Source organism: Dipodomys merriami, unplaced genomic scaffold (genome assembly GCF_024711535.1).
Source record: "Dipodomys merriami isolate MVZ:Mamm:240054 unplaced genomic scaffold, mDipMer1.0.p SCAF_110, whole genome shotgun sequence".
NCBI lineage: Eukaryota > Metazoa > Chordata > Mammalia > Rodentia > Heteromyidae > Dipodomys > Dipodomys merriami.
Window position 1 is genome coordinate 2,651,173 of NW_027202383.1, and position 144,179 is coordinate 2,795,351.

A 144,179-nucleotide genomic window follows, 5' to 3' on the forward strand; every position below is an offset into this window, starting at 1 on the left:
ATATATTAGTGATTCTTTAGGTACCTACTGTGTACAATAAGTACTTCATTCATCCTGCAAATCTATGAGGTAGACTTTATCTTCCTTATTTTCTAGGTAAGGATAATTACACTCGAAGAGGTTCAGTGACTTACTCTTTTGCAAGGAGGCAAAAGCAAGTTTCATTTTGGGTCTGTTTAATCTCAAAATCCTTGCTCATCCATCTATATCTAACTGCTGCTCTGCTATCCTGAACCCTAATAGCACTCCATTCTCTTTCACTCTGAAGCATCAAAAAGACAATGTAAGCTCTCATATCAAGTTCCTTTGAACTTGCAAGAACACCTTGCAAGTTCCTTTTGCAATACAGCATCTATTACTTTGGAAGATAAAAGTGTGTATTTCAATGTACATGAAGAGAAAAATGAACACAATTTATGGACTGACAACATTTCAAAAATCAACACTGTCGTAAGGCACTACATAAAGTGTTTCCCTATCATTTCTTCTAATAATTTTAAAGTTTGGGATCTTACAAAAAGTCTTTGATACTTTTCTGAGCTTGGATGTTACAGGACATTTGGGGGTTGATTTTCACACAGTGTGAGAGACAGCATTGTAGCTTCCACCTTCTGCATGTGGATGAACTATTTTCTAAACACCACTCATTAAAGAGGTTGGCTTTTCTCCAGTGTGTGTCGTTGGCAACATCATAGAATAGATGGCTGTAGGTGCATGGGCTTATTTTTGGGTCCTCTATTCTATTCTATTGGTTTTTATGTCTGTTTTTGTGTTATTATCATTGGTGGTTTTATTATTAGTGTGGCTTTGTAGTATAATTTGAAGTCAGATATTAGTCAGATGTGATAACTTCAGCATTTTTTTTTGCATCAGATTGCTTTGGCTACTTGGAGTCATTTGTGTTTTTGTATAAATATTAAGATCCACACCCCCATTTCTTTGAAGGATGTCATTAGGATTTTTTTTGTCAGTCATGGGGCTTGAAGTCAGAGCCTGGGTGCTGTTCCTTTCACCTGAGGTTAGCACTATACCACTGTGAGCCACAGCACCACTTCCAGTTTTCTGGTGATTACTTGGAGATAAGAGTCTCATAGATTTTCCTGCTCAGGCTGGTTTCAAACCACGATCTTCAGATCTCACCTAGCATTCCAGGCATGAGCCATTGGAATTGGCCATCATTAGGATTTTGATGGCAGTTACATTGGATCTGTAGACCATTTTTGTTAGTATGGACAATTTGATAATATTCTGCAAGTTTACAAGTATAGGTAGCTTTTAAATTTTTTCTGGTGTTTTCTATTTATTTAGAATTTATTTAAAATTTCAATTTTCATTGTGGACTTCTTGGAAGCTTTTGGTTCATCAAGTTCTAGTTTGCACATGTCTTACATCAACAATATGAGATCACAGAGAACTAATTAAGGGGTTATTGTGTAAACTCAAACTAAGTAAGCTATTGCATGAGTTGAGAATGTCCCTCTAAACCCACCATTTCTGTGTCATGTATAGTTGACGCTTGCAGGCAGGTTTTATGGAGTCTACTAAGTCCACACAATAGCTGGTTCCATTATATATTAAATATTTTTTCTCGCAGAACACTGTCCCCCCAAAGTTGTCTCATATTGTCCTCAATATATGAATGAGGAACAGAGAATGGGATTTGCCTTCAATTGTTTGCGATACTTCATTTTTCACTGTATATCGTTAGGCAATCTGGTTAGTTCCCACCTGTGCAGGGAGTGGTCTGGAGTGGAAACTGGGGAAGGGGAAGTTCTGCCCCTTTACCCCTTCAAATGATCCCGGAGTTCTTTCTTTGGGGCAGGGCACAAGGTCCTGTTCTGTCCTGTCTCTCTTCTTCATTAGGAGAAGTCAGTTGGGATTTGAGCTCCTTCCTGAGTGGGTCCAAAGGGAGGTTGATCATCTTGCTTGACTAAGAGAGCCAGATGCAAAAAGAAAAAGCAGACTGAGGAAGGTTAAGAGGCAGAAAAGAAACGGTTTGGCGTTTCTTTGAAATTAACTCACTTGGGCACTTACTGTAATGAATTGCTTCTCCTCCACCCCCAGCTTCCACGTTTCACCAGATCTGCAGCTTTGATCCGGAAATCCCAGGTGCCCAAGTGAAGGGTAGAGCTATGAAAATTCAAGCAGAATGACATTTTCCAAGGAGAGTCGGATTAGTGTGGAGGAGAACGCTGCCAAGCTGAAAACCTTTCAGGATGGAGAAACGATAAAGTGCATAAGCAACATCATACCTTCAGCATGATTTTATTCACACCAAAGGGATGGTGACCTTTGTGTGAAGGAAGCTTGGGCTTGGCAGCCAACGTTTCACTGTGTCTAATGCTAATAATGTTTTCCTACCCAGCTGCAAAACCCATCTGCACCCTTTGAATGCTTTTCCTCTCCTTCCTGCTCTGGTTATTTTTCCAGGCATGCTTCTTAAACTGTCAGAACTTAATGTGATTTTATAACCTGGAGTCAAACTTGGGGAGTTTAAAGAATAGCTGAGAGGTAGACACAAGGATGATCTGACACCCCTCCTCCCCCCACTTTACTTGATGTCTCTTAGGGAAGAACAAAACCCAGGAGTGGGTGGGGAACAAAACAACCCAGCTTTACCTGAACTCACTCTGTATTGGTTGGGCTTCCTGAAGCCACTTCCCTTGCTAAGTCTTTCTCTAACTGGGCAATAAATTCAGAGTATCATTGGCCATGTGTCTACAGAACAATTTCCAACAGACTCCAAGATACCCAAGAGCGTCTTCCATGTTCCCTAATCTTCTTAATAATTTGAAAGAGAGAGTCAGTATCATTCACCTCACTTTTACAGAAAATAAAGAGCAGCTCAGAAAAATGTTTTCTACTAGCATCTTAGGGCTGGAAATTATGAAGTCAGACTGTACCTGCATCATGATGACTGTTATAATGGCTGTTTATTGACCCTTGGACATGTCCCACATATAGCAAGGACTGTACATAATTGATTTCCATTGCTGCTCCTGCTTCTATCATTAAAACATCCTGGCTTAGAGTGCCTTTGCTTCTTGTCCATGGATGTTTGGTTATGGAGATTTATGATAAAGAAAACTTGCAAAAAAGGAAGAAAACTTGCAAAAAAGGAAGAGTTAAAACACTCTCACTTTCCATACTACAGAAGTTAGAATAGCCATCTCCGAATATCATGCTTCATCTTGAAGGCTTCCATAACAAAAAACCTATAATGAGAGGGCAGTGGAGCAGCAATTCCAATCCCTTGCCCATTTATAGCAACTGTTCTGCCAGTTATAGGAAATTATTTCAGTCCAGGCTTAGTAGACACTTTACAGTTTCTACCAAGAGACACAGGTGAGACAGGTGAAATTTCAAATGACAATTGTCAACTCTTTTCACACTGCCTGAGGTTCACAGAGTAAGCCTGTATAACCTTTGAAGAAGATGTAACGTACATAACCTGCTGAAGATATGTAATACTTGCTGGGAGAAACATTTACATTGAGTGGATTTGAATTCATCTTGCATTTGTGGAGAGTGAGTGCTTAATAAATACCATACACTAGGCATGGAGTTCTGTTGTTTCAGAAATAACTGTCTTACTTAGAAATGTCACAGCTATTTATGACAGGCATGGGTCTCCCCTATATTTCAGGCAAGAAAATTAAGCCTAGTGAGGTGTAAGTCACAAACGTTTAGGAATCAGGGTAAGAATGTGAATCCTGGACTCTGATTCTACCTCACATACTTTTATGACAGCACATGGATGCACACTCATGACTGTCTAATTCTGAAATTTCAAGTACAAGACGCTTTGTTGAATGTGTGCATGAGCCCAGCCATGGCTCCAACAACCCTAGTGTCTACGGGAGGAAACCCTCTTTCCATAGTCCTCCAGGGTTCTTCCTCTGGGCACATGGTAAACTGGCTCATCTCACCTCCTGCTTGGACTGGGAAGTAAAACAACCTTTTTAAGCCTGTAATTCCATTTTCATAGCACTCTGGTGAGGATGATAGGGATAAAAAGAAGGCACACAGACCTGTTTCCAAGTACCCAGCTGTGTCTGTGAGGTAGCAGGCTGGAAGGAAATTCAGAGAGCTATTATGGCGTAATTTTAACAAGGAATAAAAACCCCACCTTTCTAAGTTCAATTCTGCTACTCTTTCTACAGAAAGCACCCCTGAGGTACCTGGAGAGCCATTTGTGACAGAAGCCACTGGGGATTGTCTCATCACAGTTCCCCAGATTCTTTGGGTGGATTTTCATCTTCTTTCTGTGATGTCTGCAGAAATTGCAGATTCATTAAGCAGAGACAGGGGCTGTTCTCAGTCACCATAAAACACCTGCCACAATGTCACTACTCATTACATCTTTCCTAAAATACATCTAAGTCTTCTTGTTGTAAAGTATACCCCCACCCGATTGGCCAGACGGTAAGTCCAGGAATATGTTTCTTGCATGAGTTTACAGGCACCATTGTTATTTTTTTTCACCCCATTGCCTGCCTCAGATGAAATGTGCTCTTCAATAATCACATTTGGAAAGTAATTGCCTATAAGATGGCTTGAGGGAAACTTCTGACTGATTCAAAGATCAGCTAGCATTTTATTCTCACTAACTTGTAAGAGAATCATTTTAGAGGTATTTATTACATGATGTTAGAATTGTCAAAGCACAAGGTTTAGTTTCTCACAAAGATATGACCAGAGAAAGGCACCTTTCCCCTACAAAAATATAGTTGAGACATGTTACAATCATTAAATATCTTCTAAAGCCAGCAATTTCAATTCAGTTGACTCTCACAACACATACAGGACACACCAAGTAAATAAATATTTGTAAAATGGATGGTATGCATGTAACCGATTAACATTTAGAAAAAGTGAAACTGTTAACTTGGTAGAGAAAATTTTTCTTTCTTTCCTGTGTCATATTGGCTCTTGTCTCTGATATCAAAAACATTATTTCTGCTTGGATTTAGTCCCTTGTTTGTTAGCCTTTCAATAAGCATTGAATAGCTGCCCTGTGATCGCCCTTTGCCAGACATCCTCTTCTCACATATATGGTATGTAGCCAGAGGTGGCAGTAGAGAGCATAAGTACTGCTAGGTGGGATAGAGTGGTGGCCATGATCATGGGAGGATGCAGTGCTCAGGCTGCCTTGTGGGAGCTGAGCATGGGGGAGCTACCAGGCAAGGTGGGACAATGAGGATAACTGAGAATGTCATACGTAATAGTATCTTCCAAGGCCTGAAGGTGCTACTCTGTGGTGACATGAAGGTGAGAACAGGCTGATGAAGGAATTGGAAGCCAGACCAGAATAACAATGCTAAGGAGCTCCCGTTTTATCCTTAAGGGAAGTGAAGAGACCTGGGAGACATTGAACTAAGCAGTCACCTGGACAACTGTACATGCTAGATCATCTGAGAAACAATTTGATGATCAGATTTGGATCTTTTAAAACCTAGAGTATTTGCTGGTATAGAATCAACTTTGTAGATGATTTGGGGAAGTAGAGACGCCAGATCTATCATATAGCTTATCACTTTAGGATGTCTCACAGATCTCTTCTAAACTTTAAGTTGTCTTGGGAATGAGTTGGGTCAAATCTGGTTGCTGGTGGCTCACACCTATAATCTTAGCTACTCAGGAGGCTGAGCTCTGAGAATTGCACTTCGAAGCCAGCCCAGGCAGAAAAGTTTGTAAGACTCCTATCTCCAGTTAACCAACAAAAAGCCAGAAGTGAAGCTGTGACTCAGGTGATAGAGCCTTGAGCACAAAAGCTCAGAAACAGTGCCAAGGTGTTGAGTTCAAATCCCGGGAATGGCACCAAATAAAATAAAATAAGGCAAGATTTGGCTAAAATCAACTAAACTACTTATTACTGAAAGTAGAAGACCTTATTCCAAGATTTCAATAATAGAAATACATAATCTTGGTGTAGACATATTTTCCTTGAGAATAAAGCCTAAGTACAAGGTTTTAGGGAGAAGTCACTCTAGGTAGTTTATATATTTGTACTTGAAATTTTTAAAAAAAAATCTTTTTCCTCCAACAGGAGCCCATTGCTTAATAGTTTTCCAGAAGAGTTATTTCCCAGAATGCATTGTGGCCTATATACATCTTTGAGTTTACATCTTAGCAGGTGCATAGTTTGGGCTCTTGGTTCAGGGTATCCTTTTCCAGCACTCGAAAACTAAGGTTAAAAGACATATTGAAAATATTTTTTAACTGAAAGAGAGGAGAGAATCTATCCATTCCATTATTGTAAACATTTTTTCTTTTTGTGGGATATTCACTTAATTTTAACTTATTTTATTTTCTATACATATATTTGAAGCATGTCTCATGACTGTGGCAGGATTCCTGTATTAAATTAGAAAAAAAAATTAGTAAATACCTGATAGATACAAGGAATACTAAAGACAAGTCAGCAGGATATACTGTAGTGGAGAGAAAGTGGGAAGAGAAGGTTTGAGTGTGGGGAAGGGACATGGTCTCTTGACTTAGAATGAAGCTTTCAGGTGAGTAACTTTGAAAACAATTGTTTTGTGAGGAATCAGCAGTGAGCAGTCAACCATGATTTATAGGACAGTGAAAGCATAGTTGTAAAATTTATTATTTCATTTGTTCAACAAATAATAATGAATCACTTGCCAAGTGCAAGGTGTTGTACTTGTGCTGTGGAAGTAGGCAAGGATCAGAAGGGAAAAGTTCTTCAGTTTGTAGGTGGGTATTACAAATCATTTATAAAAAGCACACATCTGTCTCTGACTATCATTTCTGAAGCCTCGGGATCACTCAAAAGTTTTGGAGAAATATATTTGAGTCTATACCTTGATATGCCATTATACTTACTTAAGTATTTTGGAGTATTTTTTATTTTGTCAATACACATATAAAAGGTGAGATACATCTTTATTCTACTAAGTTGAACATTTTAGTTAAAAACTTCATTAACACCACTTTTAGTGAGAAAAATATGACCAGCTATACTTATGCTTTTTAAGTCTTAGTTTAATTCTTTGCAATTGGTGATTAGGAATATGATTTGAATCTCATTTTACTTAATTTAACATGTGTTAAGAATGTTATTACAGCTTTATAAAGTCACACAGATATGATTAGGAAAGGCATCCTTTGAATGTTTATACATACAATTTTGTCCCAATTAGAAATTATGGGAAATTTTCCTTTTACTGTTTGGATTTTGAAATATGTCTCATAATTGTCAGTCTTCCCTGACACCAATCAATTGTTATCGCAAACTCATCTGAATGTGTAGAATCTTAAAATATCTATTAATAAATGAGCTATCCACTAAAGTTCTTCATTAGGAAGATGTCTCCATGTTAGAAGGCAGTCAGAAGGTAAATAGGAAAGCTGGATAGAAGCTGCATTAAGAAATTCAAAACAACATGGTGCTGAGTATTGGATCCTCTGGCACCTTCTAAACTTCTAGTCAACATCAGAATGGAAGTTCCAGCCAGAAAGGAAAAGAAACAGAATTGATCCAAATGGAGAGCAAGAAGTAGTTTCTTTGTTTATAGATCTTTAATAGAAAATCCCATAGAATCCATTAAAAAAAAAAAAGAACAGAAGTAATAAGTTCCGCAAAGCTTTGGGATAAACAAGTCAACACACAAAAATTAGTAGGCTTCAATGGACCAACAATGGATACTTCAAATAGAAATCAAGAAAATGTTTCCATTTGCAATAATATCCAAAAGAATAAACAAATAAATAAGCTAGGAATAAATTTAAGAGAGGAAGTAAAAACTTGTATATTGAGAACTATAAAATATTTTTGTACAAAAAGAGCTGAATAATAAAAAGATAGTCTCTGATCCTGGATTAGAAAACTTAATGTTAAGACCATGCTCCATAGAATCCATTCAATTCCTAGCAGCGGACTTTTTTTCCTGAACTGTAAAGGCAAATATTGAAATTCTTATGGCATTAGGGAACTTCAAGGGGCCCTAAATAGCCAAAATAATATCATCATCATTATCAACAACAACAACAACAAATAGTTGGAGGCCGTATACATTTCCAATGTGAAAAGCTACTGCCAAACAACTGGGATATAGACATCATTAGACATTAGCATAAAAGTAGTAACATAAAGATAGACATTGCATAAAGGTATAAACATAAAGATAGACATTGATAAATGGAGTATAATTTGTTTCTTTAAGTTAAAAATGATCTTTAAGTAGCTTAACAAAGGGCTTCAATTCAATGTCAGTTTATGAATTCAATGTATCTTAATCAATGTCACCCCTCTCATTATTCTACCTCATCTTCCCACCACCATTTGTCCCCTTAAGTTACCTGATTCTATTTTCACAAGTGTACATCAAAGATTTTTACTGTACATAACCACCTTTTCTCTCTCCATTTGTCTATCCCCTTTGTCTTTATCTACCCGCTTCCTCTTGCGCTCACTCTTCTCCTCTCCAGAAAAATATATTTCATATTCATGGTATTTATATTGTTGAACTGTAAGTTGCTTAAAGGAGTTAAATTATTGTAATCCTTCCCTATGTACAACATATTTTAGCCCATTTGTTTCTGTGTATATCTGCATGTGAACCTATACATGTTTTTATATATGTTTATAATTTAGAACTATCTTTCTACATCTGAGAGAAAACAAGCACCTTTTATCTCTCTGAGCCCAACTTACTTCACATAACTTAATTTTTCCAAGTTTATCCATATCCCTGAAAATGACAAAATATTCTTCCTGATGAATTATCAAAATTCATTTGTGTATAAAAATATATATCACATATATTTATGTTGTCTTGATCTGCCTATCTATTGCAGGGCATCTGGGCTGTTTTTATGACTTGGTTATGGTGAACAGTTCAGCAAGGAACATGGGTGTGTGAATGTCTTTACTGTATCCTAACTAGTCATCTGTTGGATAATTTCCGAAGAGTGGTGTTACTGGATCATAGAGTAGTTTTATGTTTGGAATATAATTTAGAGTTCAGAAATAAATATCTCTGGCCAATGGATTCACAACAATGGTGCAAAGCCTTTCAAGAGAAAGTTTCCTGCAAAATAAAAAAGTTAGACGCTTTCATTACATGCACAAAAATTAACTCAACAGAAGCAATAACCTCAGCAGTGATACTCACTAGTCATTTTGTTGAAAATGAGCTATGTAACTTGTGGGGGAGGAGGGTCGGGAGGGAAATAACTGGGAGAAAATGAGGAAAGAGGTGACATGATTCAAAAAGAAATATTCTCATTACCTGATTTATGTAACTGTAATCCCTCAGCACATTACCTTTACAATATATGTATATATATGTATGTATATATATATATATATATATATATGTATATATATATATATATTTGGTGGGTCATGGTGCTTGAACTCTGGGCCTGAACGCTGATCCTCAGCTCTTCAGCTCAAGGCTAGTGCTCTACCATTTGAGCTACAGCATCACTTCCGGTTTTCTGGTGGTTTATTGGAGATAAGAGTTTCATGGACTTTCCTGCCTGGGCTGCCTTTGAACTGAGATCCTCAGATCTCAGTCTCCTGAGTAGCTAGGATTACAGGCATGAGCCACAGGCACCCGGCTACAAGAACCAATAACCTAAACACAAAAGTTAAAACATTAAAGCTATTAGAACAAAACATAAGCTTAGCTCAAATCTTCATGGCTTCTGATTTGGTAATCGATTCTCAAAAATATGAGCAATGTAAGAAAAATAGTTAAATTATAATTTTTTAAATGATCAATTTTAGCCAGGTGCTGATGGATCACAGTTACAATCCTAGCTACTCAGGAAGCTGAGATCTGAGGATTAAAGGTTGAAGCCAGCTGAGGCAGGAAAAGCCCATGAGACATGACACTCTCAACTTCAATTAATCACAAAAAGCTGGAAATGGAGCTGTGGCTTAAGTGGTAGAGTTCTAGATTTGAACAAAAGAACTCAGGGACAGAGCTCAGGCCCTGATTTTAAGCCCAATATAGCACCATAAATAAATAAATAGATAGATAGATAGATAAAGAAATAAATCAACAAATAATAAAAACTTTCATGTATCAATAAATCCTATTAAGAAAGAGATATTATCTAGGTGCTGGCTAACACCTGTAATCTTTATTATTCAGAAGCTGATCTAGATGATTGTAGTATGAAGCCAGCCCAGGAAGAAAATAACCAGCAAAAAGCAGACATGAAGGTATGGCTCCAATTGTAGAATGTCAGCTGAACAAGCAAGCTGAGCAAGTGCAAGGCCCTGAGTTCAAAGCCCCAACATCAACAAGAAAAAAAGAAAAGAAAAGGACAGTCCTCATAGTAAGAAAAATACTTTCAAACTGTATATTTGAAGCAAGGGTTTAGTATATACATATAATATATTATATACACAACATATATAAAGAACATTCGACATTTAGGAATAAAAAGGATAAAAGTCCTCAAAAGGTCAAAGACTGAAGTGGAAATTTCTCCAAAGACACATGAATGTCCAACAATCCCATGGAAAACATTAAATAGAACTGGACATTATACTCCAGATCTGGAGTATATATATATATATATATATATATATATATATATATATATATATATATATATATATATATATATATGTATATGGAGTATATATATGTATACATGTACATATATATGTATATATATTCCATATATGGAAGAATATAGAGGAGAGAGAGCACTATCCGAGAGAATGTGAAGTACTCATGATTAAAGTTTTATTTGCATTTCCTTAATGTCCAGTGCTATTTAATGTTTTCCATGGGATTGTTGAACATTCATGTGTCTTTTGAGAAATATCCATTCAGTCTTTGACCTTTTGATAGCTTTTATCCTTTTTATTCATATATATATATATATATATATTCCAGATCTGGAGTATATATATAGATTATGTATATTTTTCATATCTATGAATATAAAAATATATAGTATTATACATAACATATAAGATATGCATTTTCCATATATAGATATATGCATGTACATATATTAAATATACATATAGATGGAAGAATACACACATACACATAGATGGAAGAATATAGAGTAAGAAGAAACTTTGTATTGTATTGAGCCTGTGTTAAGAATCTTTTTGGTGGAAATATAAAATGGTGCAGCCCTCTGAAGTTCAGTGTTTACAATGTTAAAAAATAGTGTTATTCTCTGTCCGAGCAGTTCTGCTTCTAGGTATACTCCAAAGGGTTAAAAGCAGGGATTCAAATATCTTCCCACAAATATGCCTAGCAGCTTAATTTGTACAATATAAGCAACACAAATACCTAGCGTTGATGAATGGATACACACATTGTCATAAACACATACAGATAATTGACCCTAAGAAAACATAAAGTACTGATGCACATATAATTTGGAATGACCTTTGAAAGCATTATGCTAAGTAAAAGATGCCAGGCTCTAAGAGAAATGTATCTTGTTGTTCTTTTAATATGGACGATCTAGATTGAAGAAATCCATTGTGACAGAAAAGTAAATTGATAGTTTCCGAAACATGGGGGTAGGGAGAAATGGCTACTTATGAGTGTGAGGGGTTTTCATAGGATGATCTAAATGTTTTAAAGTAGTGAGAATGAGGGTTTCACCACATTGTGAGTGAACTGAATGCTTCTGGGTTGTACAAGATCAAATGGTTAATTTCATGGCATGTGAATTTTCCCTCAAAAAAGAAAGAGTACACATGGACTGTGTGATGAAACAAACTATTTACTAGAATCCTTTAAAGAGTTTAGAATCACTGTTTTTGAAAACTCTACAGCCATGGAGAGCAAATATACGTAGGCTTAGAAATAAAAATTAAATCTAATGGTAACTGCTTGATAGAAAACGATCATGCTCTCATATGTAACATCAAATGACCCCCTAGTGACAAGTAAGACAATAATAACATTATCTCTCTTTGCAATTTATAGCAATACAGTTATTGTATGGACAGATAACTCTGAATAAGCTAGAAATCATAAAGTCACAAAGTTATGTTGTATGGCTTCCACAAGTTGTAGAAAATGTCAAAATAAAAACACTCAAAAGTCACTGTATAAACTTCCATCTTAAAATAAATTCAAATTTTCATGAAATTGATTAAATGGAGGCTTTAAATCTTTTTAGCAAAGATGTCATCAGCTGGAAATATACAAATTGATATTTCAAAATATATTTTAAAATAATCTATCATTTTTTCTCATAACTATAAAACATTTCCCAGCTCTAGTAACAGTTATATCAGCAGAAAGATTTTTCTGAAAATTAAAAATTATAAAAGAATCATGTATGATCTTGTACTTGCCAAGAATGAATAATGTTACTTTCAATTATATAGATTGAAAATAAAGATAAAATACATAATTTTTGATAGCCTAATAAATGAATTTGCAGAAAGACATAAAATGATGATGGTAAAGGAAGACATCACTTCAATAGACCATTATTTATTACATTATATAAAATTATGATGCTGATATATTATTTGTTGTGATTTGTTGGTTGTCATTAGTCATATGAGAGAATTACCACTATGTTTTTGTTTGTTTGTTTGTTTTTGGTGCCAGTCCTAAGGCTTGAACTCAGGGCCAGCACACTGTCCTGAGCTTTTTTGCTCAAAACTAACCATCTATAACTTGAGCCACAGCTCCACTTCAGCTTTTTTGGTACTTAATTGAAGATAAGACTCTCACAGTCTTTCCTGTCCATACTGGCTTTGAACCATGATTCTCATGTCTCAGCCTCTTAAATAGCTAGCATTATAGGCATGAGCCACTGGCTCCTGGCTGAAAAAAGTATTTTTAAAGGATATATATATATATATATATATATATATATACTTATATATATACATATATATATATATATATATATATATATATACATATATATATATTGGGCTTTCTACTTCAAAAACAGGATAAAAAGAGGCTAGGTAAAGGATTTTTATCCTGTTTGTAAAGGATCCTTTACCTAGCCTCTTTTTATCCTGTTTTTGAAGTAGAAAGCCCAATAACACTTATGTCTTGGCACCCCAAGTGAAGTATTTGTTGTGGGGCCTGATGCATGAATTATGGCTTTGGCCATATTCTTCAGGAGATCCAGACTTCCAAGGGAAGATGTTTTGAAGGAATACTTACCTTCTCTAGCTCTACTTCCCTCCCCTCCACTAGACTAGCTGGAAGTCTTTTAAGCAAATACTTTTTTACCTAGGACTACCAACTGCCAGCCAGGTTGACAATCTGAAATATTGAAGATATAGTTTTGCCTAAAGTTAAATAACTTTAATAACTAACTACTAAACTGAAATTGTAATCAAGATAGAAATCAGAAAGAATGACTCTCTACAATTTTCTTCAATGCATTATTTTTATTCCTAACCATCTAGCTATCACTCTAATTTCAGTTTATCTACTTCAGTGTTTCTTGATTTAAACTCAGTAAATTATTTTATTATGCTTGCCATCAACATCTCTGTTTAGACTGACTTTTACTAATTTTCTTTAATCACAGTATTTATTTTTCTGTGAAGACCATCCCTTTGAGGTCATTTTCTTTCTTTCTGAAGAACTGCACCTTTGAATTTTGTGCGGTGAACATCTGAGGGTAATGAAGGTTATTAGGCTTGATTATGCTAGGTTTTAAATTTTTCTCTGATTCTTGGAATGTATTTTGTATCATTTGTATCTTAACTTTGAGGACGCTTCCTGTCTCTTGGTCTCTCCCGGGGAGGTGGTGAGTTAGCATTGGTGCTATTGTTCTTCAACAGAAAATCTGTCCTTTTCCCTGATGTTCCATAATTCTTTTTTGCCTTCAGTGGCTTTTAGTTTCCCTAAGATACATATAGATAAATTAAATTTGAGCTAGTTGAAGTATGCTACAGGTAGGCCTGGATATGCAGATTTACTTTTGCTTCAGTCCTAAAAATTTCAGTCACTCCACCATGTCATCTGTCTCCAACACCATTTTTCTCATGCCATCTTTTCTCAAGACAAACCTTCTGGAGTGCTGCTGGTATTAGTTAGGTTATAGCTCCCCTTTGGATTCTCTGTTTATTTTGTCACATGTTTGCTTTCTTGCTCTACTGTCATGCATACTTCCTTCAGTTTGGTTTCTAGCTTGTTGAAATCCAGTGATCCAGTGGGCTAGGCTTATAGTGAGATTGCCTGATACAAGTGGCTGTTACAGACAGAAGAAGTTACAGGGAAGCAAAAAACGGACAGGTATTGTATCCTGAGATACAAGCAATGGGGTTTTGTTTTCTTCCTCTGAGTTAACTTACTGTGGCCATTGTCGCTTGGAAGGTAGACTGACCAATGTACAGGAGCTGGACTGATTTGAGAGCTGCTGTAGAAGAAACAAACAAACATGAAGATGATTGTAGTTTCCTGGTTTGACCACTGGCCCAAGTAAAGGCTCTATCCCCTTAAAGAGAAGTAGTTTACTAGTGGTATGGTTTGGAGATAATGACTAAGAATGAGATGTGTTTCTAAACCCCACAAGAGTAAATGACTACCAGTTAGCTTAATGTCTGGGATCTCAGTTCAGTAATATACTCTGGTTGGGACATGTGCAAATAGTCCATTTTCTTTAAGACTAGTAGCTTTCCATTAATTTTCAATATTCTAATAAATTATGCAAAACCTTTTCATATGGCTCCAACTGCATTTTTATTGTTACTCTTTTAACCCAAAGCCTGGGGAAAGAAGACACAAGTGTCTTCCCATAAGTGTGGGACATCACTGTATGACACGAAACAGTAAATAATCCATCACTGAGCATCAGAAACCTTTGTAAAAGAAGAGCATTTTCATTGGAATTCTGATTTTCAATCTGGTTTGGAGACAAAAAGTAGGATTGAAATCATGAATGCAATGCTTTCCCTATAATTTCCTAGCTTCATGTGGATTTTCTGCATCAGTGAAAATAGAAGAGCAACTAGTGCTATCCATCCCCAAGGGCAATTGTCCTTTTAGACTCAAGCTTTGAAGAAGAGAAGCAGCAAATAAAGAATAGGACCCAAATGTGGGATCATAGATCGGGTTATGTTGTCCTTCCTCTAATAGACAAGAGCAAAGTCCTGATGTGTTAAAATATCAGAAAAAAGTTTTAAGTTTTTCCTTGGTAAAATCTTTTTACCCACAATGCTCTAGGATGAGAAGTATGAGGAAGCATTTATTATATACAAGGAAGGAGATTACCAGTGTATAATAACAGAAGTATGTGTTTGGTCATCTGGAAGCATTGTATTCATCTCACTTCACTGTAATTTTGTTATTGTTGTTTAGCCTTGTTCAGGCCAAAGCCTGAGTCCTATTCATCTTTGTGTCTTCAATTCTTGTAGCAATTTCTGATGCATGTTTGACACCTAGTAGATGTTCATTGAATGAATAAGTCTCTGTGGTGCCAGACTTGTTTAGCAGAACATCTACAACTACAAAAGTCTTCAAAAACAACACAAACAAACACCAAAGAAAAAATCAGTAAAATAAAAACACACGGAAGGAACATTAGAAAGTCAGCATCTCCTTATTTGCATAGGTTTTCTTCCCAGAACTAGTAATAGTCACTTCCTTACCAGAGTCTGGTAATATCTCCAAATAGATACAAGACAATCTTGACAGGGAAGGAAGTTAGTAACTGGTATGATTTCCATAGCAGAGGCTTCTAGGAAGCAAAGACCTGAGTTTGTTAACTACCTAAGCACCCTATTTCCACGAAATGTCACTCTAAATAGCAGGGTTAAGAGAGAGGCTGTTGGGTTACAGAAATAGACAATGGTGGGGGTGAGAAACAACGCAAATATTTGTAATTGCACCTTAGCTGAGGTCTAAGTTCACCAGGGGGCATGGTTTCTGATTCGAACTTTAAAATTCAAAGTGAAACTTGGGGCAGAGATGAGAGCAGGACGCAAAGCAGGGAGAGCTGCTTCCGCTGAGGAGAAGCCATAGGACTTCCCATGGGACCAGAGGCAGGGCGGGGTGAGCGTGGCATCCAGAATGTCACCCAGGTTTCCAGACAGGGTTCTCCATTCACACGGCGCCACCTTTCCTCATGGGCCAGTGAGACAAGATACTGAAGGAGTGAAAGGAACTTCGCTGGGTTGACATTAAAGTAACTTTGCAAACCTTCAGGTGGAATTGCTCTCTAGGTAACGGGAGTTTAGGGGAGAAAATGATTTGGGGGAGGCTGGGAAGGTGGCTCAGTGGTAGAGCGCTTGCCTTGGGTGCATGAGGCCCTGGGTTTGATTCCTCAGCACCACATAAGCAGAAAAAGCCAGAAGTGGTGCTGTGGCTCAAGTGGTAGGGCACTAGCCTTGAGCTGAAGAGCTGAAGGACAGCGCCCAGGCCCAGAGTTCAGGCCTTACGACCGGACCCCCCCTCCTAAAAAAAAAGAAAGAAAATGATTTGGGCTAGTATTCCAAGTGTGAGGCTCATTTCGTTATAGAAATCAATTCTTGTTCTCTGAACAGACGAATTTCAAGTTGAAAGCTGACAGTGAGAACAGAGGGGAAGTAAGGAACTCCAAAGGAAAATGGCATTCAAGAGGCAGCATAGAAGTCCTTTAAGGAGAGGGAGAAAAAGGGAGGAGATAGTGAAGTGGAGGGTGAAAGGATTTTCAGAAAGAAGTGAGAAGGACTAATTATGGTAGGTACAGGTCTAGATAGTACTCAGTGGTTTAAAGAGAAGAAAAGCCATGGTGACCATTTGTGCAGATCTTTCTACGGAGAGATAGACGTAAAGCCAGGTGGGACCTGGTGGGGTTACAGGAGGTAAATGTGGAGAGGTAGCAGGGCTTGCCATGTCTTTTCAGGAGCAAGGCCATCCTTCATAGTCTGCCCTGCATGTGTCATCAATGGAGAACCCATAGGCCTCCACGCACCTCCCTTCCTGAAGTCTCTGTTCATCACTCTTGTAGCCTGCTGCTGTGCAACAGCGTGTACCTCTTTTGGTTCAAACCAGAGTCAGTCTTGGTTAAAGGGGAAATGCACACCTGCATAGGTGATCATAACATAAAACAGAAGCTGATCATCACTGTAAGAATTTTCTTACAATAAAGATCATTATTGTAAGAATTTTGGTGATCATTATTGTGAGAATTTTCTATAGTAGTTAGACACGAGACTTGGGAAAATATGTGGCAGAAAAGGTGGCCATTGGGACAGAGAGTGGATGGTAGTCCTGGTTAAGGACAGAGGGAGAGAATGTCCAGAAACAGAGCCAAGAGTTTAAAGGAAGCAGGGTATGTCAGGCTGGAACTGGGATCCAGTAAGGGCTCTGACAAGAATGGAGACCCAGAAGCAGGGTCTCCCTTAAGGGAATCAGAGACTCCACAAGGAATATCTGTAAGGAAGGGCTGCATTAAGCACCAAGGGAAGTCTGGAGACATTTGGAGTAGGAGGTTGCCATGATCGTATTGTACTAAGAAAATAATCTGATGGTGCCTTTTGGGATGGAGTCTGGATGTTGTACCAAACGTTCTAATTGAAAGGCAATGGAGGATGAGCTAGTACAACAAAGGCAGAGATGAGGATGAAGGCGGGCGTCTGCGTCAGTAGTTGTATGCAGCAGGTGAGGACCAATCATCAGAAGCCTGGGGAGACCAGAGGTGGCCCACAGTGTTTCCTACCTGGACCACTGGAGAGATCTTGCTCAATTCACAGACTCACACCTGCCTCTCCTACGGCCCTCAGGGCCCTACCGGTGCTGCTGGCAGTTATGAAGTATCTGATTCCCTTGGCTGTTCTGCCTGCGTGCCTTCTTTTTGTTTTCCTTCCCAGTCCTTCCCTCATTCCCCAGGCATGACTCACTGGCTGGATCCCCTGGGATCTGCTGGTAGGAAACATTCTTTGTTCTTCTTCTATCCAGTCAAGCAAGGAAGACAGCTTTCTCAGAATGACTCCTAGGTTTCTTGGCTGCCATCTCCCCTTTATGAAAACACCCACAGTTGTTTCAAATATGTAGCAATGTTTTATTTATTTATTTTTTATTATCCTTAAGTAGTTGTACAAGGGGGATGGAATTCAACATGTCAGTCTGTGACTATAATGCATCATGATCGCTGTTACCCCTTCTATCATTTGGCCCCATCTGTTGAAATAGATCTAAAAACTCCTAATAATTGTTGAATGGATTCAATAGAGCAGTGTGTATGTATGATATATTTCTGCCCACCTGGGGCATCTACACTTTTCTTTTCTCTCTCTCCCTATATTAATTTTTTTCTTTATTTCTTTCCTCACTCCAGTGGTCTCCTTTGCATTAGTGTTCACCTGTCGACCATCACCACATCACCATATCTTTTTTTTTTTTTTTTGGGTCTGGTCGTGGGGCCTGTACTCTGGGCCTGGGCGCTGTCCCTCAGCTCTTCAGCTCAAGGCTAGCACTCTACCACTTGAGCCACAGCGCCACTTCCGGCTTTTTTCTTTTTGCTTATGTGGTGCTGAGGAATCCAACCCAGGGCCTCAGGCATGCAAGGCAAGCGCTCTACCACTGAGCCACATTCCCAGCCCCACATCACCATATCTTAAGAACATGGAGTTCATCCTCATATATCCTCCCTCCCAATTGCTGTGTAGATAAAATCATCCCTCAGAATGAGGCCGTCCAATGTTGGTTGGAATCATATGGTCTGCTCTCGAAGCCCATGATCGTGGGGGTAAAATAAGTACTGACTTCTAAATAAAGAGGATTTAACTCATAAGTTAAACTCATGAATTAGGACTATGAAAGTGCTGGCATCTGTGTCTCCACTATTCACTGCTGCTCGTGATCAATGCTGTGGGTTGCACATAGTCACTCTCAAAAGACTTCGCCATTCTGAGGATGTTGGGGATGCGAGCTATGAGTTGAAGGGTGATTGTTTTGAGTTGGGGTTAATGCAACTTCTGGACTCTCTTTGTTGCTAGGTGGAGGTGGTTTGATGGGACATGAACTGGCTTGAGGTTGAGCAGGCTGGGTTGAGCTGCCCTGTGGCAATGATGCGTTGTGAACTTGAGCTTCTCCAGCACGACTTTTGCAGGGCTGATTCTTCTTGGCTGCATGATGGGAAGCCTGGCTAAGGGGCTGGCTTTGCTGAGGTCTGCTGGAGCTGTGCACACAAACAGCCCATAGCACCGAGCCAGAGCGAGTTTTGCTGCTTTTCCACCTGTTGGATCCCCAGTCCCGTGCCAGCTTGCATTTACCATGGAGGACAGAAGAAGCCAGGGTGGCATGGCTGTTGGGCACATGAATTTCTGGATAGGATGCTTGCATTCTGGTGAAGCTATGTCACTCTTGACAAGTCACTTGATCTCTTGAAAGTCAGCATCCTGAGAGATAGATGATGACTAATCTTAGATCTAAAATGCTCAAATTATGCGTTTTAAATGATTCCTATTAGAATAGTAAGATATCTTCCATCCTCTCTTTATTCAGCTTCATTCACTCCTTGGATACAGTGCAGACTGTATCTTCTGAGAAGCCATCTGATACCCAGTCTTGGCTGCTGGGTATACACATCCAGGAGATAAGGTCTGCATTTTATTTGTCACTCTTCTTCAGGGTCTGCACATAATAGCTGCTCAGCAAACACAGAGAATGAAGGGAAAGTATTGACACCAAGATATAATTATGATTCAATACATGTGCATTCATGGACATCCATTTCTGTACCCTAAACAGAGACAGAAATTTTTTTTGCTGAAATGTTTCCTTCCAGGTTTGAATGCCATGGAGGAGGTGGTAGCATACTTCCCATGTGCATATATAAAAGATGGAATTGTTGAGAAATTCTTAAGCATCCTGGGACGCCTAGCAAGGCTCCACCAGTTCAGCAGTTTTTCATGGTAGAATTTCTGATGAAATCAGAACCTCAGGGTCTCAACTTAAATGTTACATAAATTAGGCTATGCTGAAATTAGAGAACTTTGAAGAGAGTATTTTTCTTGGGGCAACATCAGAAAAACATGTTTGCCTATGACTAATTCTCCCCCTGCAAATTCTGGCTATTATCTTTGAGGGTTTTCAAGATAAATAGATTGAAACCGTTGTCAAGTTTTGCCAGACAAAAGCAAACAGACCTGGGGTCTCTTTATGTATACTGGGACAGCGTCACCCCCCCGCTGCCTTGTTCCTTTGTGGTTTATGGTGTGGAAGAAGTATGTGAAGGGGTGATGGAGGGGTGGAAGAGGGGCTTGGACTATGGTTAAGGTCATCCGTGGGCTGTCAGGGAACCCAGTGTTATGTACTGTTCAGCTGCTACCACAGTGTCAGCTGCCTGCTTGAATCCAGCTCTGGGTCAGGGATTAAGGACATAGACCAATCAGCACTGTCCTTGAGAAGTTGCATACATTCATGTAAAGTATGCAGAATGTACTTATTACACACTGGGAAAAGAGTCAGTAGAAAGCCTGCTTCTCCAAGGATCAGAAGTGACAGTTCTAGCCTACTGCTGGCCCTGGAATTTCTTTCTTCTCTGGGCCTCAAATTCTTCTCTGTCATTCCTTATAAGGTGGACTTTCCAAGTCCTTGCAGCTCAGAATGAAGCTGGAAATTGTTGTTGAAAAGATGGCATCTACCTGCCATGGAGGGCTAAAGGGCCAGGTTGGCTTCATGTAATTATGTCATTGGACAAGGAACTGAAAGCGATTGAAGAATGCTTTTCATGTTTTCAGCCCTGGAGTGGCCTTGGCTCTTCACCACGACACTTCATAATTTGTGGTCAGTGCCAGATGCGGTGTCTCCTTCGTGGATTGTGGCACAAAACCAAAACAGCTGCTTGGAACTAAAGAGCTACTTTCGCTGAGTGCCAGATGTCCTACTCTACATCTTCTCCCGGGTCACCTGATTCATTCAGCCTCCTAGAAAAATACAAACTTGTTAAACTCTACAGAGGAGACCCAAGGAGACTGCCATGAATCGGCCTTGGAAGATTTTTCTCTAATGTTCCCATAATGTGTTGGTAATATTTTTCTCTTATCTCTGTGTAGTTGAGAATATGATTGCCTATATGTAATCTGGTGACAAATGCAGGTTCCTGAGGGCAAGCAATGGCCACTTGGTTAAAGTTAACTCTTGGTTGTTAATTTATGGAAGCTTCTTTTCTTTCTTTCCTTTGCTCAGTCTTCCTGGAAACCCTTTCAATTGGCTGCGGTTTATAGACCTGTTGCTCTGGCTTAATTCATGCTTTTGTATGCTGTACTCCATTTGGGAATCACCCACCATGGTGGTTTGAATAATGTTGGTCTGCTCTGAAATTCCATCATCATTCATATACTCATGATCATGGGCATATGTATAAAAAGTCATATACATAATTACTTCACTGCTTCAACCTAGAGTATGAATCAAGCTAAGAGAGGCTGCTCAGGAGGAGGAGAGGGGAGAATGGGAAGATAAAGAGGGTGGATAACTGTGTAACACATTGCAGGTATATATGAAGGCAGCACAGAGACACACTCAATAGGAACTGATGGTCAACAGAGGAAGAGAAATGGACTGTGTGGACTGGTAAGGACTGGAGGGAGGCAGAGTCTGTGTGCCTGGGAGGAGGGGAGACAGAGAAGATAGAATACTGTCAAAATAGGTTATTTGCAGCTATGAAAATGGAACAAGAAAACCTGTTGGGAATGCCATTTCTTAGAGGACAGGTGCTTGGAGGGGGAGGATTGGGATTCAGTGTGAGCATGCGTGGTATAGTGAACCCCTCCCCCTGCCCACTTAGCTGATAAAAGCCAATAAAAGTGAAATTTGATTGTCATTGTATCTGTGAGAAGGGGCGCATAGTAGAGGTAGTTGAGTCATTTGGAGGAATAACTTAGTTCTCTTTGGGGACTGGATGAATTACCATGGCTGCTGGTTATTATAACACAAGATCACCTCTTTTAGTTTGACTTTACCACATGGTCCCAGTTGCTCTACCACCATGGTCCCTGGTCACTGGGAACCCTGGTAGAAATAAAGCAAATCTTCCACCATGCAGACTCTGGAATCATGAGATAAAGAATCCTCAGTCTCAGGTACCCTGCTACAGTCACACGTAACACTGTCATGCCTACACCTGGCCCACAGTGCCGTTGTCCCGTAATGAGAATTGCTGCAGCCAATGATGAGCTAGCCTCATCCCGCTCCCCGGGGCAGACGCAATGCAGGGAAGGCATAGATGTGCCCCTGGGATCCAGTGGTCAGTGAGAAGACCCCAGAGAGGAGAGCCAGCCTCTCTTCCAGCCTCTCCTGGCCTTTCTTCCAGCCTCTCCCAGCTTCCCTTCCAGCTTCTCCAGCCTCTCCCATCCAGGCTTGACAGTGGGGCGTAGTCCTTTAGAGTCAGAAGATGATGACTAGGAGCCCTTAGGAAGCTGGAAGCTACTTTCCCCTCCATATTACAGAGAAAGAGTATAATAAAAACATTTAATATTTTTATTATTTTAGTATATTAGCAACAATTAGATTCTTAAGACTGAGGCAGAGTACATATACTCTTTATGGAAATAAACATTGGTGGAAAGAAATATAAATAATGTAGTTAATAGTTATCAGGAGTCTTAGAAGTCCTAGATAGAATGCCGATATTGGATTGATCAAGAACATTTAACCTATTAAGGTTAAATTTAACCCGTCTAATTAATTTTAAAGTGACTTTATTAATTCATACTCATGTTAAAGTAGTATATTTAACATTTTAATACATTATTGGCATGTGAATTGGCACCTTGTTTTTCATGAGCAGTACTTCTTCATTGGATGAGATAGAGCTTCTGTGTTTGCTATGTGTATGTGTGTGCTGGTACTGGGGCTTAAACTCAGATCCTCTTGTTCTAGTTAAGCATTTCCCTCCTAATTGTGCTCTATCACTTGATCCAGTCCTCCAGTTTCAGCTTTTTTGCTGGTTAATTGGAGACAAGAATCTTGAAGAAGAGTTGTTTGTGTGAGCTGGCTTTGAACAGTGAGCCTCCTATCTCAACCTCCTGTGTAAACAAGACTACAGGTTTGAGCCACCGAGTGTTCAGCAAAGTCTGAGATGTATCTTGAGTAATATTTTTCAAGAGCAAGATTTATGGAAACTTTTCTTTATCCTTTGATTTCTCAGAGTGTGGTTTTATACAGAATTCATGGGCCACAAATCTTTTTATTCAAAACTCCACAGACAATTATTTTATTGTTTTCTATCATTTCATGCTGTGATGGAAATTTCTCAGCCCATCCAGCTTTGTGGTTCTGTAGATCAACTCTTCATGCCTGGATACTTACTAGCATCCTTCTTTTTCTGTTACCTTAAATGCTATTTATCCAAGCATCGCATCATGGTCATGAGTCTACACAAATGTTTTTGGGAACAAACTGAACGCTTTAGTATTGAGGCTATAACTACTCATTTCCAGAAATTTTCCATTTATGTATTTTGATAATTTTGTTTAATAAATTCTACCCTCTATATTAATAATAGCAATATTCCAAATGATTACTACATTTATTTTCCAAATTCTATCACAATGTATGCACTCATTTTTGTTCTTCATTCTTTTTTTCCTCTTATGAAATTTTTCTCATTCTACCTATAGGTCACTGTCTTAGCTTTCTGTAGTGTTATATATATTCTAGTTTTTGATGGATGATTTTAATGCCCTTTTAGAAATTCTGCAATGATGCTATTTTTCCCTTTGCTTTTTTCCTTATCAATTGTGATTATAAATAACAGTTACCTTTCCTTTTGTCATCTTATGGCTGTTTTAATCTTAACTTTTATATGCCCTTCAATTGTTTTGAAAATAAAGGATAATAATTGTTCAGATTTTGTTTCCATTCCCTGGAAAACCTCTTATTTTTTAAGGATCACTCACAATTTTTTTTCCTGCCTTTCCTTTCAATAGGTCTTTTCAGCATAACTTCTGCATTGGCCTTGTGGTACCTTTGCTTTCTTTTTCTATGCTCTATGAAGGGAGGCTTTGGAGGTTAGGAGAGCTATTACTAGGAGTAGCATGGGCCAATCAGATGAGGGCTGGAGTACTCAGTGCATGCAGTCCTTACAAGGTGGTGTGAGAGTTGGAACACTGGACTTCAGCAGATAGCTCTTGTTCCTTTTCCTCCATTTGCAAAGCTATTGAATTTATTCAGAATGGTATGGATTCACCTCTGTGAAGGCTAGAGTGCATTCTTTCCTTACTCTTGTTGGATGAATGATCTGGCCATGTTAGCTGTGAAGGGCACATGCTTCATGGGCTTCCAGCTTGTGGTCTAGCTGTGGTTTGAATGTGTTCCCAGAAAGTATGTGCTGGAAAAGTTAATTCTTTTTTTTTTTTTTTTTTTTGGTCATGGGGCTTGAACTCTGGGCTTGGGCGCTGTCCCTCAGCTCTTCAGCTCAAGGCTAGCGCTCTACCACTTGAGCCAGTGTGCCACTTCTGGTTTTCTGAATGGTTTATTGAAGGTAAGAGTCTCATGGACTTTCCTGCCCAGGCTGGCTTTGAGCCATGATCCTCAGATCTCAGCCTCCTGAGTAGCTAGGATTACAGGTATGAGCCACGGTGCCTGGCTGGAAAAGTTAATTCTAAAGGCAAGAATGCTGGGAGGCAGGGCCTTATGAGAGGTGGTTAGGCCATTTTTTACATTATGAATGATTACTAGGATTACCTCACAATTACTTCAGTAGTTGGCTCCTTACAAAATGGCAACTTAGTGCCCCTGCCCCGCATCCTCATACTCCCCCTCATCTTTCTGTCTCTTATCTTCTCTTCTTGCATTTCCAACTTCTGCTAGGGGATAACACAGCAAAAGGGCTGTTGCTTTGTGTTCGTTCTTCGATCTCAGAATTGAACTGTGAAGAAACAAATTTCTGTTCTTTATGAATTACTCACATGCACACATGCATGCACTCACACACACTCTCTCTCACACACACACATTCACACACACACACACACACACACACACACACACACACACACACACACACACACACACACACACACACATCCACAAACCAAACCCTCAGCCATGTCTGGATATGTTCAGTTCTCCTTGAGAAATTTGTCCACAGTTGGCCATCTTCTGAAGGACTGAGATGCATCCATGGTTCTTGCATATTGCTCTTTCCATAGTGATTGGACATAGCTGCTTTTTAAAAAATGATCCCACTTGCATTGTGTTAGAGACTAAATGTCAAAAGTCAATATTCAGGGCGTCGGTTGCTCATTCCTATAATTCTAAGTACTCAGGAAGCTGACATCTGAATATTGCAGTTCAAAGCCAGCTCAGGTAGATGAATCTGAGGGATTCTGATCTCAAATTAACCAGCAAAAGAGCCAGAAGATGAGGTGTGTTTCAAATGTTAGAATGAAAAAAAACAAGAAAGAGTTTGAAGCTGTGAATTCAAGCTCCAATAGCAGAATGCACTCATGCACATGTGTACATACACAAATAGGCCAAACATAAATTTATATTCACATACCTTGTTCATTTATTAAACATAACAATACTTTCTATAATAGTAGAGTAATATTTACTCAACATCCTCATTTCTTGTAAAAGGGAACTTGACTTTTTGTGGCAAATCTGAGCACATGGGTTAGAACACGTTTATTTGCTTCCTGTGTAATGAGGGAACCCTCGTGAAGATACTTGGATAGAGCCATCTTTCCTGGAGGTTTTTATGCTACCTACTTACTTATGTCACTGTCTCAAGCACCATATGTATGTAGATGTGTAGATGGGAGGCAGTTTAAAATAAGAAAAAAATATAGCAGCTTTCAAATGGTTCATTCTATGGCACTGCATATACCATAGTATTAAAACATAACAAAAAGGAAAAGAATAAAATCTGTTCTCACAATCTGTTCCATGAATCTTGAAAGATACACAAAACAAATCACCCCAGATGAGATGTAGATCTTCGTTTTTACCACCTCAACCCAATAAAGACAATCTCCACGAGGGAGATGCCAACAGAAGTCTGCTCACACATCCCTTTCCTTTCCACAGAATGGTAATGAAATCATTGTTGACCATGGAGGCTTGATGGTTCTGGGTGAACGGACACAATAATCACTTCCATTTTTTGTTCTAGCAAATGACTTGCAAGTTGCCATGTCCTTCAATTCCCACGGTATATAAACTGGATCGAGTCACATCCAAGAGTGTGGTTGGTTCTGAGTGCAATGGCAGATGACTTTACTGCTCTTAGGAGATAGAGCTCTGAGCTCACTCTACAGTGTGGGATATCCATCTATGGAAGAGAATAAAGAACTAGAGGAGGGGCTAGGATGGTGGCTCAGTGGTAGAGCGCTTGCCTTGCATGCCTGAGGCCCTGGGTTTGATTCCTCAGCACCACATAAGCAAAAAGAAAAAAGCTGGAAATGGCGCTGTGACTCAAGTGGTAGAGCGCTAGCCTTGAGCTGAAGAGCTGAAGGACAGCACCCAGGCCCAGAGTTCAGGCCCCACCACTGGACCCCCCCCCCAAAAAAAAAAAAAAGAACTAGAGGACTTTTGTCATCTCCAGCTTCCATCCCACACAGAGATGGATTTGTCCGCCTACCTCAGAGGTTCAGAGACAGGAAAGTCTGGGTTTCAATTCTGGGTACATCCTTGTGTGATTGATTGCTTCCTTTATCTTATATAACAGAACAAATACATATGTCACATGGCCTTGGTGAGGACTCTGGGACTGTCCCCACAGGGTAAAATAAAGAAGTCACTCCTGCAGTCTCTCTCAGTATCCTACACACACATATGGCCCGAGAACTGGTGAAGGTAAGAGCCTCTGCACCCTTTTTATTCTCCACCGAAGTTAGCCTTCATACAATCTTATATGTTTCAGTGCCCCATCAGGGTATGTTAGTCAGATGAAGTTCAGTCAGACTTGATCTCAAAGTGATGTTCAGCTTAAAGAAGGTAACTTTGTACCAATTATTCTAGAATTGGCCCCAAAGCTATTCATTGACACCTTCTGTCTCCCCATGAAGATTTAGGCTCCCTTGCTCTGGTTTCTTAATCATCTCTGTAAGCAAGGGTCTTATCACCATGCCAACAGTGTTGTACCACACACCATTTTATCCTTATCTATTTTATACCTATTGATTGTGAACTTCCTGATAGCAACCACTGAGCTTCATTTTCTTTGGTATTCTTCATGGTTGGTTAAGGAAGCAGCACATAGGTGGTAGTTCATTAGATGATTTTTAAAAATAAATTCTGTGATTTATGCCTTTGTTCAATTTAATTTTGTTCCCTTTTCAAAATGTTTATTTTTTACATTATTGTAAAGGTGATGTACAGAAGGCTTGGAGTTATCAATTTAATTTTTGTTCAATTTACAACATTCTAGAAGACATCATTCTCTTTTTTTTGTGGGCATTAACAAGGGGAGTGTTTCACAGCATTTCTAATGGTAGAGTTTTCAGTGGAGAGATTTCTCAGGAAACCCTGAGGACCTTGCTGCTCACCAAACCATGCAGCAGATGCTTATTCCCCCAGAGTGTAAAATACATGGATGGTGATAGCAGCCTGAAGAGGCTTTTCCCATTTGAAAATTATTCATTCATTACAACCTTTGCTAGTGCTGCTTGTCACATTAGGTTAGGTACCAGGGAGACAGATATCAGACTACAGAACTTGGAGATGGTGATTTGATTTAGCAACATCCCTTTTCTTTATCTGTTGAAGGGGAAAAAAATTGCCTCATGTATCTTCAGAGCTGATCATGGGTATTCCAGGAGATTTTGGATGTGAGCAATGTTACACTGGTAAATCAGAACTTCAAGATTAAGTGAAGGCAATGATAATCCTTCTTGATCCTTTCTTCCTCTCTATTAACATTGCTGACATTGAGTAGCTGGCTGAATACCTAATACGTGCCTAATTTTCCTACATTTCAAAGCAATGGAATACTTCCAGAAGACAGACTGAAGGAGCCAGTTTCTAAGACTTTAATCTCTCTTTAATATTTTTCCTTTCATACCCAACCCGTCCTCAGGTTATGCTTAGATAAATAGTCAATGTATTGTTCATATTTGTAATAAATTAAAACTCTCAATCACTTTTCTTCCTCTATGTGATACTCAACTTCTTTACATTTTAATGATTATTGATTATTGAAATATAAAGGCTTTTCATGTCATTTCTAAATGCTTTTTTTAAAAAAAATACATTAACTATTGAAAACATTCACATTTAGCTTCTTTTTTTCATTTTGGATTTTTTAAAATTTTTATTTATTTTTTATTGTGAAAATACTGTACAGAGGGGTTACAATTACATGGGCCACATTTAGCTTCTTTGAAACCATGAATAGTCAAAAAGACAGTGGAGTCTACTTTACTCATTGTTCAGTCCTTAGACTGGGTAAGGGCTTACAAGGGGCTGGCACAGAAGACATGCGGGTCTGTGGTCACACATTCCCTGTGACCATTGGGTGTCACTTCGTCTATCTGAACTGGAACATCCCTATTTTAAGAATGGAAGCCATCAGTCCCTAATTACAAACCCACTGAAAGACTGAACACAATGAGCACCCACAGCTGTGTGTCCTGAGGCACGTCCCCCAGTGAGTAATGCAAGAGCTGGAGTTGAGTCCCAGACTCCTGAGTTCTGCACAGGCCCGCTCCTGCTTTTCATTCCTGCTTCCCTCATGAAGCCTTTCCCCGCCTCTGCCAGGCATGCCTGGGCATGATTGGTACTTCCTGCTTTGTTTCTGTTGGGACACTCTGTCAGATGTGGCCTGAGAACACCTGGAGCAGCAGGCACTGCCATTTGCAAACACATTCTTTTTCACTTAAATTTCTTGCACAGAGATTAAAGGAATGCATTTCATCTAATTTTATAATAAGAGGTGCATGCAGTTTACAGACCCCAAAGTGTAATTATAGTGACTGCAGGAACTTAGAAACAAAAGGACTTTGACATTATTATTATTACTATTATTATTATTATTATTATCATTATTATTAGTCTGACTAGATAAATCCTCATGGCCTTTTATAAATCCACTTCTAATTCCATCTCTGCCTGGGGACATGTGGTAATTTCTCTTCTGATGTGATCTCTTGTACAGTCCTTCTGATATTTCTAAATTCATCTACCCTTTTCCCCCCATGCCTTTCCATGATGTCTTCTGTTTAGAAAATTAACACGGGTCTAGTTACATTGATAAGATTCTTGGGAGGGGTCTTTTCATTGCTCTGCTAAGTATATCTAAACATTTTTTTCCCTGTATAGGACATCTTCCACATGTACAATGTCTTTCTTTGTGGTTTGGCATATTCATTCCATCAACCTGTGTTATGTGCCAACTTTGCTTAATTAGCATTGAGGGGTGCAGTTTGCTTAATTTTCTCTGCCTGCCTCAGAGCACCACTGTCTTCAGTTAATTCCTTCAGGATGCTGATGTGGAAGGTAGGAGATTGTATATTCAACCGCCTAACAAAGCTAGGCAAACTAGGGATGGAACCAGAGTAAAGAGACTAGTGTCATTCTTGATCATCTTTGTTTCTTATTACCTTCTGGATACTTCTGTGATCTACCATTTTGTAGACAAGGAAATGGCCAACAGGAAAAGCAGAACATGGCTCCAAATCTACAATGTGAAGACCCTCAAGGACAGAATTGGAGCTTGGAGACCATCTTTATTTATTTATTTTTCTTTCCTGAGTGCATGTCTTCACATGGTGAGTGTTTAATAAATATAGAAATATTATGTTGATGAAAGAGCAGGGGTAGGTACTATTGAGAACCACCTTTGTAAGGTAAATCCACCCATGAGAAACAGAGAAGCTACATTTTGAGAGTCTTTATTGGAGAGCCAGTGGCTGCAGGTGGACTGTTGTCTCAAAGACCAGCAGCCACTAACAGAGTTTACACAAAGCTTTTAAAGACAAAATCCACATGCTTCTGGTAGAGACAAGCCTTCAAAAAAGCATACCTGATATGGACATACTCAGGTACAAGCTCACATACCAGCAGAACTTTCCCATCTAGGGAAGATATGACTCAACCTTCCATATAGGGGTATATTTCAAGGCTACTCAGAGGCGGGTGATTCAAGCCATTGAGGGAGGTAATCAAAACAAAATCAGAGCATTATTTGTGCAAAGATATCCTAAGGTTATGACATCTGCAATTCTCTGACACAGGCACAGTCTTTCTCAGCTCACCTTGAGCTGGGCATCTGCAATCCAATGAATGGCCTCTCTTACCTCTACGATCCTCAGCACTGGATGGAGAGCTGCCTCCACCCAGCAAGAGGCACCAGGATGTATGTGAGAACAATTATTTAGACTCAGTCTCCTTACTTCAGTACATAATCAGTAACCCAAACCTAAGGTCACTTGCTATCCATGATGATGGAGATAGAGCTCTCCCGCCACATCACTGTCTAAAACACTGGCAAGGAGCAGAGCTAGGGGTCTGGTTCTGTTGAGAGTTGAGTTTGGTATAAGAATAAGCTGGCCTTTTTGGGTTCTAAACAACAAGTTTAGTATTCAAGTGCTACCTTCAGAGCCAATTCTTACTGGACAGTCAAACCCTGCTACCGGGGTCGGAGTTTTCCCTGTCCTGTTGGGCTGATCTGTGTAGAAGGAAGATGAGTGGAGTCTGCTCATGTTTTGACTCTAAGAGCCTCTTTCTTACCTGGGCTGGGCTGAGCGTCATTTCAGAGAGGACTAAACAAGTCCGGAGTCCCCAGGGAAGCCAGTAGAGAAAAAGGAGGTCATTTTACTTTTGCAAGCAACTCAATTCCTACTGGAATCACCCAGGTCAGGGCCTCAGTAGCTATGCTTCCTTCAGCTTCTGGGTTCAGCTTCTGGGAGGAAGGAAGTGGCTGTATATGGACTTCCCTTTGGAATTCTGTAGATGTCAGAGTCCCTTTACTGTACATAAAACATCCAGTCTAAATCTTACCTTCAGCTATACAGGAGGAAAACAGGTACTTGTGCATCCTGTGATGAGGCTGACCTGTTATCATCTGGTCCTGAGTCACGTGGGGTGGGAATGTCACTTTAGTGCCTTCCTGCAAGGAGGCCCACACATCACCCTTTATCTAGCTGGGGTAGGGGCAGGAGAGGGTTCAGGAATCACCCATGAACTTGTCTTTTGATTTGGATCCAAGCTCTCATGGTCCCCTGGGAGGGAAATGCCAGGGTAGCTTTTAAGTTTTCACTCTTTGAGATCTTCTTTTGTAGGTCTTTCACTGCTCTTCCTAAATGTACATGCATCATCTACCTCTCCTCTCTCCTCTCTCTGTCTCTTTCTTCCTTCTGAGGAATCTCTGTGCTCACCCTGAACAGGAGTCCATATTACATATGGAGTCCATATTATATATTACTATATTATGATGAAGTGGATATCAGTCTTGTGGCACAGGAAGAATTTGAAACTCAGAGGCAAAGAGCCATGTATACAGCAGGTAGAGAAGGCAACCAGCTCCTCACTTAGAAGATTTCCACAAGCTTCTCCCACACAGCCCTGAACTATGCCCAGCTTCTCAGTTAGAAGCCCTCACCATGCTCCTTCACCACATCCAGACATGCTTTTAAGTTTACTGTTTATTCTGTGCCAGAAGTTAATCCAACTATCTCCCTATGCTCAGAGATATAACAGAATATCCCTGAGTGAGAAGCTTAAGTGGAAGCTTCTACTCACAGTACTGAAGACAGAAAGATTTGGTTTGTGACAAGGGCTTTTCCTGGCTTGTAGATGGCTGCCTACTTGTAACAGGTACTTAGAAGTATTTTGTGTGAAAAACATAGACTTCCTCTTGGGCCCTTGAATTAAGCAGGAGCAGGACAAAGGCCAGGCATCCCAGGCTCCATTGTCTACTTCCCCTAAATTCATTTCACAGCTATCTTGGGAGACAGGAAGGAAAAGACCATTTGCAAGGGAGCAGTGACTCTTACCATAGCAAGTTCTCACCTTGGACTAGCAGACCACCTTTGATGATACATCCAGTCACTGTTGACAACCATTGGACACTCCTTTTACTGCGACTGTTTAACTATGCATAACTTTTTCCCTCTGTCTCTATTTCTTTGTCTATTTATAGCTAAAGTTCATAACAGATGGGTCTCACCCTTACAATGTAATCTAAACCTGTTTACATTCTATAGGCTTTGCCTCTGAATGACATTATTTCAGAGCTAGGGATCTAATGTATGGATTTGCCAGTGCACAAATACTCAGTGAATACCAACAAGAATTTCCATTAAAAACATCTGGAAGCAAATTAAGAACCTTGACACATGTTCTTCAAGGCCTCTATTAGAGGATTGGTAAGGTCTGAATTCACCCTGTCTCCACATTCGCACATTGAAAGTGCCTTCCTAGTTTGAGGGTATTCAGAGGTGATGTTTTGGGGGGCACTCGGTCATGAGGGTTCCATCCTCCCAAATGATACTAATTCCCTTATAAAAGTGGCTTCATCCAGTGTTCTTCCTTTTTGCCTATTTGCCCATCCATCCTGTGGGAACACAGCATCCTCCCCTTACACCATGTGAGGAGCAGCCTCCAGATTCCATCCTGGAAGCAGTTTCCACACTAGACAAGGAGTCTGCTGTCATGAATTTGGACCTGTACCAAACCCCAGAATTTTGAGAACTGTTTCTATTATGTACAAAATTGCCCGATCTGGATTTTGTGATATTTTTGTGATAGAAGCAAGAATAGATGAAGACAATGAGGTCCCTGTGGACTTCAAAATGTGTTCTCTGGGTTTCCAAGAATGATGGTCAAGCTTCAAAGATGGTGGTGGTCACTCACCTCTGGCCTCTGTCCTTTCCTGCTCTTGGCACTGTCTCCATAAATACTTGGCTCCTTTTATCACAATCATCCATCACAAAAGTTACCTTCATCCTTCCTCCCAAAATGCTGAACAGACTGTCATGTAAATGAGAATCTGAATGTATCTTGGATAAGTCAGATGATCAGAGGAGATCTGACCTTGCCTCTTTTAGGTACACCATCCTGAGGTTGAAGTCAACTACATAGAACAGGTGAATGAACTTGCTTCTCCTCCACTAGCGTGCTTACCTGCACAGCAGAAGGACAAGCAAAAAGAGCATACCCTTACTTCTTTTTAGACTCCAAGCCTGACACATGCATTTATGAACCCATTTTGAAGAGCAGAAGGACAATGAAGACTAATGAAAGGCTGACTTTTTAAAAGAAAGTGACATTAGTTTGTATAACATACATATAGTCCCAAATGCCACCTTTCTCCTAAATAAAATGTGCAACTAGTTGGTAGCTGGCTGTGTCAATCCTGCCTGTAGAAGTTTCTTCTGGAAAGAACAGGTACAGGAAGACCAGGCAGTTGTGCCCTAGGGCAAGCCAAGGAATTGTCATCAGTCACAAAAGATAGATCCTTTTACCTTTTGTATAATCCAGGCATGTGATTGGGAAAGAAATAATTTGCTTAAATCTCTCCTGTCTCTCAATTTTACATCAAGGAAATTCAATTCCATTCCACTTAGCAAAGATTTTACCACAAACTTACTCAGGGTTGGGCTCAGAGTGAGGTGTTGGAGACACAAGGACAAATTAGATTCTGTATGTCCTTGAGAAGTTCATCGTCTGAAGGGAGAGGCAGTCAGGTTAAAATGGCAATGTGCAGAGAATGCTCAGAGATCAGTCAGGGACTACTATTAAAGGAGGGACTGTCTGGGTGCAGGGGAAGAGGTGTCAGACTATGTTGGAACCAGATGAAGCCTCTTGAGGCAGAAATAGACTCAAAGAGTTAGCATTGATGGGAAGTCGGAGAATAGCAGTCCTCCCTTATCCATGGAAGATGCCTTGAACATGCCTAAGAGATGGCTGAAATTACAGGGCCAAGTCATATTCATGGCTTTCCCATGTGTTCTGTAGCAATGGCACATTACCAGAGGGAGTCTGCTGTCGGTGGTTTTTAGCAGCATTTCTTCCTTTGTTCAATCACTCTGCAGTGTCTTAGTGTCATTGTTTATTAGTAAGTGGTGCTTGAACACAAGCACAGGCTCTGTGCATGCAAGCAGCAGTGGCTGTGGTTGTCCCTATGGATATGAAGTAACTAATGGCCAGGCAGCTTATACCAATGGATTCACAGGGAGAGGGGTGACTCACTTCCCAGTGGAGATGGAGTGAGATGACATCAGAGTTCATCATGCTATACAGAACAACACACACTTCAAATCTTGCAAATTGTTTATTTATGGATTTTCCCACCATTTTTTATTTTCAGATTGCAGTTGTCTGTGAAAAAGTGAAAGCACAGACATAGCTAGTCAATCAGGGCTGACAACTACAACATGTCACAGACAAAAGGAACACACGCTGGGGGACAGACTTGCAAGTGGTCACTGCCTATGGGTGTCACTGAGTGTGGGGGTGTGGGAAGAGGGAAAGGAAGGAAGGTCAAGCCAAGGTTACTGGTCAAGAACTAAGCATGCCATGCTCAGCATCTGGACAACACCTCTGGTTACAGAGCAGAGATATACTCAGAATTTTTAGAAAGATGGCTCTAAGACACTCTGCAGAGCAAGAGTTGCAGCAGAGAGATAAAGCCCTCATGCAGTCCCATCTCAATTTCTCAGGGACCCAGGAGGAAAATGAGCTTCCATGGTGAAGGAGAGGTAGGCTGAGGATTGCAGATTGGTGGGCCAGAGGAATGAAAAAGGCAGGAGAGGCCATTAGTCATTAGTCATTAGATATGGGATTCCGGGTAAGGAAGAGCCATGCACAACAAATGGCTCTCGAGTCCCCACATGGGAGACAGACACCTCTAAGAGCCAATGGGGTCTTACCAGCCTGATGGCATCTGGCCATAGTCGTTGTTGTTCTCTGTAGACACCTGGATCAACTCCTCCATCTTCACATCTGGATCTCTCTCCCAGCTTTGCAAACAGATCCTCTAGTGCCCCATGAATCAGAGCCTGAACGGTACTTTTCCTCTGACTTCAGACTAGTCATATGTTTTGGAGTTCTTCCATGGTGAACTTTCACATTCAGCACAGAACACTCTGGCCCAGAGACTCAGCCTTTACACCATTTGGTGAGACCTTTGGTGAAAATTCAAGGTCTGGGCTGATGACACATATTGTTTTTCCTGGTCTGTTCATCTTTGGCACAGTTTTGGAGCTAGCATATTGGAACAGGAGGTTCCACCCAACCCAATCACATGGATATTCAAACACCAGTGGGATCCAATCCCAATCACCTCCCAACTCCTAGTCATATTCTCAGATCCTGCATCTGTGGGAAAAAGCACTTTCAAATAAATGCACTAAGAATATACCCAGTCATGAAGCTCCTGTACATTTGAATTGCTCTTTAAAAGCAAAGCCAATGAATGGCAAGCAAAATTATAAAAGTGTGTGACTCATCCATCCAGAATCTTGCCTCGAGACATGCCTGACATGGTTCCTTCTTGGATGTTCTTCTTGCACAAAAGATGGCGGCTATGGACTTCCTTCTGGGGAAAGGATTATCTGGTTCCACAGGCAGTTAAGAATAACATGGAAATGTCATTTAGATGAGTGATTTCTACATGGATCAAAAGACATGCTCAAGTTACTAAGTAGGATAGCCAAACCCTTTATTTCAATAAAATCACAGCAAAGCCACAAAATTCTCCCAAATGAGTCCATGCTAGTGTGGTGGGGGAGTCATTCAGACATTCCTTCCAGGTTACTAGACTATTTGCAATTCAGCTCTTTTACTGATGGGCATGTTATATAACAGGCAGCAGCCAAAGGAGAAGCTAGAATCCAAGTCTTCTTGAAATTTTCCACTGGGTACTCAAAGCCAACAGGAGAGTGTGAATGAATGCTGCTTTCTCCAGTAAATGTCAGTGTGAAAGGCAATGTAACACAGTGGTCCAGTGTCTAGGCCGTGGTGGTAGGGAGTCTTGCATTCAAATCCTGCTGCATTTGGGACTGGTGTGGCTTGGATCGTTTCCTTCCCCTCTGGCAGATTGAATTCTTATTGGCTTTAAGGATTTTTGTCTTCCTCTTGGGGGTTGCTCTGAGCATACGAAGCCCTCAGTATGGTTGCTGTTCATAATATCTTATTACAGGTAAATTGCTGTTTGCAACTTGCAACATTGTAAGATCCACGTTCTATTTTAATTCAGGTAATACTTCATTTTCTCTGTATTTATCTTTTATCATACTAAAAAAACAATTCTCTTCTCCAAATTTCCAGTAGAACTGATCTTTCCAGAAAGAAAAGTGCCATGTTGATGCTTATCTCTACTGAGCCTTGATACCTGAATGTAAATCCAACACTCTGCCTCCAGAAGGAAAGGAGAGCCATCCTGGAGGAGGAAGGACAGCCCTGAAGGAGGGGAAAGGACAGCCATGCTGGAGGCGGAAGGACAGCCATGCTCAAGAGGAAAGGACAGCCATGTTGGAGGGGGATGGACAGCCATGCTATATGGGGAAGGCCAGTCATGATGGAGGGGGATGGACAGACATGCTGGAGGAGGGAGGACAGCCATGCTGGAGGGAGAAGGACAGCCATGCTGGAGGGGAAAGGACAGCCATACTGAAGGAGGATGGGGAGCCATGCTGGAGGGGGATGGACAGCTATGCTGGAGGGGGAAGAACAGACATGCTGGAGGTGGAAGGACAGCCATGCTGGAGGGGAATGGACAGCTATGCTGGAAAGGAAAAGACAGCCATGCTGGAGGGAGAAGGACAGCCATGCTGGAGGGAGAAGGACAGCCATGCTGGAGGGAGAAGGACAGCCATGCTGGAGGGGGAAAGACAGCCATGAGATAGGGGGGAAGGTCAGCCATGCTGGAGGGGAAGGACAGCTATGCTGGAAAGGAAAGAACAGCCATGCTGGAGGGAGAAGGACAGCCATGCTGGAGGACAGACATGTTAGAGGGGAATGGACAGCCATGCTGAAGGAGGAAGGCCAGACATGCTGGAGGGGAAGGACAACCATGCTGAGGGAGGAAGGACAGCCATGCTGGAGTGGGAAAGCCAGCCATGCTGGAGGGAGAAGGCTAGCCATGCGGGAGGAGGTAGGACAGCCATAGTGGAGGGGGATGGACAGCCATGTTGGAGGAGGATGGATAGCCATGCTGGAGCAGGAAGGACAGACATGCTGGAGGACAGCCATGCTGGAGGGGGAAGGACAGCCATGCTGGAGGACAGCCATGCTGGAGGGGGAAGGACAGCCAATCTGAAGGTGGATAGACACTCATGCTGGAGGGGAAGGACAGTCATAATGGAAGGGGATGTACAGCCATGAGATAGGTGGAAGGACAGCCATGCTGGAGGGGGAGGACAGCCATACTCGAGGGGGAAGGACAGCCATGCTGGAGGGGGAAGGACAGCCATGCTGGAGGGAGAAGGACAGCCATGCTGGAGGGGGAGGACTGCCATGCTGGAGGAGGATGGACAGCCATGCTGGAGGGAGAAGGACAGCCATGCTGGAGGGGGAGGACAGCCATGCAGGCAGAGGTAGGACAGCCATGCTGCAGGAGGGCAGCCATGCTGGAGGAGGGAAGGACAACCATGCTGGACGAGGATGACAGCCATGCTGGAGGAGGAAGGAGAACCATGCTGGAGCAGGAAAGACAGCCATGCAGGAGGAGGTAGAACAGCCATGCTGGAGGAGGATGGACAACCATGCTGGAGGGGGAAGGACAGCCATGCTGGAGGGGGAAGGACAGCCATTTTGGAGGGGCAAAGACAGCCATGCTGGAGGGGGAAAGACAGCCATGCAGGAGGGGGAAAGACAGCCATGCAGGAGCAGGTAGGACAGCCATGCTGGAGGGGGAAGGACAGCCATGCTGGATGCGGATGGACAGCCATGCTAGAGGAGGAAAGAGAGGCATGCTGGAGGAGGTGGTCAAGTCCATTAGCTAGCTATCTTGGAGATTGATTTGTCTATCATCTATCTATCTATCTATCTATCTATCTATCTATCTATCTATCTATCTATCTATCTATCTATCTATCTATCTATCTATCTATCTATCATCTATCTAGTCTAATTGAGAGTTTGGACTTAAGGGCCTGACTACCATCCTGAACTATTTTTCTCAAACCTAGCTCTCTATTACTTCAGCCACAGCTCTGCCCCTAGCATTTTTAATAGTTAATTGAAAAGAAGAGTCTCATAGACCATTCCAAACTGTGATCCTCATATCTCAGCCTCCTGAGTAGCTAGGATTACAGGTGTGATCCCTGCCACCCAGGGATCTTGAAGATCACTTATCATTCCTTCTTTGGATAACCCAGGGAGTATTAGACAATCTGTGTCACTAAAGTTACCATAGGGTAAATTTCCTGTGTCAACGTCATAGGTAAGGGTCCAAGAAAATATTTGCATTTTCAGCAGTTTTGCTTCCCAGCAGTCAACTGCAATATGACGTTATATAGAAAATTCCAGAAGTACACAATTTATAAGCTTTAAGAAACATCTGTTATGGGATATTGTTGCATTTTTTGTAGCTATTAGTGATTGTAATCTCCAACTGTGCCTATTTTGCAAATTAAACTTTATGTATAGGAAAGCCCAAAGCATGGATAGTGTTTGATTTAATCCATGGCTCCAAGTATCTACTGGAGCCTATGGCATGTATACTATCATTAATACCGAGGAGGGCAGAATGCTCAAGTGTCTGTGTCTTCTAAAGAACTTCATGGGAGATCTTATGCTAATTGCAGAATGCTCAAGTGTCTTTGTCTTCTAAAGAACTTCATGGGAGATCTTATGCTAATTGTAGTCAGCACTATGAGGGGAATATTGAGTTGGAGCTTCAATGAGTTTTCCTCTTGGGCTAGCCTGGAACCACAATCCACTCGATGTTGGCTTCTTCCATACCTAGGATGACAGGTATGAACTCCTGGTTTCCCTGTACAATCCATAAGAAAGTATGCTCTCTGTGAATTCACATAGATATGCAATCACCAAGGATGCATTCCTGACTGCTTTCTAGCATTCTTTCCGGTAATGTCTGGGCTAAGGGCTTGATGTCAAACCTTCAGACTTCCCTGCCTAGAAAATATGGGGGAATTCACAAAACTCAACTGTGCTGATTTCTGCCTCAAGGAAAGGGCTCCTGATGATTTCCTGAAATCAGATTCTTCTTCTAGGATGTCATTTGAGTATATTGAAGACAAACAGGCTGGGAACATATGGCCTGAATTTTCCAAGAAATGCTTGAGTTTTGATATTAAAAGGACATATCCTTCAGAAAGACAATTTGGCCTCTATGAAGCCATACTATTTAAACAAGCCTTCCACAGTCTTTGCCCAAACCCAGAGCCACTGACCTCTTCTATCAGCAGCCTCCCCTCCAATCAGTCCCCCTTCAACTCCCTCGCCAAGTGAAACAGAACCCAGGATCTCCTGAGGAGAAGGGCTGCCAACCCCAGCCTTGGAGCTTTGTTCAAGGACTTCCAGCTGGTGCTCTGAGCCAAGTGTTCCATTTGAGTATAATTTGCCGGACTCTCTCAGTAGATCTGCTTCAGGTTGCTTCAAGAGAGATGGTCATGTGGGAACCACCAGGCTTGGAACAGGATCCCTGCTGTCAACTATTTGCAAAGAACCCCACTTCCTTCTGCTGGGGCCATTCTTCTTCTGACCCTAACAGTCTGCTTGAGGATTGAGAACAACACACACACACACACACACACACACACACACACACACACACACACACACACACACACACACACCTATTGTTAAATTAATAGCACTCCTAAAAATAGTGTGGCAGGTGGTAAGATTCTTGGCTGTTGAGTTCCAGCCAAAATATTAGGCACTTTTCCTCCTGGGGGAGGCACTTGGGAGCCTGTGGTGAGTCAGTGAGAGGGGGCGGTAGCCGAGGGTAAGGGCTGCTGAGATCTCTGCCTGTTGCTGAAGAGAATTAGTCAGTTCTTGGAAAGGCAGGAGAGCTGGGCCTGCCCTGCTGCCCACTCCCAGAGCCTCTTCTTGGCCCTGCAGTGGAGAATTAGTAATCAGATGGAATTCAGTGTATTCTGCTCAATACATAGGCATTCCTGGTCAGGAGCAGCCCACGGTGAGCTTTGGAGAGATGTAGATAGATTTCAGTCAGACAGATTTGTCCCTCAGAGGACTCGTGGCTTCCCTGAATTAGTCCTTAAAAGTGCCTCCATTAAAATGTTTGGAGATTCATGAATTCCTTCTCATTCCTCATGGACCTACAGGAAATGTGGTTACCATATTAGAGCACTTGTCCATCAGCAAAACAGCCATTTAAACTTTCTGAAGTTTTTTTTTTGCTTATGTGGTGCTGAGGAATCGAACCTAGGACCTCATGCATGCAAGACAAGTGCTCTACCACTGAGCCACCTTCCCAATCCCCTTTCTGAAGTTTTTAATGAGTACTAACTCCACTTCTTCCTCCTTCCTCCTGTGGAATCATGTCCCACAGAAAACTTGAGAAATTATAGATGAGTACAAACAGACCAAATTATTTTTATTTTTGGCCAGTCCTGGGGCTTAAACTCAGGGCCTGGGCACTGTCCCTGAGCTTCTTTTGTTCAAGGCTAGCACTCAACCATGTGAGCCACAGTGCCACTTCTGGCGTTTTCTATGTATGTGGTACTGAGGAATTGAACCCAGGGTTTCTTGCATGCTAGGCAAGCACTCTACCACTGAGCCACATTCCCAATACCCAAATTACTTTTTTGTGAGACAAATATAACATCTAATGATTATCTGCAAAGTACGGCACTTGAAGGAGGAAGACAAAGAAGGTGCCCCGGGAGAGAAGTGTTCAGAAGTTTTGACAAGTGAAGAATAGACCTCTAGTGAAGAATATTCCCAGCAAAGAGGAAAGCTTGTGGGGAAACATGAAGTCTAGGGAAGGAAGTTCCCTTCTGGAAGGCAGGCAGGCTTGGGTCTCTGACTGGGGAAGGGAGCTGTAAGAACAACTGAAGAGAGGATGTAGAACAGGCAAGAGCCACAGCTTGAGATTCTTCTACTTAATTGCCGATTGTTTCAATGACAGGTGAATATGAAACTATGGAGAAACAAAGTTTTCTCAGTTCAAGTTCTTCATGTTTCACACAGTATGCCTTCTTCATACACTACATGGTGAACTCTTTTCTAACAGCATTCTTTCTGAGCAACAAAATCTGCTTTCTAAGCAATGAGAGAGGCCCCTGAAGACAAAGAAGTGTGGCTTTTGTTGTTTGGTGATCTTCAATCACAAAGTTACATTTTGGTGCCTGGGACTGGGAAAATAAACTTAGTAGAGATATCTAATGAAGAAAGCAGAGGGTGAGTTAATGGTCCATGTCAGAAATGTTGAAAAATGAGTCGACTGCAGATGAGGATTCAATGGGTGAATTAGAGATTTTGTGTAGGAAAGAATGAAACTGGGGAAATAATCCATTTAAGGGAAGTTTAGTTCTGTGTGCTCTCGCAGATTGAAGTCTTCTAGAAAGAGTTACCAGCTGGATCCAAAAAGGCTAGCATCTTGTTTTAGCTGAAGAACCACTTGTTATGCAATCATGGGCTAGTGGCTTTCTTATAAATCAAAATGAGTTGGGCCAGAGACTCGAAAAACATTTATTCTCCAGTACCTTAGCAATCTTTTAATGTGTCCAAGTACTGAACATTGGGTTAAAAAAAATCAAAATATGGCCAGGAACTGGTTCATGCCTGTAATGCTAGCTACTGTCCCTTAGCTGCTTTTTGCTCAAAGCTAGCATTTTACCACTTGAGCCACAGCACCACTTCTACTTTTTTCTGTTTATGTGGTAGTGAGGAATCAAACCCAGGGCTTCATGCATGCTATGCAGGCACTCTACCCCTAAGGCATATTTCCGTCCCCTTTTTCTAATTACTTTTTAGTTGTTGTATCAAAAGAGTTGCCACTCGACAAAGCAGTTTACCCCTTTCAACATTCTCATCCAACCTTCCCCTGTCATCCCTTCTTTTACATACCTTAATTTTGTAGGATATGTATTGAATCTCCTCTTCTCCTCATTCATCTATCCCTTCCTCTTTGACCTCAACCCACCCCTTTCACTACATACCCATTTCGTGGTGTTTATTTGGTTGAACTTTGACTCTGCCTTTCTAAGGAATTATACTACTTGAGCTCTCCCTTGAATCTACCATAATTCAGTTAGTACATTTTATACACTTGTGTACCACCCAATTTATTTGTAAGTTTATAAGCTAATTCCAGCTTCTACATATGAGAGGAAACATGCAACCTTTGACTCTCTGAGCCTGACTTACTTCACTTAACATAATTTTTTCCAGGTATTTCCATTTCTTTACAAATGGTACAATATAACTCTTTCTAACGGAAAAATAAAATTCCATTGTGTATATAAACCATATTTTCGTGATCCATTTGTGTATTGAGGGTATCTGGGCTGATTCCATACCTTGGTTATGCTGAAATAACATGGTTGTGCTGATGGCTTTACAGTATCCTGGTTTTTAATCTTTTGGATAAATGCTCAGGAACGGGATTGCTGGATCATAGGGTAGTTCTGTGTTTAGTTTTATGAGGAACCTCCATACTGCTTTCCAGATTAATTGAAGTTTACATTTCCACCACCAGTGTATTAGGGTTCCCTTTGCCCACAAATTTTCCAGCATCTGTTATTTTTTGTTTCCTTGATAATGGTCATTCTAACAGGGGTGAGATGGAATTTCAGTGTTGTTTGAATTTGTATTCCCTTTATGGTCAAAGATGTTGAGTATTTTTTCATATGTCTGTTGGCTATTTTTACTTCTCAGAAGTTTCTCTTTAGCTCATTAGCCCATTTATTAATAGAGTTGTTGGTTCTTTAGGGGTTTAATTTTAATCTCTCTGTATATTCTGGATATTAGACCATTATCTGCTGTATAGCTGGCAAAAATCTCCCATTCTGTAAGCTGTTGTTTTTGCTTGTTGGCTCTGACCTTTGCTGTGCAGAAACTTTTTATTTTGATGGTCTCATTTATCAAGTTTTTCTTTGATTTGGTACCTCTGTATTTTTACTCAGAATATTTCTACTTGTGTCAAGGAATCCTAATGTTTCTCCTACTCTTCCTATAATAATTTCATGGTTTCAGGTGTTACATTGAGGTCTTTGAACCATTTTGAATTGATGCTATTGCAAGGTGATAGATAAGGATCCAGTTTCAGTTTTCTGCATGTGGGTACTCAGTTTTCCCAGGATCATTTGATGAAGGGGCTCTCTTCCAGCTTATGTTTATGGCTTTCTTATTGAATATTAGATAGGTATAGGTCTGTGGGTTTGTTTCTGGGTTTGATAACCTGTTTTTTTGTTCCTTAGGCCACTACCAAGCTGTTTTCAATACTGTATCTCTGTAGTAGAATTTGAAGTTTGTTATTGTTGTACTTCCAATACTACTTTTTCTGATCAGGATTGTTTTCACCATTTGGGGGCTTTTGGGCTTCCATAGGAGTTTTCAGATTCTTTTCTTTTCTTTTCCTTTTTGCCAGTCATGGGGCCTGAACTCTGGGCCTGGGCACTGTCCCTCAGCTCTTCAGCTCAAGGCTAGCCATCTACCACTTGAGCCATAGCTCCACTTCCAGCTTTTTCTGCTTAGGTGGTGGTGAGGAATTGAACCTTGGGCCTCATGCATTCAAGGCAAGCACTCTACCACTGAGCCACCTTCCCAGCCCTCAGATTGTTTTCCGTATCTCATGGAAGAATATTAGAGTTTTAATGTTCATGGCATTAATTTGTAGATTGCTTTCTGCAATATTCCCATTTTCACAATATCTTCCCACTTCCTCATTTCTTCTTCAATTTCCTTCAGGTTTTCATAGTTTTCATTGTAGAGATTCTTCACATCCTTGGTTAATTTAATAATATTATTGCAAGTGGAGTTGCTTTCCTGATTTCAGTCTTGATCTTCTCATTGTTGGTGTACAGAAAAGCTACTGATATTCTTAGGTTGATTTTATACCCTGCTACTTTGCAAAAATTTTTAATAAGCCTGAGTTGTTTGGGGGAGGAGTCTAAAGGGACTTTTGCATATAGGATTATATCATCTGCAAATAGGGATAGTTTACCTTCTGAACAATATCCTCACTTAATCCTTCCCTCAGCTGCATAAATGTTATGTTTATTCCTGTTTTTTTATATGATTAGAGCAAGGCTCAGAAAAGGTTTTCCAGGTGCTCGCCACTCCTTGGGTTTGGAGTAGAGTTGGGTCAGTGTAGCTGCAAAGCCCTTGGTCTTTTTCCCCAGTGCCATCATCCTGAAACGAACTTCATCAGGTGTTCTGGTGCCTCTTGAGTAACCAAGGGATTCACTCTCCAAGGTGAAGAGAATTCTACTAATGCAATAGGAGATACAATGGAAGATGCATGAGCTAAGTGTTTTCTAATTGTGCTTTCTAGCCAAGGAGTGGGATATGACACAGAGTCTGCTCTTCCTAGAATGGCTCACAGAGTCCCAGCCATTGCGATTAACCTGTAGTGGATGCCATGATAACCCAGTAAGCTGTCATGCGGTAGGTGCCACTAGCTTATTTTATCAGTATCAAGCAGGGTTGGTTCTACTTCAACTCCCATTCATTCTGGAAACCTCCAACTTAACTCCAGCTTGAAAAACAGTCATGCCAAGATAAAACCATGTGGCTGATTCACATGCAATGTGAAGGGGTTAATGGGTATTTTGGTTGCTGGCTTATCTGAGCGAAGAGATAGATATCACTCACATGGGAAGTAGTCAGCAGAGGCTTCAAGATTCTACAGACTAGATGGTTTAAATGGTGTACATCTTACAAACAAAAGAAAACCATATTCTTCTTTGGACAAGATGAAGGTATCAACAGTCCTGGTTTCTCCTGAGGCCTACCCTCATGTCTCACAGATGGCTAGCTCTTTGCTGTGTCTGCCCACATCCTTTTCTCTATGAACTCACAGTAGATCTCTTTTGTCAAGGATACCAGTTGTATTTAAACACTTGGATTCACTTTTTCTGGGCCTTCTCTCAGTCACACTGGGGTGGGGAAGAAATTGGGGAGACAACAGTTCAGTCTATAACAAGGAAAGTATTCTGATAATGGAATTTTTGTTGCAGAATTATTTAACTAAGAAAATCACAAGGACTGTTTGCAATGAGATGTCACTTAGAAACACTTAGAACAATAGTTCTCAGCTCTATCTATAGAATCATTTAGAGAGCTTCTAAAAATACCAATATCTGGGTTGCCAAGCCAGAACAATAAGAACCTCAGATGTTAGGCAGAATTCTCAAGAGAACACAATCCATAGGATGTGCGCGAATGTGTGTAGCAGAGTGTATGTATGTGTGCATTTATCTAGATACGTAAGTATATGTATACGTGTATATGTATGTATATGTATGTAAATGGGGAGAGCTGTTAAGAAATTGGCTTTGATAATTATGGAGGTTGAAAAGGCTTGCATCTTTTGGCAAATCATCAAGGTAGAACCCCAGGGCAAATCAATGTTATATCATGTTGTATGTTGGGTCTGAAGGCTGCCAGGAAGCAGAATACTTTCTTCCAGGGGAAATTCAGTTAGTTTTTATTTTCCAATCATGTGGCTTGAACTTGGGGTCTGGGATCTGTCTGAGGTTCTCTGTGCTCAAGATTAGTGCTCTACCACTTGAGCCACAGCATCACCTCTAGTTCTTTCTGAGGAATCGAACTTTATGCATGCTTTATGCATGTTAGGCAAGCACTCTACCACTGAGCCACATTCCAAGCCCACCAAGTCATTTTTTTTCTTAAGGTCTTGAACTGATTGTATAAGATCCCCAACTAACATGATAAAGCTGTCTGACTCAAAGTTGACTGACTTTAATGTTCTCCTCATCTAAAAATATCTTCACAAAAACACTGATGCTGATGATGGCCTAGACAAGTTGACACTTAAAATTAGTCCTCATGACTGTGATTCTTCAACAGCAATTCTGGCAATTGCAATAGGAAGTCAGGACTGAGGACTTTTGATCTAGAAGAAGGACTTTAAGAGACAAGAAATCCTTGTAACAGAATTCATATTTATTAGATATTACTTCATAATAGCTCACCCTCCTCTTTGATGAGCTGCTTTCTTCTGCAGTTTGTTAGTTTCCTGTCTTCCATTCAATTATACTTTCTCTGTGGCTATACAATCTAATTTATCAGGTTCCACTGTGGGGACATACTCCTCAGTAGGGAGTAATCAAAAGTGCAGATGCAGCCTGGGCATCCAGTGCTCCCACATTCTCCCAGGTGACTCTGAGAACAACTGTTTGAGACCAACTCAGCTTAGCTTTATGTGAAATTCACCTTCAAAACTGGCTTTGCCTGTCCTGGGAACATAGGATGGTTTATTTGCTTGAGTGGTTTGAGTGTGTGTGTGTGTGTGTGTGTGTGTGTGTGTGTGTGTGTGTGTGTGTGTGTGTGTGTGTGTGTGTGTGTGTGTGTGTGTGTGTAAATGGAGAGAGATGTCACAAACTCTTCCGGACCAACTTCTATGTGGTACCATGTGAACATTCTAGCCACTCCCCCAAGAGAGACAATGCTATAACATTCTGCTGCTGCTTAAGGCAATGACAGTACACATGATGGGAAGAGGCTGACCTTTGATGCCATCTTCACTCAAACCTGGTGACTGATTTCTAGAACAGGAGGAGGAGCCAGGTCCTCGTAAGACAGAGAATTTCCTAAGGTGGAAAAGTAACAGGGAAAGGTGTCCTGGGCCACACGGTGGCTGTTGAAGCCTCAGGAAATAACGGATGACCTAGCACTGCTGAGTCACTGGACTCGTGAGAAGAAGACCTGGAAAGGTGGTTGATATTAGATGGTAAAAACACATTTTGAGAACTAAACTCAGGAGAATTAGAACTTTTTCTATAAATGCTAAGGTGGCTATGAGAGACCACATTTACTGATGACATTTTTTGAAGTACTGGAGTTTGAACTCAAGGCCTATTGCTTGCCAGGCCAGCGTCCTGGGCAACACCTCCAGTCCTTTGTTGCACTGGCTTTGTTTGAGATAGAATCTCACTTCCTGCCTAGACCACATTCCACTTACTTATGTGTCTCAGGAAATTGAGATGACAGGCATGGGCCACCATTCCAGATGTTGGTTGAGAAGGGTTCTTGTGATCTTTGCTCCACAGGCTGGCTGTTACTGACAAATACTAGAAAAAAGTAGAAATTGTTCCAGCCCCCAGGATCAATGAATTCAGCTGCTCAGTGGTATCCTTAAGGACTCTTGGTTCTTTCCATATTTCTTCTAACAGTGTAAGCTAAAGGCACTCCTGGGTCATAGTGTGGGGAAAAGCCATCTTCTATTAAAGTGGGTTGCTTCAAAGTTCCTCTGCTGGCCTCTTGTTGATTTTTCTGCTAAGGAAAAGAGGAACTGCTTTGGGATAGAGAAGGATTTTTTTTGTTGTGGGCCTGAACTCTGGGCTGGGGTGCTGTCTCTCAGCTCTTTAGCTCAAGAAGAGCGCTCTACCACTTGAGCCACAGTGCCACTTCTGGCTTTTTCTGCTTATGTGGTGCTGAGGAATCGAACCCAGGGTTTCATGCATGCAAGGCAAGCACTCTACCACTGAGCCACCTTCCTAGCCCTAGAGAAGGATTTTTGTCCTAACTGGTTGCTCCAAGATGGAGTTAAGACACACATCAGAAAGCATACCTCAGATTGTCCAAAATGTAACAGAGGGTTTGAGTGTGTTTTGTTATTGCTTGTGTACTGTTAATCTTATTTAAAAATCTTTTGGTAGTTAGCTTATATAAATATAACTTCCCCTCTTCAAACTAGCCAATTGTGAGCAGATTGTGAACCTGAGCTTAACTACCAATCAGAGCAGAGAGGCCGGGCCTGCTGCATTAGGGATAAATAGAGGAGCAGCCTGCCTACTCCACGGTACTTGTTTGCCAGACCTTGAGCACCTGGTGCACCTTCCTGAAGAAGTAAATTTTGCCTTGCTGATACATTCTTTGTTTTTGTGTCTATCATTGTGACTCTAGAGGTTCTTGGAGAGCATATTTATAACATAAGTGACCTACATTGGTTCCAAGAGTTTCATTCAGGCACAATTATATGTAAGGATTAATTATCTATCTTTCTTTTAATCATTGAAGGAAATTCTTTCCTAGTGCACCATTGAAGATGTTGTAAGGCTCATAGTAAATGCTGCTGTCCTCCATGCTCTCCTTGAAGTGCATGCCTGCCTGGAAAATGGACAACCAGTGAGTTCCAAGCTGACAAATAAAGATGTGTTCTACCACAAATTCACAAATAAGCCAGGGATTCACAAACGTGAAGCTTATGTCTTATCATGTTAGAAGAGACTGGAATAAGTCTCTTGGAATAATCGAAGTGCTGTTTCTAGGGTGATAGACTCAGGATAGAGTCTAGGAGGTATTTTGTATTATGGGTCACTTTTGGGTTGTTACTTCAGTTTAAAGGAATACCATATTGATAGCTGGATAAAGGAGAAACGAATGTGTTGGGAGATTGGTCCCCATAGGGATCATAGACAAGAGGTGACATGTTCCCTATGGCTCCCCCATAGGATGCGTTGAGAAAGGCGGAGAGATGCAAGGCACAATAAATTACCACTTTTGGATCTGTCAGAACCTTGAACACCTCTATCTTGGTCTTCTCTTTTGTCTTGGAATCATGCTGGGTGCTAGAGATTGAATAGAAAAGTGTGTTTGTCAGGGAACTCAATTCCTGTCCCCAAATTCTTTGTACTTTGACTCATTGGGAAGCTCTTTATCAATTCTTTGACAAAAAAAGCCTTCCAGCCACTTTGACTTGGGGAGCTGAGTGGACTTCAGAGTAAGCAACCCCAGCTAAGTGTCTTGTCAATGTGTTTCCCTCTTCTCCCTCCCCAACTGCCCACCCAGGTTAACCATCACCTTGTTCTGTTTCAGCTTGAAGAAACACAGAAAACCATCCCGGGACACTGAGCAGTGGTGTGGGCATGCTTTGTCTTGGAAGTTGTCAGTTCTCAGCCTTGCTCTTATCAGTCCCAGTCCAGCTGCTCACCGGTCCCTGCACCTTCTCAGGGTGTTTAGGAAATCTAAATGCTTGCTGTCCTGTGATGCTTCCTCATTCCATCCCCACTGTCAGCTCACTGGATGAGGCAGAGAGAATCCCAGAAAGCCACAGTGAAACAGGACTTCAAAGACATTTATAAATGCCATTCCTAAACAAACAAGTGAGATCCCAATGGGAGGGGAAAGCAGAGATTTAGAGGTGGAACTCAGGTCTTCCATTTCCAGCTCATATCCTTTTCATACATCGTAGGCATTTTTTTCCCTATCTGAATTTAATATCTAGGCTTTCTGTGTTTATCCTTCTTGCTAAGTGTTCCATTTTACATTTTTTCCCCACCATGAGCCCATTTGCAATAATTTAGTCTTTAAAATTGTAGCAGACTAAATCTCTTTTCCCAGAATGCACTGCATACTTTGTAGTGAGCTGGTCTAGGTTTATCTTATTTCTTCAGCAACTTTCCATTGATTCACTCATCTTTAAGAGTTTTATTGTTCTCGTCTTCAATGAGCTCATGCGTTGAATTGCTTCATCATTTCAGATACTAAAAGTTTAATTTCAGAAGTTTGCAAGGCATGTCCGATTCTCTAACTTCTGGCAACATCTGCTGTAGGCATGCCTCTGGGCAAGTCATTCTTTCTTCATTCATTTCCCCAGCTCCATTTCTAGCCACAGTCAATTAAGGTTTATGGAGCAGGCTCCAGCCTAGATGCTTTATAAGAATGACATCATTTACACCTGACAAGAATTCAATGCGCTAGATATTATTATCCCCACTTTCCAAGAGAAGAAACTGAGGGAAGGAAGAGGAGGTAACCTTGGGCAAGAAAGCAGTGGAGCAGTTTAGCAGCCACAATGTGAACAAAGGTTTCCTGCACCGTGCTTCCAACACCTCAGGCTACTGTGTCACTTAGATTCAATAGGAGACCTTCTACTTGATTACTTGATCTTGAATGATAGGTGAAATGACCATTTTATTCCCTTTTTTCTGGTGATAGGCTGTGTGATGATAGGCTGACTGCTAGCATTATACATCGACCGACAGCTCACCCCAGTTCCCATATCCTGTGGATAACTTAGAGACCAGCTATTAAAACTCTTTCTTTCACATGAGGATGGCAAGGCCTGACAAGTAGAAGATCTTGCTCATGAATTTGGGATATGAAGGTGGCTGTCGCTGAGCTAAAAGGATTCTCCTCAGCCTCCCACACAGTGTCTGATCAGGGAGACAGGCAAGCACACCCAGCAGTGTCTCTGGGTGTCTGGAAGGAAGAGAGAGCTGTGGGGTCAGGGTGGATAGCAGGAGGGTGGCTTGAATGTGAGGAGGCAGGATCTGTGAGCCTGGCAGTGTGGACCAGATTAGTGATATGTGAACCCCACATGAGTCAGCCTCTGTCCCAGGTAATGAGAATCCAGTGAGATGTTAGCTTACTTAAGGAGACACAGGAAGGATTCATCACTGATCTGTCTATTTTGAGAGATAAAAGAAAGCTTGAAAGAGAGGGATATGTGAAAAGTATTCCAGCTGAGTGAGTGTGATAGGAAATGAAGGTTTTCCTTCACAAACGAAGCATAAAAATCAAGTGAATTTGATTTCTCATGTCTCAGGATTGAAAGTGAGGTGCTGGGCACTGAGGTTGGGAGGTCTTGGACCCTGGATTGTAATATACAGATCTTGCCATCTAGAACATGAGGGAGCTGGGCAGAGATGTGCTTCTGTGTTTATTGTTGCTAAGGAGAACTGGGCTTTAAGTACAAGTTCTGGGGTGAGGCATGGGGATTTTCATCTAGTCCCTGAACCTGTGAAGGGAAACAATGATAAAGAGCCTTCTGCTGTCCCTAGCAGACATCTCTTCCTGGTTACTTGCAGGAGATACTGTGTTGAGCAGCAAATCATGTTCAGGAGAAGACAGAACTGACAGTGTGCTACATTTGATGAGATAGGATGTAGGGCTGATCTGTGTGCTTCTGACTTCAGTGATATTCTAGACAGTGGGAGGAAAGGCAGGTGTGAGCAGAGAGATGCTATCCAAGGTCCAAGAAAAATCCAATCCAGTCGCTCCCTCACTGTATCCTCCAATTGGCCTCCCTTCCAGGCCTCTTGTTCAGCTGGACACCAAACAGAAAAGAGGTATTGGACCCTGTGGGAAGATTTTCCTTTGGTATCTTTGGTATTCCTGAATTGCTGGATCCCTCTGTTCCTCCCCTCCCATTTATGAAATCAGCTCTGCTTTCAGTCAACCCAGACTTCCCAAGGCATCATTCTGTCTGTTCTCTTGTCTGTGCCCACCCTGGGCTTTCCTCCATTTTTTGGTGCTTTGCCTATGGCAATTTCTGTGCTGTGTGGAATTTCTTCTTGGTGGAACCACTGTGAGCAAACATTTCACACAACCTTCTGGGCTGGCCTCCTCCTATAGGGGGCACTCACTTTGCCCCACTCAGACTCGTTTAGGGGGCCTGCAGGTCACCCTGAGGACCATGTTACCATGTTATCATAGTTTCTCACATCTCATTCCCTGCTCAGCCTAGAAAAAAACATCAATGACTTCGCACTCGTTCAAAGCAGTAGTCCTCAAAGTGTCTTCTGAGGTATATTAGTTGAAAGCGAGTCGAATGAAGATTCAAAGCCCTTTATAAATATTTGTTGAGCTCCTCATAAGTGCTAGGTCCTGGTAAATTGTAGGGATATGGTGATGAACAAATTAAATACATCTGATGACTTCAGGATGTTTATCATTGTCACAGAAGGCATGGAGTAATTAACCTGTACAAAGAATTTGGAAGAAGAGTGAAGGATGTTAGAGAAATTAAAAGGAGGAAGTGGGTGTAGCAAAGGTATTCTGAAAAAATCAGCAGAAATTCAGACCTGAGATGCAAAGTGGGGTGCATTTAATTTAATCAGGAATAGAGGCAACAGTGGCAGGTGGTAGATACCATATGTGTCAAGGTTTGTATCACTGGAAACATCAGGGCATGTTTAAGGGTCAGAGGGAGATGGCTTGGCTGGAGAAGAAGTAGCATTTTCAAAGGGTGATCTTGGAGTGTATTTTCCAGAATCATGTGGAATACATAACTAAAGTCAAATGCCTGACCTTCACCCTACCTGTGCTCTCTCTTAGAACCTGCCACCACCATGTAATAAAAGCCAGCCTGCTGCAGAATGGAAGACCACTTAGAGAAGGACCCAGCTGTTTCTCTGAGGCCATTTTAGCCCAATCTCCAGCAGCCAGCCCCTGACATGTAGGTGAGTCCAGCTAAGATCATCCATGCTTCTTTCTTTACCTACAGCTTACCTTAGATAAATTAGTTAAGTCCAGAGTTGAGTAAAAGCCCAAGGTCCTGAGAGAGAGAAAAGCAGAGACACAGAGAGAGAGAGACAGGGAGAGAGAGAGAGAGATATGAATGTGGAGGAGGATTCTGTGCATAGAATGGGAAGAGATCAATTCCAATGTGACTTGTGAAGTGATGATGTGGATTTGGACCTTTATCCTGAGAGTTATTTGAAGTTCTTGCAATGCTTCATGCATATGGTTGAGTTTGTGTTATGAAAAGGCTGACTTGTGGCGAGTGAGTGGCCAGGGCAGGGATTAGAAGGAACCACGGTAATCTGCAAGTTTTCTTTTCTTTTCAATGTGCACATTGAGCTCCAACTTGGAGGAATAAGGGCCAGTGCTTCTCATCACATCTCAAGAGACCCAGAAAGTGATGGATTTTGACAAGCATCATGACAGAAGTCCATATACAGAGGCTCATGTGACTGACAGAGGCCCACATGACTAGGTCCATATGACAGAGATCTACATGAAAGAGGTTCCACGTAACCTGGTAGCAAGCCCAGACTGGAGGAGAAGTGAGGGATTTGTTTAACTGGTGCCAGTGTGGGATGCCGAAAAGGTGGCATGGCTTCTTAGGATGAGGTCAGAGCAAAAGTGAAATGAGATGCTGTTGAAGTGTAGCACCTACTGTGGGAATCCAAGGAAAGATGATGGAAAAGCAAGAAGAGGCTGGGACATGGAGGTTCTTCTTGGTACCAGTTGAGGCCACCCACAGGCAAAGCCCAGTGGGGGCTGAAGTCTAGGGAGTCCTGGACCCGATATCGGGATGAGCTGGTAAATGGAAGGGCCGCAGTTTATCAGGGCAGAGCTCTGTCTGGGCAATGTGTTGCACATCCATGGGACTTCTTAGCAGAGACAGAACTACCTGCTAACTTGGAGGCTGGTGGGCAGGACAGAGAAGGCACTGGGAGCCAGACAATCCCCTGGAGTTTCAGACTTGGACTCCTAGAGGAGTCCTGGGACTTAGCTACTCCCAGTTGGCTTGTGGAAGCCAGCAGGCGGAGGAGGCAGGAAGAGAACGTTTTGCCTCAGCAGCCCCCTCTTTCCTGGAGTGTTTGTATCCTCTGCTGCCGGTCTCCAGCTGTCTGTCTAGACAGAGCACAGATTGGACCTGTGAGGTACCGAACATTGTGATCTGGGCCCACTCGCTCTCGGCTGACTGGAGAGTGAGCGTCCGGGAAGAGAATCCATGCTGGGAGCAAGGAGCCTCCATTCTACAAACCCCGGATGTGTCTGCTCCTCTCCGAATATGTACAGACTCCAGCCTGTGCAGAAGACATGCCCTTCTCAGGTTCCTGCACAAAGAGACCTGATAGGCACAGGGCCTTGGGACTGCCTCCCTCTCCTGCCCCAACTTCCCTGAAAATCAACTCTTTGAAGAGTGAATGTCACATGTGTGAGACTTGGACGCTCATGTCTCCTCTCAGGATTCCACTGGCCTCTCGTGACAACCTGTGCCACAGACATTATGAGGTGATAACTAGGGGGGGAAATGGAACGTTGAGAAGTATAGAAACCTGAGCCACATTGCTGTGGCTCTGGTGGAGCCAGGATCAGAACTCAGAACTACTGAAGTCTGTACCCCGCACTCGATGACTCTGCTGGACTTCTGTTTTTAGATGAGGAGAGAAGGAGCAGAGAAACAGCTTTGCTCAGACCTAGAGTAGACGAGTTTTCAGTGGAGACTCTAGACTCTGTTCTCTTCTCCTTCTGGGTGGCCTGTGTTTCAGTCCTTGCCCAAGTCACTGTTCCAGGACCTTCTCATGTGGCCTGGGAGGCATGAAGCTCAGAGGACACACCGGGCAGCTATGGAGAGCTAATGCTCAGAGGACACACCGGGCAGCTGTGGAGATCTGGGTCTGGCAGTTCTCAGCAAGGGCAGCATGGGCTCTGTGACAACCTACTGTCTCAGACAGCCGGTTGCGATGTCCAGGGCACTGTGTGTAAGTAAACTCTGGACTCCACAACAGACAGTCCCATTGGAAGCCATAGGGTCACTGTGATCATTTGATAGAGACTTTCTCTTCATTTCCCTCTCTTCTGCTGAATCTTGTGGGGACCACTAGCTCAGGTTTTCCATGATACCCATTGAAGGGGGCTTGCCTTTCAATATGCTAGCCCCACACTGGCTTGAATTAATAACAGAGATCTCTTTTCCTTTTTTAAAATGTACAGAGTAAATGCAGGCAAAGTGCTTCTTCCCAGGGCTCTCTAGTTAATGAGAATTTTTGTCCTTTCTCCAGAACTCTTGCCCCTGCACCTTGCCTAGAAGGATTATATTCAAATGATTGCACGTTCGGTTCCCTTCACCTTTTCTGCAGCACTGTAGGCCCATGATGTGTTGACATCTTTCTCTGTCCCTCTGACCACTCAGCTCCCTGAAGTTTAGGGGCCCAAGAATCAAGGCAGGAAAAAGGGAATGCAGTGAAAAAGGAAGACTTAAGATCCTTCTTCCACAATTCAAGATCTGGTGGAAACACTAACACAGGGGCACAGAGGGGGCTGGTCCTAAGTGGAGAAGAGGTGGCTGCATCTGAGTTCTACCATCTCCATCTATGAAACAGGAGCATGACCCTTAATTTGCCAGCTGTGCATTGATTTTTCAACCATGCATGTCATTCTGGGTCATGCTAGATGATCTCTAAGGGAATGTTCCAGTCTGGAACAGAGCATCTAGTTCAGATCCTTTATTCTGCAGAGGAGAAGAAGCTTTGGGAAGACAAAGGAAAGGCATCTTGTTCATATGATGAGTGGGTTGTGTCTCTAGATACCTGGCCTGGTGGGCTTTTTATTAGTCCATGCCTCTTCCTCTCATGCTTGACTAATGAGGCAGACTCTTCGTACTCACAGGCAGATGGTTGAGGGGCTGAATCAACCATCTGTAAGACTGGGCTCCACTTCTGCTGGGCTGCTGTGTCCCATGACTGAAGAACACTGTCATGAATGCAACCCTCCATCACAGGATGCCTGTCATTCTCAAGTGACTCTCACACAGTTCGTGATGAAATAGCTTTCTCCATGCGCAGGCACTTCATGGACACTAGAGAGCTACTTCGGGCATTATCAAATGGTGGAGCTGGTCATGGTATAATTCAAAGGCAGCACGGCAGGCAGAGGTGTGGCACACTGGATTCCAACACAGTGGATATCAAAGGATGAGAAAGGCTAGTATGTTATACATTTGTTTTCAGAACAGAATATCGCCCCTCAGGACCCAGATGCTTGGTTCTTGGTTACATATGATAATGACACATAGGACACCTTGGGGAGTGGGGAGATAAATTTACCAATTTATCTTCTGGGCCTTGAAGAAAATTGTGAACTAAACCTACAATAGGTTTTGTTAGCCTGACACACTTCACTCCCCAGATTGGCAGACAAAGGGTCCTTTTGGAGCAGGTGGCTGATAACCAGCTCCCTCCTTCTTACCTTCAAGTCACATTCCATGTGGTTAGTCACAGCCATAAATGGTAACAGCATTACTCTTATCTACTACTTGGGCACCTGCCACAAGTTTTAGCCCACCATAATGAAATCCTCTGCTCACATGTCTGGCATGAATTCCCTGCCCTTAACTCCCCTAGGTTATAAAATCTCCCCTAAACAAAGACAGACACTATTTCTCCGTCTCCCATGAGGGAAGTGGCCTTGTCTGTCCCTGCTGACAATGAACTCCTTTTACTGTGCATGACTGTGTCTGTGTGTTATTCTGGATTGCTTTCAACTTTGATCTCCAAATTTGACTCAGACAAACACACTAGGCTGTCTTCCTTGGAACTGGAGGCCAGCAAGTCACCGGACATCAAGATCTGATGATATGTGGCAGGGAGGATCCTGGCCATGCAGCAGCTTTGTGCCAGGATGCCAGAGGTGGCTCCCTGTTCTGGAGTGACTCTGTGCTCTTGAGTTATGGCTTGAGCGTCACTGTCACACAGAAATTTGTTTTCCCACTCTGTTTCCTTCTTTGTCCATAGGTACGGATGCCATTCTTTCATTTATGGATGTTATCTTCTTTATTTTCAAGCCCCAATTCAGATCTCCACACCCCAGACTTACAAGCATCACCATCAATCTCAGTTCTTGATTCAGTCACAGACCTCTAAGTGAGGATGTCTTTAACTGAACTCAGCTCCCTGCTCCCAAAACATACATCTCTATAGATTTCTGTATCCCAATGGGTGCCAATATCTGCACTGATATCAGAATCTTCTCTGATAATAATTAACTGTATGATAAGAATCAGTGTGTATCATTCAATTTCCTGCCTCAACTCTTTCTACTGCCAACGCATTTGTTTCCTATCACCAGAGTGACTTCTGTCTATGGCCCTCTCTGTTGAATATTTTTCCTTTTATTTATTATTGTAGGGAACATTGTTCTCATTGATAATTACCCCCAAAGGTAGCCATGAATACTATTTTGCAGATGGGCTTCTATAGTTCGTTTGTCTATGAAAAGTTTGTGTTTCACAAACTTAAGCCTCCAAAGCATGTATTAATGGCATTTGGAAGTGAGGCATTGGGACAGTAATCAGGAATAGATGAGGTAATGTGGGTGGGGCCCCTGTTGTGGGATTAGTGGCTTTAGAAGAAGAGGTGAGGCTTGAGCTGGCAAACTTGCTTCCTATCTGCCTGAGAGATCTTTCATCACCATCGGATGCAGCAAGAAGACCCTCAGCAGATGCTAAACCCTTCAACCCAAGACTTCCCACATTCTAGAGCTATAAGAAATAAGTAACTTACCCTGCTGTCTTAGGACAACAGGAAATGGATTAAAGCATGGAGAAACAACAGTTTAACTTTTCCCATGTCACCCAGCTGAGCAACACAGATGCAGGGATCTAAGCCCAGTAAGTCTATTTCCAAAGACTGCTCAAGGCCACAAGGTCACAGTTACTGGTGAGTTGTGTTCCTGCCACCCCTCAGATGCACAGATGGAAGCATGTGGCCACTTTAGGAGATTCTTCTTGAAAGATGTGACTAAGTGAAAATGAGATATTTGTAATGGAGCTCTTTGTGTTCCTTCTTAGAAGAGGAAGTGTTCCTGCATGTATAGAGGAAGGATTCGTGAGGATGACCAGGAGCAGTGAGTTGTGTCAAGGCAAGAGTGCTCAGAACACACTGAACCTGACACATCTTGAACATGGGCTTCCAGCCTCAAAACTGTGAGAAAACAAATGTCTTTGTTGGGCCAAGCATGCTGGTACGTGGTTGTAGTTTGAGCTACTGGAAGGAAAAATTAGGAGGATAGGGATTTGAGGCTAGACTGAGACAGCAAAGCACAAGACTGCACCTAAAAAATAAACTAAAATAGAAAGGGGCTGGCAAAATGCTGAAATAAGGATGTACAAGGAAGCATGTTGAACATGAACTTTACAACTTTGCAGGGGAGTTGGGGAGGCAGGGAGGGAAGGAATGGTAGGGGAAATATAAAGGAGAGTGTGACGATGCTCGATAGGAAATGGACTCATCATCTTGCTCATGTAACTGCAACCCCTCTGAACGGTAACTTTACAATAAAAAATATATATTAAAAAGCACTGGATGCATGGCTCAAATGGCAGAGTGCTTAACAAAGCCCTGCATTTCAGTCCCAGTATTTCCAAAAATTGAACAAATAGAAGAAGTAAAAATATAAGTCTATTGTTTATGCCATTGTACCTACCGCAATCTGTTATCAGCCCAAGCCAATGAAGTCACTTATATTGATTCTTGTGTGGACTTGGTTGGTGAGGGGAGGCCCTCCAAGGCTTCAGGTCCCCCGACTTGTTGAACCCTGTGACTCTATATGCCAGACCAATGATGTCTTCTTATTGTATTACTTTCTAGTGTTTGTTCTCTACTTGTTCAATTGTTTATTCCCTAGTTATCTAAGAACTTTCTTTCATCCTTTAAAGTTTGTCTCAAGCACCCCCTCTTCCCCAGTCTTCACCAATGCTTTGTCCAGAGTGTGCCTTACAGCGGGTCCATCTCAGCCATATCCCACACCGTCTTCTGTTAGGGAATGCATGTGAAGGGCCTCATGCTGGGCAGGGCTTTGAGAATGTAGGGAGGGAAGTGCAAGTCCTGGCCCAGGGATGAAATTCCCTAGTGGGGGAGCCACTCGTGGTTTTTGTTGGCCTTGCTGGAGGTCCAGTCTAGACAAGAGCTCTCCATCCAGGTCTGGAGTTGGAAGTGGTTCTTGGGAGAAGCAGAGGGTGTGAGTGAGGGGACAAGGGACAAGGGCAGGCAGGCAGGGCATTGCCGATAGAGTGGACAATGCAAACAATGCGAAATGACAGAGAAGACTTGTACTTTTGCACAAGATGATCATCTGAGCAGCAGTGTCCATGCCTGATTTAATTATAGGGTCTTTAGGAAGCATTGGCTGAACAAATGATTATAAAAAATAAAGAATGTTTATTTCAGCACTATTCACAGTGGCCAAGATATAGATGCAACCTAAGTATCCATCAACAGATACATGAAGTTCATTTACAAACTAGAATACTATACAGTCTTACAAAAGGTAGGGCTTCTGTCATTTGTGGTCATATGAATGAGATTAAAGAATGAACCTGCACTGTTTGACCTCATTTACAGGTGGGACCTGAAAAGTCCATCTCATAGAAGCAGAGATGAGAAAGGTAGATTTCAGGGCTGAGAACAGAATGGAAGGATGGAGAAAGCAAAGATGTTAATCAAAGGGTACAAATTTTATGTAATTAATAGAATAAATTTTGATGATTTTTTGTATTACTGTGTGTTGATCAGTTAATAATAATATGTTATATATTGTAAAATTATTAAAAAGGGAGGTTTTTAACATCCTTACCACAAAAATACCATGTCAGAGAGATGACAGATATGCTAATTAGTTTGATTGAATGTTTCAATAATGTGTATGCTCAAAACATCACCTTGAATTTCATAAGTACATTCGATTACTGTCTGTCAATTACAGTAAGAAAAACACAAAGAATAAGTGCACCCATGAGTCAGTAAATGAGCAAATGAGACGAGGCTCACATGCCAGCTTGGGAGCATCTGACACCCCTCCAGCTAACTCACCAGGGAGGTCTGTGGGAGGCTCTGTGAAGATTCCCAGAGTGGGTGGAAACACGGCCCCTCTGGGCAAAGGCAGGATCCAGGGAGCAACAGTGGCTCTGGAGCAGGACCGCTGGCCAGGAGAGCCTGGGTGCCCTGCAGGGCAGTGTGAAGGTCCGAGCTTGGGTCTCTTGTATGCTCTTAAGTCTAGGAAAGGTTTGGCCGGGTTGTGTCTGACATCCAGGCTAGACGAGTGAGAACTTCCCCAGTGGTGAAGAATTCATTCTCAAGTGAAAATCAGGTCTCATCACCACAGAGGTGGAATAGACAGACAGTACCACACAAAGCAGACACCTCTCACATAGGAGCTTTCAGAGAGTGTGCAGCTGGCCCTTTTCATACACTGAAGTATCTTTAGAAATATTTCCATATTCAAAGTCCTGGCTTGTTGGTGGTGCTAGCAGCTGTCATCGGACAGTCAAGAAGGGTAAAGTGTAGATATGAGATGAAACCACCCTAGTGGATGAACCCATCCTCTCTAGTCCTCACAGGGTGTGGGGTGCTTTCCATAGCTCCCTCTAAGTGCTGCCAGCCCTGTCATCTGCCCTCAACAGCCCCACGCAAGGGCAAGTTCAGTTGTCTTTATTTTCCCAGGTTGGTCTTCTCTGAACCAGCACCCTTGATTATTTAGCTAATGTTCTATAAAAGGAGATTAATAGTTCTTTTATGCATTCAGTAAAAGATAGGGAGATTTATGTCCTTTATTAACGACACATAATCTGTCAACTCAGCCATTTAGGGGAACATTAAGTACATTCACATTGTTGTAGAGTCACCACCACCATCTATCTCCAGAACTCTTCCCATTTTCCAAGACTGAGACTTAATTTCCAGAATATAATAACTCCAGTCACCCCATCTAGCAGTCCTGAGGTCTCAACGTGGTACTTCCTGCCTGGAGATTAACTAGGGGTCTCACAGAAATGACATCATTTGTGTGTCTGTGATGGGCTTATTTCACTTAATGTGATATACTCAAAGTTCATTTATGTTGAAATATGTCAGAATGTACTCTGTGTGTGTGCGTGTGTGTGTGTGTGTGTGTGTGTGTGTGTGTGTGTGTGTGTGTGTGTGTGTGTGTGTGTGTGTATTGGTTATTGGACTTGAACTCAGGATCTGGGTATTGTCCTTGAGCTTTTTTTGTTCAAGTCTAGCACTCTACCACTTTGAGCTGTAGCTCCACTTCTGGTTTTCTGGTGACTAATTATAGAGATTCTTCCTGGGCTGGCTTTGAACCGTGATCCTCAAATCTCAGCCTCCTGAGTAGCTAGGATTATAGGCGTGAGCCGCCAGCACCCGGCTGTTCCCCCTTTTTATGAACGTATTCTTGTCTTTTCCATATTTACATTTTTTTCTCTTTTTTCTTTTCTTTATGGCTATCAACAAGGAAGAACTTTCTGTGCCATCATTTTGTTGTTATCCCTATGTCTAGAAGCCTTTTTGTCTCCATTTCTTGCCTTCTTTCCTTTGTGTTTAGATGTTTCTGTAGTGACACAGTTTCCTCCCTCACTTCCTTTTGTGTATATCCTATAGATATTTTCTCTGTTGTTACCATGGGGACTACACAGAACATCTTAAAATTATAATGATCGCCTCTAAACTGCTTCCAATGGAAACTGAGTTGTATCAGAGGACACTACATCTTCACTCCAAGGCATCACTGCCTTACCAACACCACAGAACTCATCTTTATATAGCATAGACATGATCATAGACTTCTATACTTCTGTACTTTGTCTTTTAAGTCCTCCAGAAGCACAAAAAGTAGTGACAGAACTCAAGTACAATACTGTTTTTTTTAATCGTTTTTACATGTATTTGCCTTTATCTACTGTTCTCATGTATTTTTGCATGGCTTCTATCTTTTGCTTTTCTCTTCAAAAATTAAGTAGAAGTAAATAAGTGGGACCACATAGTTCACTTCGCTTATGGAGTAAGTGGTGGCTGTTTTCCTTGGCTATCCACAAGGAATCACTGGATGAATCCCTTCCTCAAAGGGAAGTTGGTTGATCATCAGGAGATGTGAACTGAAGTTTCAGGGCATGGGATTTCTAAATAAATAGTACATAATATAGATAATGTATTTACATATAACATAATTTCTAATGTGAATGTAGACAAAGATAGAGTAAAAACGGCTGTATAAACACATGTTTTGTGTTTCTCCCGAAAATGTCTTGTGCTCCAAATGTTGTATTTTGTGTTCAGTTGGTGGCAAGGTCGGATAGCTCAGCTCTGCCTTAGAAGACATGGCTTTAAATCGCTTCCCTCTTCCTTTCACTGTTTCAGGAAGTTTCACTCTGAGTCAGTGCCAAATGGGTTTGTTTTTCAGTTTGATTTCCCCGTAAAGGATGGTGGAAGAGATGATTCATGAACCCCATCCTGACCTCATTTACCTCCTGCTTAGAAGGCAGTGAGTGAAGCCTAGGGCCACTGAAGAGAAGCAAATTCTCCACTTTCAAGGCCTTGTGCATAGGAAATATGTGCTCAGAAAAGGACTTGGGCAAAGGCACATTTCAAGTTGCTCATGAACTCACAGGATATATGAACAGGCTGTAGAAAAAAAATGAGGACATACACTGAAAATCAATTCATGCAAATGATGTTTAGTAGAACCAGGGAAATGCTATGCATTGTGTTTGTGGGTCATCCTTCTCCTTAACTTGTAAATATCATAGAACAAAAAGAGTATGTATTGTGTTTATTACACAGAAAGAGCAGTCACAGTCTTGCAGTTATATATTTCACACTTGCCTCAGGAGGTCTTTTCACTGTGCCATTCATGCCTTCAAATGCACACTATGCAAGCTACACAAAAAAAATAACAGGATGATATTTGAGACCTGAGTGCCAATCTGAGCTCTGACCATGAGAACACAGCCTCAGCAGACCAGGTTCTCACCATGGTTCGTGGTAAAGTAGGGGCATTGGGTATTGAGTTTTTTAGAGACATACACAATTTACTATACTTACACATAGTAAGACAGTGTTATGTTCGCTTACAGTATAGCAGTCCTTGAAAAATATTGAGTTTCCTTCTTGTCACTCCATTTGTTTCTACATGTGTAAAATATAGGCAGATTCTGAACCTTACAAGTAATCTATCTAATTTAAAGCTTCTACCAGTTCTGGAGCCATCTTCAATGAAGAAAAGACAAAAGGTATTTTTGTGACTCTGTGAATTTTTAAGAGATAGTCACATTCTTTACATTTAAAAAATATATCATATATATGCTTATATATGATATATTTAAAATTATATTACATATAGCATATAATTACTGCATATGCCATATAACTAATGATATATATAAAGATATAGATACAATTAATATAACTACTGTAGATATAATGTACGTACAATGTATTTATATACATACTATATACACTCATATATACATACTCAAGTGTGAGGTGGTATTTTTATTTTATAAATGTTACAAGCCTGGGGAGATCAGAATGTTGAGTTTAATCTTCATTTGCATAAAATGCAAATGTTAGACTGTCATTTGTTGTAAAAGTGCAGTATTGTCACCCTGAAATACTGCATGTCAAACCATTCTTGTGTACTGTAAAGAAAAACAACCATCATTGCCTCTTCTGTTTCCTGCAAACCTTTAAACCTGGTGATTATGGTAACTGATGAATCCAACTTTGTCAAATAGCAAAAGCTCAGTGCGGTTTCATGCAACCTAAGTTCAATGGGCTAATGATTCCTCGGGTAGGATTCTAGGGCCTGTGTGGGAAGTGAGGGCCATGCTCCCATTCTCAGGCCTCCATGTGAGTAGGTTCTCTTCATCTCCTCATCTCATCCATTAGCATTTGGTCTTGCTATTTTAAAATGACAAGATAATTATAAGTTTTCTACTCCTTTAGATTTTACTTGTACTGCTTCAATTAGAGATAAGTATATCTGTGACATTATCTCTAGCTTCTGATTTTTTTTTCTCACTTTCTGAGGAAGGTCGACTTTTCTGGAAGGCTGGGATGGGGGGAAATGAGTGGAAACATGCCATAAAACCCAGAACAGAAGGTGGTTGACCCTCCACCCCTACCCCATGACCAGAGCTCAGAGGGCGACCCTCATGTCCAGCAAATGCCCAGTGGGTCAGCACTGTGCCCTGCAGGGCTGTTCATGGGTTTCCCAGAGCCCTCAGTATTTTCCAGAGACAGCCTTCAGCTGTGCATACCACTAAACCCCAGACAGAACAAAGTCAGATAATGGATACAAACCCAATTGCCTTATTTCATATAGCAACAGCATCTTAGTCATTCACAATAGTATCTCAAATTCAGCATTTCCAATGCACTTTTCCAATGAGCTTTAGCATAGTGTGCCCAGCCTGTGATGGGGAAATCGTCACAGAGAGGACAAAACCAAGCCCCAGGGAAGAGAAAGCCTCCCCTGACATAGCCCTGGCAGACCCAGGATTTCCCCTCTGTGTTGGGGAGGGGGAAGAGTGTGCAGGTCAACAAGCTCTCAGGGACTGTGGTCAGGGAGGGACACATGAGTGCCACTGAGCCGTGCTAAGTGGATCAGATGCCTTTGGTCAAGGGAGAAAGGACATTCTAGTCCAAGAAGCCCCATGGCTGCAGGTGTTGTGCCAGGTGTTCGGACCAGGCCTGGAATCATTGCATTGCTCATGCAGGAAAGAAGTTCACCTTCTGCACCTAAGCTGTTTATGATCATCTTCAGACCCACTAAGTGAGATGCATGGGGGGGGATCCCAATTCCAGATGTCGGTGCCCAACACCAGGGCAGCTGGCTGCACTCCTATGGCAGGGCTGGGGCTGACTGTAATTTTGATACTTCTACGACCTTGTGTGTGTGCATACACATTTTATACACACACATATGTATACCACACATACAAATGTACACACATATAAAACAAATCATAATAATCTATCATAAGAAATAATAATGTAATAAATTATAATGACATATAATAAAATAATATATAATAAATAATGATAATAATTTTCCACATATAGGGCAAAATAGACCATGTTAGCTGCTAGCAAAGTTGACCTTGGGTATAATATAATCCTTGGTGTCTGTCATTTCACTTGTGAAATTCACCGTCCTACTTGCTTTGTGGCATTCGTTGATCAGGATAAATTCTGCGTCCCATCTGGAAAGTGGAGAGACACAGATGTTCCTCTTATTTTCCTTCCTGCCCGGTGCATGCAGAAGGGAGGCTGCAGTGTCCTTTGCTCCCTGCTTTGAGCTGTGGCCGGATGCAGCGTGTTGGTGACATGGACATGGTTTAATCACACGGGAGTTAATCCTGCTAAGGCATCATCTGTCGGATGCTACAGTAGTTCCCCTCCTCATCACACCGGGGTGACATCAGCAACGTGCCCGGTTGTCAGAGCCACGCACTTCACCATGGCCCGAATCACAGTGAGGACGGGCGCTATTATCCTTTCCACTCTCCAAGTCTTTCAGACTCAGAGCAGCTTTGTGGATTGCGTCAAGCCTCGAAGCTTCCATTGCAGACCCTGAGCAAGGTTTTCGGATTCCACATTGCTAGTCCACGATAGAGATGAAGCCACACAGAGCAGCACAGACTCCTCACCGAAGGACATGTGCCAGTTACGAGTGTGGTAAGCAACATCCTGACCTTTTTAGAAATGCTGTCAAGAAGTTTCTTTCCAGGCCTGATGTCACCACCACATGGTACAAAGCCGTGGAAGGTACACAGGCCCTGCCTGGGAACAGAGGGCATCTGACAGGGGGGTGGGAGCTTGTGGTAGGGGCTGGAGGGGGGAGAGCCTCTGTCAGCAGGACAGCCATTGTCATTGCTGCTCAGCAGGAAGCACACATGACGTCTGCCATGGCCGCTGAGATTTCAAACATAGTGAGAATGGACACTTGATAAGGATGGACACTCAACACGGCGTTGAGACTAGGGCACGTATTAAGAGCTGCGTGGGGTGTTGCAAATCGCACATGGGAAATGGAAATAAAATGTAGGACCTGAGATAAAAAAAATAGTAATTCCCAGCTGGGAAGGTGGCTCAGTGGTAGAGTGTTTGCCTCACAGGCATGAGACCCTGGGTTCGATTCCTCAGCACCACATAAGCAGAAAATACTGGAGGTGGTGCTGTAGCTCAAGTGGTTGAGTGCTAGCCTTGAGCTGAAGAGCTGAGGGACAGCGCCCAGGCCCAGAGTTCAGGCCCCACAACTGACAAATAAATAAATAATAATAATTCTGACTTCAAGCCCAGACTTCTAGCCTTATTTCTGTCTCAACTTCAACTCCTTGGACTTTCCTGCACACACATGCGTGGCATGTTCTACTCCTCTGTTCTGTGTTACCTGCCACTTTCTCTATGGGAGATGACATTTCCCTGCACACTTCCCCCAGGGCACACTCACCACCCATTCACTTTCACTCCTAAATAATACCCCAGCACCTCCTGCTCCATAATCCCTTGTAGAACCTCAAAAGAAACATTACTGATTTGGCCTGCATGTGTGTCTACTGTGATTCATGTCACCAAGATGCCACATGAGTTTTTTGTACTCTGTTACACCATCAGAGTAGAAACCGCATTCTGCAGCCCACTGAGCATAATGGCCCTGGACATGCCATACAGTCTTTCAGGAGTGGAGTGTCCGTCCAAATAAAGGCATACAAATATTACGGATTGCTTACTGTTCTTCCTCAGACCTGTTAATGATGGATATGCATGGAAGGAACAAGTCTGCCATGACTCTGGACTTGGTAATGAGACCACAGCTTGTATATAGATACAGATTTTTTTTTGTTGGTCATGGGGCCTGAATTCTTGGCCTGGACGCTGTCCCTGAGCTCTTGAGCTCAAGGCTAGCATTCTACCACTCAAGCCACAGTGCCATTTCCAACTTTTTTCTGCTTATGTGGTACTGAGGAATTGAACCCAGGGCCTCATACATGTGAGGCAAGGACTCTACCACTGAGCCACCTTCCCAGGCCCTAGATACAGATTTTAAGTGAAGATTTTAAGTAATTCTCATCTAAATCAACAGTGCCCTAGCTCAACTTCTTCTGTCCGATAAGTAGAACAATTCATTTTACAGACAACTTCTGAGGGGAATGCATAGTGGGGGCTTTGGTAATTTCCCACCGTCTGATGAGTGAATGGTTCGTATGTCCAGAGCTATGGGTACCGAGTGGTAATTCTCTAACTGCCACTTCTGGTTCTGTATTTATTCAGCGGTCAGTGGACCCTGCAGCTGGGAATGGGCTCCCTAGCTAGCTATAAGAGAACTACCAGGGACTCATTTATTTACTATTAAACCGTACGCACTTGGGAGGGCATCTGGTCCCACTTTCCTGGGATAGGATTGGGTAGTCATGAAGCATGGTTGTTAGAAGGGCAGCTGGAATATTTAAAATGCCAAACAGGGAATTCAGAAGTTTTAGAATTTCAGCACAGCTTGCTTTGTGGGGTAAATGGGGACACGAGGTAGAATTAGAGTGCATTTGGAGTCTGATATTCTACAGATAAATTGCACCTTGAACCTACTCATGGCACATGTTCTGTTGTTTGTACAGTATAAGGGTGTGTATGTGTGTGTGAGAGAGAGAGAGAGAGAGAGAGAGAGAGAGAGAGAGAGAGACGGAGACAGAGAGAGAGAGAGACAGACAGACAGACAGACAGACAGAGAGGGGGGTACATATGACAGTGGTGTTCCACAGGGACTTTGTGGGTGCTGAATGTCTGTAAAAATGCTGAGTGGTCAGGGAAAGAACCTGGCAGAGTGGAGGAAACAGATCAGAGGCTTGCCATACCTAAGTTTTAATGCTGGCTTTATCATGTAGTGCTATATTCATGGAGGGTAAAATCAGAAATTCCATGCGGCTTAATGAAATCATCTTTAAAGCTGAAATATTTTATTTTTTTATTGTGAACATACTGTACAGAGGGGTTACAATTACATGGGCAACATAATGAGTACATTTCCTATCAAGCATTGTAGCCTCCTCCTTTGTTTACCCTTCCCAGCCTTCCCAGCCTTCCCCAGCCCCCCTACCCAATCCTCCCCCCACCCCACCAAAGTTGTAAAGTTTGTTTTTGACATGACAACTTGTACTTCTCATTGCTGCAACGGGTCCACCTGTATCCTTATTTAAACGACTTGTTTTTCCCCTTCCCCTCCACAAATTATACCGATATCAAATACAGTGAAAGCAGGTGTTATACTGTGGGGGAGGGACATACAAAGCAACAAAAAAATAATCTTATAAATGTGTTAGAAACAAATGCATGAAAGAAAAAAACATTTAAATACATATCTTAGGGTTCATTTTCCTAACATCACCTTATCTGACCTTTTCTGCTTGACTCATACATATACTAGATATTGCAAATAAGGGAAACCATGGGACCTATGTTTCTTTGGGCTTGGCTTACTTCACTTAATATAATTTTTTCCAAGTCTTTCCATTTCCTAACAAATGGGGCAATGTCATTCTTTCTGATGGAGGCATAGAATTCCATTGTGTATTTATACCACATTTTCTTGATCCATTCATCTACTGAGGGGCATCTGGGTTGGTTCCATATCTTAGCTATGTAAAGCTGAAATATTTTAAAACAGAGATGTTTCCCTAGTTTTATTGCACACACTCATTTGGATAAAAGCATGTTTGGTAGGTAGTTCAACCAAGGACATAGATTTGTCTCATTTTTGTTGTTGTTGCCTAGATCACTGCTGGACATTGTATGGAATTCCTCAATTAGCCTGTTTAGGGTAACGCATGCATATAATCAATCCCACGACCTGCAAGGTGACATCAAGGGGAACATAAGTTTAGGCGAGTCTAGGCTTCATGGTAAGACCTAGCAAGATATAAAAGATCTCTCTCTCTCTCTCTCTCTCTATCTATATAGATAGATAGATAGATAGATAGATAGAGAGAGAGAGAGAGAGAGAGAGAGAGAGAGAGAGAGAGAGAGAGAGAGAGAGAGAGAGAACAAAGAAGAAGGAGAAGGAGGAGGAGGGGGAGGAGAAGGGGAAAAGAAAGAGAAAGCAAGCAAGCAAGCATGCAAAAAAAGAAAGAAAGAAAGAAAGAAAGAAAGAAAGAAAGAAAGAAAGAGAGAGAGAAAGAAAGAAAGAAAGAGAGAAAGAAAGGAAGGAAGGAAGAAAGGAAGAAAGAAAGAAAGAAAGAAAGAAAGAAAGAAAGAAAGAAAGGAAGGAAGGAAGGAAGGAAGAAAGAAAGAAAGAAAGAAAGAAAGAAAGAAAGAAAGAAAGAAAGAGAAAGAAAAAAAAAAGCAAGCAAGCAAGCAAGAAAAAGATTGGGTGGAGATCTGAGGTTAAAGAAGGAGGAGGAGGAGAAGAAGGAGAGATCTTAAGACCAACTTCTTTGTTTCCAAAGTAGATTAGTAGTCTATTATTTAGTGAAGCTCCTTGATCACAATTATTCTATTTTTATCTAATGGTAATTTTAAGGCTTGGAATGTGTCCATATTAGGCAAAATTCAGTTTTGGAAGCTTGGGGGTAAACCTGGTATTCAAATCTCGCTCTCTCTCTTTGTGTTTGCTGCAAACCTAAAATGTCCTTACCCATGCCTTTCATTGTCACTGCTGACCCCTGTGAAGTGGGTCTGATGAGGATCACATGGCAGTCAGGGCCCAGGACAGAAGGCTCACAACATCAGAGCTTCAGGCAGGCATATGAATTCACCTGTATCAGGGTCCGATGCCTGAGGTCTTAAAGACAATTTGGTGCTTGGCTCAGTAGCAGACATAACCAAGAGGTAGATTCATGGGGTCAGCAGACCCTGGGTGCAGGCTGGTACCCATCTAGCCTCCTGCCCTTGGTTCTTGACCTCTTGCCCTCCTGTGAAATCTGCCAGCCTGAATGGTGGCTGGAGTCTCTCGGGGTTTTCATTTTCATTTGTCTCCCCATCTTGCTCACCTTCTGACCAGGCTGATGGTTTTAGCCTTGCTGGAGGTGGTGGCCATTGACCTACTTGACCTACTCAAGCACCTACATCCAACCTGCCTGGAACTCAGAGGCTTTGCTTCGACCTGGCTGCCTACAGGGACAAAGTACCCCAAGTGGGAGGAATAGGGTTCTATTCTATAGAGGAGGCAAACTCATTCTCTTGGATTAATGTGTGGAAAAGATTCGTGGCATCCAGTGATAAGAATGTATGTGAACTTCTTAAGAAACGATCAAACTCTTTCCCAGCACCATCGACCCTTTTGTTTTCTTACCAGAAATGTAGGAGACGTTCAGTTTATTCCAGAGCCTTTGCCAGCATTGCTGTGACCAGCCTGTTTAATCTAAGCAGTCATAAGATGCACACAGTGGTTTGTTGTTGCGGTTTTCAGTTAGTAGCTTCTCATGTGATTAGTTGATACCCATATCCCTTCGTTGCTAGAGCTGATTCAAACTTTTGCTCATCTTTGTCACTTGATCTGTCTGATTTCATACTTTTGGCTTGGGAGAATTAACAAAAAATATATTCTGTATATAAGACCTTGATCAGATATGTGCTTTGAGAGTGGTTCGTCATGATTTGTGATTTGTCCATTCATTCTTCTAATAATGTTTTCTCAGTTTTGACTATATCCAGCTTATAGAATCTTCCTTTCAATGTTTTATCTAAGAACTTTTTGCCTTATCTAAGATTACAAATGTGAATTCCTATGTTTATTTAAAAAAGCTTCATGACTTCTTTTGGCTGTAAATCTAGATCTAGGTGTCATTTTGTGATAATTTTTGTATGTGTTGCAAAGTAGAGATTAAATTTAATTTTTAAAAATATGATTGTGTGATTTTTTTCCCAGCTCTAATGGTTGTATATGCTATTCCTCATCTACTGAATTGCCTTTGCATATTTTTCACAGTTGTCAGTATGTGTGTTGGTCTATTTCTAGACTCTTTGTTCTAGTCTATTGATCATTTTGTTCATTTTTATGTCACATTCTAGCTTCACAACTGTTAAAATCAATTACTGTTGGTGCATAAAATTGTTATTTTTCAGCTTTTAGTTATTTTAAGACCTTTGCATTTCCAGAAGAATTAAAAAAGTCAGAGTAGCTTTTTTAAAAAAAAATCTTGTTGAAATTATGTTGGGGAATCATATATTTTTAATCTTCATATTTAGTATTTTGATCTTTAAATATGTCATAAAGCTCCACTTACATATCATTTCATTTTTCTTAGTAGTGTTTGTTTCTTACCAGATTAGTCTTTTGTTTCCATTAATGTTTGATTGCTTCTTGCCAGATGAATGGTTCATTATTACGTATTTCTGAGTGCTTTGATGCTATTAGTGTTGTTGTAACAGACATTTTTTTCTAATCAGACTTCAGGGAAAATTGGAATGTTATTCGTTTTCTTTTTGGTCGTGGGGCTTGAACTCAGGAAAATTGTAAACAGGGGTTCACATTATTGTGGTGATGGCCATGGAGGGGATACTAGCACCTCCTGTGCACAGCAACGTACTGTGCATTGTGTCTCTCCCAGCACACCTGGAGCTTCCCTGAAGACAGAGGCCTACCCTACCTTTTAACTCTCAACTCCAGATCCGGGGATCATTCTTGCCTGTAGATTTATGCTTCACAGTGTTCAAACTATTCTCGTCACTTACAACCTCTGAACCCTGAATATGTGCCTCCCACCCTCTGAAACCGGTTCCACACATGGGGATCCATTTTCTTCTCATGGAAACAAATAGAAAAAATGAGGTTCCATTTTTTTCCACACACGAGAAAAGAATGTGAAGTTGATAGTATCTTTCTTAAGACAAAAGACCCTCAGTTATTGGTAACCTTTAAAAATAAACTTTTATGTGACAAAGATAGGTTGCTTCTAATAAACAACATGTTTCACCCTTCCTACGTGCTTTTATTTCTTTATCCCCATAATCTATGCCATTAGCCATAATTTTCTAATGTGTGTCAGGGTCATAGAGAAAGGGAAGAGGTTTGCCTGGCTAAGAGCTCATCTGGGGTGGAGGTGAAGTCTGGGTGCACGTGGCCAGACTCCACACCCCAGGCCCTACCGGCACAACATACCTACCACTGTGCCTCAATGCATCTTCCCACATCTTAAATACGCACCTGGGACTTTTTGCCGTGAATGATGAAAATCATCCTTTCACGGTGCTTCTTGCATGATGGAAGTTCTGTAGTCCAGAGCCATTTGTATACAGACTGGCTGTCCTTTAACCATTCCCAGTTGTTATTGCATTTGCGTTTGTCATCATTACATTCACAGGGAATCACTGAACAGACCGTGTCTTACCTCCAAGGCCAACGCTTAAGAGTTTGATCTGCTCCAGGATTCTGTGCTTTGTTGCCAGCAGGAGACTTCTCAGGGAACAGAAGTAAACTTAACAGGAAGACACTGACATATGCAAAACACAGATTGTTTTTCACAGCTGTGGTATGCATTAAAAATTATGTCCTCTGGACTTAGTGATGAATAATACCATGTCAGCTCCTCTTTGCTTTTTATTTATTTATTTATTTATGTTTGGCAGCTCAAACTTACATAATATAATTAGCTAATCAATAAACAAATGCTTTTTGAATAATTGAGCATAATGCATTTTAATATTCTATGGGCATGAATTTTAAAGCAATGCAATACTTGGCAAAGGCTATACCTTTTAAATTTAGAATTATTTTATAGACTAGAGTGGAAAGGGTTGCAATGTTTTTTTTTTCCACCATGCTCCATTTAGATCTAATTAATCTAGCTGCATTTCAGGTTATAAAATCATTTGATTTTGATAAGGTGATGTTTCTCCCTACAATCCACATCATACCTCAGCATTCATAAAGACATGTTTCTGATCTCTCATCATCCTAGGAGAAAGGAAGTATACTTTCTTCTGCTATATTTTGGTCACCTGACAGATGTGTCAATAAAATCTTTCTTATCTCCTTGTATTAGCTCTAAGTGGACAGATTGGTTTTTACAAGGTGGAAATGGGCATGTGATTGTTTTTTTTTCAATTCCCAATGCCACTATATGTATTTGGATATAAAATATTGCATGGATGCTTCCAAATATGAAAATAAAATGGGACAATTTTGGAATGAAGGAGAAGTTGAGGGGCCAATTGAGAATAAGCTAAAAGGATCAGGACCTCTTGCATTAGCTGGGCTGATATCCTGGAACTCCCTTACTGCTTGTGTTCTGGAATGGAGATAGCAAGCCAAGGGATGGAGGGGCAGAGGGCAATGTGGGGGAGTGTCTGCACATTATCTTGTCCACACTGTGTGCTAGGTATTTGGGAAGTCTTTATGGAAGGATGAGTGTGAGGCTGAGGTAAGTTATTCCAAAGGGTCAGTTTTAAAAAGGAGTATAACACAGTGATGGCTCGGTGACTCTTGATGAAATGTTCCCGTTCTGGTTAAAATAGACTAAGCTCGCTTCCAATTTAGATCCAAAGGCAGCCCAAGTCCTGGAACTTTGAATTATGGTAGAAAAAACATTCCAAGAAATAAAAAACACTTCTCTTTCTGGAGGGAAGATAACATTATTAAAGAAAGAGCTGTGAAGTCCTTTGTCTTGCTTCTCCTGTCTCTCCCCACTCCAGCTGAGCTCCAGATTTACATTGTGGCGAGAAAGTTACATTTGAATGGGTAAAACAATAATTCTAATTAGAATGTGAGACACAAAGCATGGTTATAACAATTCATAGAGTAATGACTAAACTAATGCAATGAGAAGAGCAAATAAAGAAATCTTAGGTTTGAAATGATCTCATACAGAATTGAATTACACCACTTTAATTTTGCAGTGATCCATTCAGCCAGGGCGTGGTAGAAGATGGTCTTGGCGTCTTCGTTGTTCATCATGCTATTCTTCAGGTCCCAGCATTCAAACAAGTTTCAATGTCCTTTGACCCTCGGAACCACTACTTCTGCCCACACCCCATATATTTCTTTAAGTAATCCTCAAATGTGTGGCGTCTTCATGCCATTATTGTCTTGTGAAGCTGCTTTAAATGCCATGGTGTAGTTTAAATGCAATGGTATAGTTTGTAGTTTAATTTGATTATATATTCATGGACAGCCTGTAAGAATGCTTTTACTGAGCTTCCTCTAGAAATGGCTGTGTGAAAAAATTCCAGAATTAGTGTAATTCCAGCCTGGACTGTCACTGGAGAGAACCAGTGTTCCCTGGAACACTCAAGATAGTTAGAAGAAAGACTTGCTTCACCATTTCCAAATCTGAGTGTTGATAGTGCTTACTTCGAATCTTCTTTACTAAAAACTATTACCCAGACTTCCACAGAATCCTATGAGAAGGTATTCTTTTTTTTCTTTTTTTGTCGGTCATGGGGCTTGAACTCTGGGCCTGAGCACTGTTCCTCAGTTCTTCAGCTCAAGGCTAGCGCTCTACCACTTGAGCCACAGCACCACTTCTGAGAAAGGTATTCTTTTTACTCCATTTTGTAAATGAAAAGGAAACGACTAATTACCACAGCTTTGTAGACTTTTTAAGAGACAATGCTTATTCCCAGTCATGGAGAAATTAAGAGACCCAAGACTTACCTTCCCTTTAAAAGTAATCTAGAGTTGATGGTGAAACCTTTGGTGAATTCACCCTGACTGGACCCTGCCAGGAAAGGAAAGTGAGAGTATTTGCTTTGCAATCCAGCTGCTGAAATGCAGAGGCTGTGAGAGACTTTGTCAATAGCACACATCATTCATAACACCAATTCCAGTTACATGCAACAAACGTTGACTTGAGACGTATACATTTCACGTGAAACTCATGGCAGTTGTTCATAAAACAAATGCAGAGATACCAAGGTTTTGAGTGTGGGGAACATGCTTGGACATAGCAGCAGTTAGACCCTCTGCCCCATAGTTCTTCTGCCATCACTCCCCTCTGCCCCGACTGTAGTGGTAGTTGGGCCTGGCTTCTGAAGTATGCAGATTAGCTCTGGCCAATGGATGGATAGAGACAGAGAGACAGAGAAGAGATTAAAAAAAAGCCAGCATATTTAATCTCTTTTAGACTGTCACTTCAGAAGGCTTATAAACACTCACACAGTGAGACCGAAGGAGGATATCCTTAGGAAAGGATCAGAAAGGCTCAATAGCTATGAGCTTATGATCTTGTAAAATGATGCTTATTGAAATGAACTCAAAGGAAAGAAAATAAGACTTTTTATTTTACTTTTTGTGTTTTCTTTCTTTCTTTCTTTCTTTCTTCCTTCCTTTCTTTCTTTCTTTCTTTCTTTCTTTCTTTCTTTCTTTCTTTCTTTCTTTCTTTCTTTCTTTCTTTCTTCCTTTCCTTTCCTTTCTTTCTTTCTTTCTTTCTTTCTTTCTTTCTTTCTTTCTTTCTTTCTTTCTTTCTTTCTTTCTTTCTTTCTTCCTTTCCTTTCTTTCTTTCTTTCTTTCTTTCTTTCTTTCTTTCTTTCTTTCTTTCTTTCTTTCTTTCTTTCTTTCTTTCTTTCTTTTCCTTTCTTTCTTTCTTCCTTTCTTCTGTTTTCCCCCTTTTGTTGCTGTTTTTTATTTCTGTACCTTTTGTCTTGTATGTAAGTTTATCTGATTCTGGGAGGGAAAGAGGAAGTACAAAACTGGGACAAAGAGTGAACTAATTCATCTGTGATACACACTAGACGCTATGTTGGAAATGAACTATACAACTTGTGGGGGGAGGTGAGGAGGGAGAGAAAAAACTGGGAGAAAATGAGAAAAAAGATGGAACTGCTCAAAGAGAAAATGTTCTCATTACCTGACTTATGTAACTGTATCCTCTCTGTATATCAATCACCTTTACAATAAAAAAAGAAAGGAGTATAAATTAAATGTCATCCACCTCATAAAAGGGACCAAAAAGCTCATGCATCTTTATTTTAAAGATTAGTCGCTTTTGTCATAAAACTTCCAAAAGTAAAAATAAAGATGAGAAAACCAAAGATTCATATTAAGTAATGTGCACGAGCTATACACAGCTTAGAAAACACCAAAAAGAGCAAAGTCCCATCCTTTAACATGAAATTCATCTTGATCTATTCTCCTATTCCAAATTCAGAATTCTTTCAATATCTTTTCAACATTACAGTTCATAGTCCAAACTGTAGAGATAACACACACAGGGCCTCTTGGATGGTCCAGTAGCAGCTGAGGCTCTGAACTGAGGCAGTTACCATAGGCCACAGGAGACAGAGAAAAAGCCTGACATGTGATGTTCACTTGACAATTTAGGAAGCAGATACTATGTTCTTGTGCTTCTCCTAATTATGTCACATAGGTTGATATCAAAATCCCTTTAAAATAACTCATATAAACTCAGGGTCCCCCAAACCATCAGTATAAAGAGGAGATCACTCATTCATCAGCAGGGAAACAGCCTGAGGTTCCTTCACAAGATGCTGGATGTTTATAGGATAGTTAAAAGTATGCCCAGTGGTCCTGGGAAATATATTTGCTAAGCAAGATACCATAATGAGGTAATTTTTTCTCTGGGGGCCTTTGTTCCTTAGCCAACAGAGAGGTATCTTCAAGGTAAAAATAATAAATCTTTCCTAAAAAGAAACAGGCAGATAATAAACCACAACACTTGGAAAAAAATGGATAAAATGATTGCTTTGCTCTGGGAGCCCTTTTGTTAATGTGTACCACTTCTCTGTTGGGTTTGCAGAAAAAAATCACAGAAAGTAAAAACGATCAAATTAATTCCCTTAATGATCTAAAGGGTGAGCATAGAATATGATTTCATTAAGAACTGAATATTCCACATGATTTAAAGATTAATGAAAAAAAGAAACCTATACCGTGGACTGCTTAAAAATCCCAGAAGGCATTTGAATGAAGAATAAAGGCCTTTAACTAAGAACAGATCCTCCTAGGTTGAATATGAAGTGATTTCTCTTAATTGCAATTTCCTTGAAGAAAGATATTCAAGGTCTCAGAGTTTGGCAACTTGTAGGTAGAATTGGAAATTCAGTTGAACAAAAAAAATGAGAGTTTTAATTGACATACAGTGGAGCAAAAGAAATGGGTGTTTGAAATTCAGCCAGCTCCATAGTGTCTAGCATAGCTTAGTGATTTTACTCTGGACAGCATGGACCTTTATTTTTTATATTTTATTTTTTTTGTCGGTTGTGGGACTTGAACTCCGGGCCTGAACACTGTCCCATAGCTCTTCAGCTCAAGGCTAGTGCTCTACCACTTGAGCTACAGCACCACTTTCTGGTTTTCTGGTGGTTTATTGGAGATAAGAGTTTCACAGACTTTCCTGCCCGGGCTGGCTTTGAACCGTGATCCTCAGATCTCAGCCTCCTGAATAGCTAGGATGACAGGCGTGAGCCACTGGCACCCGGCAGCATGGACCTTTAAAGTATCAACATAACTTTAAAAGAATAATGTGTAAGAAAGCCCAAATTTCTTTTTTTTCCCCAATAATAGTACTAAAACTCAGGAGTAAGTTTGATGGTTCTGTCCAAGGAAGGAGCCACATGTACAGAAGAGAATGCTGATATGACAGAGCCCCTTTTGAAGGTGGTCTCAGGAACATGTGGGGAATTAGGTATTCATTTTGAGCTGGAATGGAGCGCATATTGTTAGCCCTAACTGCTTCAGTGAAAAGAGAATTATAAAAATGATGCCTGAAGCCACGTATCTGCCTTTCTCTCTCTCTCTCTCTCTCTCTCTCTCTCTCTCTCTCTCTCTCTCACACACACACACACACACACACACACACATGCACTCAGTTCAGATCGGCCAGCTTCTATTGATCTGTCTTCAGATTCATTGAGCATGAATATCCTCATCAGTTACATTTCTAATGTGAACTTCCTCCTCCCATTTCCTTTTCTCTGGTGCAGGGATCAAACTCAGAACCTAGTTTGTGCTAGGCAAGCATTTACCATTGAACTACATCACCAGCTCACTAAGCCAATCCCATTAAAAAAAATCAGATAGGGTATCTTCTAGGATTTCTTTCTGGTTCTAGTTTACATCTTTCTTTTCTCTGTTGAGAAAATGAGCCTGCTTTCTTTAACTGCATTTACCATATTTGGAGTCAATACTTCAATAGTTATATGCTAACTTCACCAGTTTTGAAATCTGAAAATTTTGCTTCTGTTGACTATTTCTTGCCTTCAGACTGATGATACTTCTGTGGTTCTTAGGTAATATCAAGTTAGATCCTAAATATTGCTAATGTTTTGTTAATGAGATTGTGGGTTTACTCATTTTCTAGAATGAAACTGTGATCCTGTCTTACATTTGGCAGCTGCAGTCCATTCTACTTCTTTAATGAGGTGCTTTGGCTTGGCCCAGGGTCCAGAGTCTTGAAGAGTTTATAGAGGGAACCTGAGCTCCCTTTCTCTGACATTTTTCCCTTCAGGATCCTGTCTTGCCTGCTAGTGGTTGTGGGGGGCTGTGGATCCCGTCTTACTCCTTAGACTAGAGAGATGACAGATTTTCTGATGGAACTTTGGTCAACCCTACCAGGCTGTACCAAGTGAACTACTCCCCTTGTAAAATCTTCAAAAATGTGGTGGAGCTCAAATCATAGTAGTCCTCATTCCAAATATCAATATCTCTCTGAAATCTTTCTCCTTTTGGGTCTTTATTTAGAATCTTTCAAGAGTTGCTTCTCTGTGGATGCTGATCTGTTAGATGCCGCTGCCCTCTTGCAGAAGTGGAATCTTCTTAAAAACAAAAGCATTGCTATTGTTAAGGAGTGTACAGAGGGGTTACAATTCCATAAATCAGGTAATGAGTACACTGCTTGGACAATGTCATGCCTTCCTTTGCTTTCCCTCAGTTTCCCCCTTCTGTCCCTTGGAGCCTTCTTATAATTTAAAATTTCAGAGCTAGAAATGTAGTTTTCAGCAGAAGTTAATGTGTGGACAACTTGAGGGAGTCAGCCACCTACAATTGTTGATCAAAACGATAAACCAGGGAACAGTATCACCAGAAAGACCTCAACACTGCTCGGGACCAGTGGGCCTTTGGAGATGGGATGCCCTGAGCAACTGAATGCTTGGGGTTGATTCTGAAGATTCGGAAGAAGAGGACTTGACAGACCCTGGTGCTCTAGGATTTGGAGAGTGGAGGAGGAGGATGGTTGTGACTGGGTCACAGTGTTATTCTGGATCAGTGACCACATACGTTGAAATAAGAGACATAGGAGAAGCATTGGTCATGGGGAGGAAGTGGGCATAAGAAGTCCAGTTTTGGAATTTTTGAGTTTGAACTGTGGACAACCAAAATGGATATGTTTGTTATATGCAATTTGATGTGTGGGTTTGGAGCTTCAGCACGAGAGTCCAGATCTGAGTCTTCGGCACATACGTGGCAGTCAATGGAACATTTACCCTGTGGGTTGTGGTGGCGGCTGGGACTTGCAGAGAAGGAACTGTGGGGATCTAGTGTGAAGGCCTGCTTTCTGGGTCAGTAGAAGGCAGCCTGGAATGGGTGAGAAGAAGCCTGAGAGGAAGAAGTCCAAGCAAAGGGATGAGCCCACTTCCGGCATGCCAACAATGGGTATCTGAAATGACATGTCTCAGGATAAAGAGGGTGTAAGGATGGACGGATACATCCTTTGACTTTCTGGAGGGAAACTTAGCACGTCCTTTCATATCCTCATGAGTGAAAAACAAATAACCAAAATTTCTGCAAGTATCCTGCCTCTGATCTGCAGCCAGTTCCTGAACCCCAGGGTTTCTCTGTTGGTGATAGGGTGGCATCCACAGTCCTGTGTTGATATCGATCAAGGCCAGACAGGGTAAGAGCTAAGCCTATTGGGGCCATGAATTTCAAAACAAAGTCCGGGGAAACATCATAAACCTCTGGTGATCACATTCAACCTTGGAACGTCTTAAATTATTCACTCTTTTATTACTTGCAAGCTCCTTCCTTTCATATTCCACTGGGCTATTTCTCTCCTCTGAATCCTTCAGAGCCTCACTGTTATCACTCACAATATTTAAAATAATCCTTTAGACTTTGGACCTGTCAGTTATTTATAGACAAATGGCGGAGTTTCCATGCCAAGGCTGCGGATACAGAATGCATTAGGACTCCTTCACACTTTACATTATTCATGTCAGAACAGTGTGCCTTTTCCTGAAGTCTGTCTTCCCCATCCTTCTGCAATTCTCTGATGCTCCTAGACTGATTTCTAGAGATGAGACTAGTTCTTATCAGAAGGCAAGAGAGAGAGAGAGAAAATAGTATTTTCTCAGAAATAGAGTGACTTTTGCTCACAAACAACTGCAAATAATGCATTTAGGTTTTGTCATACAGAGAGCTGAAGTTGTCTTTGTAATTCAAAAAAGTATGGGTGCATCCAAGCCTTGAAACAGGAACTTGAGTCCATGGATTGGCAGAGTGGCATACATTTGTAATCCTGGCACTTGGAAGGATGAGGCAGAAAGATAGTGAGTTCAAGACCAGCCTGGGCTAAATAGAAAGCCTATATACCAAAATCAAAACAATAAACCAGCTAGAAAGTAATCAAAGAATCCATGGACAAACAGCACAACAAAACAGGGACATGGACAACATTATCTAGCAAATTGGGTTTTTATAGATAATCACTGCTGATTTATATTTATGGCATGCATGTGTGTGTGTATGTGTTATCAAAAACAATATATAGCATTTGAACTAGCCATCTTTTAAGTGAGTATAGATTTTTGCTTGTTTAATTTTTAGGTTAACTATAGGGTATTGATATGTTTTTTGTTTGTTTTCTTCCTTTGTCTTTGTTAGTTTTTTTTGCTTGTTTTGCTCCTGTTTTAGTACTGGGGATTGAACTCAAGGCCTCAAGCATGCTAACCATGCTTAACAGAATTTTGCCCCCAGCCAAAGGCTGGTATCTGTCTTTGTATCTGTCTTTTTCCATGTGAGCAGATGGGGCACAAAGAGTTTGGGCACTGTAAAACGGATCACTTTCCCAAGGTTACATCATCATAAGAGGTCGGACAGGATTTTCAGCCCAGGTTTGCTTGTGGAATTGATATTTAATAACTAGTGCTTCTTTCAATGCTGGGCTTTCCATGTGTTTATTGAAAAATAGAAACTTCAGGATTGGGAATTCCAAGTATTTTTTGCCACTTGGGTTGAGCCTGATGCTGGCCTCTTGAAGACCTCTGAACCAGAACTGCTTACATAACAAATGCATGTTGCAGTTCAAATATTCTTTTAAATTAACATTCTGTTTACAAACCAAAGATTACTCAAGCATCGTGGTTTGGTATTGATGCCAGTTGTAGCTACAATACAATGGCAAACTCTGTGCTTCAGTGGTTGGGGGCTCCATTGAGGATTCTGTTTCAACAGGAAGGTCATTTCCCTGTATGAGTTTGGTGGCCAATGATTTCTGGAGGGATTTTCCTCTCAGCTAATCCAGCAGCATGGGAGATTAAGGATGGTCACAATTTATTTTATTTTTTTTTCCATCAAGAGGTACAATCTATGTTCTCTCTCTCTGAAATGAATTTGCTTTTGGAATTGCCTTGGTTCATAGAATTTGGCAGCTGTAATGCTGAATTCGTTTATGGGCTAGGGCCTTTACAGTCTAGCAGCTTCTACATCCTGTCTTGATGTCCTGGCTAGAAGAACGCCTATGTCATCCAGCAGGTTCCTGTGACAGAGGCTCCTTGGAAGGAAAATCCAGGCCCTGGTCTCAAGCACTGTCAATGACGGAGTTCCCATCAAGTCCCTGACACTGAGCTTTACCAGGTGACGAAGCAGGAGACAGAGTAGACATGCCAATGAGCCTTGCTTGCACGTCAAGCTCATAAGCAGAATGAATGGCTGTTGTGTTGAGAGGATGGTTTTAGATAGTAAGTTGTTTTAAAAATTGAAAAAATTAAGGAAAATGTTTCCTGTATTTGTGCCATGAATATAATTTATAGCACTGTCCATTTACTTCTCTGTATTATAAAATTATGAGAGAAAAACTTCCTTTTACTTTTCTTGTAATATCTAGCCTTGTAAGGATATGTTAGGAAGGAAGGAAGTAAATAAAGAAGGAGGAAGGGAGGAAGGGAGGGAAGAGAGGGAATCGAAGCAGTAAAGAAAGGAAGAGGATGAGGAAGGAAGAAAGGAGAAAGAAAGAAGGAAAGAGGGAAGGAGGGGGAAGAGAATGACAGCTCTTACATACATTCTATCATATGTTAAGCATGTCTCTATACCTTGAATAATTAACCAAATTTTATTGAAGCCTCTTTGGTCCAGGTCAAATCCTATCTGTTTTAACATTTTATATACATGATCTCATTTAGTTATGACATCATATTATGATGTGCATTGTAATTTTATTCATATTGTATAGATCATGAAACTTGGAAAACTTTATTAACCCAAAATAATCCAATGCAGCATTTTGTCACCATTAATCACCAAGTCCATACTTTCTTATGAAAGCTGCCCAAATATCCATACTATAAGTGTTGATGTTTTCTTTTGCTAATGATGAGGCTAAGGCCTAAAAACAAGTGACTGCTACAACATCATCAAGAAAATGCACGAGTTGTGACAGCCACTGGAAACCAGGTGCTTTGATTTTGAGTGTTCAGTGCTCTTCCTTTCCACCCAACATATTGGAAATGACTTGACACAGAACCATTAGGGGATCTTCTCTGAATTCTTCACCCCTCTTGATATAACACAGAATGAAACACACAATTCTTTTTTTTTTTTTAAATTGTATTTTATTTTATTTGAGAACATACTGTACAAAGGGGCTACAATTACATGGGCAGGATAATGGATACATTTCTTACCAAGCATTGCAGCCTCCTCCTTTGTTTACCCTTCACTTCCCTTCCCCGCCTCCCCCCTCCCCCCACCCAATTTTACCCCCCTCCCCCCACCCAATTATACCCCCCTCCCCCCCCCCCCACCGGCATTGTAAAGCTGGTTTTGACATGACATTTTGTACTTCTCATTGTTGCAACAGGTCCACCTGAATCCTTAAACGACTTGTTTGTCCCCATCTACTCCACATGTTATACTGACATCAAATATAGTGAAAACGGGGGTTACACTGTGAGGGAGGGACATACAAAGCAACAAAGAAATAATCTTATAAATGCATTAGAAATACATGCATGAAAGAAACAAAAACATTAAAATACATATTTAAGGGTTCATTTTCCTAGCATCACATTATCTGACCTTTTCCGCTTGACTCATACCTATACTAGATATTGCAAATAAGGGAAACCATGGGACCTATGCTTCTTTGGGCCTGGCTTACTTCACTTAATATAATTTTTTCCAAACCTTTCCATTTCCTAACAAATGGGGAAATGTCATTCTTTCTGATGGAGGCATAGAATTCCATTGTGTATATATACCACATTTTCTTGATCCATTCATCTACTGAGGGGCATCTGGGTTGGTTCCATATCTTAGCTATGGTAAATAATGCTGCAATAAACATAGTTGTGCTGGTAGCTTTAGTGTGGTCTTGTTTGTAAACATTTGGGTAAATGCCCAAAAGTGGGATTGCTGGATCATAGGGGAGATCTATGTGAAGTCTTTTGAGGAACCTCCATACTGCTTTCCAAAGTGGTTGAACAAGTTTACATTCCCACCAACAATGAAGTAGGGTTCCTTTCTGTCCACATCCCCTCCAGCATCTGTTGTTATTGGAGTTCTTGATTTTTGCTGTTCTAACTGGAGTGAGGTGATATCTCAATGTTGTTTTGATTTGCATTTCTTTTATGGCTAGGGATGTTGAACATTTCTTCATGTGTCTATTGGCCATCCTTCTTTCTTCTTCAGAGAAGCTTCTCTTTAAGTCTTTCGCCCACTTATTTATTGGGCAGTTGTTTCTTTGAGGGTTTGTTGTTGGGTGGTTTAATTTTTTGAGTTCCAAGTATATTTTAGATATGAGACCCTTGTCCATTGTATGGCTAGTAAAGATCTTCTCCCAATCGGTGGGCTTTCTATTGATCTGGAATCCATGGAACATTCCTCAATACAATAAAGGCTGTATATGACAAACCTACAGCCAGCATTATACTCAATGGTGAAAAACTAAAGCCATTTCCTCTTAGCTCAGGAACAAGACAAGGATGCCCACTCTCTCCACTTCTCTTCAATCTAGTATTAGAATGCCTAGCTACAGCAATAAGACAAGATGCAGACATAAAGGGGATCCAAATAGGGAAAGAAGAAATAAAACTCTCCCTCTTTGCAGATGACATGATCTTGTATTTAAAGAATCCCATAGACTCCACTCCCAAATTACTCAAGCTGATTCAAAACTTTGGCAAAGTAGCAGGTTATAAAATTAACCCCCAAAAATCAATGGCTTTTCTATATGCCAACAATGAGAAAAGTGTGGCTGAAATTAGGAAAGCAACTCCATTTGTAATAGCCCCACAAAAAATAAAATACCTAGGAATTAACTTAACCAAAGAAGTGAAGGACCTCTATGATGAAAACTTTAAAATCTTGAAAAAGGAAATCAACACAGAACTTAAAAAATGGCAAAACCTCCCATGCTCCTGGATTGGCAAGATTAACATCGTGAAAATGGCAATACTTCCCAAGGCTATCTACAAATTCAACGCGATACCTATCAAAATTCCACCCTCATTCTTCAAGGAAATAGAGGAGGCAATCCAAAAATTCATATGGAACAATAAAAGACCCCGAATAGCAAAAACGCTCCTCAACGGAAAGAACACTGCTGGAGGAATATCAATACCAAATTTCAAACTCTACTATAAAGCCATAGTAATCAAAACAGCTTGGTATTGGCATAAGAACAGACCTCAGGACCAATGGAATAGAATTGAAAACCCAGAAATGAACCTACAGACCTATAGCCACCTAATCTTCGATAAGGAAGCTAAAACAATAGAATGGAAGAAAGACAGCCTCTTCAGTAAATGGTGCTGGCAAAATTGGTTAACTACATGTAGAAAACTAAAGCTAGATCCTTATATATCACCCTGCACCAGAATCAACTCCAAATGGATCAAAGACCTTGAACTCAAAGCAGACACTCTGAAAACATTACAGGATGGAATAGGAGAAACCCTAGGTCTCCTTGGCTCAGGTCGAAATTTTCTGAATAGAGACCCGGAAGCACAACAAATCAAAGAAAGGTTGGACAAATGGGATTGCATAAGATTGCAGAGCTTCTGCAGGGCAAATGACATAGCTGGCAAGATCAATAGAAAACCCACCGATTGGGAGAAGATCTTTACTAGCCATACAACGGACAAGGGTCTCATATCTAAAATATACTTGGAACTCAAAAAATTAAACCACCCAACAACAAATCCTCAAAGAAGCACACAATTCTTATTGACTAAAAATAAGATAAAGAAGACAGAAGAAAAAGGAAAAAGGAAAAAAAAGACCATATAGAATAGATGGAGGAAGAGCGAGAGAAACACATAGGGAACTTCTAGAGATGAAACAGATAAGAGGCAAAGACCATTTATAGAAGATATTTTTGGAGGAAAAAAAATGAAATTTCCTTTTACGTGCTGCCAGGACACGAGTTTTAATTTGTGGAAGTCGTATGCTGCAGATGTTGCCTTCCCTGCACTGGTTAGATCACCATGACAAAGGCTCTGCTTGCTCTATAAATAGATGGTCAGATTGATTTCACATCCTGCCCCCGCTTCCCGCACGGCTTGACGAGTGTGACAACAGGGTCGATGAGTGATTCCATCCACGCAGGCCGCACAGGCCTTGCCTGCACTCTCTTCTGGAAGATGACAATCAGGCTCATTAAATCCAGCAGAAGAGAGCTTCAAAGACTTTTGTCCTATCAGAGAAATTGAGCCTGAGCCCATTACCATTGCATCAAAGGGAGCAGAGATTTAATCAGCCTTCTAGCCGGAACCTATTGTTAGAAAGACAATTTGGTGCTTTCCCTTAGCAGGCCAGGATCAGTGTGCACTGGAAGTTCAGGGTGGACAGAGCTGATGCCAGGGAGGGTCAGAGATGAGAGATCTCTGATTCTGCAGCTTTGTGGCCTTGGAGAGTTTCCTTCATCTCTCCAAACCTTGGTTTCCATATCTGTGAACAGTCAATTCACCTTGGAGATTGGTATGGTCCCTAAATGAAGAGAAGAGCCCTGGTACCTGGTTTCTGAATCTATTGTGATAACAAGCTGAGCTGACTGTGCTGTGAACACTGTATCTCTTCCCTGTATTTGTTTATCTGAATGGGGGAGGGTAAGGAGAGGCACGGGAATAAAGGGAAAAAGGGTGAACAAATGCAGCAGTGATACTCACTAGATACTATGTGGAAAAATGGACAATATAACTTGTGAGCAGGGATGGGTGGTGAACAAAGGAAGTGGTGATGTTATCCTAAAAGAAATGTACTCTATCTGACCGATGTCACTCTAACCCTCTGTTTCTCACCTTTACACTAACAAATAAAAATATCCAAGTGACATACCTTATTATTGTTGCAATTAATAGGAGTAAGAGTGCTTAGCCAAAGTAGCCGATGATAGGCATTCACTACTTATCTAATTAACATTTACTAGTGATGTGTCCACTACTGAGCAACTTATAAAACCAGGAATGGCTTTGTCTTTCCTCTTATAACAGACACACTAAAATACCTCTCAACCTGTTAAAACTAGTTTGTTTTAGCATAGGGTGGTGCTGTCATTAGAGCGGCTTTGACCCCAATAGGAGTGTTAGAGCCAGTGTCGTGCCTCATGATGGTCATAAAGCTGGCAGATGTGAATGATGATTTGAAGATTTCTTGGCTGTTCTGCCATCATGTCAGCACTGTGCTTGTTTTGTATTCTGGAGCATTCTATGGATCGTTTCACTGGGAAACAAGCACATCTCTACCAAAGCCAAGAAGGGAAGCTGAGTCCTATTGAGTCAGGGAAGCTGTCTTTAACCAGAAGCTCAGAGAATCTCCTGATGCCTTCATGAAGAACCCTGAACTCTGAGGTCTGTAATGCACTGAGCTGAGGTGGAAGAAGTCCAGACTGGGAGAGCTATTTGTGTTGTGCTAAACGACTTCCTGACAGTGATGCAGAGCGGAGTTGAGGGCAGAGGCCCTCCCAGTCCGCAGAGCATAATTGGGTTTCTGTGCCCAGAGCAAAAGGGTCTGATCTTGCATCTGTACTTGGCTGTGGCGCCGATTCTTGTAAGATCCACCTCAGAGAGTTTCTGGGCATGGAGGTCTCAATGTGTTTGATTGATCAGCCTGCTGGGTTTTCCCTGGTAGCTGAATGTGATGAGTATGGTAGGTCTCTCTTGGACATGGAGAGAGTAAGTTGCACCATGTAGAGTGGAGGCACACTTGACCTATTACCAGAGGTGACACTTGATTTCCCTTGAGCGGCAGAACTCCCATTGCCTCCCTCCAGACCCTCTGGTCCTTTCCCATGTCCTGTTGAGCTGGTCTCCTTCCCCAGCCTCTGTATTCCTGAATCATGAGTCTACTGATGTCCCACACTGTCATTGCCTCAGCCTCTCACCCACAAGGGGACCTCACCATTTTACAGCCAGCAAAGGTCTCGTTTCCTATGCACCACATGCCTTTCCCATCGCACGGAACGTCCTACTCACATCCAGTGCTTGTTCAGGGGATTAGAGGATGCACGAAATCAATGCCAAGGGAATCAGAACACGGCTGAGAGTGTCCGTGACCAATACTGACTTGTCTGAATGGACATGAAAGCAGGCTTCTGCTGGGCACGGAACTCAGAGGCCTTCGCAATGCTCTCTTATTTGTACCAGCTCCTCTCCCACTAATGGGCAGCAGAGCCTGCCTGATCAATGAAAGCCACCGGTTCTGTTCTCTTAATAGGAAACCAAAAAAGAAGAAAGAAAAACGATGTCCCTCGTTACAACATGAGCTGCATGAGAGGGAAGTGAAAGCCTTGTTAAACCCCACGCCAAGCCTGTGGGTCCCCAGGACTGAGCCCCACTAAGCGCCGTGGCTGTTGCAACACTAAACATTGTGGCTATTTGCAACACACATTGAATTTCAAGTTTTCCATAAACAATTTAGTCCAGATCCAAGGGATTTGCTTCTGCTGCTGCCTTTTCTCATGTTTTTCTTTCCTTTTTGCCAGTTGTAGTGCTTTAGATCACAGGGATGATGTGACTTGGAGGAAACTATCAAATGTAATGAAAAGAGACTGATAGTTCATCTCATCAATTGGACTGGATTGAGAGATGTCCATGAGATTAGCAAAAGCACACCCCTGAATGTGTTTGCTGGAGGCATGCCCTGAGAGGGTTAACCATGGGAGAGAGATTCACCCCCAGGGTGGATGGCAGCATCCCGTAGACAGGAGGCCTGGATGGAAAAAGGGTGCAACACTGGCATTCTCTCTCTGTGCTTCCTGGTTGCCATGATATGACCTCCTCCACTCTCCTCCCCCTCTTCACTGGGATGGAGTGAAACCATGTTGGCCATGGGCCAAGCCTTTTCTTCCCCTGAGTTTCTCTCCTTGGGTCTGTGTCATGGAGAAAACAAAACGGAGTACTGTAGAAAATTAGTAACAGAGAAAAGAAGTTATTTCTGTGGCTCTTCCTGATGATGTGGTTCAAAAGCCTTTGGAATTGGTTTGTGGGAAGAATTTGGAAGAGCTCATAGGAGCTGGCTAGAAAATGCCTAGAGTACGGTCAGCAGATTTTAGTGGATGGTTCTGATGGGAGCTCAGAAGTCCAGTATGTTGATAGAGATGGAGACAGTAAAGATGATGCTTTGGAGTCTTCACAAGGGACACTCTATTGGGAACTGAACTAAAGACTACTCAAGACCCATTGAGACAAAAGGACCTGTCTACGTTTTGTCCATGCCCTCAAATTTTGTGGGAAGCTTGAGTTCAAAAGTGATGGGCTAATTAATTGGGTGGTAGAAATTTCAAGACAGCCCAGCATTCAGGCTATGGCATTGTTATTGCTGGCTGCTTTTAGTCATGTTTATTGTAACAATGGGGAACAAAATCCAGACTAAAATGGTTTGAAAAACAAAACAAAACCAAAACCAACAACCCAGCCTTATTGTTTTCTAAGAAAAGAAGAGTGCATAATGTTGGGGCTTCTGAGAGAGCAGGGCCATTAAAAAGAAGCCAAGTACTTTGAATTGCAATGATGGAAAAATGGCTTCTGAGGAAATGGCTGTTCCCCTCATCACAGGCTCCGGTGTATTAAAGATTTAACTCATCTGAAGAAATTTCCTTTGAGAAGAGAGATCTGGCGGTGTGCTCACCTAAGGAAGTATTGCCTGCCTTTCGGTTGCCTAGGGCACTTATAGATTCTTCAACCAATGGTCCAAAGTGTCCTGGCCATCGCAGACAGAAGCATTCTGTAGGCATAGAGCCTTCAAGAGAGTTGGAGTCATGGAGGCTTCCACTCAGACTTCAAAAGAAAGTCTGGGAGGCCAAGAAATGTGATGCAGGGCCAGTATACCTAGAAGGTAAAGCTTGTGAAAGAAAATGCATGAAGCTGGGAGCATGAAGATAAAGGTTTAACAGAGACATCAAGAAATGGAAGATGCCAGGAACATGGAATGTCTGTTGAGAAATGCCCAGGCCTGTAAGCAGGCCAGTGGAAGAGAGAAGCCCTATGGGTTGCAACCATCGAGGGGCTGAGCTGTCCAAGCCCTGTGGGCAGAGATTGGAACTCAGATCACATCATGACCTCATGCATGCCGGGGACAGACAGGGAGTTACAGGATTTGTTGTTTGTTGTGCTCAGTTTCATTCTTGGTTTTCATCTCTCCCTTTCTGTATCCCTTCTCCTCCCTTTCAGAATAGAGATGCTCATTCTATGGAACTGTCTAGGAGAAGTATGGTTTTCTGTTTGAGGACACAGGGGCTTGCAGCCTTTGCCTTGGTTCTCAAAGTAGACTTTGAACATGGACTTTTAAACAGTTCTGGAACTGTTAGGACTATGGGGATTTCTGTAGATTCGATGAAGGGATATTGTGTTATAAGATGGATACGAGGCTTTCAAAAGTTGATGATGAAATTTTATGGTTTTAGGTGATGTGTTTGGGTGTCTGATAAAGAATTAATTTATGATGCTTAATTTTGTCAACTTGGCCATTTCCAGAGATTAACAAAAAGGGAAATAAATTATCTCTCTCTGACTCCCTCCCTTTCTTTCTTCCTTCCTCTCTCCCTCCTTCCTTCTCTCCTCTCTCTCCCTGTCTCCCTCTCTCTGTCTCTGTCTCCTCCTAGACACCATTATGTGAACTTCTCATCTCTTCGATGCCTTAACCACCAGGATGGACTGAAACCTCTGAAAAGCGAACCAATTGAAAGCTTTTCTCTCTTAGATTGTTTCTTAGGCACTTTGTCATAGTGATAGAATGCTAACACACTGTGTAATCCCTTAATAGTCACTCTTCGTTTTCACATGTAACATCCAATACATGGAGTACCATTTGTTCTTTCAACTATCACCTGTTAATGTACCTTTGGTTTAGTTCTGGGTTTGAGTTTTTATCAGTGAAACTGTTATGAACATTGATGTTAAGAGTCTTAGGATAACTTTATGTCTTCAATTCTCTTAAATAAGACAGAAATAGAAGTGTTTGGTTGTAAGGATATTTTCAAATTTGTAAAATCTACTAAACTCTCTTCTCTCTGTGTGTTCCATGTATGTTCTGACGGGAGTGTGTGAAAATTTCAGGGCTTCACATCCTCATCAACATTTGCAATTGAAACCAGGCTTTGAGACCCCAAGGCAGAGTCCAGGAGTCACATGCTAGGTCTGACCACTCACCACCACCTTGTGCTAGAGAAACAGACAAAGTGAAGGATAGAGAAGAGAATGATTGCATGGCAGCCATTGGGAGATATCACTTCAGTACATCTCCAGCTGTCTTCAGGGAGGAGACAGACATTGTCCTAAGGTTAAATAGAATTGGACATTGAGAAACTTATGCTTAGTTAAAACAGCTCTAAGTCACAGGTGTGTCATGGTTGTCCATGGACTCTGTCTTTGACTTCCCAGGTTGGTGAGTGGGCTGTAGCTTCTGGCTATTCTCTTCAAGATCACTGCCTCTCTGTGGGGAAAATTTGCCTTTGGTTACAAGATGCTTATTAGTTAATCCTGTCTTTCCTGGAGCCCGAGGTGATTATAAAGTAACTGTAACAAGCAACAGCTCAGATTAAAGATCATAAATCCTGACTCTCAGTGTAATTCACTGGTCCAGAAAAAGCATCCTTTAAGTTGCCTCTGACATTATTGCCAGTCTTTTCCGTATGTGCAAATGTGGTCCACATGCCACTTAAAAATAACCAGAAAACAGTGGGGTGCCAGTGGCTCACGCCTGTCCTCCTAACTACTCAGGAGGCTGAGATCTGAGGATTGTGGTTTGAAGCTATCCTGGGCAGGAAACTCCATGATACTTTATTTATTTTTATCGGTTGTGGGGCTCGAACTCTGGGCTTGGGTGCTGTCCTTGTGCTCTTCAGCTCAAGGCAAGTGATCTACCACAGCGTCACTTCCTCCATGAGACTTTTTCTCCAATAAACTACTCAAAAAAGCCAGAAGTGGTTCTGTGGCTCAAGTGGTAGAACACTTGCCTTAAGCAAAAGGAAACTCAGGGACAGAACCCAAGCTCTGAGTTCAAGCCTTAGGACTGGCAAAAAAAAGGCAAAAAATCCAGAAAGCTGTTGGCATCCCTCCACTCACCCTCAGAACCAAAAACTAAAAATGAGAAAGCACTGCTAGCAAATAAGAATTCATGGTATCAATAGACATTTGAGAAATAGCACCTTTTAGACTTAGTTCTGCTTCTGGAAATAACATGATCTTCAGATTTCAATCTTGTTCTAGTTGCCTTCTGGATTTATGTGTATAACCTTGACTAAGTTAATTATACAGTCTTAGCCTCCATGTGCTCATTTTACACAATAAAAAGGCAATGCTATCTAACTTAGCAGATTAAGATGATTAAATTAGGTAATAAAAGTAATTGAAAGATACGTGTTGGGGATTCAATAAATGAGAGACATTATAATTATTGATATTATTTCAGTGGACAGTAACATTTTACACAAAGGAAAAATTCCTAAAAATGAAGGCATAGCTCGGTAGAGTAATTACTTGTTTAGTATGTGCAAGGCCTTGGGTTCCATCTTCAACATCTTAATCAAAAGGGTGGGAGAGGAAGAACTAGTGGAGGAAGAGGAAGGGAAGGAGAGAGGGAGGAAGGAAGGAAGGAAGGAAGGAAGGAAGGAAGGAAGGAAGGAAGGAAGGAAGGAAGGAAGAAAAACATATCCTCATCTTTTCAGAGGCTCAGAGGAGAGGTAGACAAGCAATAGGCCATTGGGATATGGTTCATCCATGTAAGTGCCTTTCTCTTGACAGCCAAGAAAAAGAATGGTTTCATAGGTAAGTCAGGCAGTGGAGAGGGGCGTGGTACCTTTTGGATGTCCTGGTGAGGCTGAGCCATGTGAGGTTAAACTTCTTTCAGTTGTTACAGGGTTTGGAGGCAGAGATGTAAATCATTTTAGAGGGGATACTCTTTCTAGGGAATGAGACTATGTAAGAAGGGAAACTCAGATTCTTGTGGAATTGGTTTTCTTTATTAATGGTGCCTAATGGCCTGTAATTAAGGCAAAACTTGTTAGCTAAACCAACAATTACCATTTGTTTGAAGTGCCAAGAGAGGATAATGAATGACCTTATTCAGCAGTTTCCCCTCCTTTAATGGTTTGAGCAAGTGTTGGTTGACTTTCTCTCATTCTCTCTGCCTCTTCCCTCTCCGGTTTATCCTTGTATCCATTCTTCCCTCACTCTTCTTTCTTTCTTTCCATTCTCCATTCCACTCAGACATTCACATGCCCCCATGTGGAATTCTTCAAATCATACAGAAATTAGTTCCTTTAAGTATCCCAGGCTATAAAGAGAATGAAAATCTAAACAACCTTAAGATTTTCTCTAAATCCAGTCAGGGATAAGTATATATTTCAAACCTAATCTAGCGCTATATCATCAGCTTGACCTATGTGGAGAGAATCTACAGAGAGACTGTTTGGATTATGAATTAGCGTTGAACCACTGTCTTAATGCAATGTTCATTTTTTACGTCATTGAGTCCATGTCCAGTGAAACTTAACTGGATGTCCTGCCCAGATACTCAGAAGGCTGAACAACTCACAGCATCATATTCTGTGGGTTGAGCTCTTGAACTCAGTTCCTCATGGCTGTAGCACTGAGGTTCTTGGTTTCTTCGGGGCTGCTTGAGCCACTTTCAGCTTCTTGAGGCACCCAGATCTCCTTGTGTCACAGAGTTCTCATGTTTCCCTCTGGAAACATGCTGGCTCATCTTCTTCAAGGTGGATTTGTGCATAATAGAACAAGACACAACACCATGACATAACATAGCCGTGACATAACTCAATCACAGTAATTATGCCTCGTCTTTGTCAGATTTTCTTGGCTAGAAGTGAGGCCTGGTCTCACCTACACTGAGATGGGCATCTCATAATTTTGCCTACCAGGGTGGGACGGGAGAGCCTGATTCCAGAATTCTTGCAAATAAACCAGCAGCGGTGTGAGAAACAGCTCTCAGGCAGGTCCTGATCACTGTAAGTCCTGATATGTGCCCATAAAGCCATGGGTGAACTCAAGGAGGACACGTTCAGAGGAAGGGAGGGAGGTCAAAGATTCTCCAGTAACAAACTATCAAGTGTATTGGAATGAAAAGCAAAGGAAGGCTTTGAGTGTGGCTGGAGAAAGCCTATGTGATCCTTAAAATCCCCTTAAACATAGAAGCAATGCATTAGAAGGTTTCCAGTGATTACTTTTCTGTCTGAATCTTGCCAAACTTGTATTAGGAGCTCTATGACGATGTGTCTACATAATGAAATAGTAATTGTGTGTAGTGATGATTCCTAGTAATGCTTTTCTGGCAAGAGAAATTTGTTTTCATGGAGGCAGTAATGGCCCCTTCTCTGTACGCTGTTGCATGGCTTTGTGCAAACAACCATGGTGTTCATGGCAAGGTGACACCATTTTCACCGTCAGCTGTTGAAACAAGGACCAGAGATATCACTGTTTACCTCTATCACGATGCAGCTGGTGTGAGAACGGAGACCGTGCCTGGGACCCGTTAGGGCTCTCCTGCTTTCAGATCATAGGCCATCCATCCGTGGGTAGCAACAATGGCTAAGTGGCATTATCAGGATTCAAGCCCCACTTCCTCTGACTTCAAAGCCTGGGCTCTCCTCCCTGCTGTAGCATCCTTTTAATCACAGATAGGAAACTGCTCTATTTGCTTCACTCTGTTGCAAATGACCCTGGGTGGCCATGGTTCATGACTCATCCTCTGCACTTCCAAGTAGGAGGTGCACCAGAAAAATGGTTGTGAGAGGCCCAAGATGGCTTAGGGATACAGTGGGGAGAGAGAGGATGGGAACAGGGGAGCAGAGGCATGATGTGCAGGGCAAGATGCTCCCGTTAGGTGTCAGCCATAAAGAGGTACCCCAAAACACCAGTAATCTTGATAAAATCATATTTAATTAGTCTATTTTTACAATATCAGAATGGATGGGCAAAAATCCAGGCCAGTCCCTTTGGGCCTTGGCTTACTGATTTGTGAAGGGGAGTTTTGGAAGAGATGCTCTCTGAGGTCCCCTCCAGCTCAAACTCCGAGGCTGCTCTTCATCTGGCAGTTCCTGGGGATGATATTCTGTCCCTCGCTCTGTATGGGCATATGGAATTTGAGAGAACACTTGTAAATGGGCAAAATGAGGATGTCTGCTGTTTATTCACCTTCCTGGCATTTTTCTCTTTTATTTGGTGATCAATAAGTCTCCAAAAAGGCTATTCGTCACTACCACTGATACACAAAAATCCAAAATTTATGTCCACTAGGTAGTCAACAGAAGTATAGGCTGTACTTGGCTACCTCATGACTGCATTTGTATTTAAGAGAACAGCAATGGTATAAGGATTGCATTACATATGTCAGTACTTTATGAGAAGCAGAGTAGTTCAGTGGTCAGCTCATGTTCGTGGCTGGATAATTTAGATTTCAAGCTTTTCCTCCTATCCAGTGTATTGGTTAGTGTGTGGTCTAGATGTGGAGTTCCAGCATCTAACAGAGAGAATTTATGCAGTCTGTGGGTTAAAGAAGTATAAAGTTGTTACCAAGGAAAGTGCAAGGATAAGGAGATCTACAGGATATTAGGGATGCAATTCTCCCCTCCAAGAGTGATGGAATGAGGTGAACATTTGACGTGCAGAAGTCTTTGGATCGTAGCAGAATGCTCCTTGGAGCATAATCAAAGACCTTTGAGAACATGACAATTTGGTTGTACTATGCTTTTTAAGGCACCCGGGAACCTATACTGTATATGGTAGAAAAACTATAAAATAGGTTTTATTGGTGTTGGGGGGTAGGGTTGTGGTGGGGGATGAGGTGTGAAGGAACCAAGTGGACAGAAAATGACGAAAGAGAAAACCAGGAAGGGTTAGGTCCCTCCAGCCTGGCAGAGCATAATGGAAATCTAGCTGGCAAAGAACCTTCCTGTCCTGGATTTTCAAGGCAGACTATGGACAGATGGGTTTGAAGCTGAGAGGCCATTACTCAATAGCTGGTACACTAGCTTCTTGATCTGAAAGATAATCAGCTGACCTTCCTGTACCCATTTACCCATCTGTAAAATAAGAACAGTCATTACATTCTCCGCAGAGTGCTGCTATAAAGATTAAATCAGCTAACACAGAATAGTTCCTGGAACAAGATAATTACTCAATAAAATTTATTTGAACGATGGTTAATTTTATGTATCAACTGGAAAAAGCACAGACAGCGAGTGAAGATACATACTTAGGTTGAGTCTCAGAAAGTGTTTTAGGGAGATACTCACATCTGAGTAGTCAAGAGTGAGTAAAGATTGTTCACCAGTCTGGGTTGCCATTGCATGCCCTGTTGAGGGCCTGAGTGGAACCAAACGGTGTAGGAAGGATGAGTTCATTTTCTGTGCGAGCTCAGATGTACATCGACTGCTGTCAGACATCAGAGCTTCAGCTTTTGGGCCTTCAGACTTAGACTGAGTTACACTACCACTTGCCTTCTTCTCTGGCTTGTAAGGGGAAAAGACATACGGCTTCCCAAACTCCACAAATGAGTGAGTCAGTGAACCTCCGTAATGAATCAAGTGTGTGAGTGTGTGTATGTATGTGTGTATGTGTGTGGATTCTTGATCCTATTCCTTAGATGAACTCTGAATTGAACAATGTGATATTATTATCATACCAAAGGAAAGATTAAATATACAACTGTACCCATTCCTCTCAAGGCACTAGATTGAGATGGCCCTTACATTTTTTTTGTGGCTCAGTTTAAGGAGCAACTCTGAGAAGTGAGCATCCCTTTCCTGTCTCCATACACAGGAGACTGAAGTTTGGAGATAGGAGTAGTTTATGGAGGACAGCTGAGTAGGAGGATTTTGCTGATCGAAGTTTCAAACTTAGATGTGCTCTGTCACAAAGGCCACTTTCCTTAGAGGGTGACATGTTGCTTTCCCCTGAATCAGGAGACTTGGGGGTAACTCTAATTCTCAGTTTGCCACTCATTGATGAAAAGTTAAACAAGATTTTTCTCATCTAAAACCCTAGAATAGATACCTGTAAAGATAGAATAGATCCCTGCTTTAGGACACCTGATTAAACTTTATTAAACTAGCAAAATCAACCACAATAGCAGACAAAGCATGATAAACTGAGATGCACACAAAGTTCTGTCCCACAAGCTTGCTGTTTTACAATGCACATATTCCTATAAATTGAAGTGCTATGCAAAAGTGTGCTTTGAAAATCACAAGTCTGGTGGAAGAAATAGGATTATAATACATGAAAATGTAATCAATCAATAGCATTCAGATAATTAAACCAGCACTACAATCACACATGTGTCAGATGGCTAAGATAAAAATAACCAGCAGCATAAACATAGCATTTTGACATGAAAAAGACCTGGAGTTTGCTTGAGGAAGAAGAGGTGAAAAGGGGCAGCCTTGCATTACTGGGAAGTAGAGGAAGAGGACAACCAGGAATCAGAGAGGAAGCTCTAGCACCAGATGCCAAGGGGTGTGGGCTCCTAACAGTGGCAAGCTACAGTAGCTGGTAGATGTACTGAATGGTCTGCATGTGTGTGTGTGCAAGTGAGCGTGCACAAGTGTATATGCACACACTGATATGCATAGGCTTAGGAAGCTCAGGTCAACTGAATAGCTTTGGCAGATGAGATCATGTTTAGGTGAGTACACAGTCAAGTGTTCAAATTGTTCCCTCATATATCAATCATGCTAGAAGAAGTTCACATTTTCAATAGGAGTGTGATAGTGAAACGTGTTTGTAGTTTTAAAAGATTAGGCAGAAAAGTGCAATACTGAAGAGACATGGAAGAGACCGTGTATTGGTGAGAATATTTCCTGCAACCTTTGACCGCAGTTTGAAAGTATCCAGGATTGAGGAAAACTTAGACTGCATTAGGAAACAGTATAGTTTGATGACCTCACCAATGATAATAAAACATTTCACAGACAGGGATCTGGATGAGGGAATCATTCTGAGTTGGGCCTTCCCTGGAGAAAATTCTAGACTGGAGAACGCTAGCCACAGAAGACCTTTAAGACATCTTCAGACTGGTGGACCCATCACCTGCCCAGGGATCAGCGTTGCTATTTCATCCTGGACTGAGATCAGGGAGGAAGTCGGGTGGATCTTCCAAAGTGTTTTCTGCTGGACAACACTGCTCCGCTGTCTTTGGTTGAGGAACCCTTGCATCCTCACTGGTCCTGCAAAACCAGCAATGTTTTCCGTGCTCAGTCCTCCATTACAGGTTCTCCTGGACAGAGTGGTGTTGGAAATACAGGACACACAACAGACAAAGGAGCGTCCATCAAGGGATTTTCATTTTGCACAGAAGGGTGCATAGCCCACTCTTTCCCAGAGCTAGGCTGGCACACTGGGCATGGTGGTCTATTTGGTTTTCCTCCCAGCTCAAACTGTCCCTTTCTCTTGTCAGAGTCAGGCTCCCATTCTATTTACCATTGGTTACCAGGGAAATAGGCTGATACAGAAGGAAGTTAAAAGGCTCTCCAACTGTCAATGAAAGGTTCCCATTCAAAGGGTATCTATTTTGTCATGGCTGGCTGTGAATCTGCTGCTGATGGTTACATTGGAGGAGGTTGGTAAAGTCAGTGGAAAGTTCTCTCTCAAGTGTGAGGGTCTGCTCTTCAACTTGTTTGATAAGGACTCATCTCCTTAACATGGCTGGAGGCTTACAAGGCAACACGGATGATAATTTACAGTTGAAGTCAGGAAGCAAATAATTCCAGGGAATATCAGGACCAGGAAATATCAGTATCCAGTGGTGACTAGTTACCACTAGTTACTACTAGTTTTTCAGAAAAGATGCCTCTTTCTCTCAGTGGTATTCATGGGTTGCAGACAAAATGTCTGTCAAAGTAATACCATTCAAACAGCACTTGTTCTAAGAAAGTCTCCATACCCTCCCCTCAGCCCCCCTCCCACGGATGTTTTCCCTCCTTCTGATATGCTCAGAGCTTTATTCTCTGTCACATGGTGGGGTTGCTCTACTGCTGTCTCCTTGCTCACTGGCTGAGAGTTCCTATGGATCCTATGGTCCCACCAGGCTGGATCAAAGAGATGCTCAAGATGTTAGCTCCAGAAGAGCAGAGACCCAGTCCTCATGCTGGCCCTTGTGGTCCAGGCCAGGCCCCGGTATCAAGGAGATCGATATTGTTGACTGAGAGCACATTTGTTATATATATTAATCCACGGCATCATTATAGGGATTAAATAAACATTTCTGCACAAGATGATGTGGTCAACAAAAATGAATCAGGCTAGCAACATGGCAGATATTCAAAGTCCAATGTAGAGTAAATATATGAATACATAGATTCAGTATGATTCCATGAAGTCAAAGAAAGGGGCTGTGGTTGGTTTACAATGGTTACCTCTGGGCTCTGAGATTTGGAATAAATTTTATTATCTTGATTGTCCCTTTAGGTCATTTTCCAAATTAGCTAAAATCACCCTGTATGAAGAAATCATTTTAAGGACAGATCATTTCATCTGGTGCTTTAGTTGATGTGGTTTATTCGGTTGAGAATGTTTGGGGATAGGATGACTTCTGATAAGGGAAAAGTTCAGAAAATTGTTTTCTTTTCTTTGCCTTACGAAAGCCAAACTTTCTTTCAGTTCCGTGACTCTGGGAATTCTCACAATTAGCTGGTGGCCTCTGCGGGGGTAGGTGCCTTGAGGGAGAACATCTTTACTTCTGGGTTTCTATTACAGAGTAACAACTCCAGGAACACCAGGGCCCTCCAGCCTTGATTTATTTTACTTTGTTTATTCTAATTACGTGAGTTAGTTCTAAATTGTGCTTGGGGGTGGGACAAAATTAACAGACACCAGTGTTAACTAAATCAGCAATGGTTTCCAGTGAGGTTCCCCTCCCCCGCCCCAGGATCTCTTGTGTTCTGTGGGAAACATTAATTTCATACTTTTATTATTTATATTTAATCACAATATATGCCTTTTGAAAAATCCAAGAAAAGTTACCATTATGAATATGAATCCTTTCTGTAATGGCAGCAACCATCCATTATAATGGACCAGAGGTCAGCATAGTATACACCCAGCAGAGTGTAACCTATGACATAGATGGAGCATGAGCAGAGACTATCGCTTGCATTTTTTCATTGGTTAAGACAACTAGAAAAGTGATGTTTTGTGGCATACAGGGATTTTGTGATGTTCGGATAAAGTTTTATTGTAATACAACCATACGCATGTGTTTGCATATGGTGGCTTTTGCTCTACCATGGCAGTGTTGAATGGTTTCTTCTAGCCACCAAATGGCCAACAAGCCTGAAATGTTTTATTTCCTGGCCCTTTATAGGAACAGTTTGCTGACTCCTGTCATAGACTTACATCAGTGTTAAGAAGAAAATTGGAATAACTTCAAACTATATAAAAGTGAAACAAGAACATGCTAAGAAATGGATTCAGAATTTGGAGTTGGAGGAAACCAGTAAAACATGGAGTCATCCTAGCATGAGCCAGGTCTTACTCTTCTCTTATCTGAAAGACTCCAGCAGCCTCGAAGCCAACCCTTGCCTCTTACCTTAATATATATATATATATATATATATATATATATATATATATATACACACATATATATATATATATATATTAGACAACAGGCATGGAATATACATACATGTATATTCCATGCCTGTTGTCTAATCCTCCTTTTTTCTTCCTCTCACACATCTGTGTCAAACATCTCTCTAAAGGAGAGCTGTAATCTATCACTTTCTCACTTATAGAACTCCAGGGTCTCCTGGTTGGTTGAATATGAGTGTGGTTTTTGTCCTCATTCTCATTTATTGCACTTAAAAAACAACAACAACAACATCAATGGATTGTGTTGTTTAGAAATAGCTTGAAAAGAGGTGACATGGATCCAAATGTATTGTATTCATAATTTATTTTTTGGGTCTAGTCGTGGGGCCTGAACTCTGAGCCTGGGCGCTGTCCCTCAGCTCTTTAGCTCAAGGCTAGCATTCTACCACTTGAGCCACAGCACCACTTCTGACTTTTTTCTTTTTTGCTTATGTGGTGCTGGGGAAATGAACCCAGTGCCTCATGCATGCAAGGCAAGCGCTCTGCCACTGAGCCACCTTCCCAGCCCTGTAGTCATATAAATTTTTATGCTGAATGGCAACTTCTTTGTACAACTACTTGAAGATAATAATAAAAATAAATAAAAATAGCTTGAAAATCAATCGTAGATAACATTTAAGCTGTTCCCAGTGGCCAGGTCCCTTGTGATTTTGGTGTGTCACTCACAGTTGATATGTATCATATACTTTATGTATTCCCTTCCATTTCTTATCTTTCTAGAAAGGCATGTAGCTATATGACAATTCAGGGTGTCGTGTTCTTTGGGAAACATTTTGGCAATGAACTTTCATTAAAAGTGACTCCTGTCTCTTCTCCACTAAGGTGTGGGAGCCAAGATATCTTGCTTTCATCTCTGTCTTATTATCCCTGCAACTTTGTGGGACACTCATTTAGGGCATCATAGCTAAAGGTGGCAGTAGTAGTTCTTGGACAACCTAAACTTTTGAATGATCATGGGAAATGTTATTTTTCATCTTGACCTATTTTAGATATTTATATTCAATTAAGAAAACTCAAAATTCTGAAGTTTATTTATTAGTATAATAGCATTGATTATTTGACAAATATATCTGGCTCTTGGTCATCTGTCCTTTGCTGTTTGGTTGATTGATATGTCAAGTGAGTTTCTCAATACCAATAAGCATATATGAAGAATCTAGTCTATAGTATATCAGGTGCTTTGGTTATATGTATTAAGTATCACTCCCCATCTTGAATTGTTCATAGTTGGGTCATTTTTTTCCCTTTCTAAGCTCTCTCCACATGGACCACACATATCAGTTGAACTATGAAGCTATCCCTGAACATCTCCAAGCAGTTAATGCATCTACCTATGTCTCTGCAGTTTTCCTTTTCTATTGATTGAGAAATCACAGACTCCAAACAGCTGACAGTTTAGTTTAAACACACAGCAGTGTTTCCTATTGTTCTCTAAGCTGTTCAGTCATGCTGGAAAAAAGGAAGCTTCCGGCTTAGCAGAATCAAATTTGCTTTGATCAGTGGGCCTGATATGTCACATGATGCAAGAAAGAGTGCAAACTCCCATAATTCATTATGATGTCTCCAGTTCATGATTCTAAACACTTAGATATTAAGAAAATACATCTGGAAGACTTCTGCCTATGAGGATAGGAATGTTTTATATCTGCCCTGTCAAATCTGACAGCCATAGGCCATGTGTGGCTATTACACAGTAAAAATAAGGCTAATATGATGGAGGAACTTCATTTTTAGCTTCAATTACTTTTAATTAGCTTCAAGTTAAAAAGCCATGTGTCTGTGTGGCCAATGCTACCTTCTTATCCAATGCAGCCCTAGGGCATGTTTGGATCTGCTTGTTTCAATGATTTATTTTTTGCCCTTATCACCAAGATATATTTAAGAGATAAGACCCTGAACACATTTGTAACCAACGTAAAAGAGTGGTCACCGTCTATGTAGGAAGAGTTAATTGTCTCAACTCACTAGTCTCTTCTTGTGCTGTTTATCTCAATCGTGTGTAATTCTAGGTCATAATTTGGGCTTACTGGCCCAAATCCTAGATCTCAGGAGGCCTCGCAATCTCTGAGACTTGTCCCTGGCCCAATCTCTCAAAATAGTGGAGCAATAAATTCAGTTACAACATTCAAAGCAACGTACTTTTTAAATACTTAGGCATTGGTTCTTTTAAGCAAGTTTGATTCCGGACAGCTGCAGTTGTGCTAGGTATTGGGGCTGCAAGGATGAGCACAACAGGAAAAGATCCCTAACATTGTGGAGCTTAAAGTGGGTTAAGTATGGGAATACACTTCGAATAAACACAATAAAGAGGGAGATTGTATAGTGTGTGAGAAATGCTATTTCAAAAGAAGCAGCATGAGGAAGAGAGAGATAAATGTGACACTGCACGTTGACAGTTGATGGAGCATCATATTGGTAAGTGAGAAAGGAACTCAGAAATGGATTGGAAGAAGGAAGGCAGAGGCCTGTCCTGAGCAGAGGCCTGTCCTAAGTCTCCAAAGGGTCTGAGCTGGAAACAGGTGTTTGTACCTAGAAGGAGTTGCGGGAGGCAGATACACAGTGCTCGAAGGAGGTGACCTTGAACGTCTGGCTTATTCTAATCTGAGGATCCGTTTGCATTGACTATCTTCCAGTCTCCTCCATGCATCTGTCCCAAAGCAGCTTGGTGGAGTCTGCACACACCACTTTTTCTGATTACCAGGAGGAGTTCAGAGCTCTAGTTGCGGCCTCTCCTGTAAGCGTGGGGATGATTTGCTGCTGGTCGGAAGGTAATGGGTTGCATTGAGTCTTACGCATGCCTTCCACAGCCTACAGTCTGTAGGCGCCAGCATGTTGTACTGTTTTGCTAATTCTGCAGTAATCAAGTCCCTAAAAGTGGTCCTGCTAGGTGGCTTACAGAGAACTTCATTCTTTCACAATTCTAGATGGTCGGTTCCTTCTAAGCGCTGTGCCGAAGCATCTGTACCAGGCACTCTTTCCTGGCCTCTGGGGGTTTGCAGCAATGTTTGTCATTCTTTGGCTTTGCACATTGATCAACTGATCTGTGCTCTTCTGCTGGCATTCCCCCTGTTTGCTGTGGACAACATCACAAGCATTGGACTTTGTGGCCTGCTCACTCCTGTTTGACCTCATCGTTACTGAACTAGCTCTGTCTGCAACAACTCTGGTTGCAAGTAAGTTGCTTCTCTGACATAGCAGAAGTTGGGACTTTGACCTAAGACTTTCTTAGGACACAGTTCAACCTTTAACACAAGAGGAAGGGCAAGAAATGCAAGGTCTCCTCCACACTATGCCCAGCCTTTTACTGGTTGCACAGGTGACTCAATCCAGTTTCTCTTCCCTGCAGACCACGAGGTTAGCCATGGTAAGATTCATTTATTGAATAGCTTCAGAAGTCAGGCTCACAAGAAAGACAGTGATATCATCATGACTTCTAATGTAAAAGTGAGACAGGGAAAAAATCATATTTGGGTCTCTTTTCTCCTCGAAATGGATGTCTATTTTCAAAATATTACACTGGCAGCTTCAGCAGATCTCATCCATCGCCTGGGAAGGAAGCTCAGCGCCAACATATGCACGCGGGTATCAATACACGTCTGGAGCTGCACATAAGCAGAGGGAGTTCTGACAGGAAGCCGGGCAGCATGCCACACAAGGCGCTCCGTCGGAGAAGCTCCATTCCCTTCAGAGCACTAACGGGCTGTCCCTGCTATGTATAGAAGCCAGAGAATTCTCTGGTCTATTCTGAGGGCAACTTGCCATTGGAACCACTTCAACGCTTCTCTGTTTGCACAATTGATCTGTACAGTACGGTCTTCCTCTGAAATAGGCAATGCTCTATTTTGCATGTATTTTTTTTTACATTCATCAAGCGTCAAAAACCTAAGTGACTTCTTCAAGATAGCAGAGCTTTCAGATGGAGGAGCTGGGATTTAAAATTAGCACTATAAAAGGATTGTACAACTTATATCCTCCCCGCCCCCTTCCTTAGTTGGGAATGTAGCTTTTGAAAATAAAATGTGGATTTGAAATCTAAAGCCAGGGGAAAAAATTTTCAGGTCAATATAATGCTAATTAAGAAAGGCAAAGCAACAACTATTCAAAAACTTCCTAGAGATGTGAAGATTACCAGTGGCCCCTTGTGTGAAGGCCTGGCCAGATGATTACAACGAACACGAAGTGGTTGACAGTTTGGGCACTGAAGATCTCACTTAATCCTCAGAAGTTGGTGGGATGGGTATGTGGGATACATAGAGGATATACGCAGGGCTGGGGTAAATGATGTTAATTAGCACATCGCCTCTAGGATCTGGTGAAGCAGAACTCAATCGTGTATTAAAAGGCAAATATTAATTCATCTAATCTGCCTCTATTCCCTATTGCTTCTCTACTGTAAGCCTGCTTACTTTTTTTCTTTAATGGAGCCAATAAGCCTCTAACCAGCATCATGGCCCCTCATCATCTTAGGTGACATTACAGGCCCTGTCTTCCGGATCCTGGCTGTAGGCTCCAGGAGCTGACACTCATCTCGATTTTGTCTCTGGGTGGGTGGGGTGGGGGACTGTTCGATTTCTAGATGTTTCTTTAATCCTTTAGCTTTGGTCAGGAGCCATCTCTTTCTGCATCTTACCCCTGGGCAACTGGAAGGGAGGAGCTGGCCAGGCGGTCCTGGCTCCTCTCAGCCCCACCTTTCTGCTTGGGTTAGCAGAGTTGCTGCATCCCGGTGGTCCCGATGCTCACTGTGGGATGGCACTGCGTGGACACCGCCTCTCCCTGAGGGCCAGATCCACACCAGCTGGCAGCCATGATTCCAACAAAGGACTTGGAAGGAGGATTTGTGGCCCTACAAGAAGTTCTCTCTGGGAATGACTGCAATTTGCACCTGTGTCAGATGCAAGAACATTTCTGCTTCTTTTCCTTGAGCTGTGGGGACTTGGAAGGCAGGGACCACCCCTCCTTCTGTTTAGAATGTGCAGCATTTGGGGCTGTTGACACAAACCAGTGGACACTGAGTACGTTCTTTAAGATGATCAGACCAAGGCGGTGAGACCGAGTGTAATGGAATGTATAGAGGAGATAGCAACTCACAGAAGGAGGGAAACACAGTACCTGTCCAAAACCTGGAGGGCATGGATGGTAAGTCCACTATAGAATTTGCTGATAGGAATAAAGTTTTCTCCTTAGAAGCTGCTCTTTGCATTTAAAATTTTTATTTTTCATAATAATAGCCTATATTTTCTACATTTGGCTGGACAGAATATGGAGTTCAAAATAATAGGAGCATTTGATGTAGGGTGCAGCAGTGAGGGGAAGATTTAACTTTCCAATTTCTGCAAGGGCTCCTGTCTATCACAGGGATCTTTTGTAAGACATGTTTTGTTCTAGTCTAAGCTTCTTTAAAGATATAGTTATAATTTCCAAGAAACTCTCTGCCTATTCATATTAATTCAGATTCCTTTCTAATGTTTTAATTAACAAGCAAAAATTGTATGCTTTTATGATAAAGAGCATAAGATTCTGGTGTATTTAGGCATTGGGTAATGTAATGCTACTTTATGTTTATGTGACCTCACATACATTTTTCTTTTGTATTAAATGGCTCTTCGAATCTACCCTCAGCCATTTTCAGGTTTGCAATAAGAGATGTTTAAGGCTGAGTGCTATTCCATTGTATAACTGTCTATATCTATCTATATACAAACATGTCTGTCGATATCAATTTATAGACATACATATAGATATAGAGATACAAAAATATCTATATACATACCTCCATTTATCTCTCTGTATATGCAGTAGAATACTATATCTGTAAACATCACCGATCTCTTATCCATTCATTGTTCATGAATACCTAGGTTTTATTTTTCACATGTTGGCCATTGTGGATAATGTTGCAGAAAATACAGGAGTGTAGATATTTCTTTACTATCCTTATTTAATATGCTTTTATGTATATATATATATATATGGCTACATATATGTGTATATATGCATATGCATGTGTATTCATATGAAGATAGATATCTATATATCTATAATGTTTATGCATCTAGTCTATTAGTGAAATTGGTGGATTGTATGGTAAATTTTGTTATAAAATGATTTTAATCCAACCTTTGGAATACACATGCCACCTGAGTGATTGATTCTGGATGATTTTGGAGTAATCAGAAATCATTGGGTGACTATTTCATTAATTTGAGCTCTTTCCCACCAGAGCCCTTAGAATCACAAGCTTCTGATTAGAAGAGATATTTCCTCTAACCCTAAGATCTCTTTTTTTGTTGTTGTTGGTCATGGGGCTTGAACTCTGGGACTGGGTACACTGTACCTGAGCTCCTCAGCTCAAGGGAAGTATTCTACCACTTGAACCACAGCTCCACTTGCGGTTTTCTGGTGGTTAATTGGAGATATGAATGAGTCTCACACACTTTCCTTCCTGGGCTGGCTTTGAACTGCCATCCTCAGGTCTCAGGTTCCTAGTCACTAGGATGACAGGTGTGAGCCACTGGCTCCTGGCAGAATGTGCTTTATATCTCTACTTCCTGAATGTCCTCCTGCATTTACCTCAGCCTATAGGTAGGTTTTTAACATGTGCAAATTATCAATCTGATATTAGATGATTTTGAATTGTTTCTACAACTTAATTTGTCTTGCCAGATGAGTTTTAAATTTACATGTATTATTAAGCATTGCCATCAATATTTTTATTTTATGTTTTCCCACATTGGCTACTTGTAGATTCAGAGTATCTCTGAGCTAGACTGGTAGTGGAAAAATGTATTGTAGTGTCTATCATCTACGTGGGAAAACTAGGGAAGGAAGGTGGCAACATGGAGGTATACCAGTAAGGTAGAGCACTTTGATCCTCTGTCCCATGCTCTTCCAAACTCTTCCTTTCCCAATAGCCTTTGTGAAGCCGGCTTTACCCTGACCTCCAGATCACTTCATGGGTTCTTATTTGTATTCACAAGTATGTCCACCCAACCAATATTTAATGAACATGAACCAGAATGGGTATATATTATTTATTGTTATTGCATTTTCTTCCTAACTAACTTTAATACCATTGAGGAAACTGAAGTTTGGGGAGAAAAAGCGACACTGCTCAGCTCATCGAATCAGTGAGTAGCACGTCTACGCATCAGACCAAGGCCTGCTTTCTGCTGAAGCCAGCACCTTTCAATGGCAGAGAGCATGGATTCACTTCCCTTACAATGTATCATAGGTGGATTTTCCACTTGTGGTTTCTGTTTCTTTAAATGTGGAGGAATATTATAAATTAAGTCAGAACTGGTTTACCTGTGGTTTAGTAAGCCTTCAGAAGAATGGACAACCTAAAAGCTGTCAAAGGCTAGAAGCAGACATGAGGCGACTCTGGCTCCTTGCATTGCTCATGTCTAATGTGTTGTGGCACTTCGGATCTGCACAGTTCCACTGTTTACTTCCTCTTCTATTTAAACACTTATGCTAACATTTTCAAGAATCATTTAAAGATTCTAAACACTCAGCCCTTGTCTCCTCTTTCCACCTGTGTGGGACATGTGCGGGTCGAAGATTGCCCTCATTATCATCCACGATGGCTTGCTATCATCCTCCATCCTGTCACAGCTCCTTCTTCTATGCTGGCCTGCAGGGAGCGCATTGCAACCTCCTCTAGTAACTTTTCCCTTTCCAGCTCTAGTGAGATGGACCTTAGCATCCTTACATCCTTCCTCTCAGGTGAGTCTTCACCATCTTAGATGTTTACCTGGCAGACTTCTTTATAATACCAGGTACCCTCAGCCTCTTTGAGAACATATCTCACACAGTCATTTCCCATGAGAACATCCCAGCCTCAGAAATCTTATCAAGACTTTGGCCTTTCTTCCATGCAACCTACTGCTTCTGGGAGCTAACAGACATGGAGCCTTACCTTCTGGGCAGGGCTACTGTGTTGGTTAGATTTTTTTGTTGCTGTGGCAACTGAAAAAAGAAGCATTTAAAAAAAACTTTTTAATATATTTTTATATACTTTAACATAGTTTTTCAGTCTATAGTTGGCGGGATCTGTTGTTTTTAGAATGTGGGCAGGCAAAGCATCCTGGCAAAAGCATCCTGGACGAGAAACATTTTCACCTCATGGTGGCCAGGATGAAGAAAGAGAAAAATAAGAGGAAGCCAGGTCTAAGATACACCTGTCATGGTTGTACCACATTCCTACTTCCTTCAAGTGGGTTCCACTTCCGAAGAGTTCCCTATGAGTCAGCAATAGGTTGACCTGATGTAGTTAACTCTTTAATGATTCAGTCATCTCAAGAGTGCTACAAGTTGGGCACCAAGTCTTCAATCCATGAGCCTTTGAGGGGCCATTGTATACTCATAACATAACCTCCACTCTCAGGAATGTGCTAGGCCCATGACATTTAATTTTAACTTTCCATGACTTTAGGCAAATTATATTGGAATTCTTGGCCTTGGATTCCTCTGCTCAAAATAACAGTTTTAATACTGGTTTCATGAAAATTTCAGAACTGCAGTAGTATTAAAATCATTTTTCATAAACAGTAATGATAACAGGAACAAAGCATTAGGCATGAGGCATAGGGTCAGAGTTTTATTGATTCAGTATGGAGTTATTGATCACATTATTTGTGGGTGTTGGTAAGCTGAGTACTTAACAATCTGCTTTCTAGGAGTTCACAGTTACAAAAAAAAGGGGGAACCATAACAGCCATGTGAACAACTAGTTCTTCAATGTGTCTGTTTATTAAACATCAGAGCTAAATGCTATATCCAGTATAATCTCAGTTGGGTTTATTTTTCATAATAGCACTATTAGGCACATTACTAGTCTTCCCCTTTCAATAGAGGGAACTGAGTCCAAACAAAATGAGATCTTCCCCAGGCAATAAGAATCAGAGTCAGTTTTTTAAACACATGGCTCTATTTATTTTCCTTTTGCTGTTGACTTTTGTTTTATTCCTGAAGTCTTTCATCTGTTTAGCTCATTTTGTGACCCAGAGTCATAGACCACTATATTTTTTCATCCAGACCAGCAAGTAGAATGGTCATATCAGATTTCTAAGATGACTCTGTTACGGTGTGTGATATTTCATTCCACACGCCGACACCTTTCTGCAAGGGTTCATGGTGGCACTAATTTCTCCAACCAGATATTTGCTCCACTAATATCAAATTCATGCTCTGATGTTCTATCTTTGTGTCTATTTATATGCACAAATGACTTGGTTTATTTTTTTGGGGGGGGGTTCGGTCGTGGGGTCTGAACTCTGGGCCTGGGCGCTGTCCCTCAGCTCTTCAGCTCAAGGCTAGCGCTCTACCACTTGAGCCACAGTGCCACTTCCAGCATTTTTCTTTTTGCTTATGTGGTGCTGTGGAATCAAACCCAGGGCCTCAGGCATGCAAGGCAAGCGCTCTACCACTGAGCCACCTTCCCAGCCCCAAATGACTTGTTTTAATGCTGAATCATAACCTAATCTTTTGGAGGCATTTTGAAGACAGTAAACTCAATGGGCCTAGAACCAATAATCTGCTTAGTGAACTGAAGTGGTGATGGTGTGTCTTCCTCTTAGCCTGCAGGAGACCTCAACAAGCATATCACAACCGCTACACCCTGCCTACCCACAGCTGTGAGAAGAATTCTGATTGAAAAGCTGTTAAAGCATGTCGTGTAAAGTGCAGGTTTATTTATACATTTATTTTTGGAAAAAATCTTAAGGTCATAATTTATAATCAAAGAGGGCAATATCCCTTTTTTAAAATAAAAAAGTATTAACTGAGCCAAGACCATAGTATACATTTCAGGTGGAAACTGGAAAATAGCCGGAAATGCAAGTGAAGGGAAATGTAGAGATAGCCACTATTACAGTTTAACATATCTCCTTCCACTACTATTAATGCACACATATGTACAAACTCATCAAGGAACATATATGTACACATTTCAGTTTCTTTGAACATCTTATTAATTAAAGTCATATCCTCAAACATTCAACAATTTTTCAAAAAGGCTGATTTTTGCTGATTGCTTAAAACTCTACCAAATGGATCCCTACAATTAATGCTGACATTATTGCTATTCTTGGTCTTTTTAGTTATTTCGGTTCTTGTTTGTAAGAAAATGTTGCTATGAGTAACTATGTAGTTAGACACATACATATATTTATGCTTTTCCAAATAATAAACTAGTTGGGTTAGAATTACTAGGCTAGAGGAATAGGACCAATTTTAAATTACCATGCAGAAAGGTTGTGGTTATTTACCACGACAGGAGATTAAGAGGTGGTTCATTGTGCTACCTGCCTGCTGAGATCCTAACAACCACCGGAAAATCCCACCGATGTCTCCATCTACCAGAAACAAATTGTGTATTTAACTTAATGATATGTTGTTTAGTATTTATTCCTTTCATACCTAAAAGGCTAACACTTTAATTTTATATTTATTGGCCACTTTCAATTGTTCTTTTGGTAACTACCCTTTGTCTTCTTTCCACAATTTGTGTGTGTGTGTGTGTCTGTGTGTGTGTATGTGTTTGAGAGGGGGGGAGAAGGAGATATCCCTTCTTTTCCTATAGATTTAATGCTTTCAAATGATAGAGATACAAAAGCATTGCTCTGTTTGCTATAGATTTTTTTCCTGGCCATAATTTTCCTTGTTATTTTTCAAGATGTTTTGTTTATGATAGCTAAGGAAATATATTTTTAGGACAAGAGTCAATTCCTGAAGCCATGGAAAGATCTCACTGCCCACCAGTAGCACGGAACTTTTGGAACAATAAACAGGAGATTCACATCAGAATTATCTGTAGGATATTTTTTCAGTGAGGTTCAATTCTCAGCTTAGAACAACAACTAAAACTGAATGTTCATTTCTTTCTAAACAGTAAAGCTATTCTTTTAAATGCAAAGTTTCTGAAGGATTACAAAAATCACCTTACATTTCTAGTCCCTCCCTCAGCAGTAGTTCCTGTGTGGTCAGGACATTCTTGTGGGAGGTAAATCACTGTTAAAGAAGAGCCCAAAGGATGTATTGGATGAATGGGGTCTTCCCATAAATTGGCAAAAACTGGCTACAAATAAACCCCATTAGGCCAAAATATGAACCTTGATCTGTACACCAATGAGCAAAGGAAGCAAATGTGTTTTAAAACTGGGACTGTAGAATTTAGATTTCAAACGCGACTGAGTTTCTAGATTAGCCCTGCCGTTCTTCCATTCACCCAGGAATAGAAGTTCAGAAGTGTACCTCTGTTTTACTGATGTCCTAAAGCTTCCTTCCCTGTGCAACTGGGCTGCTATCAAGTGATGAGGTGCCCCTCAGCCTGTGTCTCCTTTGCCCAGGTTACCACGTATTTCACTGGGCAAAGTTGTCATGTTTGTCTGTGCCACACCTGACCTGATAACTCATCTTTCTGTGAAAAGAAAATAATAGCAAGCATAACATCCCACTGAACTTGTACTAATACTGCCAGAAATGCCCTCCACAGTTGCTTCTGTTTATGTACAAACACACACACACATCACTGTTTTTCAACTTTCCATTTGAAATCATGTCATCATTATTTTTCCAAACTATAAGTTCTAGTACCCAGAGAAAATGGATTCCACTATTCCACCATACATAGAAACCTAGGATATTTTCTATCTTCCAATGTAGCATTTGTGGCTTGGATTTCCCTCCACTTACTTTCTTAGGGAAAATTCCTAGAAGGAAGGAGGGTAGTAGAGGGAAGGAGAGGAGAGTAGAAAGGGAAAAGAGGGGAGAAGAGGGGAAAGAGAAGAGAGAGAATGGGAGAAAAGTGAGAGGAGGAGAGGCTAGTTTGTCTTTGCCTTCAGTTCTCCATGCTTGGGAAGGGGAAGGGAAAAAACAAAATGCTTAAATAGAGATACAGGTTGACCCATTGTAACAATAAGATATATAAGACACTATGTGGAAAAACAAACTTTACAATTTAGGCAGGTAGTGGGGGAGGGGGAGGGGGGAGTGTAGTTGTGGAGGTGGGAGGGAAGGGAGGTTAGGGGAAAAACAAAGGAGGAGGTAACAATGCATGACAGGAAATGTACTCATTATCTTGCCCATGTAATTGTAACCCCTCTGTACAGTATTTTTACAATAAAATATTTTAAAAATAAAATATATATTTCAGATGAGAATAACTACTTAATCGACGTGTTTTTCTGTCTCTCTCTCTGGTTGGGTGGCATCAAAATCACATTGGAAGCTGCATAAAATGTTGATTCAGGGTGCGTTTCTGGGGGTTACAATTCAAGAGAGCTTGTGTTTGTGTGGTGGGGGGAGGTGTTCATTGTACCTTAGAAATGCTATCCCAGCACCAGCATTTTTTTTCTAACAAATTTTTTTCTAACAAATTATTTTTTTTCTAACAAATTATTTTTTTCTAACAATTTAATTTTTTTCTAACAAATTATTATTTTTTTAGCATTTTTTATTGTGAAAATACTGTACAGAGTGGTTACAATTACATGGGCAAGATAATGAGTGCATTTCTTATCAAGCATTGTAGCCTCCTCCTTTGTTTCCCCTTCCCATCCCATCCTCCCCCCCAACCCTCCTCCCCCCCACCAAAGTTGTAAAGTTCGTTTTCGACATAACGACTTGCACGTCTCATTGTTGCAATGGCTCCACCTGTATCCCTAGTTAAACGGTTTGTTTTTTCATTTGACACGCAGTTTCACTGCAGAAGCCCCAGCCAGCTTCATTCTTTCTCTAAGACTTTCTCAGGCGACGCCAGGGTGCCAAGGTATCGCGTTTCCTCATGCATGCACGCATCCAACCCATTTTTATTATTTTGCTATATCTGAAGAGTAAGTAGAATATCTTGGAGCTCTGAGGTCATAATCAACCAAATGTGAATTCTGATTCTAAAACCATCTCCCTAAATAACATCAGAAACTCATCTAACTTCCACGCACTCTGACTCTTACCTAAAGCACTAGAGAGTTCTTGAATGAGAAGTTCTACATGTTATGTACCTAACCAAGAAAATGTGCTAGTAAAGTGCAAGAAAAACACAATACAGATCATCTGATTGTTTTCTGTGTTATCATACCACAGGTGTTGACACTAAAAGTGAGCTGTGTTTTAAGTGCACTATGTGAAAGAGCCTTGAGAAAGAGTAGCTCGGGCTGTGATATGGTCTGTTCTCTTGAGTGACTTCCAGGAAGTTTTTAAGGGACAGGTAATGACATTCATCAAAAGGCAGTGTGATTTCATCCTGGGTTACAACAGCAGCCCTGGCCCCAGGGAGTGGAGGATTTGTAATCAATCACAGCATCTAGAATTTCCAGAGAAACAAGCATATCTAACATAATTTAGTCCCCACCCCCACCCCATCCAGATGTTGCATGTTTTAGAGATCTACTTCTAAATCCTTCAAGCAGTATACCCTGATACTGAATACATCTTGTAGAGCTGGAAGAGACCACAGAGACCACCTAATTATCAGTTTGCTCATTAACTTATGAATACAGTACATATAACTCGAGCTAATGATGATTTAGCATCTACCCTGAGCCAGGTGTTATGCTGATCACTTCCTGTTTGTAATCTGCAGTCCTTCAGTATCATACATTTGAAGAACTACTACTCAGAGAGTTGAGGGAACTGAGGCTCTTTGGGCGTCACTTAAACGGGAAAGAGCTGTTGGTAGAAGCTAGGAAAGGCTGAGTACAAAACTCAGAAGTGCTCTTACTTCAGTGAGTGGTCAAAATGCTATATAGTAGCACGACCTGTCTGTGCACACCCCCTTAGTGTAGAAAGGGGGTCAAGTACCCCTGTGATTAGGAGGGATGTGAGGCTGCTCAGAGGAGTTCCCCAGTCTAGATCTATCACCTAAGAACTGTGAGACTGGGGCCAGTACTCTACTTCCATGTTTCACGTGATCTAGATAGAGTCTACTCTGCTCCATGGATGGAAGGAAAGGGTTATGAAGAGACTAGGGACAAGGGAGTGGAATTATTCCTGTATCTGTAAGACCTTGCTTGGACCTCATCCTGCTCAGAGTAAAGATGGCCTTGCAGCCATTTATCTTTGCTCTTGTTCTATGTAGCACATCACCTAGTGTGAGCAATGAATTTCTTTTCCTTCTGGAATTCCCCTCTCTAAATGGTTAGGCGCAGGTCCTTTCTTGAATGTATGATAGATCTGGCAGATCATCTTCTGGCCCTTTCTGCTTATTAGCATCACTGAGTCTCTACATTCAGCCTCTGGCTCTATACTTTCTTCTGCAAGTGTCTTCTATGACCTTGCTCTTCCTAAGTCCTTATACATCTTCCTTTGGTCCCACTGACTTTCTTAAAGGGGAGGATTGGGGGAGACCTGCATTCTTCAATGCTGCCTTGTGGGTACAAGATGAAGACTGGAGGCCAGTAGGCAGCAGGAAACCTGCTCTCCTCTCAGACAACCTTGGACTCTAAGCCCAGGTGACCAAGCCAGACTTGAAGAAGGCCCAGAGAATATGGCAGGAGCCCGGATAGCAGAGAGGTACATCAGCGACACAATGCTTGACCTGGTGACTCTTGGAGGCTCCCAGAGCCCATCTTCTGAACGTATTGAGGCCATATAGGAGCTACATCCATCTGTCCTCCTCTGTGCAGTGCCTTGCAATTCTTACTAGGTGGTAAGGAGGCCTTCTGTGTAGTGCACTCACCCTGAAAAACATGACCAAGGAAAGAGAGGTCAGGGTTCAAGTTCAATGTGGGAGGTGGCTGTCTATGGGAGAGTTTTCTAAGCAGGGAGTTAGCAACTATTTTAAAGGGACATGCAGTGCTTTTGGAAATCAGTCCTCATTTTCCCGTGCTTGTTTACATTGGCACCTACCTCCCTGCCCCCCTGTGAAATCCACTGTCTTCGGTTACTACCCTTACTTCTGTCACCTCCCAAGCCTTGTCTCAGCCCCGAGGGCTCAGCAAAGAGACAAGTCTGTCTCACCTAGACCTCTGCAAGCCAAACAGCCGGCTCCTGTCTCCACGTTTAACGAGGAAAGGCTCAAGTCAGGAAGGCTGGGGCCGAGGTTTTATGGAGGCTCTGGGCCAAATGGCTTCACCAGGAATTCAACTAGCCCTGGCCTCTCTCCCCTGGGAGCTGCAAAACACAAACAGCTCTGGTAAAACTGGATAGTAATTTCCCAAGCAGGAGACTGGGAGCTTTTAACAAGCTGCACTGAGTCTGTGTGAGCCTCTGCTGGTCCTCCGGTCTGGCTAATTAGATTGTCGGTTGTAAGGAGTCCTTTGATGGCCCAGAGTCAGCAAAAGGGCGGAGGCTCGGAGGGCTGGCACCGCTGGATGGAGCTGAATAAGCCCTGCCACAATATTTCAGCAGTTCTAGAAGGTTCTCTCCTACTCCACCCTCGTTCCCTTCTGCCTACTTCCGAGTCATTGCCTCAAATTTTACTCATGACAGGATCTTGAATTTTTCAGTGACAGATGGACCAGCCAAACACAGCATTAAATATCCCGAAGGACGATAGAATAACTCCACCATGCCGTTCATTCATTCATTCTTCCCTCCTTTCTTCTTTTCCAGTGACCATGTTAAATTCTAGGCTAGATTTGGGGATATAAAGATGACCTTGCTATACAGTGTCATCTTTCCAGTAGAACACATCTCCTGTCTATATTTACTCAGGCTCTCAATACTGTTTTATTACTGTTTAGGATTTCCTGCCTTTCGTTTAAATGAGTACATCTCTACTCTCTGTTATGAAAGTCCTGTTGGAAGAGAATTCTTTTCTTTCCTTTTAGTGTCAGTCTTGGTTAGATGATGTGATGTGGTTAATCCATTAGGAGAGAAAATAATGTTTGTGTGGGAGCAAAATGTTTAAGAGCCATTGCATGGTCCTTCCCCCACTCCTCTGTTTGCCATGGGAATGTCATATTCCAGACAAGGACTTTTCTTCAAAACAAAGAAGATACTAGGAACTGAGGACAGCTATGGTGTCCAGCACACACTAACAGAAGTTGGAGTAAAATGTAAGTGAAGAGCAAACCTTTGTTGTTGCTAGACAGAATATAAACAAGGAAGCTGACCAGTGCATCTACATCATATAATCCACACAGACTGGGAATCCAGTGGTGTATATCATACAAGTAATGGTTACTCTTCTTGTCATAAATGTTTATTCTATCAAGTTTTCCCTTGTCTTACCCTTCCCTTTTCCATAGGGATGATGTCTGCTTAGCTGTCATTTCTTACTTGAGATATCGGTTCACCAGATGTCTTTCTCCAAGGGCTGGGCCTTTGTGATGCCCCTGATGTTCAATTCACAGCTTCCATAATGGTGATAGAAGAAGTCACCTCTGCCCAAGACTCCTCAGCTGTACTTTAGAGCCCAGGAATCCTGTCCTATTCTGTTCATTGTTCTCTAAACTATCTGGGAAGGAACTGATGTGGAAGGGCACCCTTACTACATGAGGGATGCCCATGTCACAGTGATGCCCATGACTGTCTGTGGACTCTTTGTCCTGGTAGATCTAGTTTGCTCAGATACCTGCTTACCTCAGGGACCCTGCTATGTGTGGGTACCGGAAGATGGGCTGTGCCTAACAGGATAAAAAGACCAGGAACAGTGCTTTAAATGCAAAGGCTGAGTGCTTCCTGTGGAAGAATACATCTGAGTCCTGAGCAGGTCTGGCTAACAACTGCACAGGTGCTGCCACATCTCTACCAGAGCAAAGCTGGTCTCTGAAGTTCTGTGTGCTCATGGCATGATGAAAAAGAACAAAGGGCTAACTGAAAAACATGTGCTTGCAGCCCTAGAACTCCTCAGTCAGACAGACAGAGAGACAGAGAGACAGTCAGACAGACAGACAGACAGACAGACAGACAGACAGACAGACACACACACACACACACACACACACACACACACACACACACACCTGACTGGAGGAAGATGAAACACTAACTTTATCAAACTAAAACTAGAAAAGGTTGAAAAAGTGCTGTGCCCAGCATAATATACATACTCAGCAAGTATCATTTGATATTTTGAATTGGATTATATCCCATGTAATAATAAAGGCAGCCAAATGATCCTGTTTCTTGAAATCAAGGTTAAGTATCTTGAAAGTTATTCTTAATATCTGTATGTACAATTTCTCTGGTTGCTGTTCTAGAGGATGAAGAAATAGACTTAAAAAGACAATGGTGAATGGTTTCACTGCCTCTGTATTGGGTAAGAGAGGCAATCTTCAAAACAAATGCATCCAAACATCCATAAAATTGCTGTCATAGATTTTTTTCTGAAGGGAATGATTGAAATACAAAGGGGGAATGCTTAGTTCTCACTTCACTTCCCAGAAATGCCAGGGAAGAAATAACAAATAGTATGAATTTGAGGAGATTAGCTAATGTTGTGTGAATGTTGAGAACACACACACACACACACACACACACACACACACACACACACACACACACACACACACACATCCCGAGGACTGATTTATACATTATATGCAACATATGATTAAATATAATTAATCCATGTCTTCTAATTTCAGTCTTTTCTTCAATGAACTTCTCCCGGACTCAAACATCAGAAAAGCAGGACAGCATCACTTTAGTCTCATAGAATGAAATTCCCATGTCTCTTCTGGCCTGATGAATCAAATGAGAGACCATTGTAGTTTACCAGAAAGAGAATAAACTCCCTGAATGAAATACTTGGTCTGTTCTTTCCTGTTGTGTTTCACTGGGAAAATATCTGAGGCCCACATTCTTCATGAGACATAATGCAGTGTTAGTATAATATGTAATATTAAAAAAATAAAGTGCAAGTCATGTAATAGGCAGTTACTAGGGTGGCATGAATCACCTAGATTTATTTTTATGTTAGGAAGCTTGGAAAAAGTATCAAAAGACTGTGAGTAGTCCTAGGAATCACACTTACAAATCATTTGAAAATTATGAAAATCTGCTATTTTAAAGCACTTTTAAAGTAGTTTTGTCTAAGCTCTGACATTAAAAATGAAACTTTTAATGTCAAACGCAGACCATTTCCGAATGTCATCTTGTTTTTGTCCTTGCCACTTCTTTCTTCAATGTAGAAAAAGAATGGATTTAAATTTACATTTGGAGATGAAAAGTCCTCTTTTGTACTATCTACCTTCAAATAATATATTTTGTGGACAGAAAAAAATGGTGTAAAATATCTCTATGTTGGTAGCAGATTAAAATTCCAGAATCCAAGCATGACATTATCATTCTTCTGCTCACAAGGGTAAAGTCAAAATCAGTTAATGTTATAAGCCTTCACACCATGCCTGTTATTTGTTGTCCTTTGCATCCTTTACTTGGATCATGTCAAATACTCCTCTTAGATCCTGCCGTATCCCTTCACGCTTTCCTGTATCTACACATTATTGTGTGTGCTTCAGGTGTAATTTGGGTCCAAGTCCCCAGGTTTTCTATGAGTTTATAGACAGGTAGCTTGTTCAGTTGGGTATGAAATTTTGTATTTTTTTGTTATCTTATATACAGTTACATAAAAAAGCTAATGAATACATTTGTTTTGAACCATATTACCCTTCCTTGATTTTCTCCTACCTTTCCCACCCACTCTCCTCTCTCACACCAAGTTGTAAAGTTCATTTCCAACATAGTGTCCAGTGAGTGTTACTGTTGAATTGGCTCATCTTTTGTCCCTCCTTCTTTTTTCATCAGAACCAACTGAATTAAACCATTTCCTTTTATTTGGATTTTACTAAACATAGCACAGTGATAGTATTAGCAGTCATTGGCAATTTCCTCAGGAATAGAGACCATAGATTTTTTTTCTGCAATCATATTACAATTGTAGCTGTTATGAAACTTTGTTTATATTGAGGTCTCTGCTAGAATGGTGCAGATAATACTCAGAGGTACAGAATTTTCCCAGCATGCTTGAGGACTTGGATTCCATATCTGTGCCACCAACAAAACAAAACAAAGATAAAATAAAGAAAAATAAAAAAGAAAATCTATAGATGGCACTGAAAATAGACAATATATTAAAATAAAAATACTTGAAAATTGAACCATAACCTTTTAAAATAGTATCATTTCCTTTGTGAGTTTCTGCATTTGGTTTTATTCACTAAAATATTATCTCATATATATATATTATTTATTTTATTTTAAAATTTTTTAATTTTGCCGGTCAGAGGGCTTTAACCCTGGGCCTGGGTGCTATTCCTTGACTCCTTGTACTCAAGGCTGGTGCTCTACCACTTGAGCCACAGTGCCACTTCCAGCTTTTTCTGTGATTAATTGGACATTTGAGTCTCACAGACTTTCCTGCCCAGGCTAGCATCAAACCGTGATCCTCAAATTTCAGCCTGCTGAGTAAGTAGGATTATAGGTATGCACCACGGGTGCCAGGATCATATCATATATATCAATGCTTAAAATACCATTCCCCTGAAAGGGTTTTAGAAAGTCTGCTACACTGTTCAAGAACGCTGTGTTTTGACGTATTCCACAGCAGGTATCAGTTACTGGCGAAGATTTACAGGAATAGTTAGTAGGAAAACACCTCTGTTCATAACTCAATATCAGCATTGACATAAGCTCTATGAATTTCTCAGAAATGCTACCACTTCTCACGTCCTCTGTGCATCCCTCAAGTTCACCTACTTCCTGCTCTGTGGGAAGCCCTGTGCCTCAACGCCAGCCCTTGATTCTTTAGGTCTTCTCTGACCACATGTGCTTCCTGCGCCCTTAGTTCTTCATGCTCAGCTTGAAGAACTTCCACAGCTCCCGAACAAATTTGGCTTTTCTCCAGGAAGCTTCTCACATTTTGATGTCAACATCTCCCTTCTTCTCCTATTTGCCCAGAACATTGGATCCAAAGGCTTGGCAAATTCTCCCCTTATCTTCTGCTTCTTGGAATCATTGACCTTAGAGTGAGTTAAAGAAGTTACTCTCTGAGAGTAACTTATTTATCAGTTATATATTCTCCTTCCCACCCTCAATGGTGGGTTTCACATCTTTATATAACTCCTTAGGTACATGTGAGAAATACTGAATCATTTGCTTTTAGAAGAAAAACATAAGCCTTAGCTGCTTAGCAGTCCACTTTGCCGGGGCCTTCCTGTGTGCATGTAGAGTTGTGTGTCCATTACTGTTCTAGGTAAGACAGTAGGACTTGGGTGAGAGTCCCGGACAGGTGGAACAATGGGTGGAGGCTGACAATATGAGAAGCACAGTGCATTATAAAGAGCTATGCTGTGTAAGATGACCCACATGCTAATCAGCAGTGCCCACAGTGTATAACCACATACAATGACAAACATGAGCCAGAAAAGAATATTGCTGACAGGAGGGAAGAATGGCAAGAAAGAGAAATCAGTTACAGTCATACGTGTGAATGAAAAAAAAAGGACTTTCTTAATCTGTATGTGGAAAAGCCCAGAGCTGAGCAGATTGGTAACATCACCCTCAGCCTTTGTATTCCCAAACAGAGGAATGGCTCAAATGGGAGGAGGCAAACAAATCCCTCTGGGTGCCTCCTGTATTCTCCATCATCTCTGATTATGTGGGCTCTCTGGTCTCTCATTATGGGGGCCCATTGTATGAACTTTTGGTCTTCTCTGCACCTGCGTTAGCAAATTGGATAGAAAATGTTTATCATATTTACTTCATATTTTCAGCAACACTTGAAGCACTGGTTAAGCACAAAGTGTTCAATAAATATTGTTGGCTGTGTTAGTTGCTGATGGGAAGAAACAAGGTGTATTGCACATAAGTTGATAGAACTCATTTGTCTCTATCAAGTTCTCTCTTTCTCTCTCTCCTCATATGCATAATTTTAAATCTTTCAGTATTTTTTGAAACACTATAACTTCCCATAAACAACCTAGATTTGTGTCTGCTCCTTAAGTTAGGTTTCAAGGAACCAAACAATTAAAATTTCCTTTCAAAATTAATACAGAAATCTGTATTAAGTTCAATGCCTCAAAGCAGGTTGAACCCAATATCATGAGGCCTAGAGGTGGAGCTAGGAGGCATTTCATTCACAAAAACACACCAGATGCACACCCAGAAACTTGGGGCCTGTCGTTTCTGTCTCTGGCTTGAGCATGCACTAAGCAGGTCTCCTTGAAAACATCCCTGTTCCAAGTCCATCTGTGCTGATGTCAAGGTAGCCTGGCAGCTACGGCTTACTGCCATGGTTGCAGAAGATAAGTTATCAAGCATTTCTAAGGCAGTAAGGCTCCTTAGTATGTGTGCTGTCTGAGGTAAATGCATTTGCCTTCCCTTTTTAATCTAAAAATACTTATCAGTGAAACAGTAGGGCTGGGGTTGGGGCAATCATCTGGTTGATTAACAATGGTTTTAGGGAAGGGTGTGTTAAGTTTATGTCTTTTAGCAACTGCCACCCTCTAAACTGTTAGAAATACTACAAGATCTTCTCCAGTCTCCTTAAACCTGCAGGACTTCAGATAAATCAACTATCTAATCTGCTCACTCAGCCTGGGGATATTATTCTAAAATATCAAATAGAAACTGTGCTCCATCGGACCCTGGTGTTTATTTCAAATGTGCAGTTCTACTGTTCTTCTATATTTAAAGAAGGATGTCTAGCAATTATAATAACTTGACTCAAGAATCAAATATTTAGGGCAGCAAACCATGTCTATTTCAGGCTTCGCAGCTGACGTACATTCTTAGGATATACAGGATAAACACAGTATTCCATTTCAAGTTCCTAAAAAGGGAAATGACCAGGAGCAAAATGAAAAGCCTGTTTCCCTACACTGCACCCATCCACAGCTCACTGTTGTTTGAGCTGCTGAACGAGGTCATTCATGAAAGTCTGACACAGCTTGGAATCGAGGACACGGAAGAGGTTAACATGTTTCAATTTTGCATGGTGGCATAAAGAAGTATATATCTACAGAGTTATTAACGCATTAGCTGAGGCTGTAATTATTATCCTAATGGCTCTTATCAGACACAGCAAGAGGTAGGCAAGAAATGGATAATTAGAGGATGTGCACAGAAAGATGATTTTTTCCTCCAAAGCTTTCCTTCAGTGTAATGACCAAAGTATTTGGAAATCACTTGGAAATGTATTAACCAGAGGATGTGATTATGAAGTGTAATTCAATCTTCATTCTCTATCTTGCCCAACTCCAGGTAGAAATATTCTCCTTCCAACAGTCACCCATCCTCGTAGAGAATGGCCTAAGAGCTTCAGCGACTTAAAAAAACAATTCCTTCAAAGAAAATCAGTTTTCTCATCCACGCATGCATGCATCCTTACACCATCTACTTGTTTATCTTTCAAACAAATTTCCTAGCAGTTTCCAAAATGAATTTGATTTGATTGGCAATAAGTCATCACCTATATACAACATTAAAAAAGGTAAAGTGAAGGAAAAATAAAGCAAAAAAGAGGGAAAGTATGAGAGAGAAGAGAAGGAGACACAACAGATACAATACAAGGGAGTGCAGTCAGTATGCCGAAAGCTGCAAGGATATACCTAGCAAGAGGTTACCCTTACCTTTTTCTTTCCTTATAGTAGAAAAAAAAAGAAAAATAAATACAGAATACACACATACATATGTACATACATACATACATACATAATCACATGAAATTAATTGTGTCTTTCAGGCAATAATGAAGCAGTGGGCAAGGAGAAGACCATAAACCATTCACCCCATGTCATCATAAAGGGACACCGTATGCTGTCCTCAGGTGCCATTCCCACCACCAGAACACAGGGGTGCATTTTCTGTGGTCTCTTCTCAGACCTCCTGGTGCAGCCAGTGGCATTGAACCCACGTGTAAACAAGTAAGGCAATGAAAACTGACAAAACACTAAAATAACAGTCACTTAGCACTTCGGTTGTTACAGTTTCGACCTGCCATAATTGCTTGACTCCTTGCCATTCCTAGTGCTAAAATCAATTCCAAAACCCAGGATTTTTATTCACCTGTGAATCTAAGGAAGATTAAAGTCTGGCAGCTAATATTTCTCTAATGAATTCACTCGTGTGTTGCAAATATAAGCATATTTTGTTGTTTGTCTTGCTTGCTTGCTTTCATTTATTTATTTATTTTTTAGGCCATGCCTTCTCTAAGAGTGAACAGAAGTTGAGCAGTGGAGTTGAAATCCTCAGCGGGGAGTCCCTGGAGAGCGAGCCTGTCTCTACTGTTTGTTTAGAGAGTCTGGTCATGAAACAATGTTGAGATGCTTAATTTTATGTCATCCTGTCTGGGTCACAATGCCCAGATATGTCAACATGCCATCGAATGGTATTTGGAATGTTTCTGGGATACTGGTTTTGGACAAGATTTAGATTTTAATCAGTGGGCTTCGGGTAGAGCTGAGTAACCATCACAGCAGGCCCGAGCCTCAGCCAATCAGCGGAAGGACTGCCTAGAACAAAAGGCTGGCCTTCCCTTCCTCCAAACCAAGGACACTGTCACCACACTGCTTCTGTATGGCACCAACTCCATTTTGTTTCTGGGCTGCCAGTCTCCCATCAGATTTCAAATTCTCCAAGCTTTCACAGTCAGCAGATCCATTTCTTAAAATAAATCTCTCATTATGCAGATATAGATCTATCTATCTATCTATCTATCTATCTATCTATCTATCTATCTATCTATCTATTTATCTGTCATCTATCTATCTATGTATCTATCTATGTATCTATCTATGTATCTATGTATCTATGTATCTATGTATCTATCTATCTATCTATCTATCTATCTATCTATCTATCTATCTATCTATCTATCTATCTATCTATCTAATCTATCCATCTATCTATCTATCTATCTATCTATCTATCTATCTATCTATCTATCTATCTATCTATCTATCTATCTATCTATCTATCTATCTATCTATCTATCTATCTAGAGGTGTAATCATCTGCATTTTCCACCTTTGGAAATGGAGCCTGCCCAAGAAGCCTCTGGAAAATGGCAGCCAAGAAGACACTGATGACAGTTCATCTGGTCATTCCACTCCTTTTTTTTTTTTTAATTCTGAAAAGAGACATGGGAGTGGTCAAACCCAGCTAGGCCTGAGCTGGCTTTGCAGAAGTGTGCGCAGTAACCTTTAACAATAAATAACTCAGGGCAAACCTCAGAGATGTGAAAGTTGATGGTGAACCCACAGCTAAGGACCACATGGTTTTTTTCCCAGCATAGTAGACATGAATTAAGGATAAACTCTCTGGAATTTGCCAGGATTGGAGGGCAAAAACGTCATGCATGGATGAGAATAAGTTCTTGCATCTAGCAAGAAGGCTTGAGGTAGAGTATCATCTGTGTATAAGAAACAGCTGTATTTCTTTCATTCTGAATTTTTTTCTAGACTGGATTGTACTTAGTGCAAAATTCAATATTCTGGAGTCCCTGGTGCTGTACCCACTGATGTTTAGATGCCCTGTGTTAAAATATTAGTTTGGGTAAGGGAAAACAAAGGAAGAGGCAACAATGCTTGATAAAAAAAAATGCACTCATTACCTTGCCCATGTATTTGTAACCCCTCTGTATGATATTTTTACAATAAAAATATTAATTTGTATACACATAATAAAATGCTTAGATACCACTGTAAATGTTAAAAGACACAAAACAGATTGATATAAAGGAATTCAGTGGTTTTGTGGTCATGCGGGCTGATTCTGATTATGACCAGCCCAGGGAATTTCAGTATTCTCCCCCTTTTTACTATCTTCAAGTGGTTGTACAAAAGGGTTCCAATTCAATATGCTACTTTATAAGGACAATGTGTGTCTGGATCAATGTGACTTCCCTCCATCCTTCTTGGATGGGTCCTGAACAACTCGTAGGTTATGTCTTTCTCTATAAAGCGGGAAGAACACTTTGGGCTGACCTTGGAGGATTTTTACAGAAACAAATTGATATCAATTCTAAACCGTGGAATCCAGCATGCCACCAAGAGGGATTCATGAGCGGCCCCTGACTCCTCCTGCTCCGGAGGGTAAACCTCGTGTGACTCAGTAGGAGGTCTGCAAGGGAAGAGATGGAGTGACGAGGTGATGTGTGTGTGTGTGTGTGTGTGTGTGTGTGCGCCTGTGTCTTTCTGCATTGTTGCATCACCTTATTCCAAAGGAAAAATAATGAATGCCATAAAGTTGTTGATTCCTATTGTAGACTGTACCATGCACAGAGGAAACCTGGAACCTGTCAGAAGTGTCCAGGCTTCTTTGCCTGTGGTCCCTGTTGCTGCCTTCATACACAGAGCAGAGGAGCGATGTGGGAGCCCCTCCCCCTCCTCCTCCTCCTCCTCCTCCTCCTCCTCCTCCTCCTCCTCCTCCTCCTCCTCCTCCTTCTCCTCTTCCTCTCTTCATCTCAGCCTGGTGGCCTGATTGCGACATTCTTCCTAGCCTTTGAATATCTTGCTGAACTGCTGTTCAAGGGCAGGCTTTATTTTACTTTTTATTTTCCTTTCAAATAGACCTGCAAGGTTGCTAGGCAGATACAAGGATAAAGAGAGATTTAAGTTACTCAATACTTGTTTTGCTTAGTCTTTTTGTTACATTGCATCATATCCCATCTGGTGATTGTGCAATGGAGGCGGATACCTACACTGAAAGTTAAGCAAGTCTGAGCTCTAGGCACCTTTGCAATGGACACATCCGTTTATATTCAAGTGGAAAAAATATTCTGAGGTTGTAATTAAACAAATATGTAGAAAGCCAAGGAAAATAGACTCCAGGGTTTCATGCACGTAGAAAATGCAACATAGAAAATTTCCTATTCACTTTCTTTCCAGGTGTTCACATTCCTGTGCGCATGTCCTAACTATATAGAAGGTTAGCTCTGGGTCTTTGAGAGTCTAAACTCCTGATAACACAGAGTAATTGTTAGGTGAAAGAGCACCAATAATGAAATTGCCTAACCTGGGTTCTGATTTGTTTCAGATATCTACTAGTTAGATAACTGAGCAAACAACTTGGTTCTTCTAAATGTATTCCCTTAACCTGTAGGATGGCAATTATAATATGGAAATCAGGAAGCGAGAAACAATGGCTGTAAGGACTGAGGTTATAGCAAGGTACATGGTAGAAAGTGTGATGACATTAGTTCACCTTCAACTTCTGATCTCTCTACCCCAGGCCCTTCACAAACACCCAGGGATGGGGTTATAGATACAGAAAGAGTGGAACTTGGTCACTGACCTTTAGGGAGCTCATAGCTCACAGAGATCTCAGGACATGCTGTGTAAGAAGTGGTTTCCATCTAATGCTATGTAGTGGGCAGCATCTAATACTACACAGTGGGCAGGGCACAATGCCAGGGAGTATGAGCTATACAAGGGACCAGCATCTATTTACACAGCTGCTTCTCTACTTGGTGCTCCAACTTGGAGCACCATGCACCCACATCCCTAGTGGATCAGATTTGATTAAAGCTTCATGTTCTGTGATTTGATGATCTCAGGGAAGGGTGGACCATGCAAAGAAAGATGTGGCTCAGGGAGGCTAATGGAGACTCAGAGGTATCATTGGTGAGAGCCAAACATAAAATCTGATGGTAACTTGAGATTAGAGTGCATCATTGCATACATGCTTTAATACAAGAGCAATGGATTTCCAACCAAACCAATGACTCCATGAGTAGTATCAAGTCCGTGTAGTCACTTACAACAAAATAGATGCTGGTTTTCTTTGATAGAAAGAGGAGAAACTGAGGCAATGTCCAGCCCAGGATTTTCTAGAAGCCACTGAAGCCCCTGGTTCAGTGACAAGCTCACTCTAAGCACTTTCTCTGTTAGACTGTCAAATGTTTTTGACACAGGAAAGGCATGTAGAGTCTCAAAGGGCTCTGTGCTAGGGTTGACCTGAAATCCAGCACCGTGAAGCATTTCTGCAGGCCGGACATTTTTGTTTTGTAATTCCTGACATTTGCTCAGAGACAGATGCAACATTTCAAGTTGTTGTTCAAGAACAAAGATGCCTGAGAGGAAGTTCCCATGAAAATACACCTGACATCTAAAACAGAATTTCTGACATCATTTCATCAAAGCACTGGAAGACATGCAAACTCACTGTTTTGTCCTTCAATGTTGACGAAATGTTTTTCACTGTGTTGTAGGTATACATATCATTTATTCTTGTCTTTTTAGTTCAGATGTTGATCATCTTCTGACTTTCTTTCTTCTTTCCTTCCTTTCGTCCTTCCCTTCCTCTTTTCCTCCCTTACTTCCTCCTTTTCTTCCTCTCCTTTCTTCTCTCCTTCCCCGTCTTTGTTCCACTGATGTCTAGGTATTTCAAGTATGCGAGAACTACCCATATAGGAATGGTCAGAGTGATAAAGCATCAGAAATTCGATGCTCATTTGAGACACAGTGCAAGCCAAATGAACTCTGTTTTCTCCAAGGCAGGGTGACCCAGGATGGAAGGATGGCCCTCACCTTCCTTGCCTCAAAGGCCTGTGGGAAAGTTTGGTGAACATCTCACTCTGTACATTGAGGAAAGAAACCTACCGCACTGCAGTTATCATCTATTTGAAAAGGGCTGAAAAATGAGAGTCAGCCATTTCTGATGGTTGGTAGGTGGTTTAGAATGCTATATCCTTGGCTGATCCTCAGAATGATTGTTTTTGTCACCTGTGGGGTGACACATAAATTGATATCAGCCAAGTCCTGAGAAAGATGGTCATCTAGTCTTTACAGGAGAGAAATGGGGTTCTCCTCTGGAAAGGGAGAGGATTGGCACAGAGGACTGGTGGGTATGTCTGGGAGGAGCCAAGAGACTGTGGTCTCTGGTGGTTTGCATTGGAAGGCACAAAAAAAAAAATCCAGCTTGAGGTGACATGGGATGGACCTGCCATTTTGAGCTTGTGAGGCTTGGGGGTGGGGTGTGCTCACTGGTTGCTCTGTCTAGAACATTTATTCCATTATTTTCTTTGGTGCTAAATATTTAACAGCCTACAAGATAAGCAACATAAATCCACTCTACACATGAGGAATTTGGAGACTGGGGCCGGGTGTGTCATCCAAGATTCCACATCCCGTTGCATGGGATGAGAATATCCACAGCTTTATGCAAAGTTGTGGGGACTAAATAACACATGGAGGGAGAAAATCCCGGGCCAGGGTCCCTCCGGCTCATTGGCATGGAGGACCTGAGACCTTCATGCCCAGGCCAGGTCTGGTCTCGATGCGGTTTCTGGATGCATGGCCTCAAGTAGGATCTGGTTTTGATTTTTCAATTTAAGCCTAGAATCCCAAGGATTTGCCAGGGACAGAAACTCTACTTGGAATCTCCCTGAAATGCAAACAGTTTAAAGGTCACTGAAAGCTTCATCCAGGATATATTTATATTTGTCTTGTAAACTGCAGTGGAGGATTTTCCAGGAGGTGGTGGCGTCTCAGGAGACTTCTTGCTGAGGCTCCTGTAATTCATTTTCTGTTGTTTTTGGCCTCTGTCTCCTGAAAGGAAAAGGGAACTCAGTGAAAAATGTTAAACAAGGCCAAAGACATAAATATCTTTTAAAAGTACAAAATACAACGTGTTAGGAACCATTGGCCAGAGAAGTTTCTCATTGGTCAGTGCTAACCTGTGCACCCTTGTACTCCTCCCATTGAGTTCCTGCAGCCCGGGCATCTAGTACTGCAGCCAGGCACTCTTGTTCCCTTCGGGACAGGCTTCTGGGAATAGGAGAGGCAGATCAATGCCTCTCAATCAATGCAAGTGTGAGGTGCTTCTGGACTTCTGCATTACCATGCTTGTCCTGTATAAGGGATTAGCAAATGGAATTCTACTTCCTCTCTCTACTTTCCTGAGCATGATTCATGAGTCAGCAGGCTGACCAGTAATCATGTTAGGTGTGTCAGTGATATCTAAAGTGAAGTTTTGTCTTGCTATCCTTCTCATGGTTAACACTATAGGGCAGCTGACAGACTCACTGGCTACATGAACATGTATGTTGGGAAGTGTACAGAGAAAAGAGTTCCGTGAATGTATGCTTCCTATCTGGACAACTATGTATTTACAAAGAATAGTTACAAATTAATGTCCATACAAAACCCAAATGTGTAATGTAAGTACATGCATATAGAAGTGTTACTGTCCCTTCATTTTATTTTGGCACTTCAGTGATAGATTGCTTCCATTTTTTTAACATTGTGACGTCTGTTGCTCTTTCTTTGTCTCTCTTTCTCAGTCTTTTTATCTCTTTCTCTTTCTATCTGTGTCTGTCTCTTTATCTCTCTGTGTCTGTCTCTTTTTCTGCCATCTTTGTCTCTCCTTGTCGTTTTGTTTCTGTGTCTCATTTTCTTTTTTAATTGTTTTTTTTTTAATTGTGAAAATACTGTACAAAGGGGGTTACAGTTACATGAGCAAGGTTTCTTTTGGGGGGGAGGGCTCAGTGGTAGAGTGCTTGACTTGCATGCATGAAGTCCCGGGTTCAACTGCTTAGCACCATATAAGCAGAAAAAGCCAGAAGTGGAGCTATGGCTCAAGTGGTAGAGTGCTAGCCTTGAGCTGAAGAGCTGAGGGCCAGTGCCCAGGCCCTGTGTTCAGGCCCCACAACTGACAAAAACAAAAACAGAAACAAAAAAAAAACCCAACATACAACATGAAGCAGGGCTGGGAATGTGGTTTAATGGTAGAGTGCTTGCCTAGCATGCATGAAGCCCTGGGCTTGATTCCCCAGTACCACATACAGTGTTGCTGTGGTTCAAGTGGTAGTGTTAGCCTTGAGCAAAAGAAGCTCAGGGACAGTGCCCAGGCCCTGAGTTCAAGCCCTAGGACTGGCACCAAAACAAAAATAAAAGTAGGATGGGAAAGGGAAACAAAGGAGGAGGCTACAATGCTTGATAAGAAATGTACTCATTATCTTGCCCATCTAATTGTAACCCTTCTGTACAGTATCTTCACAATAAAAATAAATAAAAATTAAAAAAATAAAAGTAAATATAAAAGATTCGAACTCATTTTCTTTTATTTTTTTTTCTCTTTGGTGGCTTGCCTCTTCTTTTTTTTAATTTTAATTTTAATTTTTCGACATAACGACTTGTACATCTCATTGTTGCAATGGGTCCACCTATATCCATATTTAAACGGTTTGTTTTTCCCCTTACCCTCCACAAAGTAAGCCTGGCTCAAAGAAACATAGGTCCCATGGTTTCCCTTATTTGCAATATCTAGTATATGTCTGAGTCAAGCAAAAAAGGTCAGATAAGGTGATGTTAGGGAAATGAACCCTAAGATATGCATTCAAATGTTTTTTTTTCTTTCATGCGATTGTTTCTAACACATTTATAAGATGATTTCTTTGTTGCTTTGTATGTCCCTCCCCCACAGTACAACCCTTGCTTTTACTGTATTTGATGTCGAACTCATTTTCTTTCTGTGTCGGTCTCTTCCTCCCTTGTCTTTTCTGTTTCTCTCTGTGTGTCTCTATTTCTTTTTTTTTTTTTAATATTATTTTATTTTATTTGCGAACATACTGTACAGAGGGGCTACAATTACATGGGCAGGATAATGCATACATTTCTTACCAAGCATTGCAGCCTCCTCCTTTGTTTACCCTTCACCTCCCTTCCCAGCCTCCCCCCTCCCCCCACCCAATTATACCCCCCTCCCCCCCCCCCGACATTGTAAAGCTGGTTTTGACATGACATTTTGTACTTCTCATTGTTGCAACAGGTTGTGTGTCTCTATTTCTGTCTGTCTCTCTGCATCTGTTTCTCTGTCTCTTATCTCTGTCTTTGTCTCTCAGTCTTCCTTTTGCTAGAGATATAACTATTTTATTCATTATTCATGCAGCAGCTTTTGGTTGGTTTCATCATTTATTTCCATTGTTTTTCCTGTTTAAATTTTTAATGATTTATGTTAACTTCATTATCTTTCTTTTTCTTGCTTTGGTTTTATTTCACACTTCTTTTCCTACTTTCTTTTCTTTTCTTTTTTTTTTTTTGTTGGTCGTGGGGCTTGAACTCTGGGCCTGGGCGCTGTCCTTCAGCTCTTCAGCTCAAGGAGAGCACTCTACCACTTGAGCTACAGCGCCACTTCTGGTTTTCTGGTGGTTTATTGGAGATAGGAGTCTCACAGTCTTTCCTGCCCGGGCTGGCTTTGAACCATGATCCTCAGATCTCAGCCTCCTGAGTAGCTAGGATTATAGGCCTGAGCCACCAGCACCCGGCTTCCTACTTTCTTATGGCCAAAAATCTTAGATTATTGATTTGAATGTTCTCTAATTTTCTTATACAAGTAGATTCAAGGTGGAAGCATTTTCTGAATCATGTTTTTAATCATCTCCCACAATGTTATTTTCATGTACTTTCAACTCATTTCAACTTATTTGCCTCGTGACTTCTTTCTGAACATGTGCATCTTGTTTAATTTCCACATGGTTAAGGATTTCAAATTGTTTCCCAGTTCAATTCCATCTGATCTTGAATTGACTGAATTGTGTCCCTTAAATGTCCAAATGTCAAAGCTCTATCTAATCCCAGTACCTCAGCTTGTGACTAATGAATGATTCATTTCATGTGGTAATTAAATTTGGGGGTCATTAGGGTGGAGCCTAATCCAATATGGCTGGAGTCTTTGTAATATCAGGAGATTACAACCTAGAGAACCTAGATAGCGGGACCACCACCAGACACAGTGAGACGGCAGCCATCTACAATCCTGGAAGAGAGGCTGAAGAAGAAATCAAACTTGTCAGCTCATTGTACTTGAATTCCTAGCCACCTGAACTTGGAGACAGTAGATGTCTGTTGTTTGTGACCCTCCGTATATGTGTTTTGATATGGCAACCCTAAAAAGCTAATGCTAATGTTACTTAATTCTTCTAAATTTGTCAAGGTTCAGTTTGTAACCCAGAACGTGATCTTCAGTCTACATACATATACTAGAAATGAATGTGTCTTCTCCTTTTTTAAAAAAGTCGAATGTTTTATAAATATCAATTAGATACAGTTTTCCCCTTTCTATTTATGTGATACATTCTTTGTACCCCTTTACTTTGAAACTACTTTAAAAAAACTTACATTTAGGGGCTGGGAAGGTGACTCAGTGGTAGAACGCTTGCCTGGCGTGCATAAGGCCCTGGGTTCGATTCCTCAGCACCACATAAGAAAAAAGAAAAAAGCCGGAAGTGGCTCTGTGGCTCAAGTGGTAGAGCGCTAGCCTTGAGCTAAAGAGCTGAGGGACAGCACCCAGGCCCAGAGTTCAGGCCCTACGGATGGAGCCAAAAAAAAAAAATTACATTTAAAATCTGTTTCTTAGAGTCTCTTATACCTGGTGCTTCCAGTACATGAAGGTTTAAAATTAGTGCCACTTCCAGGTAAGTTCTTTCCTTATAAAGGCCACAAGAAGTCATGTCATTGCTCTGTCTCAGGATCTGTGCTACTCTGGAATCCGTTAGTGCATTTTTCTTTTATGGGCATTTCTTTTCTTTTCTTTTTTTTTTTTTTTTGCTTCCTTCTGTTCATTGTTTGGTGGTAAGAAGTTTTAAGCAGAGAGCCCTGTGCTTCCTAGGCAAGCACTTTGCCACTTTGCCACATTTCCAGCCTTTTTTATTTTTTTGCCTTAGCTTACTTTTCTTATAGGTTCCTGTTGTTCCTGGCATGAACTGGAATCACAGTTCTACCAATGCTTCCTGCAGAGCTGGGACCACAGGTGCTCATTGTCATACCTGGTTTCTATGTTGTGACTGGATCTCACATTTTTTGTCTGGGTTTGCCTGAGTCAGTAAGGAACCTCCTTCTCTCTGCCTAGTATATTGCTGGATGCCATGTGTTAACCACTGCATCCAGTTGCAGTGAACATTTCTTAGAAGCATTTTGAGATCATGAAGAGCCACTATTTCTATAAGTACCCTGGCTTCTAGGACAGATTTTCTCTTTTTCCCCTCTTCTATTAATTGAATAATTGAAATAATTGAATTAGTTAATTGAAATTAATTAATTGAAATAATTGAATTAGATCAGTTTTATGTTGTTCAGTAGACTACAGAATGGAGCCCAGAAGATCAAATTGTAGACTAAGAATGATTTTGAAGGGTAACCCAGATAGCTCAGATGACAGAAGGAAAGTGACAAGGCACTGTGGAAACAGGAAACAACAACATTAGGATGTTATTTTACGGATGGTGCTATAGGCCAAATACAGTCAGAAGAAAAGCAGGAATCTTACAGGTGTAAGCTTGCACCTGTAATCCTATCTAGTCAAGAGGTTGAGATCCAGAGGTTCACCTTTTGAAGTCAACACATGCATAAAAGTCTGCAAGCCTCCATCTCCAATTAAACAGCAAAAGCTGGACTAGAGGTAAGGGTTGGGTTGTTGATCAGCAGCTTAGCAAGCATGATATCCCAAATTAAAGGTCTGGTATCATCAAAACAAAAAAGAAGAAGAAGGAAAGAAAGAAAGAATAAAAAGAAAAGGCAAGGGGGAGAGTTAAAATATGACTGTGTAAAAAGTCTAGGTCCAGACTCAGAGACTTTGCATGTGATTGAAGAAATATCTGGGAACTATTTTTCTTTTTCTTGCAGTGCTGACAATTGAACTTATGCTAAAAATGTGCTCTTTCATGGTCTCACAACAAAGGACAGTCTATGGCTGCAGAGCGCTGAAGAGGGCCCAGCTGCTTATCCCTGATCTGTCTATGGAGTGACTTTCTTCCACTAGACCATGCTGTAAGAGAATTCATTCTTGATCCTGTCCATGCTCGGACTTTGTTCTCTTGCCTTCATGCTCAAGGACCTAGGCACGAGCCAGGGATTGGCCAACACTTTCACGGTAACTACTAACCTCTCAATCCAATCTTTGTTCCTCTTAATTGTGGAACTTTGAGCACTTCTATTTTCTTGATGCTTCCGTCACCTATTTGGACCAAAAAAAAATTATGTATTGAGTTGTCTTGGGAGCTTGACTAGCCTTGGCTCCATATGAGAAAGTTTCAATATATTTTTAGGATCTTTACCTTTGGGGGAAAATGGATGGCTAACTAGAAACAACAGCAGCCAGTCAGTATCTTGCAAAAGTTACAAACAAGAAAGGGATCAGAATTAGTTCTAGTGGAACTGATAATTTAGGGTGTGTAAAAATATCAGACTGACTATGCACAATGTATCTTTAGCAAGGGAGGAAATTTTAGTTCAAAACCACTTAAGGCCACCTCTATGGTCATGATGTTTAATTGACAGATGGATTAGTTGCAATTCTTCTCTCCTTTGTAGCCCCAGCTCCTTAGGCCTGATCTCATTTATTCCCTTTGACCATGGTTCTCCCTTCCTTTGTCAATTAACCTGATTCCTCAGAGGATACCCAGAATGTACCTCTTAGTGGTGACAGATACTCTTGCATGGCAGTCCTTGGGGTTTAGAACATGGACCAGTTCTTTCTACTGTACGTTTAAATTAACCTTTCTTCAAACAAAGTAAATCCATACATAGTTAGAGGTACCCTCATTTTTTATATCATGAAGTCTTAAAGGGGTTAACTATTTGCCCAATGCCAAAAAGTTAGTGACGTATCACAGAAAAATAAATCTGGGTGGAATAAATAATTAAAAGTGCTTCATGTCATCATAGCAAGAAGTTAAAATAGATGCATTAATCATCTGATCTAAATATAAAGCATAGAAAGGATGAATCATCAAATGATGACAGCTTATACTTGACGATTATGACTTAGAAAATGAGGTGACACAGTCATTACATTCAATGTACACATGTGAAAATGGAGTCACGTAAATTGAGGGCATGGATCAGGTTTGGGAGAGTGGGAGAGAGAGACAGAAGGGAAGACTTTGATAAAGATGAGTTGTACATTAAACTGGTCTGTTGAATTGAAAACCTGCTGTACAGCTACTCTTTTTGTTTGCCAGTCCTGGGGCTTGAAATCAGAACCTGAATGCTCTCCCTGAGGTTTTGTGCTAAATACTAGTACTCTACCTATCATTTGAGCCACACCACTACTTTTTCATTTTTTTCTTTTTTGGTGGTTAATTGGAGCTAAGAGTCCCACAGATTTTCCTTCCTGGTCTGGCTTTGAACCATGACCCTCATATCTCAGCCTCCTGAGTAGCTAGGATTACAGGTGTGAGCCATTAAAGAAAGAAAGAAAAAAACAAAGTTAACAAAGTTGATATTATTACATCACATTGTGAGGTGCACAGTAAATGAAGTGTGATATATATTAAAATATTAAAAAACACTAAAAAGCTTAAAAATTACCTAAAAACCATAGAAAATACTAAAAATCATAGAAAATTTAAAAGTGGATTTTGTATATAAGTTTTGGGCAACACATTCATAAATGTTGGCATTTTGCCAATTTTGTATCATAAAGATGAGCTAGCTTTTTAATAATTCAAAGAGGAAAGGATAGCTATAATATTAGATAAGAAGAACCTAAGGCAGTCTGGGCAATATTATCAATAAAATGCACACGCTTATATCTACAGACATAAACTGTTTATTTGGGAAAACTGATTAATATGCCATTAAGTTATAGTAGCCAAAGGGAACTAAGAGCTTCAACTAATTCTCCATAGTGAAGTAATTAAAAAAGTAACTTGGTTTATGCTAACATCATTTCATTGGATGAAAGGTAATAGAATGCACACAGCAAATGGGTAAAAAATTGCACAAATTTGGCCTTGCCTATTTGCTTGTTGTGTGAGGCTCATAAATCATTCAGCCTTGTTCTGCCCCATATTACTGTGGACATTCATACTTACCTTGCAAGATTGAGTTAAAATACATTTGATGTAATGCCTGATGCTGGCCTCCACAAATGGTAGCCATCATTATGCTTCTGTATATGTAATTATCACTCTCTGTACTACCAGCCTCTTTGTCTACATTATGTAAGGGATGGAGGATAGAAACAGCTGTGACTCTTTTAGACTCATTCAACATTAGATTCCCACCACCGAGAAAAGTGCCTCACTGACAGAGGATACTCCGAATGAATGAGCAATGCTAAGAAACACAAGGAAGGATGGGAAATGGAGCAGTAGAGAGTCCAGAGCTGGTGCTGATCAAGACACTGAAGGCTCTTGTGGCCAGTGTCAGCATAGTTGGAGGGCTGGCTCTGCAGAGATGCACAGAGAAGCACAAGGCGTTTGCCTGAGCTGATAGCCAACTTGGTAGCAAGAGCCACTGTGAAGGTGAATCTGTTTGGCATAGTGGTCACTAGAGGAAAGGGAAAGGGAGGAACAGAGAGGCTGGATAATGGGAATTGAAATGGATTCGGGAAGATACTAGTTGTACTGTTCAACAGCACAGTGGATTAACTATGGTCTATGACAACTAATTATACATTTCAAAATAACTAGAGAAGGATTTGAGAGTTTCCAACAGGGAGCTAGGAAGGTGGCTCAATGGTAGAGTGCTTGCCTGGCATGCCTGAGGCCCTGGGTTTGATTCTTCAGCACCACATAAGCAAAAAGAAAAAAGCCAGAAGTGGTGCTGTGGCTCAAGTGGTAGAGCACTAGCCTTGAGCTGAAGAGCTGAGGGACAGTGCGCAGGCCCAGAGTTCAGGCCCACGACTGGACCAAAAAAAAAAAAAAAAAAAAAAAAAAAAGAGTTTCCAACAGCTTATCTGAGAAGGTGAGAGGGGGGAATGGAAGGAAGGAGGAAGGGTGGGTGAACACAGTCAGAATACTCAATGTCTATATTTGAAAACTGAACAAGGGGATGGTGGGAAGTGGACAGGTGGGAGGGGAATTTAATGGAAAGACTGACACTGACAAGATGACCTATACACATAAATTGACATGTTGATTGAAACCCGTTTGTACAATTGGTACGTGTATATGTGTGTGTGTGTGTGTGTGTGTGTGTGTGTGTGTGTGTGTGTGTGTGTGCGTGTGTGTGCAAGCATGCTCATCCTGGGATTTGAACTCTGGGCCTAGGTATTGTACCTTAGCTTTTTGTTTTTGCTCATGGCTAGCACTGTACCACAACTCCACTTCTAGATTTTTTGGTAGTTTATTGGAGATAAGAGTCAAGAGTCTCACAGACTTTCCTGCCCAGGCTGGTTTCAACCCTCATTCCTTAGATCTCAGCCTCTCAAGTAGCTAGGATTATAGGTGAGAAGCACTGGTGGTACAATTTTTGTTGTTCTTGGTGGTGGTCGTCGTGGGGTTTGAACTCTGGGCCTGGGCACTGTCCCTGAGCTCTTCAACTCAAGGCAAACACTCTACCACTTGAACCACAGCACCACTTCTGGTTTTCTAATGGATTATTGGAGATAAGAGTCTCACAGACTTTCCTGCCAGGGCTGGCCTTGAACCATGATCCTCAGATCTTTACTTCCTGAGTAGCTAGGATTACATGCAGGAGCCACTGGCACCTGGCTACTGGTGCTAAAAGTTTTAAAGACACTAAAAATGCTAAAGTTCCCAAAATATAGAAATTGTAATATTTGAAGACAATTACCCCAATTTAATCATCATATATTATATAAATATAATATATTTAAAATATATTTTATTTAATCACCACAATTATATATGATATATATTGAATTATAATACTGTCAGAGATGTAAGTACAAATGTTAGAAAACTAAAAACTAGAAAAATCTATCTGAGGGTGTAGCTCTGTGGTAGATTATTGCCTAGCTTGTATGAAGCCTTGATCTTCATTACCAAAAATCAAAAATGTAAATAAGTCAAATATTTAAAAGGCAACATGACTATTACAAATGGAGTTGCTTTCCTAATTTCAGCCACACTTTTCTCATTGTTAGCATATAGAAAAGCCATTGATTTTTGGGGGTTAATTTTATAACCTGCTACTTTGCCAAAGTTTTGAATCAGCTTGAGTAATTTGGGAGTGGAGTCTATGGGATTCTTTAAATACAAGATCATGTCATCTGCAAAGAGGGAGAGTTTTATTTCTTCTTTCCCTATTTGGATCCCCTTTATGTCTGCATCTTGTCTTATTGCTGTAGCTAGGCATTCTAATACTAGATTGAAGAGAAGTGGAGAGAGTGGGCATCCTTGTCTTGTTCCTGAGTTAAGAGGAAATGGCTTTAGTTTTTCACCATTGAGTATAATGCTGGCTGTAGGTTTGTCATATACAGCCTTTATTGTATTGAGGAATGTTCCATGGATTCCAGATCAATAGAAAGCCCACCGATTGGGAGAAGATCTTTACTAGCCATACAATGGACAAGGGTCTCATATCTAAAATATACTTGGAACTCAAAAAATTAAACCACCCAACAACAAACCCTCAAAGAAACAACTGCCCAATAAATAAGTGGGCGAAAGACTTAAAGAGAAGCTTCTCTGAAGAAGAAAGAAGGATGGCCAATAGACACATGAAGAAATGTTCAACATCCCTAGCCATAAAAGAAATGCAAATCAAAACAACATTGAGATATCACCTCACTCCAGTTAGAACAGCAAAAATCAAGAACTCTAACAACAACAGATGCTGGAGGGGATGTGGACAGAAAGGAACCTTACTTCATTGTTGGTGGGAATGTAAACTTGTTCAACCACTTTGGAAAGCAGTATGGAGATTCCTCAAAAGACTTCACATAGATCTCCCCTATGATCCAGCAATCCCACTTTTGGGCATTTACCCAAATGTTTACAAACAAGACCACACTAAAGCTACCAGCACAACTATGTTTATTGCAGCATTATTTACCATAGCTAAGATATGGAACCAACCCAGTTGCCCCTCAGTAGATGAATGGATCAAAAAAATGTGGTATATATACACAATGGAATTCTATGCCTCCATCAGAAAAAATGACATTTCCTCATTTGTTAGGAAATGGAAAGGTTTGGAAAAAATTATGTTAAGTGAAGTAAGCCAGGCCCAAAGAAGCATAGGTCCCATGGTTTCCCTTATTTGCAATATCTAGTATAGGTATGAGTCAAGCGGAAAAGGTCAGATAATGTGATGTTAGGAAAACGAACCCTTAAATATGTATTTTAATGTTTTCGTTTCTTTCATGCATGTGTTTCTAACGCATTTATAAGATTATTTCTTTGTTGCTTTGTATGTCCCTCCCCCACAGTGTAACCCCCGCTTTCACTATATTTGATGTCAGTATAACATGTGGAGGAGATGGGGACAAACAAGTCGTTTAAGGATTCAGGTGGACCTGTTGCAACAATGAGAAGTACAAAATGTCATGTCAAAACCAGCTTTACAATGTCGGTGTAGGGGGGGGAGGGGGGTATAATTGGGTGGGGGGAGGGGGGAGGCTGGGAAGGGAGGTGAAGGGTAAACAAAGGAGGAGGCTGCAATGCTTGGTAAGAAATGTATGCATTATCCTGCCCATGTAATTGTAACCCCTCTGTACAATATGTTCTCAAATAAAATAAAATTAAATTTAAAAAAATTAAAAAAATAAAAGGCAACATGAATATGTACATAGAAACTAGGTTAGGCTTTGCCAGAAGCTCTTTGTCCAGTTGGCTTTGTAGGCCCTGTTTTTTTACATAACTATTATAACCACATTTTCTATTAGTTGCAACAAAATAGATTCTAGATAACATCTACAGTTAAAATGGGAAGGATGATGCCACATAGATTGCAAATATACTTGTATCAGGCCCACTCTTGGCACTTTATTGTCTTTTAAACAAGTCCCTAATATCAATCATTTAGCAGAAACACCTGCTCTTTTGTTTTACTACTATCTTTTAGTTGTACAAAAGAGTTGTGTTCAACAAAGCAGTTCATGAATACCGTGTGTCTTGGTTGACGCTACCCTTTTGAATATTCTCACTCCTCTGTATCACACACTTTTTCTAAATTTTGTCATATAGTCGCTGGATTTTTTACTGCATCTCCTCCCCCTGTTCCTCAAATATCTGTTCTTGCTGTCACAATTCTGCAGACGAGTGTGTTTTAAGTGGTCAGGTAGACCCTGGGTTGGGCACAGTGCTGTCCCTAGAGTTTGTTGAAAACACACATAATTTTTGTGACATCCTGTCCTGAGTATAAAAGCAATATAACAAAGATATATTGTATTTATATAAACTGCTTTGTTAAATGGCAACTCCTTTGTACAACTACTTAAATCACAAAAAGAAAATAAGAGGAAAAAAGAAGAAATGAAGGTTGCCTTTTTTTAAAGCAAAAAACCAATATCGGTCTTCTCACATAGGACACAGGCCACATGATACCACAAAGGAAACATGGTGCAGTCTGGAAAGCCCACCTGGCTGTAAGGAGGTACCGGCTGCAAGCTTTGTTTTCAGAGTGTGGCTGGCTTTATCATTCTGGAGTCCCGGCTATAGAAGCATGGCCAACTGCTCTGTCTTTCTCATCCGCATCATCAGACAAGACTCAAGCCATACACTATCAGTCTATTTAAACCTCTGAAATCCTTGGGCCAAACAGAAGCCAAGGAAAATTGTACTCTGCCCAAAGTGGCAATGAATGAGAACTGGATCTATGTTGGCTCATGACCTCAACTATATTATAAGTCATTAATTCACCCATTTAATTGGCATTTATTGAGTACTGATTATATCCTAGGCTCTACGCCAGAGGCAGGGGATTTAATGATGAACCAGATGAGGTTCTGGTCTGTAGAAAATTCACAGACCAAGAGGGAGACAGGCATATGAGCTTACAATTAGAAGACATGAGTCAGGTGTTGATCGTAATTACTCAGCACATAGCACAGGCCAGAATCCATTCTAACCATTGTGCATGGATTACCTTATTTAAGCAACTCAACAGTTCTATAAAGCAATGACAGGCTAAATAGCTTACCCAAGGCCACCCAGCCAGTCAGTGACACATCACTACTCAATACCAGGCAATCTTCCTCTGGAATCTTCAACCACAATGGCCGCAATATGTGTACAATGAAAATAGAACTGAGGAGGAATTTGGGAGGGAAAGCAATTTGGCAATTATAAGACATGATAGAGAAGCCAGTTTGTGTTTTGATTGCTTTTCCGCTCTTCCCCACAAAGAGATGAATGGGCTACTAGGGTTTTCAAATGTCTTACAGAGAGTCTGGTCCAGGTATTGAGCATCTGTGCCTTTTGTGTCTTTATTCAAGGATAGGGAGACCCAGACAGAAAGTGGGGAGCTTTGGTCGCTGCTTTGGTTGTTGGTAAATCAAGGAAAAGAACTCAGTGCTTTTATCTTCAAGCCTAGGGTTTAGTGTATTTTTTGAGAAAATGACATTCAACCATCCATATCTGAATAAACATTCTGTCTATTCTTTCCAGAAAGAGAGGGACTTTGGAGAAGAGCTGCAGGTTTGGCGACTGACTCAAGTACACACACAAATTCCTCTGTGCCCCTCTGTCTCACTACCCTGAGCAGCAGGAAGAACTGAAGGGTAGACTTGAATGGAGTCGATCATTCTCACTGCTTTATCAAAGACATTGGTAGGAAAATCTAGGATTTTCCTTGTGTGTTTTTTTTCTTATTTCTGAAATGCATGACATTGAAGAATATAACAACCAAATGTGGTAGGTCCCAGGTCAGATTGGTTCCATGCTCTCGGCTGGCACAGAATTACCCAGCAGGCTTTCTTTATGTACATCATCGCTTTAATACCACCAAGGTAAATGTCAGTGCAGTAACTCAGTAAAATATGATGGTGATTGTGTTCAGATTATTACAAGAATGATTTTGGCCTTCATGTACCCCCCCTTGAGGGTTTACTGGACTGGCTAGGAATACAAGGGGTACCATACCCAAGCACCAAAGCTACTGAACATCACGCATGAATTCTTGAAAAGCAGTGACTGCTTTTCTGGGGATTGGCAGGCTCTGTTACCTTGCTGCTGGTTGTTCTGATCCCTTGTCTTATCATATTGTCAGAGATTAATAGTATAATAATTCAGAGATGTGAATTAAGTGTCTCTGTGGCAGGAATAGGGGTTGGGGAAGAAAAACAAAATGGAGCAAAATAAACTCTGCAAAACCAATCCTCGTGATGCTATTCAAACTTTCAAACAGCCCTCAATGCAGCTTCTGGTTTTTGCTGTTTCCTGTTTTGTGGGCCATCAATCCAAGGACAAAAATGATCATGGATGACCAATAGTGAGGAAGGGCCTGGGAAAATATTTGAAAGATACTTTTAAATCACAAAGACAAACAACTCCAAAATTCTTATTTGAACACACATGTGGATGTGTGTTCAAAAAAGAATTTCCTGTCTTAAATAGACTTTCCAATTTAGGAACTTCTCAGAGGTTATAGTTGATTCAAAAACAACCTTTCCCGGTGAATATCCTGATGAGAAATTCCAAAGAATTTGAGGGGAAAAAAAAACAGTTGCAAAACTATCTCAGGACTTGAGGACAAAATGTCCTGCACTGAAAGAACACACACACACACGTGCACACACACACACACACACACACACACACACACACGGGCACACACACACACACACACACACACACACACACACACACACACACACACCACTATTAACAACAAAGTCACTAAAATTCAGCCATCACTCCCACTTTGTTCTGTGGCTGGAGAGGGGGCAGATTTGCAGAGAAAGGAGGAAGGCAATAATGAAGTATGTGTATACCAGGGGCAGCATGGCCAAGCAAGGCATCAGAAAGGACATGATAAGGAGATTAGCCAGAATTACTCCATTGGCTTGGGGATGGGCAGATGTTTGGGGCAGAGGGAAAGCCAGGAAGAAAACCTGTAGCCATGGGAGAGCAAGGTATGGCTGGGAAATGGTGGCGAGGGAGGGTTCATTGCCATTTTCTCTCTGCCACTGGTAGAATTTAAATAAAAAAAAAAAGCAGTATCACCCTATCTCTCTGGACAGCTGGACAAACCACAGAGAACAGCAAAAGGGAAAACTGTCTCAACTTTCTATGAACTGTGCAGCTCAAGAAGCCTGGGGCTGCCAGTAGCTAGCTATGCCCTTGCTCCGAGTTTGTTCTTGAATTATACAGAAAAGGTAGACCAGAAGATCCTTCCTGGGCACAGGTGTAGACCTACAGGAGAGGCGGTGGAAGGGAGGAGCATAGACTGATTCGGGAGCATTCCAAGAATACAGAATTAAGGTGTTAAACTAATTCTGAATCAACTCACAAAATACTTTCATCATTTGAAATTCAGATTGTGTTTGAAAACAAACAAACAAATCCTTTTTGAATACCCTAATATGTAATGGAAAAATTCCCCAGTGCCTATGTACAATTAAGTAGAAAGTCAGGTCTTATTTTTACTACATCAAACTGTTTTCATAACCCCAAACAATTAAGATGCATTATTCTAGGTGTAGGAAATTCATAAATAAATAAAATTTTTGTCTGTAGAACCAGTTTCCCTATCTGGAAAAAAAATGAAATACACTGGTGGATTCGAGTTCACATCTCAAATATAATTTAACTCTGTTGCTTATGAACTGTGTGACTTCAATGTTTCCTCTGCTATCATAATACCTACTTAGATTGTAGGAGAAGAGATGGATGGAGCGGGAGAGGGCTAAAATAAAACTATATAAACCAATGACTAACGTATAGTAGGCAACCCTAGGTCACAGGTAATTGTTTTTACTATTATTATTTCTGATATGCTGAACTGGCTCAGGGGACAAATACTGTTTGACTGAGGGTTTTTTTTTTTTTTGGCAACAATATTTAGAAGGGAAAAAAAGTAATGTCTGGCTGAGGCCCCTGTCTCTGAGTGTTCTTGCAGTGTTGATCTTGGCTGTTCCTGGCTGGTGTCTGTCTTTACCTTGAACTGCCCTAAGATTAGAATTTCTTGTAAATGGTGACTTAATCACTCATCTGCATCCTTTCGCTTCCCCTGTGTGCAGAGAGGGCCCTGTGCCGCTGCTTAGAGAAGGAAGAGCGTGGTGACTGGGGAAGGGCTCTGTTCCCAGTCCCTGAGGGTGAGCGTTGCTGCTGGATGTCAGCCCTTACTTACCCTCTCCCACCAACTTTGTTTTAGGACCTTTAAGGCAGGGATACAGGCTTTTCCGATAAAGCTGATTGGCCAGAATAAGGTGCCTTGCAGAAAGAAGCAAAGGGGTCAGTGCGAACAAAGTTCCAGCTAGGGAAACCAGGATCTAGCTACCAAAAAACCCCCACAGGTGTCCTAGGTGATGATTCTGGTAGCTTCTTCTGCTACTCATCGCTTAGGAATCTCTGTGCATAGGAGGCTTCTGCAGCTGCATTATTCTTACTCATCTTCATGGCAAGTGTCACCTCTTGCCAGAGCGTGACCCAAGTCCCTCCGCAGAGGGAGGAGTTGCTCCCTTTGTCCTGAGCCTTGTTGCCACGTTCTGTTGTTTGCTTCTGAGCTTCCGCTCCTCTGTGCTGGTTGGAGGAGAGGGCATCTGAAGACCAACATCTCAGCTTCTGTAAGCTGACCTCTCTTTGGTCCTCAGCCCCGTCCATAGGACATCTGCTCATGGGTTTCCCTTGCCACTGTCGAGTCCAACCTCCACTATCTCTCCTGAGTGCCTGTGGGGTTTGCTATGGGACTCTGGACTCAACTCTCTTGCCCCAGCCTTCCTCTAGCTAGTGATCTCTGTTTTCTTCTCCTGCTGAAAACCACCCCTGAAGTCTCCAGTGGCCTTAGGTATAAATTCAAGCCACTTGGGCTTCGGTGTGGCTTTCCTCTCCCTCCCCACATGAGTCTTGGCTCTTGTGGATGAAATCACCAGGTGTCTGTTGGTTTAATCTGGGCTTTGGCATTATTGGGAACCATTTTTTCCAGCTCTCTTTTACTAG

At 41.2% G+C, this 144,179-nt stretch overlaps 1 long non-coding RNA gene across 1 annotated transcript; it reads left to right on the top strand.

The window, feature by feature from the left end:
- Window positions 1–38,707: 38,707 nt before the first annotated feature.
- LOC138822447 (uncharacterized) lies at window positions 38,708–117,167 on the top strand. The gene is made up of 3 exons (XR_011370463.1): window positions 38,708–38,795; window positions 52,059–52,183; window positions 117,034–117,167. It is a non-coding gene; the product is annotated as an uncharacterized lncRNA (long non-coding RNA).
- Window positions 117,168–144,179: the final 27,012 nt, after the last annotated feature.